Source organism: Diadema setosum, chromosome 8 (genome assembly GCF_964275005.1).
Source record: "Diadema setosum chromosome 8, eeDiaSeto1, whole genome shotgun sequence".
Taxonomy (NCBI): domain Eukaryota; kingdom Metazoa; phylum Echinodermata; class Echinoidea; order Diadematoida; family Diadematidae; genus Diadema; species Diadema setosum.
Window position 1 is genome coordinate 13,988,749 of NC_092692.1, and position 144,179 is coordinate 14,132,927.

The window sequence follows — 144,179 nt, forward strand, 5'->3', positions numbered from 1 at the left end:
TGACCCTACGTAGGATTGCATGTAAAAGCTGATCGTAAAGACCTATTCTCGCAAGTAACAAGACACTTGAACATATTACTTTCAATGAAAGAAAAATTAAAACGCACAAGTGATAGAGAGCACAATTTCCCTTCACTTATTTTCTTCTTAACTGACACAGAAATTGCTCTCAAACAACATAATCATCTTTAACAGAAGAAGTTTTATTTCTAATACCGTGATCTTGACAGAATTTCGTTCAAATTATATTATTTGTAAGTAATTATATTATTTGTAAGATATTTTTGTAAGTACATGTAAAAGCGAGTCTGTAAATGAAGTAGTAAATATGTAATACGTGTGGTGAGGGTATTACTTGAGTACTAATTGTTGTGGTGCATGTTCTAGCCATGTGTTCTGTGAAGTATGCGTTATGTATGTGAAGTATATTCGGCGATTTTACGACTTTTGTATTTTTGAGGTGTTTCCTTTTTTTATCGGTGGAAATAGAGACATTGAATTTCGAAAATATCAAAATCAAAACTACAGTGAAAGTCGTAACATAGAACATCTCTGCAAATCTATAAAACAAAATAAGTTTCTAAATGTTATATGAAATAGCAAACTGCGGAATTGTCGTATTGACTGTGCATACTAGTCAAGTTTCCCTTCGATTTAGTGAAATGAACTGTATGTTACTAAACTTCTTTACAGTTATTACGTGATGCTATAAGAAACTGACGTAATACTTTACGACGTAACGCATGGTAAGTGCCTGGTACAGTATATCTGCATGTTCTCATTCATGCACGAGCGTTGGTAGTGTTTTATACAAGAGGCACTGTAAGAATGGATCTAGGTCAGAAGAAAAAACTACAGTCTATACATATTAAGTTTCCAGAGGTTTTGCCACTAACCAGTACCATTTCCTCTCGCATTCATCTACTTAGTACTCTTTCCGTGTGTGTGTTTTTAGGTTTTGTTTTCTTCCTCAATATGCTTTCTCTGGACGTCTCTCGAAGTATTTAGCAACCACTCGACTTCTACGTGAACAACTTTAATGCAAAATAAACTATGAACATTTTCTCTTCTTCTCTAACATTACATAGTTCTTATTTTTCAACCCTTTAAGCAATCGTCACTTCGCCATCACCTGCAAAGAAAATGACCAAGGGAGTCTAACCTTGCGTTAGGAAAAAAAAATATACATGTACCTTTATATAACTACGCAAACTCTATTGTTCTTTTACCTTTTTTGATCAGAAACTTTCCTTCGTGAACTGCATGAGCACTGCTAATTTTGCCCTCCTCTTTGTAGAGATCAAACGTTGATATCAATTTTGTTCACTGAAACCCCTCAAAACAAAAATGCTCAAATTCTATTGTTGTTATTTCTTTTTTGAAAGAAAAATATGACTGTGCCCCGTATCCTGGAGCAAATGTATAAATGTGTCGTAGTACATGCAGTCTAGGCAAAAGTTTGAATTTGCAAACTTGCTTTGCACAAGCTCACTCACTTACCATGAAAGATTTGACTTGAAATGTCCAAAGGTACTATCGTCTTTCTGTTGATATGTTTATATAGGCCCTAAGCAAATCATCACCTGCCCTGTTGCTAAACTCTACCGTACACCTAACGCCATTTACGAGTATTCAGTTTGATCCGTACAAAGACAATCATGTCACGTGACGAACTACCGGAAAACGCATTTCATCTCAAAATATGAAACACTCTCGCTACTTTTCTTACGAAATACGGAAAAGACATTGACTACGTTCCCCTCATGAACACATTTATTGTTATGTACATCTGAATCGAAGACTAATTGTGAAAATTGCCGTACGAGGATTGGATATTCCAGATTAACATATACATCAGTCCAACGTATATCATGCTACAACGCACACATAGCAAATATGCAGATATATCTTACCCACGTGTCGTTCAACTCTAACTTCTTAGGACATAAACGGTGACATAAAATGTGGACTACGTCAAACGGGGAGCCGGTGCAGGTGACTAAGTATGAGTCAGTTGTAAATCGACTTGAAAGTCATGACATTAAGATGGAGGGAACCAGGCAACAACTTCAACAAATTATTCAACTCCAAACAAAGTCATGTATTATTATGTAATGAGTCCCATCTCAACGTTGGTAGTAAAATGTATACAACAAGGAGGATTGGGGACTCCGTTTAGTTCAATTTTCGTATGTTCACATGCGTGTGTATAAAATTACAAAACATATACAATCTCGCCTACTGACCATACATTTCTCATGAAAAGTCTACCAACTAATGACGTGTCAATAGCTTGGAAACGGGAAAAAAAGCTGAGCTAGCGGGAACAATGACGCAAGATCATATTAGATTCATTATGGGTAGACGACATAGGAACTAGAAACCAAATTAGTCCCGAGTTATCATTAATATAGTTTTCATCAAGTTTGTGTAGGTCCAATAAGTGTGTAAACTGATGAAGTTAATGTCAAAATGATATTGAACAATCATACTTTTACAAGAAAACCTCGAATATAGTATGTACATCTTAACATGATATTGTGCTGCATGGTCATGTGGCAGAAAGCCATTGTTTAATGTCGTGTTATAGTGACGGTCAGCTTACGTCAAACACACTCCATTATGTTTCCATCTTTAATGCAAGCAAACGATGCGCGTATAAAAGGTGTCTCGAAACTTGCATGTCAACACAAAAACGAAAGAAAGATGTGTGCAAAGTTAACCGTCACCACACACATTCGCAGAAATCGAGTACAAAATTCGGATGATGAACACCATCCAGACATTCCTTTTCTATCCTACACCCTAACTCTACCAAGAACATCAAAATGTTGCAATGTGAGAATTTTGGTTTTCTTCGTACAAAAATATAATATTTGGAAGCATGTACTGTTTCCATGACGAACTTGAAGTCCGTCACGAAAGCTAAATGAAACACAACTGATAAGAACTCCAGAATCCAGCGATCAGTAAACACTTTATAGGTGCCGTGTGCGTAATGTATAGTGAAGTACCTTGCCCTATCAAGAAACTATAGTTTTCCATTGGTCCGTGTCGACGAGTGACGTCATGGCCAACTGACCAACCAGTGCCTCCTGCCTGATTAGTTTTTTTCAAATGCGTTTTGTGGACCACTTTAAGTTGGCCATGCTGTACGCAAAGCCACGTTGAAATGAAATATACACATCTAAATATGAATCTAAATACAGGTTTGATTTGATTGAATGGTTGAAAATCGAATTATCTATTACTCTTACATGAGAATTCAAACATAACTCTTCATAACATTGTTGTCATGATGATCTCATTTTTGCTTCCGTATGAAGTTGAAGAAATTTCCACAGATGAAGCTGTTTGTGTGCTAAACTTGATTATGATATAATTACATGATTGCGACTGCCATTTCAACAACTTTGAATCCTCACAGTAAGTTGATTATTTTGCTGCTACGGGTGTTGCTGATTTTGTGAGTTGTTCAAGAAGTATGATGAAAAACATGAGGCATACTGCTTTGCCCGACGCGAGAAGAGGACCCGATCCCGTGGAGAAGGTCTACATGACAGCTGGTATATCGAAATGTTGCAATATACTCGCTGACCAAATCGGACGAGCAATCAAAAAGGCCGGTCGTGCCTTGCTAGCATCACGTGGTGGACAAAATAATCCTGGTACGCTCGCGAACCTCTTCCGGATACGGCAGCCGAATGGTCGGCGGATGCCGGCTGGCACCTCACAACCCTGGCTGTTGTCATTGCAGCCATTACCCACTATATACACAGCACGCCCTGGTTGTTTTGAGGTTTTTGACCTCAAAAAGTTTACAATCATTATCGCCAGCAAAGCTAAACGAGACCCTCCTTCCCTCTCCCAAAAGAAAACATGAAAGATAATAAACACAGTGAAAGAACAGAGGGGCAGGTTTACGCGTTAAAAATGATATGCATTTCACGGGAATGATAATTATGAAAATGACAGGATTATGGGCATTCAATGCAAATAACATCTGAACGAGTGCGTATGGGGAAACAAAAGTGAAAAGCTGCTACGACAGCGTACACAGAATAGGACGAGTTTTGTGTAGCGTGTGGAGGCCTGAAACCAGATTGTCTAATAAGTAGGCCCGTTCGTGTGTGGATTGGTAGTTAGTTGTAGCACTGATGGCTGACCCACGGAACAAAAGTAAGGCGTGTAGTGTTTCCTGCCCATCACTGGTTAGGCTGACTCGTGGATCATCGGTCGATCATACCTCCCCGGCCTTGTCATTTGCCTTCTCGTCGGGCTTCTCGTCCGACTTTTCGTCCGACTTTTCGTCCGACTTCTCGTCCGACTCCTTCCCGGCGGATCTCTGCTGTGTGGGCTGGTAGTAGCCGTAATTCGGGCGGCAGCACCAGTTGGCCAGAAGGCACATGATTAGGAGAATGAGTATCAAGAGCACGGGCACCACGGCGCTGTAGACCAGACTCGACGACACGCTCGGCCCATTGACGATGGCTCCGTGGACCTTGCCGACCAGCAGCTCCAAGCCGGTGTACGTCGTCGATCTCCGCCGTCCGGCGTGCACCGTCGTCGGCGGAGCGAGGGTTCCCGACCCATTGACGGCGAGAGCGCCACCTTTCGGTGAAGGCGTGGAAGGCGGTAAGCCGATTAGCTGGCCGTCCCCGAAGGTGTTCAGCTGAACCATTTCGATGTCAGAAATGACTCGTTCTGCCGTCTCTCCGAGTGAGATGTGTAACTGTAGATAGAAACAAATTTCAAAGTAATTCGTTACGCGTTAGAAACATCTAAGTGTCCGCATCACAGTACAGTGCATTCCCATTATAACGAACACGGTTATAACGAAATTCCAGTTACAACGAAGTAAAAATTCAGGCCGCAAAGTTATTCGCTGCATGTCTTTTATTGTTTATTTGTTCGGTTATAACGAAATTTTGATATAACGAAAGAAATCATGCTGGTCTCGAGGAATTCATTATAACAGGAGTCCACTGTAGTCTACTTTATTTGGCAGCTTGTTTTTGTAGTCACCCTCATCACAAGCTCTCTGTTCATTAGAACGATATCCTGGTAATTGATATGGTTATCATCAGTATGTACGTTTCCTGTGATCTTTAAGCTATTCAAAATGCATGCTACGGAAAGTGAATTTTATTTAAAAGTGAACTGACACAGTGTAAAAACTACGCGACTCTCATTTTGAAATTCACAGTCGTCAGTAATCGCAGTGTCATGGTTTGAACAGATAGCCGTACAGCGTGAACACATCCGGAAAATAATAGATGAATGAATTAATGAATAAATAAAACAACCACAAATTAATAGTTATATGTTCCAAATACTAACCTAATGTACAACTTGATAGATACATAAATGAATGCATGGATGAATAGTTTGATAATACATTAAGTATGAATGGACAGAAGCTATTCAAGAATATTTTGCTGAGAGACAAATCCGTCTGTAACAATTCATTCTTTGTGCCATGTGCATTTGAAGGCTTTTCGAACTGTGAAGTAAGAGAATATCACCGTGTGCATACATTCTTGATTTTCATTCCTGAGGGCGCTCTTTTCATAGAAAGGAAACGACTGTTAACGAGATGTTCGTATCAGTATTCGCTAATTCAACAAGCACCACGATCACTACTGTCATTCGACTGACATTAAAGATCTGAACAATCCATGAAAAATGTGTTATTGCACAAAAAATATCGAACAAGTATTGAAAATCTTAATATTATCACCGGAAATGCCCCCCCCCCCTTAATGAGAAGTTGACTTTTATGAGTGAAAAGAGCTAAATCAAACTAACACCCATAATGTTGCTGTGAAGGAAGGGTGATTATTTATTTTCCTTGCGGTCATACAAAACCATTAAATTTGTACTATATCTGATTTGCGACTGTGATGACGATCACGTCATACTTCATTCTTCTGTTTGGTCAATAAACTCACTGACAATCAATGTAAAGATAAAAAATGAATTTTCACTTAATTGCACATTGTATTTTGTACGAAACACTAGTACATAAGATGATAGTTCAATCGTCCCATGTTGAGCACCAGCTACCCAAGACCTTGAGATCAATACTTGCCGGGTGTTATCTTGATCTGTCTGGAAAACGAGCAACGGGGCTTTGGTTACTCACAGGATTCCAACACCCATGGAGGGATAACTAAAACTCTCCGGGGGGGATCAACCCCTAAAGCCGGCCGAAGACAGACGGGGAGAGATATATAAAGGCGTGAGCCGAATGTCTGCTCTTACCTCGTCATCGTACAGGCTGTAGAAGATGAGCACGTTGTCCTGGCAACCGTGATCGGCGAACCACGCCCTGCGGACCTCGTCGGCGAAATCTTTCGCTTTCACTTTCATCGGCTCGAACTCACTGCAAGAGATGCAAAGTTTGATTAACAGACTGGTAGATATCGGCCTCGTTCTTTATTATTTCATGTAAATCAAGCATGTTCACATAATCATACATGAAAGTGTTATATGTATCATGCATATTTATTTATATGAATTTAGTGATATATATATATATAATTATATATATTCATATACACACATTATGTACATATTCATAACTATATAACGCCTGGAGAGATCCTTGTCATTTGATTGGTTGTTGCAATTGATCATTCGGCCCATTTCACTATGACATCATCATCCGTGCAATCGTGGCTCCATATACCGTGCAATTTTGGATCCATACGATTTTGGTCCATTGCACGCTAGCTGAGAGCCCGGCACACACGCGTGTAAAACGCTTGCGTTTGCAGTGTGTGTAGTATGCTACAGCGCGCTAGAAGCTTGCGTTTGCACTGTGTGTATGCGACAGCGCGCTAGCGTAAAGCGCTCAGCGATCAAGCGTAAAGCTGCACTCAGCGAGCACTCTCGCGATCTTAGATTCTCTCTTTGTTTCTAAATTAATAAAACATCAAATAACAAGGATCTATTTCAGGCGTTATATAAAACAAATAATAAATGTTTTTCATTCGTGCGATGGACAGAATATTTCATTCGGTGAAAGATGAAATGTTTGATCCATTCAACTCGGCTGCGCCTCGTTGAATGGATCATTTCATCTTTCACCTCATGAAATATTCTGTCCATTGCACTCATAAACATTCATTATTTGTATAACATATGCTTATATATTATCAGGCACGTGAATATACAATACAGAATATAATATGTTAAGTTATGATGAGAGAGGGAGATGTCATTCATATTCACATAATTGATATGAATTCACAATTACAGCGTACAATAATGTGTGGTCACTTCAATTGCAACTGCCTTCTTGCGTGTGTGTGTGTGTGTGTGTGTGTGTGTATGCGCGCGTCGTATGTTTGTGTGTGCATTTTGACATCACCCGCTGCGTCAGTAGTATAGTAGTAGTAGACTAGTACAATGGAATCTTCTGTGACTTGATTTCAACGATTTCAGATTGTACGTTCCTAGTCTGAAGAGGGGCTGAGTTGTGTGAAAGGTGCAGCGGAGTTGCTTTTGACGCGCGAGAATGATTGTCAGTTCCGCGCATGCCCCACGAGTTGAGTAACAACCGTCACCAGTGCGCATGCACGATTATGCCAATCAGCTATTCAGTCTGCGTAAATACTAGCGACTGAATCCAGGCTTATAATCTATATATAGATATATGCTTTTTGCAAAGTATTATGCTGCTTAAATTTCGCCGAGATTAATCCCATCTGGAGCCCACGGGACAAGATTGAGTTTCACTTCTCACATAAACGTTTGAAATAACATAGTAATTGTCTTTGGCTTGACGGAAATCGAATATTTTGTCCACACTTTTTTTTTTCCAGTATAGTATAACAGCTGCTGCCACACTTTGCAGCTTTTTCAAGTGGCATCAAGAGAGATCCAGAGTGGGGAAAACCCCTTCTCAGTATTCTATCCTCTGTTGGGTACTCTATCCACTATTAGCTATTTTTAAGTCGTCTTGCGGGGGCGCGCTCTCTCTCTCTCTCTCCTTCACTCTCTTCACATAATATGTCTCTTTGTTTTCTCCTATTCAATTCTCTCTCTCTCTTATTCCTATTACCTCAAGCTAACACCTTTAGTGTGTCGCAATTCTTAATTTGCCTGAGTTTATTGGGCAATTTGTGATGTGTTGATAAGCAGGCTCTTTTGCTTTCTATATCTAGAGTAGATGTGGATGTGTTTGTGAAAGTACTTACGCACTTGATGACATTTCATGTTTCGCACGCACACTCAAACATGCATACACACATACAGAAACACACATACATACATACATACATACACCCATACATACAAACATATACATGCAAGCAAGCATGCATAATAGGTACGTGCAACCTGAAGTCACCTCACCCCTTTCCGCCCAGTCTGTCGTCGCCTCTTTAATCCACACTGTCTATTTACAGTGCGCGCATACCTTTCCATCAAAGACCAGAGATTAACACCCGCCCCTGATCCCCCCCCCCCCCCTCGAAAGATTTCGACGTTAAACCCACGGAGGTGTCTCGAAACTCGATGGGCTTCGGTCGGTTGGTCTGTGTAGGTCGGGTGAGTGTTGGTCGCGAATTTGGAGAGGGGTTGGGGGGCGGGGGGGGGGGTTAGATTGTACACCATTTCTTGTTTTTCTGGGATCATGAAAACACATATCAAAACATTTGTGCGGCTCAATACTTCCGGTTTATCATTAGATATACTACGAATATTCAAACAAAGAAGAAGGAAAAACGATGCTCCTTGTTTATAGCATACTTTTCGCCAGTACCAAGGAATGTATCACTACCTCACAACATATTTTTAGCACGTCGCAAGGCATTGCTCTGTATGCTCTTGAAAACAAGCACACAATACAGGTAAGAACTATCACTAAACATGATGTCAAAGTCATTATGATGACAGTGAAAATTAACTTAATTAACTTAATCAGAAAAACTGAATTCGTAATACAATGTATTGATTATGATAACAGCATTATTACAGTAATGGCGACTCCACTGATTTCCATGATTACAAATTATCATATTCCATAACATCATTTATTGTGATTATTATGTAAAACAAACTACTCTTCATCCATGCCCGAACAGACTCTAAAACTATCTAAAGATTTTGTAAAGAACCCACCATGTTATCGTACAACACCCGTTCATTAAGTGTTCTTTAACAATGTCCAACAGTGAAACGAAAATCGTTGCTACACATCTACATGACGTGTGATAATGGAAAACAAGACGCTGGAATGTGGCACTGCTCCGCCGCTGTTCGAATAACTTTGTTTACTTTTTCAATTCCTTGAGTTTTTGTATTTCTTTTTTTATTTGCATTCGTAACCGCCCTTTTTTATTTTCAGCCATTTGTATATTCTAATTGTTGTAACATAATAGTATGTCTTTACACTCAGTTAATCATGCTTATTTCTTAGTTTGCATTTCGACGATGAACTCAATATCAGTCTGTGACAGATAGTACTCCAGAGTAGCGATTTGTTCTCATAAACAACAACAACTGCATCAGGTGGAAAAACGGAGGAAATACGTTTCAGTGAGCAGGTATGGAGTGACACGTCCGAGCATATTCATGATCACGGGATGGGGGGGGGGGGAGGGGCGAGAACAAGGGGGTGTCTATCCTAGAATATAAGTCACTGGCAATTGGAATGGAGTTCAAGAACGGACGGGATGACTGATGCATATAATGCCTAACATAAGCAGGGTATTTCAGGCGAGCGAACTCTCGGCGCTGAGTGAGTGCTCGAATGTTAGGAAATGAAGACGGTTACGAACACACTCAGTGCTATCCATTCATCAACCCACAAACGTGCCTCCATTTTGTAAGCATCATCCCAAGCGCGCAAAAGAAAGAAGAGCTGAATGAGACCGCGTCTGTCATCGCATCAACAGCGCCCTCTAGTGGTCATCTTTTTATGGTTTTGTTTTGCTTTTTTTCCCCTTAACAAAATTATCTCTCCCTATCAGCGTGATCCTCGCACTTTACCTGTGCCATCTTTATCTTTCCACCGGATATTATCATATTCGAATCCGAATGCTTATCATCATCCATCCTCTACCAGAAGGAGATGGGATGTGGTTCAGACAGGGCTGTGGTGTCCGGCATTACTTGCTCCGAGTCAAAACCGATTGAACTCATGAGGTGTGAAACTGGTCCATAAAATCGCACCAGTCTCCCCTGTTGCTTCCAACCAATGAGGTGTACACAAGAGAGACTCTGACACCCAGGAGAGCCTCTGAAACCTTCCCTGCTCCAACCATACACGAGTAAAAACGACTCATTTCCGCAAATGAGTACCCGTAACAACAGTATTGTGGCATAAGATTGCCACACAAAGTCGTGCGTGATGATTGCAATGCAGGCTATATCAAATGGGTGGTTATGAAATGAGGGCGCCCCTCTCTCAAGCGTGACAGGTGCCAAGGCGAAGCTTATTACGTCCTTCTGCAGCCAGACTGTCCTTGGCTTCATCTCTAACATAAACTTTCAGATAACAAAGGAAGGTTTATTATATACCCTTGACTCTTTATATCTCCATCACTTATGCCTGTTTTCACAGCTGGAATATTCGTAAGGCGGCATAATCTTACGTCAATGACGGCAAAATAAAAATGCTTCATTAATGTCATTAAACTCGTAATTTCGTTAAATGACAAAATCATGACGAGAAAACAGAAAAAAACAACAACCCAAGGCCAACTAATGAAAGAGAGAGAGAGAGAGAGAAAGGGGGAGGGTAAGAGAGTTGAGAAAGAGTGTGTTTTATGATATCTTTGCGAACATAAGAGATAAAGAGAGGGAGACATCGAAGAGCACAGAAAGAGGAGCTTGGAAAGGGAGGGAGAGAGGAAAAGAGGAAGCGAGTATGTCTGTGTTGTGTGTAACAGGGAGAGGCGGTGCATAGTGTGTTGCATCAAGGATGTATACGGTGTGATACCTCTCTGGTTGCACATACTTGGCAAAGCTTGCTATCGAGCACCGTGAAAGGCTTTCACACAAAAGGTGACATGGAGAGGTATAATAGCTTTATACATTTCAATTTCTGTGCCATCACTCACTGTACACTCGATCCCCTGCTCAGTGGGATCATAAAAATGGGGTAATCACACGAGACCGATAACCACGAGTCATACAACCCACGAGTTCCAAATTGAAAAGACATCCAGGAGTCATAGAGCCCACGAGTCATAGAGCCCGTGAGTTCGACACTTGGCAAAAGAGGCCCATGAGTTCGACACTGGTAAAACCCACGAGTTCGACATTACAACACGGGGCTTAAAGGCATAATTTACCATTTGCAGATGAAACAAAAACCCAGCATTAGTGATTTAAAATAGTTCTAAAATGTGAGTTTGGGATAGAAACAAGCTCTGTAAAAATTTGAATCAGTAAAATTGATGTCAAGTATTGTTAAATATACAAAATGTGAACAACAGTTATAACAAAAAATGTTTGCCGACTAAACCGTCTACAGTTATGATTTATTAAAGAAAAATACTGATATCTCCTTATATAATCAGGCTTATTGCGAAAATTTTATATGGTAGGATGTTTTGTGGTACAACAGACCTACTCATATGCATCAAATGTGATATCTTGAACATTGTTTAAATCACTGGTCCCAAAGGTAAACTGGACCTTTAATGTGTCGGTCTCGTGGGCCATGTTTGCTTAGTGTCGCACTATGGGCTGTATGACACGTGGCCTGTGTTACTTGTTGGCTGTATGACTCGTGGGTGTCGGTCTCGTGACGTGCAGCCATTAAAACCCTCACCGTCATGACAGTCATGTCCACCTTCCCCGCTTATTATATGGGAATATTTCTTGCTCATCGAATTCATTATAAGCAACGCCTTGCTAGGTAATTAATTCACAACATTTGATGTCAGCATGAGGTGTAAATTCGGCAATCTAAAGGCTTTGGAAAATTCTGCAAAAGGAACAAAATTAATAAGATGAACAACGAGGGGCTTTTTCATTCTTTTTTTGTGCTTGTTTTGTTTTTACTCTACCTTCTGAATAGTAAAACGACTGCAATAAAAAGATAACGACACCAGAAATCCAGAACCAGAGTATATGGTTTCCGGGATTTGACGGATTAAAGCAGGTGGGTTCGTGAAAATTGAATGGACCGAGATATTAACGAGCAATCAGTTTGATTCTAACGTGATGGAGACGCACCGCCTGTAATAACCTTAATCTGATTTATGCGCGCAGTATAGCGCCCTCATCTTAAGAATAACTTGCGTTTAATCGTGTTTGTAAAGTGGTTGGATAGACTAGGTGAATAGGCTTGTTCTCTATTGTATGAAAATCATGAATAATGTTATGATTTTCTCCTCTGAGGACTTGTTTATGTTAGTCAAATCACCTGTATATACTAAATGTAATTTGACAGCATAGAGCAGGGCATCCTGTTCACATCAATGCCTCAGATGTTGTTACGTGTCATTTTATTTTTGTTGAAGACAAAAGACCTTGCTGTCTGGCAGTCAGAACCGAGCAATGTAACACAAAAAATGGAAGAAATTTAGAAATAAACATAAACCAGTAAACCGGTCTATTCGGAAAACATAATAAGGAAAATTTGCCTGCACTTAGTAGCTCATCACGTTCTCAACTTTACAAGAAGCTTTCCCCGGACGTTTTCTATGACCAACTTCGTTAATCAGTGCCAAAAGAATACTCACTCGACGAGCAGTTTAGCTTCAGATTACCTGACACAGTGTGGCCGTAAGTCTGACATTGGTTTCCTCGTTCCTTTTGTTTTAATGTTGTATAATTAACCACAACGGAAATAGCTCTTAGCGGTACACTTCAGGAGGCATGGGGTAAAAATGGCTTACCAAAAGAGGATCACCGACCCCCCCCCCCCGAAAAAAAAAATATGGCCAACAATTAAATTTGCATGTTCAGGCAAACTTTAAGACAGTTTCTGCAGTATAGGATGTTGTGATTAACATTGGCACTCTCGCAGTTTCATCCTTACAAGGGCCATATCTTCCTCTGTTTGAGACTATTACGACAATAATTTCCGAACCACCGATTTCACACCTTCGCAGTTTTTGATACGCCATTCGGATGAGCCTTGTATACATAGGCCTATCCGTAGCTAGGACTATCTCTGTCAAGCAGCCCCTGTGGTCGGGTGGATCATGGACAATCCCCTCCGCCGGAAGCGTCGCATTCCCACGTGCGGCGCTGCATACCGGGTACGGGTCGCTGCACTGGTATCTGGTCCGGCGGCGGAGGGGTAATATGATGAGATCATCATGTGTGTGGACGAACGGGCCTACCCCGTTTGTTTTACCTCTTGTCTCCCCCTTATCACGATTACTGCTGGTGGTTGTATGTTATCCGCCTCTAACACTCGCACATCAAACATCATCATTATCCAGCACCCTCTCCCATCTCTCTCTCACCCTCTCATCCGCATCTATCATCTTCATCTCCAACTCTCTCCCGCCATCTTTCTTCTCTCCGCTCCAAAATGCCCCTGGCATGGTGTTGAAGTCTTATCACTCGTATCTGTCCACCTCTTGAAATCACTCCCCTCTCTCCTTCTTTACCCCATCCCTCTCACTCTTTCCCTCTACCTCCTTCTCCCCTTCTCTCTCAGTAAAGGAGCTTGCTCCTCCCCCCTCATCTTCTCTTAGGTATCTGGGTCGAGAATGATGCGACAACACATCTCTTGTCACTTAGGCTTAAGCACTGTCATCTCACGGTATTCTCTTCTTGACGTGAAGTCTCACAAGTATGCATTGACCCTCTCTTTACCCCCTTTCTGATGCATCCCTCCCCCTCGTATATTGACATCGTCAATCACTGCTATCAATCACAATTTACCCAGCGATATTGATTAATGGTTGATATTGATTGAAGCTCCTCATGATGTCCAGTGTACCGTCTTGACATAATGTATCAACTGAGGACATTTTTTTACTCGCTTGTCTTTGTCATGAACTGTCACGGACAGTGAGGTGGCAGGCGACACAGTGCTGATGAATTTTGATACGACAGCCTTGCCGAGCACGAAGCGGACAATACAAATGCTAGCCCTTGTGCAGTTGTGGGACCACCGCTTTAAAACTCGCCAATGTTGCTTGTTCTGAACATTAAAACATCAAAATGGTGACTTGCTGAAATTCGCCATGGCGCTTTGATCTGGCAGAGAAGGTGCTAGTGAAGGCGAGACATCAAAACTCGCTATTGACGCAAAGGTACATTCCAGTCCTCAACAAGGCGCCTTGGCAAGTTTCAAACGAGTCGCCGTCTCACTTTCTCCTCAAGATCAAAGTGCTCAGACGAGTTTAGCAGAGTCTCCTTCTCGTCCTAAACAAGGCACCTTGACGAATTTCAACAAGTCGACTTCATGCCAGTACGTGTAAACATCCAAGCGAAAGTTTTACGTCCGTTAGTCTTGTATACAGTGCGTTGGGAAAACAAGCTACTTAAACAAAGTGAAGGTCAATTCACATTCGCATCACTCAGTGTCCGGACACCTCTCAGGCCTTAGCGAACAGGTGAGGGCGTATTTTGGTCTCATTTGCCGGCCTACGCGCGCTTCTGTTGATCTTATAGCTGATGCTATAACTACATGGTGAGTGATTGGAATGACTGCAGTATACAGCCCTATACAAATATGACGTGTCTAAATAGTGTGTCAACTTTGAAGGGGCCGCGGAACCACAGGGGGAGGAGATGGTTGAATCCCCCAAACTTTCAGTTTAAAAAGATGATAATAATCATAAGGAACACGAGAAAACCGTGACTTTCCAAAACTGCTGCTCAAGATTTTTTTTTTTTTGGCGTATCGACAAGAGGGGGGGGGGGGAGGGGAAGGGAGAGCAAGGTAAAACCTTTCTGACACCCCCCCCCCCTCCCCTTAGAATAGTTCCACGGTCCATGCTTTGTTCTTACTGACTTTATCGCCCTCGCCGACGCCGTAAAACATGTTTGGGCCAACTCCTCACGAGGTTGTCCACTTTAAGAGAAATAGAAAATTATATCCAAGCATTTCATTGACCTCATGGTCAAAATGAGCACATCGATCCATGTGATTGTTCTTATCATTACTGTTGGTTAAACGAGTTAGATAATGTGGAAACCGAATAAGTAGTGTTTAAGCAATTTGTTTTGAAAATAAACTAAATAAACTACATGAACTGAATTAAACTTAACTGAACCATGCAGATTACCAACCTATAGCAAAGCGTGAATTCAATATCTAAGGAAGATAACACATCAAACATCACTCTTCAAATCTATGATTTGCCATATGCCATATTGTCAGAAGTTGGATTTTGCTGTTTTGAATGAAAACTTTCTTTTCAATAATTCTGCACTTGCCCAATTAAAAAACAAAGATGTTAATCTATAAGTAGCGCAATTATACGACGTCGATATTACTGCGAATTACACTGCTGCTGATGTAAAGATAATGATAACGATACCAAGCTTAATAACGAAGACGAAACAAAAAAAAGACAATGAATATGAATAACGAGAGTAACTAACCATGAAAGTAATGACAATACTATTTTTGCTCTTCTCATCACAACTATCATATTCGACCTATTATTTCTTACGTGTATCTCTTTCTCCGTATGCATATTATACTTCTCTTTCCAACTCATGTTCTACCTATTACCTCACACCCGTCTCTCCTGCGGATTCTAGGTGTCATGGAATCTATACTGTCAATGTTTCTGGAATTAGAATGTGTTCAGAAGGTTTTCGTAACCGACGAGAGGCCGTTTAAATGGTGACAAATAGAGAGATGGGGGGGGGGGGGAGAGAAAGGAGAGTGATATGTGTCTTCGTGGAAAAAGAATATGACTGGATTTAGAGGTACTAACTAATTACATAGTTACAGTGATTTGCACCCTCATCATATCGTTATCACTTTTTCTTTATTTTCTTTCCTTGTTTATATTCTGGGCCCTACATCATATAAAAAATTGCTATAGCAACTCTACCTGAGGTGGCAAAAGTCATGGTAACGACAAGAACCCCTCTTCCTGATTGGCTGTTGCTATATGCAGCTGCTCATATAGTCTAACAAAACTTGCTATCCAAACATCTTTTTTTTTAATGAAATGGGGCCCCTGGTGTTTTTCTTTATCGACACTTTGCCGTAATTCCGAGGGTCCTGTTGTTACGTTATATCCACAGAGTTACATCAGAGCATGGCGTGGAGATATTCATTATTGTCGGAGAGACAAGACCCGATGTGTTAAAACGTGACGGCGGAGACAAACACTCATGGGAACGTCGTAGGATAAAGATGTGTGTATGGTGTGTGTGTGTGTGTGTGTTTGCGTCGTGGTGTGGCATATCACGTATTTCCACACGTGACCCGTGCATGAAGGTTTAAGGAGACGGCGAATGCAAGTATAATACATGAATCATGTAAATTTAATAACTCACAGGCTATGCGTGATCAACGCGCTTCATTCGTCAATTTAATGACTTATGCTGACAGTGCACTCTTAAAGTTCCTCCATAATCATATCTCCCTCGTATTTGAATACATTTCTGCTGACTTGTAGGTTGTAGGCTTAAAAATTTCTGTTGCTTTATCAGTTTACTTCTTATTTATCAACAAATATCAATTTCTGTCTGCATATATACATGTGTACTTTGATGGTTTTATTATTCTAGGTGACAGGTACTTTTGGAATATGAAGTGTGTCGACTTGTAATTTTGTAAATGATATAAAAAATTATGAATGTCACGAATGACAGGTGAGGGAAAACTAGTGATTTGACAAATAGTCTTACACCAATCCGTGGATTTTTTTTTCCAATAAAGTGCATGTTGTTTGATATAAATAAAATCGGATATTCCTTTGCATGAACTGTTAAAAGTCATTATCAGTGCATAATATATATGATTATCTATGCACGTGTACTATTTTTTTTTGTTTACCCTGATGCTTGCAAGTTCTAGCCTTGAGAAATTCTTATAAAAGATGATTTCGAGGAATTCGTATAACGCGAAATGTCTTGACACGAGACTAGTAGAGTCGATCCAGGGACGCCCACTTTATAGGCGTGCGCATCTACACAGCATTACTCCAGTATCAATCTTTCAGAGCTCGCAATATACTGTACATGCACTGTCTATGCTACCCCGGGTACTCACGGAAATGACAATCTACGCCTAACAAAGACTAGTCGATAAATGAAATTAGACAGAGGTAATGGTGGGGATACATCGAAGGAATGACGTCATAATCATCTCCACTGCTGCCATGTTGTGTCAACGCATGCCTCGGCCTCGCTATGTTTGTTTCTCACAGCTCGACCAAAATCTAATAAGTAAGAAGGTCTGCCCAGTGTAACTCGATCAGCCCTTTTTGTTGATTAAAGCGCATTACGGTGGGATCAACCGAGGGAACTTTCTATGCCATATGAGAGGCAACACACAATACATGCACCGGAAAATATTTTGCGTACTAATGTAATAAAAAAGAATACCGAGTGGATAATGCAGAAAGGCATGGACCTACTTATTAGTGACTAACAATGGGATAGGTAATACTCAGCGTTCAACATTGTTCAACATCCTTCTCATAGCTATACCTTCATCTGGGGTGCGATTACAAGGTACTTCTGGGCCCCATTTCATAAATGATGTTAGGATGTCAACTCTTGCTGGAATGGCAGTTGTCATGGTAACGACAAGAATCCAGCTTCCTGATTGGCTGTTGCTATTGGAAGTTGCCATTCCAGCAAGAATTGCTATCCTAACATCATTCATGAAATGGGACCGTGGAGTGGCAAACAAAAGTGCATAAAACATTTACAATCCTCTTCTCTCTGCAATATGGCGTCATTAGCATGATCATAAAGTAGATGATGAGTTTTTGTTTTATTTCCAATCCTATCTGAGAATACTGCCGATAAAGAGAATGATGAGCCTGGTCCCATCATCAACAATAAACACATATTAAAGCTCTCCGAAAAGGAATATCGCTTAAACATTTTAACCCCGGACACTGTAGCCGATCCGTTTTGGTTTGCCAAAAGCTCCATTTTCCTCCTATGCCCCTTCTCACCAAAGACAAATTATGGACTACCTCTTCCTAATTGACCAATCAGAATGGAGGATATGAGTTGTGCGACAAGAAATTGACAGAAAAATTTCAAACATTCGGGACTTCCCATCGACTTTCAACCACGCCCTTGATGTCTTGCTTCTAATGATTATGATAATGACATTGGTAAAAGATGATAATGATAATGACAATCAATACAATGTTATCATGCATAACAATCATAACTAGAAGCAACGGGCTATTAGAGATACTGTAAGAAAGTGGGAGACACAACAACGACAACATTCCCTACAACATTTCAAATGCGTGGGTATGGAAAATTATCGTCTGTTCTGACGGATGCGGCCCAGCAGGCGCAAAAACACAGACACCAATCACAATCATTGCTATCTTGGATTCGCATATGGTACAACACTGCCATATTGGCTCAGGTAGCTCTCGCAGACTGCTCCTAAATGCCACGTGTTTTATTCGATGCAAATAGCTCCATTAAGGTCAGGCACAAAAGAAAAGCTACACAAATACACACACGCACACGAACACGCACACGCGCGCACACACACATACACAACAAAGAAGCACATAGCTCAACTCATGTATAATGAAGTTTCACTCCTGAACGCCATGTGTTTTATTCGATGTAAATAGCTTTAGGGAAACACGGACCAAATTTAGATCCTACGGCGCGGCGGGATTATTTTCGCGCTCCAGTTTCGATGGTCTGCGATCCACGGATTGTGCAGCCTGCTTGGTCTTGGCATTTTCATGTAGGTACTTGGCACTCCGTGAAGGAACATAGCGTGCGAGTAAAATGGAACAGGCGTGCTGACAACCTCGTACGTGGAACTATTTTAACGCTCACAGAGTGGGCACATTTTCTTGGCCTCAAACCAAATGAGCCAGCCAGTCATTGGGGGAAAAATCAAAGTGAAAAAAGAGCGTTGGCAGAGTCTTTCACGTATTTAACATACACACAAAGAGACACACAGAAGCAATAATTAGACAACTCACAACCCCCCCCCCCCTCGATTGGAAGAATCTCGGGTGGAACTCTCCGAGGGTTTTTTTTTCCTTGATTTGTTGATTACTTTCGATTTTTTTCTTTAACTGATCATGAATATTATGTTTCATGGTTACAGAAAAGTTCCACGAAAAACAGAATAGAAAGCACAGCAACAAGGAATCGATCGTCTGGTTCCTAACTTCAGGACGTAATGAATGTTATTAGCCTATACGTGCAGTATTGTGACATTTGAATGGAATTATTTTCTTCTCTTATTTTTCTTTTCTTTCCACGCAGAAACGTGCTGATGAAATGAAGCATAGGGGGCGCTGCTGATCTAAGAACCATGTACAGTGCATGGCTCTGATGCAATCGTCTGATTAATAAATCTGGCTAGCAAGCTAGTGACATATTATCAAGTTGAAAAAAAAAGGATAAAAAGTGAAGGAGGCATGCCTAGACCAGCGTCATCTCTCTCTCTCTCTCTCTCTCTCTCTCTGTATACATTAACATAAACATGACAAAAGGCAGCATATTCGTATCATCATTTTTGCAGCTTACATAGTTTCGCACGCGACGGTTTAGGAAGAGTGCGCGTTGGTTAAGAATAAGTATTTGTCCATATTTCTCATCAAAATGGAGAGAAAATATAGGTCCTGCACGTTCTATATCATTGAAACTCCGTCACAAAGGACTACTGTGCAATTTTATGTCACTCTTTCCCCCTCATTTCTCGTACACGTCATTTTCCGCCATGATACCTAAAGTCAAGCGCTCCGTCAGCCTGGTCAGTGTCCGTCATAGGCCCTATACAGAACCGCAACACATACCATCTCTCGAAGCAAGTCGTGTCGAAACTGTAAACTTGATTTATTAATTGCTGAAAGGGTTGCAATCGCGTCTAAGTTATTATCTAGCCCTTAAGGACCCTGTTGAATAAAAGAATACAACTTGTTTCGTATTTCATTTACGTTTAATGATGATCCGTATCAATCAAATCAAATGAGACCACGTTATATAGAGGCTCTACACACTCTCTTTTGTGGCTGGTATATATTGGATGAACTGAGTTTAATATCGATATGTTAAACTATGTTATACATACATTGCACATGAACTTCAGTATAAATGCCTGATCATTACTGTTTCGGTACAGAATGTTTCAAACAGAATGAATTGATTCACCACATTGCAGTGATGTGCGTTTAATTCAATTCAATTCAGTTCATGGTTTATTCAATCATCTTCGCAGCTGAGTAGCTGAATATTGCGATGATTGTGTATACATAGTAAAATGACATAAAAATAACATAATTTCATTGATTAAAACACAACATATAAAACATGAATTATACTTTTCTAATACTTTGTTTTAAATATAAAATCTAATGAATTCATAAAATTATTGCAAAATGTCATCATACCTGTAATTTTAAATGATATAAGTGCGTCACGAAATTAAAACTGGATAAACTCAGCAATCCTGATATGAAAACATAATAATGAACCAAGTTAAAAAATGCTATTTGATAATTCCTCATACAGTGTATCCAATCACCTACCTAAAATGTTCAAAATATAATCTGCAGGGAATTACTCAAATAATTTTTACATTGTAAACAAAACGAAAAAACAAAAACAAAAAACAAAAAACAAACCGAACGTACAGCAGCTGTACAGAGAGACCAAACAATCTTAAGACTAACCAGCTAACCGCCATTAATTTTGCTTTAAGATATCTTCACAATTTTACGGAGCAGACATTAGCTCAAGAATGTAATAAATAACAAATATCATTATGAGATATAAAAAAGCAACAACTGATCTAAAATATATCCAGAATACACCAATCATAAAAAAATGTTATATATAACACATAAAATTCTTAATTGCAAAGGGAATGAGAAATATAATTCTGCTATTGCTACACTGTATATTCTTCTGCTCATTTCAAATCTAATGAATTGATAAACTCATCATAAAAATCCAAAATATGCAGAACTATCAGTGATACATATAACATGATTAACAATTACCACATAATTTCCATCCCAGTACTTACTCAAAAATCACTGTTGATAAAGACTGCATATTTATTGTACAAACATAACTTTAAAAGAATATTACTTAAAACATTATCAGTATATACACATATATTACTTAAAACATTAAAAGTATATTCAGACTGTACACGTACACATGTACATGAACTTCAAATAATAGATATCATTTCCTTATGCCAAATCTTAATCATAATACTATTCTTAATTCAATAACTAATGGGAACTTTATCACTTGTTATTACAAGAAAATGCCAATATGGTCGGACGGACGTACTGAAAAACTGGAAATCCGGAAACGAAATGGATTTGGCATCTTAGTGAGAGGGGAAAGGAAAGGAAGCACTCGTAGGTAGGCCCTAAATACATACATCTTTCTGGCGTTAAAATTACGTTCTGCGGTGCCTAGCAACATATTAGCACCGTCTATAGGCGCGCAATAGTCACGTGACACGCATGAAGGGGATTGGTTTGAAAGGCAGCATTCAGAAGCGAAGTAAAGGCATGAAGAGAACGCCTTGCTTCCTTGCTTGTAATAATAACATTGACACGTACGTATAAAACTGGAAAGTGTCTAGCACCTGTTTTCGCGCTTGTTTCATTGGTGTCGGATGGACACGAAATATCACTTTGTATTAAAGGTCGATAATTGGTCATAATGTGATCACGTGACAAAAATGCAGCGAGGACCGAAATCGTTATATTGCCTGCAGTGGCGTCACGTCAGGTAATATAATTCCGAAATTCGACTAGCTGCCGACGTGGCTAGAGTGAAATGATCCGTCTTTATGTAGATCATTAACTCTATCAAACATTCGTGTTGTCTGTCGTTCTAATATAACACTCTTGACATACAGACCCTTAGGATTTTTATAACACCTTTCAAAAGGCAGCATGTGTACAATAACGACAAAGCAACTGTCAGACAAATTTTAGTTCCACAGCTGTTACTTCTACTGCTACTATTGGTACTATCTACTATATTTCTACTACAACTACTTATGTTATTTCTTGTACTATGATCTTCCATACCACTATATTGCTGCTGCTGCTGCTACTACTACTACTGCTTCTAAGTATATCTGTATAGTAATAGTAGTACTACTACTACTATATAGCAGTAGTAATAGTAGTATATAGTATTAGACTAGAGTAAAGTAGAGTAGCAGAGTATAGAGTATAGTAGTATTGTAGTGGTAGAAGTAAGTATATAATGGTGGTGATGATATAGCTAATAGTAGTATAGTTGTTGCTTTCACAGCAGGAGCATTGGTAAGACCCACTTGCATTCGACATTTCTATTCCGCAAGTAGTCACGTGAAAGCACCTGTATGAAGAACATACGACAGAAGCAAACACTGAACAAAAACGCGCTGATGATATCTCCTGGAATTCTCTGCCAACGACGAATTAGTGATTCCTCGAACAAAGTTTTGAATTTCTTCTTCGTTATTCTGAGAAGTGTACTTCATCTGTGTGTAAATAAAGGCGCACGTGTATGAACCGTACATACTCTGCGAAACATGAAAGTTGACTTATAATAGGATTTATTCCACTACAAACTGCGAAACGTTTGCATAACACCATGCATAGAAGCAACTTTTGTTGAAGAAGAGAACGCCTCAGAAAGTGATTCACATAATACAGGCAAGCCGCGCGACTGCTTTTGATCCCCGATTCGATTAGCAAAGCCACATCTTCCCTTTAAGAGTAAGGAAGCCCGATGAATATATTTACTCCTATTTTAACATCACAAGCAAAACAATTAAGCTCCCCTGCTCACGCACGGAGGTAAAGTGATTTTAGTCCCGTCGCCATGGTGACAGCGGCGGAGAAACTCCTGAGAAGTGAATCCCACTTCAGGCGCTGTTGCATTTTTCGGCTTCGACGGTGAGCTGGAATAACATGATTGACAGGATCGTGCTACGCCTCGGCCGCGCTTTAAATGATCAAATATTGCGAATTCTATTGACGGTATCAAGCCAAATCTAATCCGCGAATGCAGCGGCTAAATTCGGATCCGATGATGGGAGACGAAAATAATAAAATTTGCATGGTCCATTGCAGTCAGACACACTTTAAGACGGGCAAAAACGTAAAGTGCGTAATGGTGGATAATTCACTTTCTGTAGCCAAGCAGATTCGGGAATTATATTTACCTGAAGCGTGCACTTTCACAACAGTAAATTTTTAAAAAAGTATCCACTTCTACTTTCATTGTTTATTAGAGGTTTGTCCTCAATTGAGCGATTATTTGAGTCGGCATATGCCGTATGAGTCCATGATTTAATAAATGCTATATATGGATAACACGACACATCGACGAGTTGTTTCACACCAACTTTGTCAGAACTCATAAGCACTAAGAAAAAAAAAATCCAATTATGAAGGCATTACCAGTTTTAACACCGTCAAGATTTCCTGTTCACAATTTGTATAATGTAACAGAAGATTTGGAAAGCCTAGTCTCTACTCTCTAAAAAAAAAATCGAGTGAAAATATTCACTCTTGAAGGAGTGAATACAAACAAGAGTGCATTTAGAGTGAAATTGGAGTGAATTTTGAGTGAAAATGTTCATTTTCACTCGTTTTGGAGTGACCTCAGGGATCACTCGAAGATTTGGAGTGATTCCTGAGGTCACTCCAAAACGAGTGAAAATTAACATTTTCACTAAAAATTCACTCTTGTTTGTATTCACTCCTTCAAGAGTGAATATTTTCACTCGATATTTTTTAGAGAGTATTTTCACAAATTTATTGGTTTTTACGCCCTATACAGGAAGACGAAAATAGAAGGCTTATAACCCGCTCTCCTAAGCTTCAACTTTTTCGAGTCTCTAATCGACGTATCACAGTCAATCAGTGTATATAAATGCTTATATTGCTTGGACACAAAACTATCAGATACTGTTGTGCCTAACAATATTTTGAGGAATATATTCCCATTGAAGCAAATGCCCAAGAAGGTAGGCCTACTTTGTTTGCCGGGTTCAAGGCAAAATACACCCCTGCAGAAATAAATTACAATATGGGTATGCGAAAACAAAAGAAAAAAAAAAACGTTTGAAGGATGAGGTGGCTCGAAGCATTTGAAGATTGGGATTCTGTCCAAGAGGTCGTGATGGAAACTCTCAATCCATAGTGTGAGTCTGAGCTGACAAAAAAGCTAACCGTAAAACCATCCTTCCATTTTACAAGGACCACGGCAATTAATCTTTCATGATGATAAACAAGCATGCGCCTCTTTGATAACACAATGATGACGTCATTTGGCGCCAAACAAAATTACGCGCAAATGATCAGTAGAATAGGGTACAAATTGAGGAAAATTTCTACACAACATGATCCTAGTTTACTTTAACGTTCTCTTTCAATCATGTCCGCTCGTACGTCAGTAACATTATTACTTGACGGGGGAAGGGATCGCGCAGTTGTAATCGCCCACCTCCTATAGTCCTGCCTCATGTTGTTTGCGTCGGTATACTATGTAGCACAATCATTACTTCTCTTTATCCCCCCCCCCCCTTCTCTCTATCTTTCTCTCTTTCTAACTCTTGCTCTCATTTTAACGGCGTAGTTTGGGCCAAGAAATACCGCAAAGTGAAGAACGTTGCAGCCAATAAAAATTATCCACCGTCTATAAAACGCTGCGCAATATTAACAACTATCGTTAAATTTCACGTCTTTGTTAATAAACAGACGGGCAAGCACATAAAATTTCATTTAAGGTGTTCCCTAATATCCTAGTAGAGAGGGAAACGTGTTATCACAGGAAGATATCACCTAGTAAACGTAACCGGCAACGTGTGAAAAGGGAAACTGAAGCGAAATGGGTTCTGAAAAAATTCTAATTGCTTATTCACAGACACGTCTGTAAATCACGGCGTATAAAACCTTTCAACATATATTGATCTATACTGGTCTGTTTAATCTACACATTCATTTATTATTATTATTATTATTTTCACTCCTATACTCAATCATGCAAGCAGATGAAATCTTTTTCTTGTAACGATTTGTTTGTTAGATGCACAGTATCTACGAAAACCAAAATCGCCCATCCAATCCCAGTTGATACCAAAGGCCAATCGTAGACGGAGTAGTAATTGGATCACAAGCATAAATAAAAAGTGTTGATAATTAATCAGAAATAAAATGTGTTGACAATTCATCAGAAATAAAATGTGTTGACAATTCATCAGAAATAAAATGTGTTGACAATTCATCAGAAATAAAATGTGTTGATAACCCTTTGATTCTTCCTGAGGGTATATAAACCTGATTTTCCTCTCATTAATCATCCTCTTGAAAACATTGAGAACATGCTTACCGAAACGACGGGAGTGGGTATAGGTTCTTTTCAGGGCCACATACATACCCAAGAAAGACTACGTGGTGCACCGTTAAGCTTTCTGCCATGCACCCAACGTAGATGTAATCGATCATTTAAATTGTTAGATTTTGGCGGAGTTAACTTGATGAAACTCAATATACGAAATGATCGCAAGAACATGTGAAATGCCCCTTTTCGTGCTTTCAAAAACACCCTTTGAGTACAAAATGATTACAACAGTAAAATTACAAAACAACTGAAGTATGCTCTGAAGAAGCAAATTTGGAATCAAACTTGTTGGAGATGGCTGGCATATAGGATTCTGCTAGCATTCATAGTATACAAAGCATTCTGTCACACTACATTTCGCATGCATGAAGAATGATCATGTTCATATACCCGTCTGATCACATCACATCTTTGAGGACATCACATTGTCTATACTCTTTGATTGGAAGAATGCTATGCTGTGAAGATTGATATATCTACCTTATCTTGGACGTTCAATCTCCATTGATTTTGGAAATTGAAACTAAATACCGTTAAGTTCCTTATGCATCTAGAGTAAGTTTCTTACAACGTCAAATGCAACTTATGAGTTATCATGGTTGGGATGAACAAGACTACGATAATAAAGACGACAGTATTTAGACCCATAAATATTATATCAAGCGAAGATGGTCATGATGATGACGATGCCAGTGATGTCGACGGAGCGGAAGATGATACGGATGATGGTTAGTATGAAGATTATTGACGAAAATGTCGAAGACGATTATACCAGTCCTAAAGACATCTCATGTTTCACGGCTGCAGCTAAATATCAAGCTCTTACTTGTTATAATACATGAACACTCCTCCCCCACACGAACACACACGCACATACACACACACACACCTACACACGCACACACACACACAAGTAAGTTACTGCAGTGACATTATACTCTCCAGCGGCGATCTGAGTGAGTTTTGATTTCTACCTGTACTGGAGGACGAGGACAAAATGTGACGAGGAATTCGATCACCAATCGATACTATATACGACAACATGCATGACTCGCTGGCGACTATATCCGGTTTCCCTGACGATCTTTTGCCGTATCATGTACAAAAGCGTGCGTGTTTGTGTGCTTGTGTCTGTGTGTGTGTGTGTGGGGGGGGTATGTATGTGCGTGTGTGTGCGTGTGTACGTATGTTTCTTAGTGTGTTACATAGTGTCTATCCGCAGAGGCAGAAGGCGTTTGGGAATGTAAGGAGGGGATTTAACTCATTTTACAATTTAACGTTACTCTGTCCAAAACTGTTCAAAGATGTAAAGAAAAAATAAATAAATAAGTGAGAAAATCAAAGTCAGGTGTCAGCCAATCAGAATTGAGTATGCAAAGATATATGTTTTTTTTTTTTTTTGCTTTTTTTTAACTTATGTTTGATCTCAACTATTCTGCAGCAGGGTCTATAGGAGACACACCTTCTTGTCTCTTGCAACATGTTTTTGTTAGCTATGCAAGACTTCAATGCATGTCTGCAAGTTTGTTACTTAATGATATAGTTAATACCGCAGAGGCTGTGGTGAATGTCGTGTATTATTGTACAATTTATGAGACTCATGCCAGCCCTGTGCTGGTAGACAATAATCAAAACATGGTAAACATCCATTCCCGGACTCGTAAGCAGTATATTACCCATTATAGAGTCATGACCAAAAGGGCAGGGTGGCAAAGATCATTACAATAATTCATTTTTTTTTTCTTGTCTCATCTTGAGTGCAAAAGTTTCTAACGATTTCAATTTGTTTAAAGTTAAGGTGATTTTTTTTTTTTGCCTGATTCTGGTATCGTCATAGCAGTGTAAGGCCAGTTACGTTTGTATATGAATCATTTATGTATATTTTTCTCTCTACATTTCTTTAATTTTGTGTAAAAATGTGAAATCCGTACATTATCGTATTCAATTCGCTATCTCATTGTGTGAATGACTTTCCCCTCTTACACTTTGGAAGTTATCTAGGATTTGCATTAAAAACGATACCACAAAGATCGGACAAGAATGCGCATATGAGTATGTTTGTGTTTACGTACATGATGAATAAGTTTGTGTGAACGTATGAGTATGATGCGAGTTGTATGTAAGTACATGCAAGTTCCTACGTATTCTGTTTTGTGTAAGCCCCGTACGATTCGGACTGTAGGCGCTCTCACCTGCCGCGATAGCCGCTGCATCGCAGCTCATCAGCTATCGATCGGTTTCCAAGGACACCGGATCGGTCGCCTGAGCCAGGTGAAAAGTGGGGTAATGAATGGGCTTAACACCACTTGATTGCAACGGAAGGAAATAGGAGGAGGGGGGCGGCTGAACGCGCGCCGCCATAATGTTCGTCGCTCACTGATTTCAATCAGGGACGTAGATTTGTGGATCACACTGAGAATCATCTTTCGGGAGAGTAAATATTGACGTAATATTGACGGGGCCACAGGAGTATGATACTTTAATACAGCGCTTCGGTAAAACTGCAAGGGTCAGATAAGAGGCACACACTAAACTGAGACAAGGAACTTGCGACGGCGCAGTGAATCAGTCTGCGAAATTCAGACGTCAGTTTCAGATGATGTGGGTGAAAGTTCTCGATTTACGATATTTGCAACCTACTTCGAACTTTTAATCACTCATTTTTACTTTCAATGCCTCGACGACTGATTTGTTAAACAATGGAAAGAAAAAACTTAGCGTCGAAAATGTAAGGCGATATATATAATATATATAATTATGTATATATATATATATATATATATATATATATATATATATATATATATATATATATATATACATATACGTGTACAGTGGACTCCCGTTATAACGAAGTCCTCGGGACCGGCAGTTTTCTTTCGTTATATCGAAATTTCGTTATAACCGAACAAATAAACAATAAAGAACAAAAAGTGGATAAGTTTCCGGCCTGAATTTTTACTTCGTTTTAACCGGAATTTCGTTACAACCGTGTTCGTTATAACGGGAGTGCAGTGTAATAAAAAGGCGCCAATATCTTCTCAATCCTGTAGAACCGAATGTCTGATAAAGATGAAAAGCCATCACGCTTCACGCTTTCAAATCGTGTTTTAATCTATAAGGCATTGGACTGTGCGGATGTGTGTGCGTGTGCGTGTGTATGTGTGTCTGTTTGTGTGTGCGCGCGCGCGCGTGCGTGTGCGTGCGTGTGTGTGTGTGTGTGTGAGGAAAAGAAGAGAAGAGAAGAAGAGAAGAGAAGAAGAGAGAGATGAATTCGAAATATCGCCTTGACTTACCCATCTGTGTTGAGCCGATAGACAAGAGCAATGGCGATCTGGTAGCCCTCATGCCGGCAGTCTCGGGGACAATCACACTGTGAGTCCCGATGGTATCTATCTACTGTTAAGGCCAGATTATAAGCTGGAAGCAAAGAGAAGAGAGAAAAGCCATTGGATAAAACTTGATAAAAGTGATTTTCATTTTCGATCAACTTACGATTAGGACTTGGTACTGGGATTCGTTTTGAGAATCAGTAGTGACTCTCTTGAATTCAATCATTTTCTGAGATCAGATATCAATGAAACTTTCTTTGTTACTCTCTTTCTTTAATTTGACCGGGTCTACCTTATAAGTCAACTACAACATGCTTTCTACTTGATATAGAGTTACCACAGCATTTTCAAATCGGCTCTCTTTTAAATCTTATGATTTTCAAAGCGCTGGAAATTTGACACTAGTTATGGTTGCTCTGTCGGTATGAATACTCTAAAAGTGTTATCAGATAAAAGCATGACGTAATGATGATGATGAATGTGATAATAGTAATTGTAATGATGCTAATGATGATGATGATAATAATGATGATAATAATGATAATAATAATGATAGTAATAATAATAATAATAATGATAATAATAATGATAATAATAATAATAATAATAATAATAATAATAATAATAATAATAACAATAATGATGATAATAATAATAATAATAATAATAATAATAAAAGATAATAATAATAATAATTCTTAAGTTCTACAGGAGATCGATAATTAGAAGGTACAGTTAAGACCTGTTCATTCAGTCAGTCATTCAGTGAGTCATGCATTCATCATCTCATTCACTGTTAACGACACATGTTATCAGCATTCGGACTCAGTAGCTTGCGAATGCACACAAACAAAAATAGAATCATTATTATGAATTGCCTGTCCCTGGACAACATAAAGAATTCAGCAATGATCATTAATATTTAAGCGTGAAGTCGCATTGACGTCACAATACTCAGTGACTTAAAGGACAAGTTCACCTTCATGGACATGTGGATTGAGTGAATGCAGCAATATCATCGGTGAGAGTTTGAGGTAAATTGGACAATCCGTTAAAAAGTTACACATTTTTGAATTTTCTGCTCAGTCAAGGCTGGATGAGAAGACTACTAGAGCTTGTGATGTGACATGTGTACAAAGATATTATGAAAGAATAAAGAAAATTCAACATATTTTCACTTTTCTCGCATACAAAAGAACACTCGACTGCTCTCTTTCAGGAGGCAGGGGGAATAATATTACCCTTAACATACGTCGGTAACAAGTCGAAGAAATGTGCACTTTGTTAAAAAAGTAAAGTTTTGTGAAATTCTCTTTTTATTTTCTTTATATCGCTGTACGTATGTGACATCATACACTGTAGTAGTCTTCTCCTCCAGTAGAGACTGGGCAGATACTTTAAATATTCACAACTTTTAAACTGATTGCCCGATTTTCCCCAAACTCTCACGGATGTGTTCTACTAATATTGTTGCATTCACTCAATCCACATGTATATAAAAGTGAACTTGTCCTTTAAATTTCAGGTATCAAGAGACACAATTATACCCTAATAAAAGGGGCTAAATTGTTGTTATCGGTATAGCCTTCCACTCGTATATTGAACTTATTTTAATCCATGAAATACTTCGGAGAACATAATCAGAGGTAATGTAGGGCTATTGTGGAATCAATGATATAATGACTGATTTTATTCAACTTCACTAATTGGACTCATCAGAAAGAAAAAAAAAAAGAACAGATGAATTAGTCGGTGTAGATGATACCAGCATGGAGTCTCTGTATGATCTGTTATCACACGCGGTTTAATGGTCTCAAATTGCTCGTAATGGACCGCAACCCGCACGAGATAATAATTCATGATACGCCACTGTCAGTATTATATGCCAAGGGAACCTAACCCCTCGAGTCTGCCATGTGATCGGACAGAATTCATTGCGGTATTATGTTACTTTAACTGTAATCCTTACAAAAATATACATATTTCGTAAAAAATACACATGACCATATCGAGTAAACTCTACAGCGTACACATCAGTACAATTCCTTCTTTATAGGTGGAAGAGAAAGGTGAAAAACAAAACGAAACAAAACCAGAGAGATGTTGCAGAAAAGAACAGCGTTGCTGTCTGAAAGTGAGGCCTGGAATGATAGGTACATTAAGAGATCAGTTTTCCTGCGCCGTTGCCATGGCACCCAAACCTCCATAATACGCTACCACGATAATGATTTCCAGCATAACACAATGAAGTATTGGTTATTTCCATCTTGTCTAACATGTCCAAGCAGCTCCCCTGGATCTTCAACTTGCTTTCATGGTAACGAAAACATGGTAATTCAAGTATACATCCATCCCCAGACATATGTCACCGCTGCCGAAGCTTTTGCTATACATTGTGAAGACAAAAACACGGAGTGCACTACGACATAAACTGTCAACGTCGCCGTCGTATATGACTCGAGTGCAGACATGTAAGAAATGTTGTCGTGAATCTTAAAACACAGCAGACGGCAGCGAAGATTATTCTGGTTCGCGTCCAATTAAACCGTGCGCGTTTCGCTCCGGAACTGTTTACGTAACATCGCCATGCTTTTTCGTCCCGTCCGCTGTTTAGCGATGGCCTAAACATCTTTGAATAAATATTTGAACTTCTGAACGCTGACATCGCTTTGCGGGACAAGCTGCCATACACGTTCCTCTCGCCTTCCAAACAATATTCCGCTCAACCTCAACAGAGATTGGCAACAAATGAAAACCATTCACATCACAGGCAAACAGAATACTCATCCACTTTCCCCTCAATCCACAGAATTTTTAGCACATTGATTCCAATGGCCAAACTTTCTAAACCATGTCCTTTTTATGCGCCTCTCATGCCATTGCGTTTGTGAATTCTCTTAAAGTTTAATGTAGATCCGAATGGTCGGAAGAGAGACAATGCCAATATACATGGGAATGTCTGAAGGTAAGACAGGGAACAGAATAGATTGATAGATCGATAGATCGATAGATAGATCGATCGATGATTAGATAGACAGCCAGAGAGAGAGAAAAGAAGAAGAAGAAGCATTGACATTGACATGCATTATGTCATCGCTTGTAAGGCTACTGGCCAAGTAGTTTTTAGGACACATAAAAAGCATTAAACTCACAAACACACACTGACACACACACAAATGGACACACACACACACACACACACACACAAATCATCGCTATTACCACCATACAGGGCAACCCTTCAATAAAACAAAACAATATAGCAAAATAGAACAAAATACAAAACAAACTGGGCAGTTCCCCCACACATTTTGGTATTAAAATAAAAAGAAACACAACACAATACAAAACATTATCTGTTTTGTTGGCATTCATATTGATGGAGGAGATCAATTTGTTATTTCTTCCATAATGATCAGTATATCATAGCAGCAAACGCTCTTGTATTACGAATTGAATTGATTATCAAGATTATGGTGTCACGTGCGCTTTCCAGGGAAAGAACGTGTCATATACGTCTGCAAGCCCTGGCGATGATAAGCTTGTCACGTTTAGAGGGTGGTGGAGAAGCGCCAAAATGCTGTTCAACAATCAGGTCATGTCCGCACAGCTGCATGTTCACTACAACTCTACGCTCGAGAAAACTTTTTTGTTAAGCTTTTCACTGTTTTCTTTTTTTTTCAAAGCACAAGCGAAGAATGCTGAACATGCAGAAAGCGAGCGAAGAATCGAAGTGTAAGTTTGTGTTCCCGAGCGCAGAACAGGGCTCAAAAGTGTGTCTCAATATAGAAGACAATCGAGATCAAGCGTCACTTGTGTTCCCCTTGACACGGTTCCCTCTGCGAGAGCTGGGTGCCGATAACCGGTGAGGAGAAGGAGGAGGAGGGGGAGGGACGGGGATGATTTATACGTGCTAGTATTATAGCTTAGAATGTGTGAGTGCTTGCTTAGAGGAGATTGATAGATAGATGGATAGATAGATAGATAGATGGATAGATAGGTAGATAGATAAATAGACAGATAGAGATAGATAGATAGATATAGATAGAAAGATATTAGTAGATAGATAGATGGATAGATATAGATAGATAGATATAGACAGATAAATAGATAAAATATAGATAGATAGATATAGATACATAGGTAGATAGATAGATAGATAGATAGATAGATAGATAGATAGATAGATAGATATAGACAGATAAATAGATGAAATATAGATAGATAGATATAGATACATAGGTAGATAGATAGATATAGATAGATAGATATAGACAGATAGATACATAGGTAGTTAGATAGATAGATAGATAGATAGATATAGATAGATAGATAGATAGATAGATAGATAGATAGATAGATAGATAAACAGATAGGTAGGTAGGTAGATAGAGAAAGAGAGAGAGAGAGAGACAGACAGAGACACTACAGAGAGACAATATTTTCTCTCTGACATACACATTGATAAGTTGAGCTGCTGTTATTTCGTACAAGACAACTTTGCGTTTCATTACCGCCTCTCATCTCCGCGAAAGCACTGGCAGCAAAATGTTCACCTTCTGAATCAAAAGTTAACTGCATCCTCAAAGTCAAATTATAAGTAACATCAGTAACATCACGACATCAGGTCATAAACATAAAGTTGATCACAAGAGTTTGGGGAGCTCATCGATGATCAACCATCTGATAAAGCAAATAGGTATGGTATGTACACCAGGGGTCCGTTGCATAAAAGTTACTATTATGGTAACTTTGCCATCCAATGGTAACTACCATGGCATGCAACAATACTCAGCACCCAATCAAAATCAAGAATTCCATGGAAGTTACCATTGGATGGCAAAGTTACCATAATAGTAACTTTTATGCAACGGGCCCCTGATACGCCTTGGAAAGTGGGTCATAATCCTGTTAATACTACATGAACCTGGTTTTTGGGATGCGCATGCGCACTGTCAATGCACTTGTCTGCGCAACATGTGATTCTCCATACCTCATCATCTCCCATTGAGCATACATATCAGAACAAAGTGTGTCTGTCAAACACTTCAGTCAATACATTTGTCAAACACAATCCCACCATGGTTCCTTCTCCAGAAAACGCAAGTGTCTATAGTTTATACCCCCCTTCCGCTCTCCTGCCCTGCCCCCCCCCCACATCGGCTTTGCTATCAAACATTTTGTGGAATGCGGCGTCCTCTGTGTAGACGGAGCAACCAAGGTGTTAATGGGGGCTCACATGTGGCGATTTCAGCTCTGTCGACCCAGGAGGGGGAGGGGTAACGCGGATCACGTAGGAAATTGCGTCAGGAGCCATGGGACGACGCTCTAGGACTTCATTTACTGCCGCGGCGCTGTCCTGGGAACAGGCGGTGGATTCTTCGGTGGGTCTTAGAGGGAGACCATGGGGAATAGAGATAGAGGAGAGATGGATGGAAGGATAGATTGACGGATAGATGAATCGACAGAAGCAGTTGGATGATGATGTAGCAGACGGATAGCAAGAAATGACGGATACTAAGAAATGCCGGATATGAAGAAGTTGTGGGCAGTAAAGAAATTACTGTATTATAGTAAGAAATTACGGATATAAGAAATGACGGATAGTAGGCCAAAGAAATTACTGGTAGTTAGAAATGACGGATAGTAAGAAATTGTAACAAATAACGGATAGTAAGATATTACTGATAGTAAGAAATGACAGATATAATCTTACAGTAAGATATTACTGACAGTTAATGACGGATGTAGTAAAAACAAAAGAAGGATAGTGAAGAAATGGATATCGGTAAGTATGTAACAGAAAGAACCAAAGATTAATACGTAGACATAATTATGGACAAAGAACTCGATACGTAGTTCACTAAGCAGACGTTACAAAGATCAATAAATTTGATAAAATTGTAGATATATCTTGTGAAGAAACAACAGACATAATAAAATATGGACGTAGCGTATAGAGAAAAACAAAGGAACGTAATGGAAAGGATAGATATTATCAAAGACGGCCTGCCAATAGAATGTGTTATTTGTCTTTAAAGCAGGGATAGATAAAAGAGAGATTGAGAGAAAACCAAATGCATAGGCGGTTTTTGATGACATCCATTATGTACATTTAAATGGCGAGAAAGAGATAGTTTATTATCGTAGGCTTATTTACAAGTGCCACCATGCGAAGGAAAACGTGTACGTGTGTGTTCCACAACGCATGGTTATGTGGAGAAACAGCTCCCTAAACAGGGGTTGATTGAGGGGGACGTGTGAAAATACAATTACATGCCTACTAGACTCTGACCCATCGACCTTTCGGAAGTGACAAAGGGATCACCGTGATCCCAAAGATGAAAACACGATGATTAAAACGTGACAGATAGGAGAGCGAGATAGATAGATGGATAGAAACATAGATAGATAGATAGATAGATAGATAGATAGATAGATAGAGATAGATCTAGATAGATAGAAAGCGAAATGGAGGAACAAACTGGGGAATGGAGGGGCGATGGAAGAGAAAGAGACAGGCAGATACCGCTGCGACAATTTTTCTCCTCATAACTCTTCTCTGTGACTCATCCTTCAGTCTTTCTATTTATCTTTCTGTCCATAATCACTACATCTCCTTAACCATCTATCTATTCATCAATCCGTTCATTTATCCTTCCTGTTAATGCTCCTGCCCGAACACACATGATACGCAAACAGTGTAGACTGAGGAAACAAAGGCGTAATTTAAAGCACGAGAGAGAACCCTTAAGGAAACTGTCTTATCGTTGCACAAAAAAAGACACTTGAAAAGCACCAAATCTTAAAGGAGACTGGAGACAGAGCGCGCAATGACGTCACACAAAATGGTGGAGGATGTATACGGTAACGACCCCGAATTCGATTCTCCCTAGTTTTCGGTATATTCCCTTGAAACAGATGAAGAAAAACCCACATAAGCTCAAATCGCCGCGGAACATCAATCCGGCGCCGAGGTTATCGATCTACACCCCTCGACCTTGACAGGAATCTGTTTGGCACTAGAAGATAATGTATAACCGAGTGTTAGTGTCAGCCACCGCGGCGGGATCACTGGTGCCTGTGTTCCGCTTGTTATACCTCTCCGTATCACAAGGGGACCTGTGTTCTAATAAGACATCCTCCTCTGTAGTGTGTGATACATGCACACACACGCACATACGCACACACACACACACACACACACACACACACATACACTTATCACAAAACATGCATAGCGTATACTTATACGCAGCATACCATGTTCACTCATCTTCACATAATTATACACACACGTAAAATACATTTCTCTCCCTCTTTCTCGACATGATTTTACAATACACATTTAAAGAAACGAGTGTCGTCATCAACTTGCATGAACATTCTTTGTTATCATCGGCGGTTTCATTGAGATTGACAGGTTAATGTAATTAAACCCCTCAAAAAAACAAACAAAAAAAAACCCCACAGAAATCCAAGGCGAAATAATGAAAAGATGCTACGTACAATCAAAATTTACCATTAAAAGCGTCATTATCACTTTCGTCATCATCATCATCAAAATCATCATTGAAAGTCATCTCTTATCAAAACAATGCTAATCAGATCAATGTCGTTTTTATCAATTGTCGTTATTAATATATGATACTATATCACTGCCTGTAATACAGTCTCACTAATTTCTCGTTTCATCAAGCATCACTTTACGTAAGAAGGCTAAAACTCACTAAAATCTTCATGATTGGGATGTCTGCCCCGCTATTACCGTCACTTAATCGCATCATTCTAACTTCCGTATTATGTAATGGCTGTATGGTAAAGGTCGACCAAGGTTGTATATCACTATCCAATCTTATACATCTACAGTAGATGTGGAATCACTGTGATCGCGTTCCTAGTGCGGATTTATGAGTGTTAGAGCAATCACATTCATTTTCTCTCTGACGTATTGCTAATGTGATAGAATTAAGTGAAAATTGTGTTTGATGGCCTCAATGGCGTTTGCGATATAATACTTCTGTTACCTCCATTTCGTTTGAAAATTGCACAAATTCTGCTTGTCACATTAAAGCGAGACGTTTTGCATAACAGTACTTAACAACCCGGTAGCAGTGAGAGACAAGGTTGACCTGATGGAATCGATTTTCATTCACTGAACACCCATCAGGGTACATTCGAAAACACGACTAGAGCAGACTTGCTATAGAATACACTTTAATGCTCATCGACGAATAGCGTACGCTCATCGGTAACGTTCCACTCCAGCGACCGAGATTATTCTCCTGCGTGTGTGCTGCGCATAAAGCTGCACACGATTCGCATCCGGGGATTTCCGAATATATCCGAGTCGGGCCAGCTTCCCTACCATTGCATCTTATCTGTTCTTGGATTCGAAATTTGTGCGCATGTGATGTGCATGCGCTGGCCGTAGTATTCAGTGTTGTATATGTAGCTCTCCCAAGGTCCTCTCGACCGAGTCACATTCAGTCATCAATTCGAACAGAAAGGGACTATTGGCAGAACCAAACGTTGCCCGAAGCCTGTTTTCAATACTTCAACTTAATTGGTATAAGTCTTCAAATTGAAGAAATTTTTGGATTTTAAGTTGATATTTACCCGCAACAATAAATCTGTCATGATCCTGAATGCTACAATGCGAAGCCCCATTACGCTATGCGTATGGGGCTGCTGGTCGCAGTTAATTGCATGATTACTAAGACATGAGAGCACTTTGGGGCGAGTAAGTCTCAGTATATGAAAGGTACTTTAACCTGAAACACAAACTAAGACAAGGAAATTCAGGGAAACTTTTGAGGTACCAAAACTTTATATTACCTTTAAAGTCTTAAGCCAAACTGGGTTAAGACCAGTCGTGTGACCGGACACCGCACACTATACGACCGAACATTACGAGTAGGCTTACGACTGTACAGCGCGCAGTGCGCACTGCGTGCGCTTGCATTTTACTGCATTGTGAATGGCTGAAAGCCTACGACCGGTCGTAGAAATTCAATATGTCCAATCTCTACGACTGGCGCTAAGACCCAGTCGTACGACTAGAAAATGGCAAGACTGTGACGTCACACTTCTAGTCTTAAGGTCTTAAGACCGGTGAATCGGGGCAAAATCGTGTAGTTTGCGGCGGGCTTTAGTTATTGCGGGTTCACAATTAAACATCTTTGAAAATGAATGAAAAATTACATCATCGGGTATTTAATCGCGGGAGCCCGGCTCTTCGACTCCTAAACAGCATGAGCCTGCAGCTAATGTCCTATTCCCATAAGGGGCGTCTGTCGTTTGGCAAGAAGAGAGGTTGCAATGCTGGGTGTATTAATAGTGGGAACCTCTATACAGAAGAAAAGTGCTACCACAGAGTATGTTCTAAGTATCAAAACAATACCATCGTATCAAACATTACAGCTGTACTATCACTATTATCACTATCTTTATTGATATTATTATTATTATCATTATTGTTATTATCATTATTACTATTTTTGTTATCATAATTATTATCTCAATCATCTCAAGGTTAAGATTACTGTTCTTATAATCATTATTCTTTTGTTGTGACGTGTTTACTAAGACAAGCCTGTAAACTTGCAGATCGCATAAAGGTAATAATCTATCACATTAATGACATGCAGGATAAGCAATCAAAGCCACCTCCTTTGACGGCGGATCTCTTTGAAATCTCACAAGCGTACACATTCACGCATACTAAATTATTCAAAAAGAGCATGCACGTCACACTGCGATCACTGTCGACGAAGCTATGTTGTTGTTTTTATCATTATTTTGAAGACGTCGCACAATAACTTGCCGTCTGCTGCATTCTCCCTCATCATATCCGCTCTCATTGGTTTACAGCTCTGTTAGTTTTGTTTCTCCTTTAATAGTCAAGCCTCCTTCCAATCGTGTATCCAGTGTGTTATGATAGGTTCCATGACTTGCTCCTACCACAATCATGACAATGTTCCCGTAAAATATCTGCACGCTAAGCCAAACATAAATTCTACCCAAAAACGTAACCCTACAACCCTAATCCTTATCCTCACATAACTAAACCTAAAAACCTATAACAACCCTTATAACCCTAACTCTGAGTCCTTGGAGAAAATAAGGCCGGAGCGATTGTCGCAGGAGCAAATGTCATGTCACCGTTACGACCGTTCTTCCAAGATCCTTGTAGCATGTGGTTCAGTGGTTAAGACAATGGACTACCAATCACGAGGTCCCTGGTTCGATTTCCCTGGTAGCGGCGGTTATGCCCCTGGGTAAGGCACTGTAGCCTCATTGCCTGTCCTTTGGAAGAGACCATATCGTGGTTGCTTTCTTTACGAGCATTAAATGCTTCCTTAGCGGTCACGTGAAGAGAAATCAGTTCAAATTCAATTTAAAAATTCAAATTACTGAGCCTGATCTTAACTCGAGTTCATCAGAACTACCCTCGTCTCTCTTTCTTTGTCTATTTATCTTAATCCCTTTTTCTTATCCTCTTCTTGATTTCCTCATACTAATCCCCCGTAAGGTCAGTGGCTCAGACGCTAATTACTCATCGCTACGTAAGGTAACCAAACCTGGCTCCAATCAAAAGCAATCGCGTGGCTGGCTCCTCTCGGGACGTGGTTGTTTGGCTCAGGTTCATATACTGCCGTCTCCGCCGCCATCCTTTTTCACCCACACTTATCCCGAACTCTAACCTATATAACTCCCTGCCTCGAAGGGACCAGACTGTTCATTATCAACCTCGATCCATCCACCTAATGAGGCTGTGAGACCGCGGGGGACCGGGCCGCTGCGTCACGCGCGTGGATTATCGCAGCCCATCGACGATCCCGCTGCTGTTTAATCGCCCGTCAAATCTTAATATTTGAGTCGTTGATATTTCGCCTCGGCAATCATACATACATCCGTTTCATGGCTGCGGAATGTCTCCCCCCCCCCCCCCCTTCCCCGCAACCTATGTGAGGGTGTATTTCCGCTACGAACCCGACGGGTAAATTTATGAAGCCAAAAATATCTGCTGCGGAGATCGTATGCCGGGGCTTTAGGGCTTGGAGAAAAACAAAAGATAAATCTCAAGTACCGGGTATTCTTAGAAGCAATTGATCGGAGGACCATTTCAGCGTGAGACATGAGGAACCCTTTCAGAATGTAAAATGGGAAATTGTCAGGGAAAGTTTGCGTGACTGCCAATGACCTCACAAAATTCTACATCATAACATGCTACATAATTAACTTTGAAATGTCTGTCACGTAATGCTTCCTTATTAGTCCCCACATCACGTGCTGGACTCGTGAAGGTTAATAAAGATAATGATAAAAGAACAACCATGATATCAAAATACAGATTTTCACATTCTCTTTTGCAATCGAATGGCAAGCGTAATATACTATGAATATTTGTCAGGATCTATGGTGTACGACGAGGACTTCAGTGTGTGTATATACATAATTATACAGTACACCCAAATGAAAACGTCCGACGGGAAATAACGGAATTACGTTTATGCATCTAAAAAAAAAAAGACCGACGGGATTTCCTTGAAAGAGTTGCCACACGATGCAATATGAAATGTATGTCTATTTCTACTTATACGAACAGATGAATGTTTACATTTGTATAATTATATTCTATGTTTGAATGCGGGGAGAGAAAAACAGAACTTTCACTAAAAAAGTGGCAAAACGTAGAGATCAAAAGGGAAAAGAAATTGGAGAAATGTCGCTTTGAGTCTTTATTAGATTGTATTATTACGGGCATCTAATCAACCATCATAGGGTCATGATGATACAGCATATTATGACTGTATTGGTCATCTGATTGATTCTGAAAATACCCAAAAATTCAAATCTCAGTGACAATATTTGCATAGTGAACTGTTCCAAATGAAGGTATCTCCAACACTGTATAAACATTCATGTGTACATATACTGGTGTAAGAGACAATCACTGCGTAATAATTTCATAGCTTTGAATGGTGTACTGTTGTATTTTTCATTAAAATCAACATTATCAAACAAGCCAGGCATAAAAGTTCGATGCAGGTTTGGAAAAAAAAAACCCGAGCCAGCCACATAATCTGACGGTGCATTCAACTTCATAATAGCGAGCTTCAGATCTGCGACGCGAAAGCTAAAGACGACGCTATGATAGGCCAAAAATGGTGTTCTGCACATACGCGAGACAGCTGTTACCACTGTCCAACCCGAAAGGCTGCGTCGTCTTAACGTTCGCGTCGCAGATCTAAAGCTCGCTAATGTCCTGCGCGTGTCCCCAGATAATCACCGCTCATGTTGCCTCCGTTCGGCTGATTTTTACCCGGGGCAACTTTCTCCTCGTTGTTGAGTTCAATAAATTCTCCAGGCTGAGTAACTGAACAATAACATTCCAACAAAGACGGGTGGCAGTCCGAGAGTGATTATTCAAGTACTGGTACGGAATTACGGAACTGTCAGAGTACGTCAGAGAGAAAGCACAAGAAAACAAGAATGACGGCTAAAAGTGTTTTTACTCTCCGCGCAGGAACTATCTCCTGGAAAGTAAGAGAACACATTTACTAGACTGGACAACACAAACAGATAGTGCTGGTACAGTATACTTATTTAAGCGTATATGCCTTTTTTTTTCTTTTCTTTTTTCGCTCGTAGCTCCATATTTCACGAGTATTGAATTATCCCTGGTACAATGTTCATCTATAACACCAGAGGAAGTTTAGCATGAAAATTCACTTATTAAATCATATTTTTGGACAATCATTTTCATCAACGTGGCAACGAAATTTCTTCCGGTTGGACACACATTAGTCCTTGCTGCTCTACGGTGTAAGTTAATGGACTCGATTGGATGAGCATCGCTTCATGAACGTACAGAATCAAAAGGAGGAGGAGGAGGAAGATGTGGCGTAAAAGGAGAAAATATTTAAAGATGTATGAAGATGCCATACAAACGTACCAGGCGAAATCAGCCGGAAAGACATCGCAAAGACAGTGGTCACTATACCAAAATATCTTTTAGAGAATCTACTCAAAATCTATTCAATTATACTTTATGAAAAGATCTGTTAAAAAATCTATTCAATTATACTTCATGAAGAGGGAAAAGTGTCGGTAGCTATCGACAACTCACTTCGTGATTTTCATCGCCAACCAACGAATATAAAAACGGAAGGAAGTGAATATCTTTCTTTTCTTTTTTTTTGTGTTGCTCTGTGATACAAACTCAAATAACAACCTTGTGAGGGATCTAATAATAAGGAATATCCTCATGAGAAAGTACGTGGAAAGTGTTGCTTTTTCTCATGCATAATTTATGATAGTCCTGTGAGGTATCATGCACAAAATAGTTATTTACTTTCAAACGAGAAGTGAATATACTTTCATGCTGAATCGATCATAATTACAAAGACTGTGTATCATTATCATATGATACTTTTAAATGTAACTCTAACAAATTGAAATTACACATTCATTGCAGACTACACCGAAAATAAGCATTTATTTCTTAATGGATCGATTTTCAACCTATCATTACTAAACGAATAACGCCTTACAAGGAAATACGCAGTATATTGTGAAGTAATTCACCGATGTTTCCAAAGTAATGATTAGTGGCTCAACAGCCATAATTAAGATTTGATAACTTGGAAAGGGTTGGTCATTTGAAAGGTCCAGGACTACAAGAAGATGATATACAATTACGGAAATATGTACATTACATTAGAGATCAAAATATCAATACCAATTTTGATGTTGTTGCGAGCAAAGTGTGTCATCGTTGAGATGTAACTATTGTTGTTTTTTTTCCAATTTCAACTCGTATTTACAACTTTCAAGAATATGATGCACAAACGAAGATACAAGAACGATAAAAGATATTTAAGTACATTTTTTAATCAAAACCTTATTTTACGAACAATAATTCAATGACTCGTTTTGATGAAAGATACAAATGATTATTTCAATCTTTTTTCTCTCTCTCTCCTGATGATATCGTTTAACTTTCATGTGCATATACGTGATTGTTTCAAATGGCTAAAGCGATAGCTTGGACATTTTGCTAACACTGTCATCGATATTAAAAGGGGCTAAAATACCCAATTTTTGTTCTCAAAACACTACAAGAAAAGCCCGGGAATATTCAAGGTTTATGTTTTGCAGTTGTCCGCTAATACGAAGGGGTATATCATTGGGACACCATACTTTCCCAAAACAAAGCATAGGGCACAGATACCCTTTTGACATTTGAACGTATGGAGCAGAAATCTACGGGGAAATGCAAACAGTGTATCTTACGAATGTTGGCAAACGTTTCTTCATGGATGCACGCAGACATTTGCATCAAAGATTTAGGCTAGCTTAAGTTAGCCACAATGAAGTCATATTCATAATGTCCCTAATCAACTCATTCCCCTATTCACGGTACTAACACAGCTTGAGGCTGTTTTCAACTATAGTCTGTGTAAAGATCGAGTAATTAAAGGGATCCTTTTAAGATTAAATCATTGAGTAAGTTCTAGGAAGTAAACTTTTTAATGTAAAAATTATCTCCATACATTTTACAATCTGTTAAACTAAAATACACAAAAGAACATGAGCAATTATGAATGTTCTGTGATAAATATGAAATATCAAGTACAAAAATCCCCCAAATACACAACAGAACATGAACAATCATGACTGTTCGCTGACAAATATGAACATTCAGTCCAAAAAAAAAAAAAATAAAACAGAAGTTTCATCTTTAAAATGCCCTTTAACTCCGATCTACTGATCTAGTCGACATTTTTTTCCTGGAAACCTGGATAATTTCCCCCTTGAGATGAATATTATGGTGGAATCCATTTCTTTTTTTCTGGGCTGCTGGAAAGCGATGCATCAAGTGTCTTCATATGAACCGCTTCGGGCAATCAACAAGCGTGATAATGGAGTGGTTGAAGTATGAAGTATATCACATGACACAAATTTACAACATCTTGGTGAAGATTTCACCTCTTAGTAACAAGGGTGCGGAATCCCATTCTAGCTTCCCGTTATGTCTTCCTATCTCGTACGAGATGCGTCGTATATATATACTTTGTGTCATATAATGTGATGCTATGCAATATGCTGACCCAGACCCGAGATCGCGTTAAGTTTTCATACGCAAGATATAATGAAAATGACTCCATTACTGCATATAACGGCGTCTTTGTTCGTTCCATCGCGGTACACAATGAGCAATAAAAATGTCAAGGCCCTGTCACACCTTTCCGGGCAAGCTACGCGGGCTTGTTGCGTGTATGGATTTTCCAGCACGCAGGATAATTTTCTGCGGGCGGACAAGGATTTGGGCGAGTTGCGTCTTACCTGCTGGACGTGTGCTACTTGTGTACGTTCTCTCACGTTCTAGTTACGGGCTAGTTGCATGGGAGTTAATTGCCTGCGAGTTGCTACCGCTACGGCCCTTCTACTGGTGTTTTGCGTGGACATCTGCGGGCAATCCCCGCGATTCATCCGGAACAAGTTTGAGCATGCGCAAGGGCCCGTCACCCCTTTTCGGGCAAACCTTGCTTGCGATTAGCGGGGAACTATTTTTGCTACCCGGAGGTCCCTGCAGAATGATGGCCTGCACAGTGACAGTAGCACGTAGCCGCCCGTAGTTGCGCAAGCAAGTCCGATTTACCCGTAGCCAAGTTTTGAGCATGCTCAAAACTTTTTCCGGGTGACTCACGGGGATTGCGAGTAGAGGTCCACGCAGAACACCAGTAGGAGGCTCGTAGCTGCCGCAAGTCACAGGCAGTTAACCTGCGTGCTAGTTGAGGGTCAGTTACTGCCTTTCTGCTGGTTAGTTGAGAGTCAGCTGCGGGCCAGGATTATGGCATTCTCTGGGACCTCCGCCAATTCCTTCAGAGGAATTCCTTCACTGAGCTGTCAGCCCCCACGCGCCTGACACGCAGGTCACACAGAATACCCGCAAGTAGAACTTTGAATAAGTAGCACGCGTCCAGCAGGTAAGACACATGCAAAACTCGCCCAAATCCTTGTCCGGTCGCAGAAATTATCCGGTAAGCTGGAAAATCCCCACACGCAACAAGCCCGCGTAGCTTGCCCGGAAAGATGTGACAGGGCCTAAACATGGCTGCGGGTAAAAAGGATTTGCGTGCGCGCCTCCGGGCGACTACGGGCGAGATACGTACCAGGTACTGTCATGTGCGAGCCATCTGCGGGGATCTCCGGGTAGCAAAAATTGCTCTCCGCAAATCACACGCAGGGCTTGCCCGGAAAGGTGTGACAGGGCCTTTACCTCGATAATCCTATATCAGCCTGAGAGGTGTTCGTGAATGTTTGTTTACTGTCTCCTGCGATGCTGGTGATAATCTTATCGTATACTACACACAGACACATACATGATACCATGATGTTGAAAACTATAATTGCAAGATTGTGCTGCCCAAGTTTACCATTAGTGTCAATAATATTTGGTTACGTAAAACATTTTGTTGCAGTTCATTATTTTGATGAATTCCATAGGCGCCGAACAACGTGAAAGGTAGCACGGAGTGTGATCTTCATTGTTATGCTTTTTTTTTTTTTTTTCGCAAGACTCCGGGATTACGTCTTACTAGAGTGTGCAACAACTTAGCCTTCGAAAAAATGTGATGGTTTTTAATACACTCGGTTGATAATGTGTTCCAAATGGACACTAAGAAAGGGAAGCGATTCATGCTTTTTATTCGTTTATTGCTTGACTATTTGTATACTTCTTTGGAGGATGCATCCGTTGCTGGCACTGGACTCGTGTATTCTAAAAGAGATGCCCAGATAATGACCATCGGAAAACTTTTATCACGCCTTTCAAAACGTCTACATCATTCTTTATTGATATTGACCAACTAAACCCCCAAATTCTACCATTTTCTGACATATTTGATTTCAGTGTCTGGATAGTCTCTCTTCATCTTTTTATGCCTCATTAACTTCGAAGTTTTAAACTTGTTAAATCTTTTGTAAATACCAATCTTTATATCACATTCCCCCCCTTCTTACAACATCTGAACGCTATAGATTATGTCACTACCGTTTCACTTTACCTCTTTTTTCTTCTGTGCGTTTTCATTTCATTTTATTCTTCGCATCCCAAACCGATGTCACAGGCCCGCTGTTGCTAAGGAACGTCGAACTCGATTCCTTTCACAGGTCCACATGGAGTGGAGATGAGCGAAGAGGTTGCGTGAAGGGCGAAAGATTCAAAACAGGCCTTTCTCCATCAACAGCCAGGGCGAGGTCAAAGGGTCAAGGAGAGATGGGTTAAAGGAAACACAACGCCACCGTTCCATCAGTGTCGCATCAATACGCCGCGCGGGGCCTCTTGTTTTCAATGTGTTTGTGCGATCTTGATCACGGTGGGAATCTAGGGCATGTTATCAGAGACACTATACACAACATAGTTTATCGCGCAGCTGAAGCATTACAAGAGATAAACTTTACTCTTCCCGACCTTATCGACTTAGTGTATAGTGTCAAGACATTATCGTCGATTGGAGGTCTGAAACACGGCAGAAAAACGTAAGCGGACTGGCATAATAATCTCAAGAAAAGAAAAGAATGAAACACATAAAAAACAGCTTTAATCGCTTGGTAGAAGTAATCCATTATTACCACAGATGAGTTGTAAAGTAAGGAGTAGGCAATGATATTGACTGGCAATGATATTGACTGACAAAGAGAAAAATCGTGCACGGCTGCAATCATACATGCAGAAAGAATGTTATATGCAAACATACAGTCAGTCAGAAACATTTTGCGATTACTCACAACTGGCTGCAGTGAAATAGCCCTCCCCCCCCCCCCCCAACACACACACACAAATAAAAATGGTCTTGGATGACATTCCAGTACGTTATGAGCATGTTTATCAAGCACGTGTTTTTTTCTTCTAACCTATGTTGTTCCTTTTCCCTATCTTAACCGTTAGTCACACTACTGTAATCATTACCCGAGGTCCTGAAAACTTCGGCTCTATGTGTGCTTGATAGATCTACTTTCTTGCAGATCAAGACACATACTAAAATGTAAACACTCCATCTACGAGGTTAACGATGTGTACTTTTCTGGTCACCCGGAGATGCACTTTCAATTCCCTAAGAAAGAGAGAGAGAGAGAGACAGAGTGTAGGTGGAGGGAGGAAAGTTGGCGTTTCTTGACATCGGTCTTTTGATTTTTTAGGGATTTGTACTTTTGAGCACATTCTTCGAAATGGCATGATAAAACCATCTGAGCCATGGAGGGACCTTGCAATTTGTCGATATCTTGGGACTGGGGACATGCAGCTGCCGTAATCTGCGGAGAAGGCAAGCCCAAGGATTGTAGGGGGATTAGGACACAGCGAGACCTATAGCTACCCCGGTAATGCCCGCCGGAGATTTGGGGGGCCCTTGCGCCTCAAAATAGCTGCTGCATTTTACGCGGAAATATTCATCTCGATGTGCCAAGAAGAACGAATACGAGTCTTCATTTATCGTGTGCTATTATAAACCAGTCGTAGAGAAGATTACCAGCTAATACAGCAGATCGAAGTGACGTCTATCGTTTGTGGAAGAGAGTCGGTTTTGTTGGGGAAGAGGTCATGAGAGTACATCGCAGGGGGAGCGCCTGATACATCTACCTCAGATATGAAAACAGTACGTCCATGATCATCCCCGTCGCTAGGCAACCGGAATGCATCTCAAGACACAGAGGGAACGCAGAGAAGAGAAATATTCATGTCTGTAATCCCATCGACCTTCTTGCATCTTTCTCGTTCTCCTTCTCTCCTACAAGTTATATGTTTGAGACTATCACAAGCATATACTACATGCATAAACATCATAATGACGCCATCACACTCATATACACAGCCTTTTCTGACGGATTAACTTCCGAAGAGCATGCTGAGGATGAAGCTCTCGAATTACATTTCTTGTCCTTTGAACGGGAAAATTAAAAGCCGAAGAACTCTAAATTATTATTTCCATTTCCATGGATCTATGCACTTCTCGCATCATCGTTCGCTCGACACGTCACACATACACACACATACATATACATACATACATAAACACACGAAAATGTATACACCCAATATACAAGATATATATACATATATATATATATATATATATATATATATATATATATATATATTAACGACCTTACTTTAATGTTTCTTAGCTATAATGGCAAGCAATGGAACGAATAAACATTCAGCATCCACACTTCTTTCGAACCATTTCCCCCATTACACAAATATGAGAGGAAGATTGAAAAGGTGAAAAGGACAAGAGGGGGATACCTTGATAGAAAATCTTTTGGTGCGCGACAAAATGGCAGTCACAGTCACACGGAGAGGAAAGGTGATGATACCTGATGATGATGATTTTATGATAAGTACTTAAGCGATGATGATGACGCTGCAGATATTGTCGGTAATCATGGTTTGAATGACTACAAACTGATAATAGTATAATGGTGGTGGTGGTGATGATGATGATAGTGATGGTGGTGATGATGATGATGATGATGATGAAGATGACGACGATGATGAAAATAACGATGAAGACCGCGATGACAAAGATACAGCTGATGGCACCAGTCACGATAACGGTGCTGACAACGATGATCGCGTCTTGATGCATGCTTATAGTGACAAAAGCCATTCGACGTATTCACATAAACACATCGTTTAAATGATCTATTAATCGTAAAAAAAACCCCGAAATAGATGACGATGGTATGCCAACCGAAAAAGTGATGCCGATATGCATTTTATGCAGACGTATATTACGGGAGCATCACATATCATAGTTACTAATCACGTGTATTCTGTCAATGTATCAGTTTAATTTAGTTAATCAGCAATGACAGTTTCATTCATTCAAGCGTATGGCACAATGTGCCTCGTAGATATCGTTTGCTGACTATCGCCAGTCACCTGCCTGGGGCGAATCACGACAGGCATCATTCGCCCGTTTTAGGATGATAGTGTAAACAGGAAACATCACATCTTTCAGATTTTGCCCACGCTCTGATAGCTTGTTTTTATTCCGTTGGACACAGAATATAGACAAGGTTCTTAATTTAGCATGTCGTCCCTCGTACACATGCCACTTTGCTTCAGTTCAACATTCTTTTATCCTCCCCTTTTCTTTCAATCACACTATCTCCCTCTCTCCCTCTCTATCTGGGAAGGTTGGCAAGAAGATACGCGTTGTGATGTCTGCTATGGCAGACGGCATGTCAAATTTGATTCGGCGAAGCACGCTGTTTTTCAACCGTCTGCTGGACCGGGATGGGCCGGGAGGGCAGCTATAAAAGCGCGCCATCACAAGCCTTCAGCAGGGCCCATTTATCATCTCGCAGATGAATGCAAATCGATTAAGGGAGCGGAATCTTCCAGGCCACTTTGGAATATCTGCGGGTAAGATATTCATTGCGGCTGATCTTCTTTTCGCTTTTGTGTGTTGTTTTCTTTTGCTGCTGTCCCTCTCTGGATAATAAGCAGGCTATAAAACGACGTCACGCGCGTAAAAAGTGACTGGGTCCAATTGAATCTAATTTCGTGCGTGCTTGGACGCTGATTTGAGACATTAAGGACCACAAGCTACGTGAAAGAACAAGCAGCGGTTACAAGGACTCGACAACAAGCAATAATATATCACTGATTAATGTGTCGTTAGAGTAAAGAGTTTCGCGCTCGCTTTTTGTGTTCTCGTTTAAGCGTCTTTTTTTATGCTGCTAATGTTTTCATGACGTTACTTGAAATTGTCATTATCATCTTTGCTCTTTTTCTTTAAACTACCTCTGATCATCACGCTGTACGGCCTGTAAACCGTTTTTCGACCATGAAATTACCAAATCGACAATTTAGGCTACATTTGAAGACACTTGAAAGTCATGCTTATGAGGCAACAGCGTTTGGACGAGATGCGATTCGTATGAGTCAACACACATTTATCGCATTTGGAAAAAGAATACACAAATCTAATTTAGGTATTCTTATACTCATAGCATAACCTCGAATAGTTGCCGTATTATGAAAAGAATAAGATTAGACATGAAATTTGCTATTGATAGTTTATTTTTCAATAAGAATTAGAAAAATTATGTCCTCAGAGACCAAGCAAAATCCAACCGTGAGAGTCGATATCAATTAGCTTGTGACCGTCATCTTTCGAGGTAGACGTCCCGAAATCTAACGTCCCCTTTAAAACCATAATTTCCCCGTCTCCAGGGGCAGACATTATGACGTCACAATATGTGACTTGCCACCTTTCCAACAACGCGCAATAATTTACTTAGGCCCCCGTGTCAAGAGATGGCGCGGGAGCAGAGGGAAGTGAATTGGGAATTGTGAAGTCGCGTGGCGCGTGCGGGTTGAGCTTGTCCGTTATGAATTTTAAACGAAGTATACGGACACACAGTGCGAGCACACCAGACAACCCAGAGTTTCGCTCAAACGATTAATGCGTGATGTTGTTGCTGTTGTGTTTTTAACCCTGCGTGCCTTGTATGGCAGACAAGACCTGAGTTAACATGAAATCTTTAAGACGGACGGCGAAACGGTGCTACGGGATGTTACCAATAACAGACGCGCATGACGCACGTGCCGAGACATTCTGGTTGGGAAAACAGACACACGTGTTGTATGTGATCATACTAAATAGACACGCCCCAGTTAACATCTCTATCCTTGCATTTCTATCTACTCGTGGCTCCAGAATGAGTTTTTGCGTTTTCGACAGTCCAGCAACATGTTGAGAACAAAAAAAAAAAAGAAAAAAGAAAAAGGGGACAGGTACCTCTTGCAGTGTTTAATGACAATTTCACACGAGATCAATCCATCACATGTAAGATAATAACTTTGAAGGTAAGATTTGCTGGTATGTAAATTTGAGCTCAGCATGGCACACGAGTTGTTGGTCACAACAGTCCCATCATTACGGTAAGAAAAAAGAAATACACTGACTGTGCTAAAGGTTTGGAGACCGCTAATTCTAAACAATGTTATCAAAGTGTTAAAGGGATGGTGTAGTTTTGGTTGAGATGGGGCGAATGAGTTATAAGGTTCCCAGATAATGAGAGACTTCTAATGAAATATGAAAAAGCATACAAAGTTTATTGATACGAATCTGCTTTGAAATGGCTGATATATCCAAAAACAAAGAGGTCCTAATAAAAGGTGGGACCCATCTTCTACTAGGACCACATTGTTTTACTTTGTTTTTGAATATCTCAGCCATTTCAAACCGATTTTCATCAAATAAAACTTCGAAATCCTCTTAAAATTGTATGTTCTATAATGTTTCGTAAGTGGTTTCTGATTAATGTCGCAAAAATTTAAATCCTCAATCCCCCATCTCAACCAAAACAATATCATCACTTTAAGGCAGAGCATACTGGCAGCTGACTCGAAATTGCCTGGATAGTTTAATACTCTCCTAATGAACACATGGGTGTCAATGCCATCCTAGAGCTCTTCAGGCTGTAGATTAATGAGATCAGGGACACACAGGCAGAAGGACGAACTAAACAATGAACTTAAAACACACGGTTTAACAGACACACAGTAATACAGACATACAGACAAGGGTAAATATGAATATTGATATATAGGCCTATGGGGGTGCGGACACATGGACGAACGGAAAGGAAGAGACATACAGAACTCCAGACATAAATTAAACAGACGCACAGACATTTTCATATCCAGGGCCATGAACACACACACAAACACACACACACTCACACACACACACAAACACACACACACATACACACGGAGGTACAGACATCATGGCTATAAATGAACAGGCAAAGACCTTACGGGCACACGGACCTACAGTAACGCACTTATAGACACATAAACATAATACTTAATAGAGCATACCGTACATAAATATTGACACACATACGCATTATGATACAGACATACGGGTAGACGGACACTGATATACATGAACTCCCCTATCACAGCCTGACAGAGAGAAAAGGAGAAAAAACAGAGAGATGAAAAATTACATGTACAGAGAAAAATTGATGCAACCACGAGACAGCTATACGACGATCGGTAGAAGCCGCCCAGATGGCGTGCAGACCTTTGTCTAGCCATGCCCCCGGGGGTGGGGAAGAGGTTTAGATCATGGGCCTACGAGAAGATGCTGCAATGGAATCCCCGACCTTTCTCTGGAAGTCTAATGCTGCCGCCATTCAAAATTCATGTCTTTCGTGGCGACAAAGGTATTCATCGGTAAATCGCTTGCAGAGCTTGATAGTGTGTTCGCGAAGTTTCTTTTCAAGGTTCTCATGATCGCACGGGAAGTTCTGAAAGGGTCGTTTTGCCGCTCAAATTGGGTGGCAATGTGTGCAGGAAATCGCCTTTCAGGGGATCATAATCGGTCTGGTGAAAGAAATCGTCACGTGACCAAATTTGCACTACAATCCTTGCTTTGAAAAAAAAAAAACAACAACACCATTTCCGACAACAACATATGGGGAAGTGACAAAAGCGAAGGACGCGGCTGCGCTGAGGATAAGAAGAGGGAGATGAAGAAGCCGGGGAAATAATACGAGACCTTTGGATTAATCGTTGATAACATTCCTAGCAGGCGAAGGACATCGCCTTAAACATGGACTGATTCTTAGTGTTACCACGCGGAGCCATGGTGTCACTCAATAGTTACGCCGTTTTTCCCTCTCCCCTTTATCTAATGTAAACGTATAGAAGATGCAATCAGAAGATGAGGATCAGAGAAAGTAACAACGCGAAAGAAAACTGAAGAGGCAAGGAACGTATATATACAACACGAAGAATCATATAATTCCAGATAGATGGATCGTCATGACACATTTATTTCACTACCCTTGAAGTGTCCACATGGATGTTAATTTCATATTTTCTGCCACACAGCTGAAAGGGGGAAAAAGTCGCCGGAAAGTCAATGTGATTCTCAAAATTCGCTGAAAAAAAGCTGAGTAAGGAGGTAACACTGTGCAACTACACATGGTGCGAGTAGATATCCGCATTTGATCTTCGTCTCCCGGTTTTTCTTTGTTCAAGTCACTGATGAAGAATGCTCAAAATGCATAGAAACACTCATGAATTATTATATCAATAATATCATACACAAACGGGATGGGGAAAGGGGAAGGACGTTGAAGACGAATAAACATGAATATAGCAAGTCGTAACTTCCGAAGGGTTTACGATTCAAAGAAGTTCGTTAATGTCGTTGCCATTGTCTTTCTATGTTGCCACAACGACATCTCAAGGCACTCTTAGATCCACCTTCACAATTAAATCCATCTTCGCATTTCTGGCAAGATGAGACGTGAAACGTTGCCAGGATATGCTCATAGATTTATGGCACTGATTTAGAGCACACATTATAATCATTCTTATGGCAAAAATCGAGGGGTAACATCATAGTATAACAGAAGAATCTTCACACCACGACGATTTCAACATATTGTGTTCAAGAACCCCCAGAGGTCACCAATCCTATGCAACTATTGACTATGTTACTATCTATGTCGCATTGTTACGATCACCAGGAAACATGCAAGTACTTTTTACAACAACAACCACCACAAAATCATACTGCTATTGCCTTTGCAGCTAAGTAGAATTTGAATGGGGATTGAAGAATTCATGCTCAGTGCTGCTAATGTTCCCGGGAAAGTGCAGTGTGATTCGCTGACTCGATTGTAATCATATATAAGGTCTGCACAATACATTAACCTGTACATAGAGAAAGTAAAATAAAGATGAACGCTGAGCTGTTCGACGACTGAAACATCCAAGAGGAGTGGGGGGATCAAGAGGGTTAGTAGTTGAAAGGAGCGAGCACACTGAAGCTACTGCACACTGGATTTAGGTGAGGCTTTGTAATAGACCGTGGAGCTCGCGCCATGGATAAATTGAGGATTATGTACGGATGTACGAAAGCTCCAACCAACACCAAGCTATACCATCTTGTACATTGCAGTGCCAAGGCGCATATTATAATGCAAGTCACGAGTAAAGGAACAGAAGCCTTTTAAACAACAGCAGAATTAGATTCGACCAGAGGTGACGGTCGATACATGTATTTTTAACATACACTAAACACTGAAGTCTTTGCTATCACAGAATGACACAACAACCATGACAACTTAGCTGTGACGTTTTTACCTGGAAATAGCTCCTGTAAAAGTGGACACATGAGAGACTGGCAAGGAAGGAAAACATGAGAATGTTTTAAGCAAACAAACATGCGACCGGCGGCTTTAACCTCAGAAAGACTTGGATAGTGAGGAATATCATTACCCTATTTTAGGACACAAATCGCCAACAGATATACTATACGCACTTCACGACCTAATGTCCGAAGTCTTATCCGTTGAGCCACAGAGTACCAATTATAGAGTAGTCATCTATCGCCATGGAAACTGGTTCTAAACAACCTCACCCCGCCTGGTCTGTGAACATAGGATTGTTGCTAACCATGCTCGCACCTGGTTCCAACCCAAGCTATAACGAAAGATCACTGTGATATCATCACTTCGGTACTCTACGGTCGCTCCTGATCTTTTGTTACTTTGACAATCGAATGAGGCCATCTGAATGCATTTGCTTAATTACCAGTACTAATGTGCATGACATGACACCATCTTACGATACGCATGGATATGAAAAGTCAACAAAACAAAACAAAACAAAACAATCCAATAATAGTCACATTATTTCAGGAATAAGGACGGTGAAATACATTGACTCGATTGTGACTGCGCATGGCTTGTAAGACATTTCTTACGGTATCTGTGTGCGACGGTATACCATCAGCACCGTACGCCTTTATAGGAGATGTACCCACCGTAGCCCCACGATAAAGAGGTTTCATTACTCTTCCCGGTATTATCACCAACGTTTGGCCTCCACAGAGCAATAGTTATCTCCCAGCTCCCTCTTCTTTATTCTTAAAGTGCCATCGACACTCTCAGTGAGGCAGGTGGTGTTGGCACATTTTCTTTGGCGTCATGGATTAATGTTTTACGAAGTTGGGTTGGTTAGAAAAACAATGCCATCGCACTATCGAGCTATTGCAGGGCTCTTGTTGTTTTTGTTCTCCTTCATTTTATAAAACAAACATCACATTAGACAGCGATGTATTTTCCATCTCTTTATAATTGGAATGTGTAAGTAAAAATTTCGAATCGATTTCAGCTCGCCTCTTGACGCGTGTTGTGAATGTTTTCACTCCACTCGAGAAGAACATTCATTCACACTCTGCTGAGAATTATCGGTCGAATCTTATGAAGACACTACTTAATCCTCCCTGGAAACTTATGAAGTTCCCACTCGTGACAAAATGAGGCAAAACTGGAAAAAAAATCTTCCACCGTTTATTTCTCTCTCTACTTTTACATTTTCCTTATCAAATGACAGAAACTACAACATGAATTATGTCATTATGCCCATCATCCATCTGCTTCGGTGCTCCTAGTGCAATGGAACATGCTTTCTACATTTTTGTTACGTTTGAGAGGGAATCTACAATGTAGAAGAGCAAGAGAAAAAAAAAACAAATCACAAGAAACAAACCAGACAGTGAAATGTCACCACTCATCGCCCAAAGAAAAGAAAGCAGAAACAGAAAGGCGAGGAAGGAACACACACACGGTTTCATATTAGGCATAGAAATTCAGCTGGTGAAACGACATTTGCTCTTGCGACAGTTGCTCCGGTTTTATTTCATCCAAGGACTTGAGGTTAAGGTTAGGCATTGGTTAGGGTTGGGGTTAGGGTTAGGGTTGTGGTAGAGTTTTTGGATTAGTTTGATGTGAGGATTACCATTAGGGTTAGGGTTATGTTTGTGGGTATAATTTCAGTTTGGGCTTAGCGTGCAGATATTTGATGGAAGTATTTGTCGCAGGAGGAAAAGTCATGGAACCAATTCATCTATCAAAGGCAAGTTAATAAATGTACCCAATCTTCTAAAAGCGCATCTGCTCTACGTGGTGCTATACAATTAACAGCATCACCTGGAGAAAATAATAGATACAATGAGGAATCACAGCTTCACGTAAGTGGCACGGCATGTCAATCTATCGCCACAGAAACTTCGTAAAAGCCTTTTTTTTAACACAAAAAGTGAGGAAATGAGGTAAAAGCAGGGAGGTGAAAAAAAGTCTCACCTCCCAAGTAAAAGGAACAACACGCCTTTAATGTATACAAGAATGTAACCAAAAACATGTCTATAGCATGCAGACGGTGCTCGTAGCCACCCTCAGTAAATCATTCATGATTGCGCAGACGCGCTTAATTACGATTTACATAATTGCTAAGCAAAACGAATAGCAAGGAAGAGGTTATATAGGGGAGAAGCGGAACGGGAAGTTGTTTCTCCGACAAATAATTTACGATCCAGGCAAGATCATCCGCCCAGGACATACATGCAGGAGCTCTGAAAAACACCCGGCAGCTTGTAGACGACCGTCCCTGTCATCTTACTGATAACGATGATACTGAACACGCATACTTTTGCTCCTAAAAATCGTGGACACTAAAATGTGACAAATTGGATGAGATTGTGTGAGCGGGATCGGGGGGGGGGGGGGGGGGGGGGCAAAGATCCGAGAATGAACTCTTTGCGAATGGAGAGTATGTGCTGATTGTGTAAATCCCTTACCGTATGTCTCAATGAAAGATAATTATCACCATTACTAACTGTTGTATAAATACTTGCAAATCATCGTAGGAACTGTTATCAGTTACGACATTCATGATGTTACAGTTACGACGCTTATATATCATTATCATCTGATGTCAAGACATGCACTCCTCGGCAATTTAAAATATGATATTGTGCCCTATAGTGTGATGAATGTGTCCAATTTAACAACGCTGAGAATTATACGTGATAAGCGAAGTGTTTTCCTTCCCATTTTTTGACACAATTTTACCGAAGCAGATGAACTTTTAATCAGAGAGCTCCGGGATTGATCAATCGGGACTAGACTAAAATGTTTTCTTGTATAGAGCCTTGGAAGGATAAAGGTCTCAATTTTCCAAACTTGGTCAATATCAACAGGCGGAAGAAGCCCTTGAAGCTTTCAGCAACTACATACGTTCAATGGCAAAAGATACATTAAGATTTCATGGTCAGGATGTCATGGTATAAGTCGTATAAGCAGATTAGGGTCTTCATCTTAAAGGGGATGGCTAGTAACTGATCAGTGGGAATCAGTGGGAATGCTGGGGGATAATTGTTCCAATCCTTGTGGGATTCATTTAAGAGTACATTATATATCTATTGTTGTGTGAAAATTATTTGCTTCAGAATGGTCTCATATACAAGTAATGTGCAGTTTAATGTTTCCAGGTTAGCATGCCTGTACAGTGACGGGGCGATTAAACTGCACATTACTTGAATATGAGACCATTCTGAAGCAAATAATTTTCACACAACAATAGATATATAATGTACTCTTAAATGAATCCCACAAGGATTGGAACAATCATCCCCCAGCATTCCCACTGATTCCCACTGATCAGTTACTAGCCATCCCCTGTAAGGCGACTGAACAGCGTGTTAATTATCATAAAACAAAACAAAAATATACTTGAAAATATACAGAGAACACTAACACAAAATATCTACTACTAAGTCAAGCGGCGACTTTCAGTTTTGTTTTGGGAATTGCCAGATCTTATATATCCCAGTAATTTTCGGGTACCCATTTTACGCCACGGTCATCAAGAACATGGTTGATAAAACACCTTAACGATAGATACGTACATCGGGCAAAAATCGAAGTCAGTATATATTCCTTGATGTCTCAAACGCAACCCAACGTACCACAACGCCATTCACATTACGATAATCAGTTTGATTTGATTTCTCAGTTGTGCACACTTACGAAAAAAAGAAGAAGAGGAAAACTAGATTGAGACGGGCTCGCAAGGATGTTGCTAAATACCTTTAACATTGTGAGATGGAGAGGATGGGGGCTGGAGATGGGAAGCTATTGTATATAGAGGCGATGTAATTCGCGACAGTTTCCATATGCCTTGCGCCGAGACGGGAGGTTGTTGATGAATTCAACTTTCAAGCATTGCCATGGCAACGTGCTTATGACGTCATGCGGCCTGTTGGAGGAGAATGTTTCCGTGTTGCACGGATGACTTAAGCCAGGGCAGTCTGCTTCCTTCCCTCCTTCGTCCCTCACGGGCACTCACCCCCGTGCTCTAGCCCCGATGAGTCCAGTGTCAGGGACGAGCTTCATGCACGAGAGATTTCCATCAATATTACAAGGATTCCGTGTATATATTGTTCTCTCCCTCTCTGTCTGTCTGTCTGTCTGTCTCTCCTTTCATCACCTCTTTCCATGGCTGTCTCTCTCTCTCCCATTACCTTTCTATTCACCAAAATATATGTTCCTCCTTTCTCTCTCTCTCCCTGTTTCTCAATATATTTCTTTTCCCTATCTCCCTCTTCCTCTGTATTCACCACAGTTATATATTCCCTCTTTCTCTCTCTCTGTTTCTCAATATATTTCTTTTCCCTATCTCCCTCTTCCTCTGTATTCACCACAGTTATATATTCCCTCTTTCTCTCTGTTTCTCAATATATTTCTTTTCCCTATCTCCCTCTTCCTCTGTATTCACCACAGTTATATATTCCCTCTTTCTCTCTCTCTGTTTCTCAATATATTTCTTTTCCCTATCTCCCTCTTCCTCTGTATTCACCACAGTTATATATTCCCTCTTTCTCTCTGTTTCTCAATATATTTCCTTTCCCTATCTCCCTCTTCCTCTGTATTCATCACAGTTATATATTCCCTCTCTCTCTCTCTCTCTGTTTCTCAATATATTTCTTTTCCCTATCTCCCTCTTCCTCTGTATTCACCACAGTTATATATTCCCTCTTTCTCTCTGTTTCTCAATATATTTCTTTTCCCTATCTCCCTCTTCCTCTGTATTCACCACAGTTATATATTCCCTCTTTCTCTCTGTTTCTCAATATATTTCTTTTCCCTATCTCCCTCTTCCTCTGTATTCACCACAGTCATATATTCCCTCTTTCTCTCTCTCTCTCTCTGTTTCTCAATATATTTCTTTCCCTCACTCCTTCTCCCTCTGTATTTACCATAATATATCTCTCCCTCTCTCTATCTGTTTCTCATACTTCTCTTCCTCTCTGTACCCATCTACCTCCTTCTTTCTCTCCTTTTTCTCCTTTTCTCTCCATCTCTCTCTCTCCATGTATCGACATCTCTCTTCCTGTCCTCTCTCCAGCTGCATGACCTCTTGTCCTCTTGACTACATCTCTCCCTCTCTCTCCATCTCTCTCTTTCTCTCTCCCTCATTAAAACCCCAAGTCAGTCATTTCCTCTCGACGCATAATTCTCAAACTTCCTCCTTTGTCTATTCCCCGGCTTCATTTTATTTTTACATGTTTTTCCTTGAAAATCGAGTATTTTCGCTCAAGTCTCTGAGTTAAAAGGATGGTACAGGTTTGGTTGAGGTTGGGAGACAGGTTTTAACTTTTTGCAAGATAATTAGGAAAATTAAAGAGCATATAATTCTAAAAGGAATTAATAGTTTATCTGATGAAAATCGCTTTTTAAATGACCTAGATATCCAAAAACAAATCAAAAAAGTCTGAATGAAAGGTGGATAAGAGGTCCATGAGCAAGGTGACCACCAAGTGACAAGTACTTTGGGATGATGCACCATTCACCACGCCCAAGCTCCTACAACAGTGAGATGCTGGATGCCTCTACAGGAATATTAAACTTGTTACACTTTTTTACACACACACACACACACACACACACACACACACACACACACACACACAGACACACGCACATGCACACGCACACACACACACACACACACAGACACACGCACACACACACACACACACACACACCCCTACACGTCATATAGACGGAGGGGTGTAGATAAAGGCGGAGATATGAAAATGAGCTTCAAACACAAAGGTAAGAACAGACAGTAAACGATCGAAAGGTAAAGCGACAGGAAGATAGACGACAAAAGGAAATAATATATTATATGTATCTTCCCCCGCCCTGTCATACAAAACATATATAGGTACATGAAAGAGGGACAGAACAGGAAAAGAGATTAAGCCACAGGAGGAAAATGATATGGAAAAGAAAGAGAGATGGAGAAAGATGAAAAGTGAGAGCTGGAGTATAGGAAGTGAGGATAGAAGAAAAATTCGACATGAACCACTGCGAAGAATGAAATGATAATAAAATGTATTTCCAATGGCTCTGAGAGGTAAGATTTAAATACGTCAGAGAAAAAAAGAACTCATAAGGATGGTTAAAGGCATAATTTACCATTTGCAGATGAAATAAAAATTCAGCATTAGTGCTTCAAAATAGTTCAAAAATGTGAGTTCGAGATAGAAACAACCAATGTAAACATTTGAAGGAGTATAATCAATGTTAAGTATTGTCGGATATACATAATGTGAACAATGGTTATAATAAAAATGTTTCAAGACCAAACCGTCTACAGTTACGGTTTATTTAGAAAAATAGTGATACTTCCTTATACTTTAAGTTTTATTGCAAAATTCTTATATGAAGGATGTTTTGTGATACAACTGACCTACACATATGCATCAAATGTGATATCTTGAAATGTTTTAAATCACTGCTCCCAAAGGTAAACAAGACCTTTAAGGGTTGGTATAGTTTCTGTTGAGATTGGGCTTCAGGCTTCCAACATTTTTTTTTTTTTTTTTGTAATGATGATGATTATTTTTAGAGATAATGAGAAACCCAGAGCAATAATGAAAGAGCATTATAATTCTATACAGATGAATTCAACATTTGATGACAATTAGTTTCAGAATGACCGAGATATCCAGAAAAAAAGCGACCTTAATAAAAGGTGGGACCCATTTTTTGTTTTTATTTTTTTTAGGATTGCAGTTTTACTATTTTTTTTAATATCTCAGCCATTTCAAAACCTATTTCCATCAAATAAACTTTGAATTCCTCTTAGAATTGTATGCTTTGTCAGTAGTCATATTCCATAAGAGATTTCTCAATATATCTCGAACATATCATTAAGTGTTTTCTAGGTATCTGGCAAAAATTTAAAAGCTGAATCATCATCTCATTAACCAATACGATACCATCCCTTTAAGTATAGGAAGAAAATGAGCGGTAGGGAAAGGAATACACTTATAGATGGAGAAAGAAGAACGGGGAGAGGAAGGAAGAGAGGGAGAGAGAGAGAGATGGTGGTAAGGAGATAGATCTCTGGACTTAACGGCGAGGCCACGCGCTGACATACTCTGCATATTTGACTACACACACAGGGTGTTGATTTCGTGGTTGACTGATCAACCTGTTGGTACGGAACGGAACCGCACGTACCACACTCTCACCTGTTAGGTAGCGCTCGAAGTTCACGTCCAGTATGTCAACATAATCGGTGCCTTCTGCTGCTCTTCAAGTGAATATGAGAGATACTTAAACAACCATATTGTCACAAGCGAGATAAAGGAACATATTTTACTTTCTTGGCCATCTCGTTAGGATCCTTTCAATGTGCTAGCTAAAATGACTTCACGCTGCTGCAAGAAAAATTAACGGTTTTTAAGTCACAGACAAGTCAATTCACACAAAGCAATCTGCTGCATTGCCGCGATTTTTAATGATAGCTATCATTAAAAATCACGGCAATAGAGCATACAAAGAAATAATTATATTGGTAACAGTGATGATAACATATGGATTCATGTTTGAGTGACATCTCCTCTCCCTAGGTCGATGAACCGTACATTCGCGTAATAAGTGCACAAAATGTTCTGAGATCTCAAGGGGAGGCCATCGATGCCTTCCGCATAATATCATGCTCCAAGATATATAGCTTTGATGGTGATTCACGAACCCCTTCAGTTCTGTTCTATTCTAAATCCATCCTGACTACTCATGCAATGAATATTACATGGGATTGAGACGGTAGTGAGCCTCGGTGCAGATTACCTTTTTTTTAATGGGATCTAAATATAAAAAGGCTGCCATTATGCTCCCGCAATGGTGCAAAAATACGTCAGCCGCAGGAAAAAAAGAAAAAAAAAATGATTTCCCATTTATTTCCCATGTCGTCAAGCTCGAGGCGCGAGCGGGGAAATAGTCATCAGTTTCGTTTTGAGTTTCTGTACGTGAGACGGAGTCGAATGATAAACTTATATCACAGTCATATCAATAAATCAATAATTAATCATTTTGAGCTCCGTGAATAAAAAAAGGAAAAAACAACAAACAAATGGTACTCATCACAATGCGCACCATCACTGAGATGATTCAAACGTTTACCAAAGACTCGTCGCACCGAAGACAGATATGGAGTACTATTCATACCATATTCATCGCAAGGCATAGAAAAATACAAAGCAATACACATCTTCTCCACGAACAAGATACAACAATGAAAAGCTGCTACACTCGTATTTAAAGTGTCAGGCGTCCTTAGGCTTGGCGTTTGTAGTTTGTAGAGACACGATGGCACAGTACACAAGACTCTAGACCCTTTGACGTGAAATCCCTAATTCGAGACCCTATCCAGAGCGTTTACCAAAGATTTCTCCCCACATCGAGTTTCCCTCTTCATGACTTCATGTACCCAGGTGTATAAATTGTTAACTTTAAAGTGAGAATGGAGTATCGGTGATTGTATAGATAGATATATAGATATGTATAGATAGCAGAGAAAGTAGTTTACACCTCCACTCCTAGGAACGCCCTAAATCCGTTACCGTCAATGGATTCTTTTGTTTCTTTCTTTTTTTTTATTTTGCAGTCAGTAATGCTATAGAAAATATATGACAATCATGACTGTTTCATCCTTTTGTGATTTGCGCGGTGAGTAGCTATACATTGACGCCATTAATGTCACTTGTGCCTGATGGAGATCATCAAGGTGTTCATTGCCAGCTATAATGCCAGCACATCAATTCCAGCTCTCGGCATCTGCTCTTTGCATTAGTTTGCATAATACCCCATCAAAAATGACGCACTACACACTTTAGATGCATTTACCGACTGGGTAATATACATCCTGCATGGTATGACAAAGAATAGGGGATGGAATATCAATAAACCAATATATCCTGTAACAGAACGTCTGGGGAAGTTTTCTTTTGTGTGTGTGTGTGTGTGTGTGTGTGTGTGTGTGTTTTCCCCAATGAAGAAAAAATATGACAGTTTAACCCTGCAAAAGTTTGATGGCCCCTGAAGTGACGGGATCGGGGACGTCATTATCGGAATTCGCATCTATCTGTTATTTGGTTCACGATAATCGCATTTCGGTCAATAAACTATGAGTCCCAATCCCAGAATGTACCGTATATATCCATGACGTGTTTGGAAAATGGGAACATTCCCCCGCTGTTAGACAGATATAAAGATTGAATGACACTACACCTAACGTTCCATATGTTTTATTCTTTGTGTGTGTGCGTGTGTGTGTGTGTGTGTGTGTGTGTGTGTGTGTATGTGTGTGTGTGCCCCATACTTTTATTTGTAATTTTCCGGCTATAACTTGGTAAACTGCTTGTAAATTCATTTGTCTTTACACACACACACACACACACACACACACACACTATATCCACACATGATTTATTTAATCTAATTGCAGTGTGTTCTCTTTTTTTTTTTATTATTCTTCCTTTTTTTTCTCTCCGGAAAAGAAAATCAGCTACATGAGAAGATGGAAACATGATATAGATATGAAGGACTATCTAGTATAACATAAGGATGATTCACGAGTTTTAATTACCATATGATCACAATAACTCGAGTGAAGTAAAGACGGATTCACGATTCCCCGATTATAGATTATACAAGTTTCAGGAGCCAGTGATGGCGGATCCAGGAATTCCGTTAAAAACAAAGGGGGCGCAAAAATATTTCTGGTGCCACTTCCGGGGTTTAATCAGCTAGCAAGCATTTTTTTTCTCTATTTACTCTATTTCTTTTATTTTCAAAAAATTCAATGGGTGCGCGCCCGGTGGCCCCCCCCCCCCCCCCTCCCCCCAGATCCGCCACTGGGAGCTGAATGGAAGAACTTTGGATATGACCATGGACAACCTCTCTTAGCCAGGAACAATATGGACAGTGTGTACTATGGGTTTTTCTGTGTCACACTCCACTCAAAGCACATAAAGGGTTAAACTGTGGATCCCGTGGATTCGAATCCCTCCCAGCGCAAATACATCCTTGGACAAGATCTTCCATGAACTGTGTCGCTTTTTACCCACCACGTGTATAGTTGTGGGTACCAGGAAATGCTTGGGTGATTAAAAATGATCGCAGGATTATCAGTCACAACTGAGCAAATCTAACATTGAGGAGGCTAACCTTGGCAAGTCAAACCGTTTTCATGATGGCATCGCTACGGGGAAAGACTAGAATGAGTGAACGGAGGCATAGATCAGCGGGGCAAATAGTTTGATGCAGCTCGAATCTCTGCTCACACTATATATGTAGGGAAGAGAAGATGTCGCTACACCCCCCCCCCCCCTTCACCCTTGCTATCTCGTTGGAGGTATAGGTGCCTCTTCTTGGAGAGTCGAATGTGAGCTCGCTTGGTTGGGCTCAAAAATAGATTGGGACACCCTTGGATGCCCCCACGAATCTGAAGAGTGAGTGCGAGAGAGGAGACGGGCATTTCTTTCTATCAGCCCGGAGGGGGACCCCTTGAGGGTTGTAGAGCTACGCATGAGCGCTCCTGAATAGAACCACGATGTCATGCCCGTGTACATGCACACACACCTCAATAACGCGTAAAGCGATCGCTGCGTGTATGAATAATGTGTATATGCACACTGTGTACATGTGTATGTGTCTATCTGACTGTCTGTCTGTCTGTACTTATATATGAATAAGTTTCGGAGTATACATTGCATAATGTTCCATTTTCGGGCCTATAGTATATCAAAGTTGACGTATAGCCAAAGTAATAAATGATCGAACATACTAGCTTTATCAGCATGCAGAGTGCACTAATCAATATTGATGAGGATACTGCTTAAAACTGCATAAAAATACAAATTTGGAATTGACAGTAAAAAAGGAAATACATATAAATTATTTGTCATAACGATGAAATTATATCTAAATAACAAGTTGCACTGAAAATAACATCAAGAACTACATAATTTTTTATCAGCAGTAATACATTCATAATGAAGATGCTCATGGTAATCACTATTGTACTAGCAATGTATATGGGCCTATATAGATAACATATTATATGTATAAATGTATATACATAAATCGATGTCCACAGAATAAAAGCCTCATTTCTCATTTATGAAATATATACATTAACATATATACACGTAAATATATTATATATATAATATAATATATATATATATATATATATATATATATATATATATATTTCATAAATGAGAAACTAAAGAGCAGCTCCTTTCCAAGAGGTACTTAATCCATTCCATTGTTCATTAAATTGGATTTTATTTTTCCAAAACTATATTTGTATCATTTCTAGCAGTCCCATGCAGTAAAACTCGTCAAAGTATAGAAATTCTTGTGGGAAAATGAAGAAATCAGGCTATAAAAAATATATTTTTTCCTCAAAAAGGTGCTAAATCCATAAAATTTCTAAAATATTAATTCTTTCAAAATCAATACAGACACGTGTCTTTTTTCGTAGGGGCGTTTTCTTCATCCCATTATCGGGTACTCCTATAGGACATCAAGTCATTGCATGAAAACACTTAGAAGCACGTAAAATAAAATCATACATATATCAGAATTATATACATACATATATATATATATATATATATTATACATATTATAGAGTTATTATAATATATTATTATGATATACTCTCAGAAGCACGTAAAATAAAATCATATATATACATATATGCATAATACATATTATATATTCATATACATAACATAAACAAGACATGAGATTTTTTTTTTTTTTTTCACAGGACATATTCGATTAATGCATCCCCGGCTGCTCCTTGTCGTAAAATACATCGAACTCGATCAAGTACCATTCCAGGGCACTACGAGATTGCATTATTGCATGTAATGGACTGGAACGCCGAGCGCATTGGTGACGTCTGTCGCCTGCGCAATGATGAATGCAGCGATTGTACTCTGCACGATCTTTATCATAATGTCAAAATGTATAATGGAGTACGTGGTAGTGTATATACGTGTGTGTGTGTGTGTCTGTGTGTGTGTGTGTTTTTTTTTTTTTGTGTGTGTGTTGGCCACTTTCCCTCGTTCATCAAAGACATCATAATGAAATTTCGTTAAGTTTGTATTCACCTAAAATATCAAGGTACTTGGCTATATGAAAGATACGATTTTCTCTTCAGTATTTCATTCTTTTTTTTTTCTGCCATAAAAACAACAACAAACGATCTGCAGGTATAGCGTAGATTTATTAAATATCATTAACCTTGTAAGCGGGTGAATAAATATTAATCAACAGGTGACATTGTGGGAGGATGATCCGTAAAATTGGCAAAATGAGAGGTGATTACGGCTCGTTTACAATAATTTCAATTGAGATGTTGCTATAATCAACCTATTATAATGGCTGCGTCTCACCCGCAGCCGTAAAGTGTTGGAGACATGCCATAAAGTTGAAAACAATTTAGGTCAAACGTGCTGTCATGGCCGCCATCGGATCCAGCACAGTTCTGTTGGCAAGAAATGGGGAGCTAAAAGGTTCAGGGAGAAAAGAATTAGGACAGTGCAGTAGGTGCTAAAAGGCACTAATTACTTCTCATCTGACGCTCGTGAATGCTTAACCCACCGTTCGGTTGAAAAATATTAAATCTAGCCGTAAAACTGGCGCTAAACAAGCGATAAAAATAACTAAGAGTAAAGACGGACGTGTGCACATCGAAAGTGCCGTCTACGCTGCTGTATAATGTGAACAACGGAAAGTTTCATTTTTTTTTTTTTGGGGGGGGGGGGGGCATAAAAAATGCTTGCAAACAACTTCGTTTTAGGGTGTCTTCATTGTATCCCTAACTGGGTTTTGCCTCACACAGATTTCCCTGCCGTACATTCATACCAGATTTACCTTAAAAAAAAAAAAAAAAAAAAATCTGAAGTCTATAAACGCATACTTTTAAAAACAATTTACATTAACAATCATTATTTATACATGTAGATTAAAACAATCAGAAGGCTTGCAAAATGCTTACCAAATACAACACACCATAGAATTGTCCTTCATACAAAATCATGTATCAAAAGGTATTTAAAGGACAAGTTCACCTTCATTAACACAAGGATTGAGAGAATGCAGCAATATTAGTAGAACACATCATTGAAAGTTTGAGGAAAATCGGACAATCCGTTCAAAAGTTATGAATTTTTGGAAGTTTTTGTGCAGTCACCACTGGATGAGAAGACTACTGCAGTGTATGATGTCACATGCGTACAACAATATAAGGAAAATATAAAGAGAATTTCACAAATTTTCATCTTTTGAAAAAAGTCCACATTCCCTTGACTCGTTACTGACATATGTTATGGGTGATATTATTCCCATTGCCTTTAGAAAGAGGCAAGTCAGGTGCTCTTTTATTATGCGAAAAAAGTGAAAATATGTTGAATTTTCTTTACATTGTCTTTATACTGTTGTACTCATATGACATCACGAGCCTTAGTAGTCTCCTCATCCAGCGGTTCCAACACAAAAGTTTTAAAAATTCATAACTTTTGCATCGATTGTCCAATTTTCCTCAAACTTTCAATGATGTGTTCTACTAATATTGCTGCATTCTCCCAATCCTTGTGTTAATGAAGGTGAACTTGTCCTTTAATGAAAGCAGGTGAATGCCACATCTCGTCACTTACTATCATGCGATGGCCAAACTACCCTGAATTCGATGGTCTGATCCAATTGTCCATATACAGTACCTTTAATAAGGGGAAACAATCGTGCATGTCTAATAGGCCTACATGGGATAAATTTAGATACCATTCAGGGCAACAACAGATGTAAAGTAATCGATCATGACTATTACGTAACAATTCGAATACGCTATACTGATCAGTCCTCGGCTGCCGTATTAATGACTGTATAATGGAATTTGCCTATGGGGCTTTGTCATTCACACTGCCAGCCCTTGAGTGACACGTATTCAATTTAGTACAACTGGGTCCAATTTGAAACATACTGCTCGTGAAAGAATGCATTCACATAGTAGGAATTGAACTAAAAAGCCCTGATTAACCTTCACTCGACCACTGTTTTATCACTGACATCAGACAGTCAGGTTTCAGTATGTAGACACTTAGTGATTAAGAGCGCCTTTTCGTAACTGTGAACAACACAACATTCCCGCTTACACCAGATGACAACATGCTCATATAGTCCATTGATTCCATGTACAATTTTTTTTTCTGACAGCCATGCTGCGCGAATACGATAGACGTTATTTAAATTACATATTCTACTTGGACAGACATACCTTTTTTCTTTGAAGAAAAGATTTTTACAAGCGTCGAGTAGTGTGAGACGTATTGTCACTTTGTCAATATGAGAAGATACTAAAGGCGGTTTCACAGGAGTTTCAATACCCACATACTACTATTGAAAGGGGGATCTCAATCGGGAAAATATTAATCGTGAGGACCATCAGTACTTTATTCTGTATTGCGATTTGCTTCGGGTGAAAAAAAGGGGGGAATAAATAGGTCGGTATGGTGATTATGTATACCGCAAACTCATACCAGGCGAAATTCTCTTTAGCAGTTTTAGCTCCATTACCTTTTTTTACCCTTTCTGCAATGTTTGCTAATAGCCTATATCCATTTATCCTATATACTTGACCAACTCTTTTCACGATAGAGATGTTTAAACTAATGTCTTTTCTTAAAACAAAACAAAAATCAAACATGGAACGGTTTTTGGACTATTTATGACGCCATTCAGCATTGTAACTTTATCGTCGATGACTGTGTAAGCACCTAGCAATTAACAGGGCCCCAATAAGAAAGCTATACTTGCCACGAAGAAAATCGAAGATTACGTCATGTAATGCTTCTAACTATGTGAGTTTGCCAGCCCATAAGGTTAATAAAGTATTCTAAACATCTTTGGATAGAGGGAAAGTCACGATCGACACGAGGATGTTATCTAGGGAAGATGTTAAAAGACTCTTTATCTTATATGGGGATTTTTCTGTGCAGCGGTAACAAACCGACTCATTATTACTGTTTACCTTACTAGAAACTCCTTCCTTCGTAATTATTCGGGTTTGGGTGTTGTTGCTGTTTTGATTTTGTTTTTGTTTTTGTGTTTTTGTGTTTGTTTGTTTGTTGTTTGTTTGTTTGTTTGTTTGTTTGGTTTTTTTTTTTTGGGGGGGGGGTGTTTTGCCATTCCATGTCTATTTTCTTTTGACAATCAAGGTGCAGGACTAGTTTGTCAAATCGTGTAAATAGTCGCAAATAAAAGTGAAAACTTTGCAGCTATACAATTTCCTATAAGGTTTCCTTAAAGTTGTATTTAGAATATACTGCATGCAATTTATTATTACTATATAATCAAAACAAACATGAATGTATTTTGCAGATATCATCGGAACGTTGTAGAACATGAATAGATTCACGGTTCCTTTTGTCGATATGAAGGGGGCAGTCATTTTTTTTGTCCTATAGACTAATAGTGACTAAAACATTATACAGTTTTTGGTCAGCTTATAGATTTTACACTTGTAATTTTTATACAAGACAAGTGTACCATTATCTTGACACGTAAAGGTATCCAAAGGAAGAAAAAAGATGACGAGAAATTAGCGGGACGGCATGACAGAAGATGCTACCTTTAAATATATTTCTACTCTTCTTGCGGAAATATATTTCTACTCTTCTTGCGGAAATACCTGACACAGCGATCTCACACCTCAAAATACCACACCTCCAATTGAGCCCAAATCACTCCCTACCGGTGTGCTTAGTAACAGCTATTTCTACCCCTGCTGTTCCCAGGGGCCCGTCACGTTTACATGCCGCAGGATAAAAGACAGAACAGGGCGGCAAAGAGAAGAGTGGAGAAGTTATAACAGAGGGGCAAATATGACAGAATATACCGCGGAATAACAAAGTATATTGCTCTGATCTCCTGCGATATACCTTTTTCCTCTCACGTTACCGCGGAGCGCTTGAAAGTTGTGACGTCATCACCATTTTCTTCCAGGCTCGCTTGCTTGCAGGCGAGCGAGCGCGTTTCGCAAGACAGGTGTAACTGCTAGCGCTCCTGAAACCGAAAGTGCGTTCAACTCGCGATTCCAGCACCTATAATTTCGCAGCCAATTCCCCGGCCCAGCTAACCAGGCGCTCCACAAGGCTGTAAATCGCTGATTTGATTTTCGGACAAGGAGGAGGACGCGCGTTAGTACAATATTACACTTTGATCTAATAATCAAGATTTGGTTCAATAGCCAGTGATGCAGTGAAGGGAAAGCTCCTATTGCCTGTAATGACGTAAGCATCTCCACAAACAATCTAGATTTTTTTTTTTCATTTTAAAAGCCAACAATTTCATAAGTAAAGCTATGGCTCTGTGTTGATTAATTTAAAGCTAGATTTAAAAACCAAATTGAGGAGAATTTTCTATAAGTAGAATTCATTAAAAAACGCACACCCTTTTGAGAGAAGATTGTATATTGTTTGGGATTTACTGTAAACATTTTCCTTTTAACATCGTGCTAAAACAATATCTAAAACTACAATACATGCAAAAATCTATGTACGTAGCTCACGATATATGAATTTGTTTAATGACTTCCAGAATTCCGTTTTAATTACGACGAAAAAAAAAAAGAGAAAATGCATTTATAAATATAAACTAATTACCATACATTCAAGATGTATAGATAAAGAAATTGAATGGATGTAATAAATCTATACGTATTCATGACAGATCTCATGGTTGGAAATATGTAAGCAGCGGAAGGATATGTGCCAAATGAGAAAAGCACACATAACCCTCTTAGTGAAGTGGCAGTCAGCTTCCTATGAAATAGTAACGCTATGCACTGCACGCACGGGTTACAATCACTCGGTAACAGTGCATGACTAGAAGAAAGCCAATCAATCCTGACATCACACAGCCATGTTCCCTATGTGACATGAGCAAAATATGCATTATGTCTATCATTTCATCCGCTTTCGAAAAGAATCATAACTTAAGATTCCTGTTGTTTTTTGGAGTCATTTCATTCTAAGTTGTTTGAACTGGAGTGGTAGCATTGTCTACGCACAAGGAAGGACATCTAGGGCTGTCAACATTTGCATATGAAAAGTCATATTGATGCATGCACGTAATGCAGTCCTTAGCAGAGCAAAAAAAAAATGAACACACAATCACAATTATTTCGATTTTAAACTTGAGAAACTGTATTTGCTACGAAAACAAAACAAATCAAATTTATTTTTCAATTTGTAAACCATGCGTTCTTAATTTCATTCAAGAAAACTTACTAAACAAATCATGCTAAAGGTTAGACTAGTTGGCATGCAGCTCTGCACATCTATTGTATGTCCGTTTTTGTAAATAACAGATATAGAGATACTAGTAAGAGTCAAAATCACTTTGTTTGATAATCAATGATAGTCTCGTTCGTGTACATATACACAGAGCCTTTCCATCTGTAAATGAAAATCCTGAGAAGAACTTACTCTTCTCCTCAGTCTCTTCTTCGAATGTCGATTACAACCCGGGGCGACCGACCTCGTGTGCCCGGCAAAATGCCAAACTACAAACAGACGTCAATCAGAAAAGCGGAGAAAGCTCGGAGATGGCTCCTCCGTACAGGAGAGATAGGAGGAAGCGGAAACAGCTTGACGACTAGCTCTCTGTCTTGATTTAAGACCGTGATTTAGTACCAATCATGGAGGCTATAGTCATAACTCGTAAATTTTCCATTGAAAGTTTATGTTCTGGCTGTACAAATGGGCCAACAGGCCAAACGCACGTACACGCCACTAATATACTTAAAAAGCACACGTTTACAGGATTTGTAGAGACGTACATTAACTCTGAAATATATCGCAGTTGCAACACATGAGTCTCACAGACGTGGAAATGTTGAAAGTTTATAACGTGCATCAGCATGTTCATGGGCACAAAGCCAGCCTCCTGCATCTTGCATCTCCTACGCCCTTTTCACATCTAATTTTGAGCAGTTCGAAACATGTTGCACCTCTAGAAGCTTCCATTTGAGTCCACTCAGTTGTCTATATCGTGTTCCTTCGATCCCCTTTAAGTTGCATCTACTCTGTCGAAGAAGCAAGCAAGGGATGCGCGTCACGAGTTCGACACCCACGAGTCATACAAAACATGAGCCATACAGTCCACGGGTTATAGCGCCCACGAGTCATGCAGCCCACGAGTTCGACACTATAAGAAACCCGTGTTGTAATGTCGAACTCCTTGGGCTGTTTTTCCGAGTGTCGAATTCATGTGCCTTATTTGAATAAGGTGTCGAGCTCATATGACTCGTGGGATGTATGACTCATGGACCTTTTTTCAATGTCGAACTCATGGGCTGTATGAATCGTGGGTGTCGCCCTCGTGGGATGACCCACAAGCAAGCAAGCAAAAATCTTAAAACAAACAAAAATAAGTAAAGCTATATACGGTTTAGACAATCAAAGTTTACAAATAACCCAAATAAAACCAGAGGCAATCACTTTTGGTAAGTTTGCGTGAAATGCAGCTCGAGTTGACTACTCCACTGCTACTCGACGACAAACCCTTACATTGCGGCAATTTCTGAATGCCACATCTGCCTGCCAACGTTGTTAGTGTTGTTCCAGTTGTATTCCTTAAAGGGATGGTATTGTTTTAGTTAAGACGGGACTTCAGGTTTCTAACTTTTTCGTGTGAGATAATGAGAGACCTCTTATATTAAGTGTGAGAGAGCATAATTATGATTCTAAGCAGAATTCAGAGTTTATTTGATGAAAATTGGTTTTGAAATGGCTGAGATATCCAAAACAAAGCGATCTTAATAAAAGGTGGGACCCACCTTTTATTAGGATTGCTTTGTTTTACATTGTTTTTGAATATCTCAGCCAATTGAAAACCGGTTTTGACCAAATAAACTTTGAATTCCTCTAAAAAAACTGTAACATTTCATAAGTGGTTTCTCAGTATCTCGCAAAGAGATCAAAGTTGAATCATCATCTAACCAATACTATACAAATGTACCACCCCTTTAACCAAGGCATGAACACAATGTTCAACGGGTATAGGGACCTATCGTGCGCTCCTGTGTGTGAAGTTTGCGCGACAAAGCCAACTCGGTATTTTAGTACAGACTCCCATCAGTTCTGGGTGATTGATATTGGTCAAGAGAGGCACAGGGAAAAAGAATGCTTCTATAGAATTTTCAGAGCAAACTGAACTCTTCGGAGCGAGACTTAATCCTAAACCATACTAGGCGATCGTGGGAAAACAAACGAATCAATCTGGTTCAAGTTTCATACAGGGATGATTGCATCCGTGATTGAGTGTTGTGTTGCGGTGAGAATAATCCGAGTACATTTGTATAGGGGTAGACGGGCAGAAGCACTGAAAAGCCCTTCGGTAATCTAAGGCGTGCATGGAGTCCGTGGATTTAAAGTCAAATCATGGTTTTCGTATGCCATGCATAACTGTCGATATTTGCTCTAAAATTTAGGCCCTACACATACGCATAAGAAATGTGTTAAGTATCATGATAACTTATCATATCACAATTTCAGTTATAGGCAATGACGAAAATGCGAAATATTAGCCAAAAAGTTTCGCCGGAAGTACTATCTCAGAGCTTACCCATCGTGGTTGCTGCGTGATATTTCATATTCGATTACATCGATTACAATATATCGGGCCACAGCTGTCCCATCGAAGGCGAGTCTGCATGCAATTCAATACCTATACTTGAACACACGATTCGATCACCACGTATTAGCACCGTTCTACATAATCATCATACCAACTACTGAACGGGGAGGACGTTTCTGGAATAAATGTCCGTATATCGACTTTTATCATTTCACTTTTGATCTCAAAACACTACAAAGCAACTCAAAATCTCGGCAAATCGCCTCAATCAGACAAGTTTCCTTGGAAAGGCTTCCGATACATCGTACGCAAATTCCAAATGGTGGAAAATGGATTTTGATGCCATTTAAGTACTATGTTTTGGCTTTAACTACATTCTCTTCAAGACTAATAATCATATGAAGCTCTGTACGTGATCAGCGTTTGCAAACGACATGCAATACATCTTAAGATACACGTCACACCTCACCATACATTCGATTTGAGCGATGGTTTCAGACGTTCAGACATCGCCCACTGTTTGATTTCAATCAATATTAATGCCTGATGATTTAAAGCCAAAACTAAAGATTTTACGAGACTTTCCATACTCTTCTCACAAATAAAGACAAATGGAGCATGGGTGTGTGTTTTATTTTTTAAAGAGCACCAAACAAGCCCATACCTTTTCCCCTTCTCCCATTACAAGTTTCCCCTGCCCTCTCCTGAACCTATTAGGTAACTTTAATCCATAAACCTTAATGAATTATCCATAATTATACAGCCACCTAATATATATCATATTTACCCCATTACGTAATCATCCATTCTTCCTGGTATGCATTTGCCACGCATGCGCACACGCATACATCGATACACATATTTGCATAACTGAAAAAAGAACACACACACACACACACAATGTCTCCCTACCACCATCAGGGGGGAATTTCATGAAGCATTATGTCTGACAAAGTTGTCGGACAAATTTGTTCTCAGCCAATCAGACGCAAGGATTTCAGTAGCTTGTAACAGTTTGTCAGAAAAATATCCGACCAAATATCTTTCTACGGTTACATGTACCACAGTATAATAATCTCAAACATCAATCGTGACGTTCAAGGAAAAAACAAACAAACAAACCCTGTACACTATATGCACAGTTATGCTGGACATTGGTATACAACAATAAACGCGATAAATCGTAATTGATCTTCAGCTTATACACGGTCTGCAATTTTAACTAACGAGAGAAAATTATGAGATCACAATATCACACCTATATTAAGTTGCCATTTTCACTTTTGGACCAAGTTTAATCTTATTCAAATTAATGGATATGACGCCTGTCTAGCTATATCAGAAGGTCGTTGGTTCGAGTCCAACTCGAATATGTAAGTTACATGCCCATGATTTTTCATCGTGGCTTAATATATTACTAAAACACTGAATAATCGGTGTTTATTCTATTTTCTTAAATCGGTGTTTGTTTACGTCGATGACAGGCATTTTGTCAATCAGTTGCAATAAAGAGTGGTTTTGTTTAGAGAGAAAGAGTAAGTCTTAGAAATATTTAGTGACGATGAGTATTTACTTCACTCATCCCGTTTCAAGCTACCCTCCTCCCCTACCCCCCTAAAAAAATCCAAAAAATGCCAAGACCCCCTCCCTCCCACACACACATACACAAAGTGACACAGGTCATGTATAATATTAAAAGACAATTGCATGTTCAAGGCTTAGAAGTATACAACATCCTATATACGCTCAAGTACAAGCTTTTGAGATTCCGCTGTTTACCCGTCGAGACTGTATTATTTCTACTCTAGCTTTATCCCCCAGAGATTCACAGCACCCGTGACCTCTTTTCTCTCCAACCCGCCAACGATAATCTTCACTCCTCCGCCGTCGGCGAGCCTTCTTCCGTCTCCGTACATCGCACCTGTTTGTTTTCCTTCCAGATTCTCGGCTAACACTTTTCCTCTGTTATTTGCTGGACGTTGATTTCTTTGCCAGCGACGATGTACGGTCTGAAATTAATGGAAGGCATCTCTTCAAATGTCAGCAGCGATTGTCTTTTTCCCTTTTAATCACGTCTTTCAAATTGTCTATTTGCTGACCCTGGACTACATTGTAATGTTTGATTTCAATATATGATGGGATGGTTGAATGAACTTCCTTTGATATCTTTTCTAACTATACTTTATTTATTTGTTCGGTCTTTTTTAGATTCACATAGTAGTCTGATTCAGGACCCAAGCAGAGCCTGCTTTACAGCAGAGCCATGTAACGTAAAAATACATTGCATAATAATAGGTTTCAGCAATGAAAATAAAAACAATGAACACCAAAACACTAAAAGAGATAGGGCATTGCAGCAGCAAGAAAAATAAATATGATTAAACTTGAAAGTGTTAAGCATAAGACCACTGAACAAATAGGGTAAAATGACTGTAATCATGCACTTCAGCTTAAGAAACCAAATTGAGTATGGTACACAAAATAACGAACAGATTACAAGAAATATACAAAGAGCCGAGTTTTAACAAATCTACATATATGCCGAACACGAAACACGAAACAACGTTAATACTTGATCTAAAGTTAACAGTACATACGTTGCGTATTGCACAGAGCAAGGTACAACATATTAATATGATTAAAAAAATAGATACAATGTATGTTACTATAAAAAAAAAACACGATATAGATGTTGAGTTCGACAATTTCATCCTCAGTATTGAACGAATCCTACGCACACAAGCAGTATAGCCTGAGGGTTTTTTTTTTTCTTATGACTTCATTTACTTGAAGAGACCATGTAAGATTTTGCTGGAGACTCCGAAATATTTGTAATTTGTGCTGACTCCTAAAGCTGACCATGTAAATCTAATATTAATGTAGAAAATCACATTACAGCACTTTCAATTGTGTCGAAAACGTACAACATAATATGCATACGTTTACTTCCATTACACGTAACTGGGAATGCAATGCACAATTGATGCCGACTACTAAAACATTTTAATATCGATTGGCGCGATAAAAATAGTAAATCTTTAAAGTTGCATTATTACGTCACTGAGCCGCAGTGTCATACTGCCCTCTCTGTCGATATACATTTGTGCAAAGATTTTACAAAAGGTGAAACCTCAGTTGTTTTGTGACGTCAACGTTGTACTTGAAAGCTGCTGGCTATGGTTCTTCTCGAAAGGGAAAATCCCCCAAAATCGAAATCCCACTCCCCACAGAAAGTAGGAAAGGTGCACAAACAGGAGAAACAAAATTCTATGGCTAACCATCAATATTCATTGAATATTACGCGATTTGGGCTTGGAATTGGGATATAACAGCCGTTTTGGGACTGTTTGCGCCTCGCGAAATCACCGACAGAAGTCGTTGCTATCACGTCACCCCGAAGACATGGCGAAGAATGTATAGTGGATCTTGACACCGAGAATAGTGAGAATCGATGTCATCATTTACAAAGTGTAAATTGAATTTTCCGCGTGGGTGACCTGAATTAATCTGCCGATTTATATTCATGCATTTAGTACAATAATGATCTCCGATAACCTGACCAGCATTAACAACTATGCGGTCACGGAAAACGGGTGATAAATAGCTAACTGACTTGCGGTATAGTCGTTTATAGTAATAACCACATACAAACACGTTGTAGGAATTTTACAGAAATAAATTGCTTTACTTTTACGTCGGATGTGTGGACGGCAATAATATATTCGATTAAAGATGACTGAATTTGTTAAGGTTTCTGTCGGTATATTTCATCCCTGGAAATATACATTTTAGTTAAGGCTGTTTCCTTTTCTGTAAAGGTTGTAAAGGTCGATGTCATGAAAGAAGACATACACACAAATATGTATATACATATACAAATGTACATAAGATATTGATAATATATATACGTGTGTCTGTGCGTATGTTAGGGTGTTGGGTGCGTGTATTCTTAATCAATGTTAAATAAGTTTAATCGATCATAATGCAAGGGAAAACTGAGGACTATTTATGGTACATGTACATTCCAAACTGCGTTTCATTTTTTTCTCTCTCTCTTTCGCACCACCTGCAACATATTTCAGAAGAACAATTCGCTGATACCGTATAATTCTAGAAAATGAAAGGTAAAGCAACAGAAACGTAAATTCGGAACATTCTTGTCTGAAAACAAACAAACAAACAAACAAACAAATAAACAATCATGAACAAGATCAAGCGATGGGATCTTCTCTGTCACTGCCTGAATCAGCACTATACCGCACACTTTGTACTTCAGCAGTTGTTCACGTGTTTTGATCCTGTGTGATCACAAAAGATTGGGCTCCGAGATGGTCTCGCGCATCGTTACGCCAGCGTGATTCCGCACAATAGACCGTTTCAGGTGATACGATTCATTTAAAAGCAATGGAAAAGATTTGCTGTTTTACTTCATACTGCCAACGAGGCATTGTATGTTTACCATAAAATGAACAAAAAAATTCTAGCCTGCCACGTATGAACAGAGGCTAAAGATTATTTACAATAATATTCTTAGATGGATATGTACCATTCGTCTTCGTATTTTAATCGAGACAGAGATAGCTAGATTTATACAGTATGTCATTAACATCATATTTCAAATATCCTAATACATGACTTTGGGCTATAGGACATGTACAAGTTATACATAATAATCATTGTGTGCTATCACGCCAGGATCTGAGGGTCTTTCAGTATGTGTACAGACTAGGTGACGGAAGACGAACGATGTAGAAGGCGCCTTGTTGCGTGATGGTTTGTTTATACATTGTATGTGTGAATTGTGCGTGCGTGTATGCGTGTATAAGTGAGTGTGTGTGTGTGTGTGTGTGTGTGTGTGTGTGTATGTGTGTGCGTTTCCCTGCATGTAGAAGCCATTGAATCCCAGAATTTGAGAACACAATAGTCATCTTCTCTACAACAGCCCAGATATCTGATGACTCACTCAACAAGCAAATCGACGACCCGAATACACAAGCACAGAAAGATGTTCCACGATCTAAAGACAGATAAAAAACATGATTAAACTTTAGCTCGGGGAAGGCCAGTCGTGTGATAAAAGATCCGGCGCAATGATGATGGCCTTCTGGAATGTGTTTATCTTGGCATAAGCACAGACGATCAGAATGATGATCGGCGGTCCCGTAATTCATCAATTCTACCCGTCGCGATGGTCGGCTGGCCTACAATGTATACCTATCCATCCAGATAATATACAGCCAGTCACGTGGTACAGCGCTAATTATGCTTGTCATCTGATTTTATAACAAGAAAGAAAGAAGAAGAAAGAAATGGAACTGTAAAACGCGCTCTGTGAAGCCGAAACAAATCGAGCTCTGCAAGGATCAATGCATTTCCAGATGAACATATTAATCTGTCTCCTGAGGTGTGAAATTAAGAAACAGCATACCAGCAAACAAGCAAATGAGCCCTTTGAATACGAGAACGTGGGTAAGCCCTGTACAGAGTCTATGGGGATTTCAGATTCTCGCAAGGAAGAGGTTAACAGCAGTGAACAGCGTTCCGCATTCCATCACAGCGCAAACTTGAAAATGGAGTGCTATAGGCCGGTATAGACGTGCACTACGTGTCTCCTATATCGTGTTACGGCCGTCGATTATGTAACGTGATGAACTTAGACAATGTAATTTCCGTCTTGTCTTTTTAAGTAACATTGAAGCATCACGTTTCTGTATGGCAGAACTTTGCCCTCGAAGCCCCCTTACGACCAATCGATCAAAGGCCAACTTTTTCTGTAAATCAATAATTAACCTGGACGCACCTGCAGCTTTTGAAACTCTAAAGGCTCCGCTATCTACCTCCGTTTTGCTTAATACAGTCTTCGAATGACTAGAGCAATATCACCTATGCAACCTCAAAACAACCATGGACACTATCATACCTTTCGTGGAGAGGTTGCATGTTCCTCTCATTTATCTTTTTGGGGGAAATTGATAGCTTGTACAGTGGAGAAAGGGTACCAGTCTCTGCTGAAGGCAGATGGCTGTAAATTGATAGCTTGTACAGTGGAGAAAGGGTACCAGTCTCTGCTGAAGGCAGATGGCTGCAAAGAATGATCCTGATTGAAAGCGCTTTGGATAATCTTTGCAAAAAGCTGATGATAACATATCATACAACTTTTAGGTCGACTACTCTTGTTTGGTTCCTTTTATTTTCTTTTCTTTTTTCCAGGTAACAACGTATATTTTTTTAGATCATAATAATTATGCACACCGTAAAGGTGGGATGCTTTCCTCTACCACAGTCATGCGGGAAGTGGGTATCCCCCGGAGGGGGATCAGGATTATCGTTTGAGAAGACATTAATAAAAGGGGCTGTATAGTACTGGTTGAGGTGGGGATTCATGTTTTTTACATTCATAAGTGAGATTGGATAATGAGAAACCTCTTATGAAATATAAAAGAGCATGTAATTTTAAGAAGGATTCAACATTTATTTGATGAGACATCCAAAAAAGTGATAATAATAAAAGACTACAGGCCACAACTTTATTAGGATCTCTTTGTTTCACCTTGTTTTTGGATATCTCGGCCACTTCAAAACCGATTTTCTTCAAATAAACTTTTGATATCCCTTAGAATTGCATGCTCTTTGACATCTCATAGAGTGGTTTCTGAATATCTCGCAAAACGTTAAAAGCTAAATCCTCACCTCGACCAGAACTGTACACACCCTTTAAGCTCTGGTTCAACTCTATAGCTAAGGTCGCATGTAGAGTTGATCGATAGTGTGGGCTACATACAGATTTTTATGATAAAAATCGCATGTAGAGTTGATCGATAGTGTGGGCTACATACAGATTTTTTTAATGATGTTGACACATTAAATTATCTAAAATACTTTCCAACGTGGAAAAAAAAAAATATCTACCATAACCCAAACAAACTTCAGTGTTAATGACAGCACAGTGTAAGCCTACATTAAGTTTCAAACCAGATATGACACATGCCTTTCACATACTTTCATAGTATAATACGCGGAAATACTAGCAGGCAGTCAATAACACACTGATGGGTCGATATAAGGTTGAGGCTTATATTTGTCCCTTCACACATTCCGATAAGGCTCGGCTAGACTTATCGAAAGCTACAGGAGTTAATCGTCAACTGATGATAAACATCGTTCGGCGAGATCGGACAGCTAGGCTTGAAGGCAATCAATTTGACCTTCTACATTCCGCCTTGACGAGGATAGTGGTGGGGGAAAAAAAACTACGCCGATGTCAATTATGTGGGACTGTGACATAATCGTAAGAACATCATCATTGCCCCCGATGTCACGTGGGGCGTGGGGCGATGCATTGTAACCTTCATATGTAATAACTGCAAGTGATGGGACAATGACGTATAGTTTAAAGGAAAAACTTCTCGTAAAATGTATGGTTTTGCTCAGAACAGACGCGTATAATACCTCCCAATGTCCCGATATACCCTACAACGTGTCCAATACACCGTTGACTCGCAGTGCCCGAGAATGTTGATAATTATGTCCAGAAAATCATTTTTTAAGTCATTATCAAGATGGACTAATCACATAAAACTCACATTCCTCACAAGGACAAGCTATGGAACCGATAATGAACATTCCTCACAAGGACAAGCTATGGAACCGATAATGAAACACTGAACTATTGTTCGGGAATTATCATGTACACCTTTCCAAGTCTTCTACATCTTATGCAGACGAATCCGACAGTCATGACATCAGTGTACATGGAGGGGTGATGACATGACATTTGCTGCTGCGAAAATTGCTTGAAAATTAGGGTTGGGATAGAGTTTTAGGTCAAGTTTGATGTAACGGTTAAAATTAGGGTTAGGATCATGTTTGTGGGGAGAATCTATGTTTGGCTTAACGTGCAGATATTTCTTTGGAGCAATTGTTGCAGGAGCAAATGTCATGAAATCACATCGATAAAAAGGGTCATCCACAAAGAATGATGAAGCATGTTTACAAAATGCAAACTTACGACGCAATATTCAAACACTTCTGAAATTATTACATATTTTATTATTCCCTTACATAGATTGACAATTTTACGGACTTAGCTATACTCTTGTTTGCTTGTTCTTTTTTAACTGGCACCTATCTGGTGTTATAAAGATGCAGAGAGCTCATGCCACATTAGAAGTTTAATATTGTCCTGGGTGGAAATCTTTTAGCATTGAACTAATAGAAGAGGAAGATAAGGAGAACATTACATGTCATGTTTAGCTTTATAAGCATGAAGTGATTGTACATGTAAAAATCATCTTATACTTTTGTGTCACAATTAGCGTGTAAAAATCGTTGCAGTCGGTAACAATTTTCAATACCGAACTACCCTTGATAAGATGTACGAGGCTGACGCCTTGGAACATGATGACCGTGTTTCTGCTATTGTCAAGATCATGAAATCATAAATGAAGCAAGTGCATTGCTGAGCTAACATTGTTGAGTATATGAGCTATCAAAATTCACGAAATATACTTTGTATCAACCAGACAGAGAATAAAAGGGAGAGATCGAAAGAGACAGGGAGAAGAGACGGCGGGCGTCTGCTCCAGAACAAGTGCTTTAAAATGTCTTTGAAAGACTGTGTGGGCAGATGTCCCATCTCTTCGACATAGTCGTAGCTTCGACTGAAAAGCCACGGCTGGTGCTTACTCCAGGAGTACATTAGAAGACCGAAATGAGTACAAGACGGAGTTTAGTGTGCAATAAAATTGGCATATTATCACGGTCATTAGGAAAGCCTATCGACCTAGAAATCATAGTCATCCTCTTGGTCTGACTATATAGCAACAAGTACGTGTAGAAAGTGTGGTTAGTTATTTTGTATTTCTTTTATCCTATTGAAGCTCGAGTGTCTTTTAAAAAAAAATAATCACATTGAGTGAACGCACAGCGATCTTCATCGAAACATGACAGGTACATATTCCTTATCCTGTAGTGAGATATTTATGCCAATCGTAGCATGTATCATTTCCATGCATTCTGGGGTAGCTACCTTGAAGTCCTTGGGTACTATGTTTTCTTTATAAGTACTATTGTGACAAAAAAAAAATATTCTGAGACTTCCACCTAGAGATTGCAGTACATTGATCTTAGTAAAAATCTTAAAACTTCACATCTTTGGAAAAATGACCCGATATTTTTCAAATATTAACTGAGTGTGGATAGCCTAACGTCTCTGCATCTTGTTTTCTTCTTTTTTTTTGTTTCTTTTTTTAGGGGGGGGGAATAACTTCCACTTGAAAAAATGGTATTCTAATATGAGGTGCAGTGCAGCAAACTACTAATTGAGTACAATCTATTTAATGTCATCATACTCGTATTCTCTATCTCTTCCGGCTAATTTACAAATGCCACTTGACCCCTGGTATAAATGAAATCATATTCCCTTCATAGGACTTTTAAAGAAACAATCGAAAGTATCGAACGTATATAATGAAACCCCAGAATGGTTACAGCAGATTTTATGCTTTATCACGCATTAAAGGGATCGTACAGTTTTGGTTGAGACCTAATTTCATGTTTCTAACATTTTTTTGGTGAGATAATGAGAAACCTCTTATGAAATGTGAAAGAGCATGTAATTCTATGAGGAATTCAACGTTTATTTGAAGAAAATTGGTTTTGAAATGGCTGAGATATCCAAAAAAGAGCGATTCTAATAAAGTGTGGGACCCACACATTATTACAATCGCTTTGTTTTACTTTGTTTTTGGATGTTACAGTAATTCCAAACCCGATTTTCAATAAATAAACTTTGAATTCCTCTTAAAATGGTACGCTCTGTGATATATCATAAGTATATTCTTATCATCTGGTGCATTATTAGATTTGTGATAATCACTTTCTTTCTCTGGCATACTCACTAATGTTTCCTGTCTGTCACTATCATTTTTCTTTTCACTTTTAATAGCTGATATCCATACCGCTAGTTAAAGGTATTATTTACCACTTGCAGATGAAACAAAACCCAGCTTTAAATAGTACTTCAAAATGGTTCTAAAATGTGAGTTTAGGATAGAAACAACCAATGTAAAAATTTGATTCGATATGTTCACTACTAAGCATTGTTGAATATACAAAATGTGAACAATAGTTATGATTATAATTCACGCTAAACCGTCGGCAGTCATAATTTATTGAGAAAATGGTGATATCTCCTTATATTTTAGGCTTTATTGCATTTTTAAATATGGTATCTTATAGGAAGTTATGTGATACAACTGATCTACACATAGGCCCTATGCATCAAATGTAATAGCTCGAACATTTTTAGAATCACTGTTCCTAATGGTAAACTATACCGTTAAGAGTAATATTGTATGAAAATTTCCCATCAGTAAAATGTGACTGGATGTCAAGTAATATTATCATGTAACGCAGTCAGTTTATTAGTTATTGTCGATGTGTACAAACACGGGTACGTTTATATGCGTGCAATGTCTGTGCGTGTTGAAATCTCTTACCAAATTGCTCCATTACAGATAAAGCTACAGATTTTGCATGTTTGTTTGTGTGTGTGTGCGTGTGTGTGTGTGTGTGTGTGTGTGTGTGAATACAGGGCCACTCTCAATAATGCATAGTTAAATCGTTGATTGGCAGGCATAAATGTGATGAGAAGCTAATAACATAGATACTACTCGGCTAAGTCATCTCAAACCCTCTGACGACGTGTAATCAATAAACACGGCACAAACAGCGTGTAGCCACAATGCAAATGTAATTAAGGAAATTGATTTAAGAACTAATGGGAAAACAAGGACATTTCAAAAACATCATAGAATTTGTTGGTATGGAACTGCCTCGGTACGGATAATTTTCGGTAATTGAGATTACATCAATCTTGAAGACAAGGACATGATCGTCTCCACAGTCTGCACATTCTGGAGGACAAGAAAATCGATTGGTATGTTAGGGAATTCATTAGAAGACAAAGGGACGATTTATCGACAAATAAGTGTCTGTATGGTATAAAAATTATTATACACAATGTAGCCATCTCAGCAAAATCAGCCGGCTGGCATGGGGAAGATGACTGTTTCAAACGTGACGTTTTCCCCACGTACATTAAAGGGATGGTACAGTATTTGTGGAGATGAGAATTGGGCTTTTAACTTTTTGCGAGATACCAAGAAAACACTTATGATATAGTACAGAACATACCATTTTAACAGGAATTCAAAGTTTATTTGATGAAAATCTGGTTTGGAATGATTGAAACATTAAAAAAAACAAGGTAAAACAAAGGGATCGTAATAAAGTGTGGGTCCCACACTATCAGAATCGCTTTTTTTGGATATTTCGGCCATTTCAAAACCAATTTTCATCAAATAAATGTTGAATTCCTCATAGAATTACATGCTCTTTCATATTTCATAAGAGGTTTCTTATTATCTCACAAAAAAAAAAAAAAAATAGAAACCTGAAATTAGGTCTCAACCAAAACTATGAGATCCCTTTTAGGGGAACGCATAGTTTTGGCTGAGACCTAATTTCAGGTTTCTGACATTTTTCGCGTAGATGATAAGAAACTTCTTATGAAATGTGAAAGAGCATGTGATTCCAAGATAAATTGAACGTTTATTTGATGAAATTTGGTTTTAAAGTGGCTGAGATATCAAAAAAAAAAAAAAAAAAGTGGCACCCACCTTTTTATATCACCATTATACGATCGCTTTGTTTTACTTTTTTTTTTTTGGGGGGGGGATGTCTCAGTCATTCCAAAACAGATTTTTTATCAAATAAACTTTCAATTCCTCCAAGATTGGTATGCTCTGAACTATTTAATAAGTAGTTTCTTGGTATCTCGCAAAAAGTTAAAAGCCCATTTCTCATCTCCACCAATACTGTACCATCCCTTTAAAGGCACTATTTACCACTTGCAGATGAAACAGAAACTCATCTTTAGTGCTTCAAAATAGTTCTGAAATGTGAGTTATGTTAGGAATACAGAAACAACCAATGTAAAAATGTTAATCAATGTAATCAATGTTAAGTACCATTGTTAGACATACAAAATATGAACAGTAATAAACTTATAAATAATCTAGAATAAACTGTCTGCGGTTGTGTTTTATTGAGTAAATTAGTGATATCTCCTAGCTTACATTTTATAGTCTTTATTGCAAAAAAAAATATATGGTAAGATGTTTTGCAATACAACTGAACATTATGCCTAATGTGAACATTTTTTAATCACTGTCATGCTCCCAATTGTAAACAGTGGTTTAATATCATATTTCTGTGTATTTAGATTTATTGTATATTATTGACTGCCAATCGTTATCTTAACGAAAATTGACGATCTTGACATAATTGTACGTAAGTATGTAAATTATGTATACACAATTATTTATGTTTGTATATAATTATACATAGTGAATGTCTGTATGTGTGTGAGTATTATCTTCCTTCATTCTCTGCTATAGAAAATATCCATTCCTTATCCCCTTTATAGGGACTGTACAGTACTGGTTGAGGTGGGGATTCATGTTTTAAACATTCCTAAGTGAGATAATGAGAAACCTCTAATGAAATATGAAAGAGCATGTAATTTTAAGAAGGATTCAACGTTTATTTGATGAAAATTGGTTTTCAAATGGGTGAGATATAAAAAAAAGTGATAATAATAAAAGGCGACTGGCCACGCCTTTTATTAGGATCTCTTTGTTTCACCTTGTTTTTGGATATCTCATCCATTTCAAAACTTTCATCAAATAAACTTTTGATACCCCACGTAGAATTGCATGCTCTTTGACATCTCATAGAGTGGTTTCTGAATATCTCGCAAAATGTTAAAGCTAAATCCTCACCTCGACCAGAACTGTACACACCCTTTAAGGATACTCTGAGGATACATATTTCACTTGATTTTGTCGTCTGTGAGTGTTTCTTTGTGTTTGTGTGTGTACCGCTCCATACCGTCCGAGTTCGTTGATTCCGTTATATTATGATTTTTTCAAATGAGAAAATATCTTAGAATAAAAAAAAAAGAAGCAGTGTGTTATATTGTATTAAGCGTGCTGTGTATCATAAAAAGATGATCTAAATGTTCGTTGTATGAATGTATGCATAGGCAGATTGATAGATAGATAGATAGATAGATAGATAGATATGGGTATATATAGACAGATATCAAGTAGTAATGAACCCCAATGAAACGAGCACGCTACGGTGGAATACAAATATGATCATTAACTCCGTCATTATAGCATCGTCAACTTCATTGTACATTGTGTGTTTGGCATTTGGAGATCACTAGCCCAAGAGACTTGAACGTATATCGTCTGCTTTCTTCCGACACATTGAGTGGAACATGCACATTGTCTGAAGTGTGTGTGTGTGTGTGTTTGGGGTGATACGTTTACACTGAACATACTGTACAGACAGTTCTGATAACCCTTGGTTAACACCAAGCCACTTCAACAATGGTGTTTCTACTTAAAACACATTAATCATTAATATGGATACCCGAGTAGACGTACGACGTAACCTGTGAAGAGAGACGTGATAACCCATTAAATAAGAGATCACATAAAATCGAAAGGTGATGGTATTACAAGACAACGATGTCTCTGTAGTTAATATCGGAAATTGTACCGCCGTTTAAGACAGCAAGGACCATTACGCGATCGAGTCATGTGAATGAAACCACATGTTGGCGAGCTCAATTTACTGAGACATCAACGATAAACAAACTGCCCTAGCTGATAAAGACAAACAAGCTCAACTCAGCTCTGCAAATTCGTGATTAGGAAACGCTCGCTGTACATACGAAACGGCGCCATCGTTATAAATAAAGCGCCGAGAACGTTGCAATGGCGATATGTATACGGAAGCAAGTAACTGACTGTTACATTGGACGATAGCATACGAATGCCCATTCCATTCATGTGCATTTATGTCTCACTGCGAGCAGAAACAACCACATAAACTTAATGATTTCAGACTTTTTATATTTCAGTCCATGCAGGTACAGAAACAATGTAGGGGTGCTAAGGACGAGATTGAACTTACTGAAGTGTTAGGCAGGATCACTCTACCGTGTTTGTGTATGTGAAGCCTGTGTATGAATAATTGTTCACCATTGTGATTACATCGTAGTTACACGGTAATGATCTTGAAAGAGTCAAAATATCTGTCTCAAAGAAAGGAAAGGCATTCAAAGATCAGCGACTCGAAGCTTGACATTTCAAGATGACGTTACACGATTTTCATTTCTATGAATAATGTGACCACAGGATTGAAATATAAAAAAAAAATGGGAAAAGAGGAATGAAACAAAATACAAAAACCTTCTTGACAGGTGTGTAGTAAATATTGTATAGGCAGTTCAATTTGCTTCTCAAAGAATGCGGAAGCTTCTACGAAAATTGTGACAAAGGTATACTTTGTAAACTTTGTAAACTGTTCCTCCAGCTGGGAAGCTTAAAATGGATATGAGATGACTGACAGTGTCAAATCAATTCTTTAGAAGGAATAAATGCTTGCTTCTTCTGTTTTTGGTTTCGTTCCTATTGTTGCTGTTGTTGCTGCTGTTGACTTACATTGATGATTCGTCATTATACGAAGCAAGTTACCGTCTCCCAAGTTTTCTGATTTCACTATTAAATTTTCAATAATCCAGACTCTAAGCTTTCAGGTCATAATCAACGGACGAATGATTAAATGAGGTTCATCATTTCAAACAACTCAGTCATGGAACTGCTAAGACAGCTGGCTCTTTCAGGAGAGAAAAAATATCGCGTTACAGATCTTCAACTTGGAAGGTTATACGCGGTTAATCGTGTAGACGAGGATTAGACTTAATTATTACAAACGAATTTCGGTTGGTATATAAAAAAAAAAATCTCAGCGGGATGCTTGAGGGGAAAAAATGAGTTTCAGATTCCAGATTTTTTTTTTTTTTGCTTGTCAGCAGATGAAACCCGAACCCGGAAGTGGCACCAGAAATTTGTGCCACCCCCCCCCCCCCCATCCTCCTCCTCCCTTTACGAATTCCTGGATCCGCCCCTGGATTCCAAGATTTTCTTTACAGACTTTAGCTCATAAACTCAGTAGTGGAGTCATGGTCAAACTACTTACTCAGTAGATTAAGTCATACGTCATTGTTTGAAAGACAGCAAAATTAATTTCACAATATCGCTCAATCAATTCAACTCATTTTGTAGTTTCCTCGGCAGCACTCATGTCTACGGCTTCATGATGATAATGTGACGACGCGTCGACCTGTCACCAACATCAAGGTAACTGTCTGTGACTATTTCCCGTTCTTTAAAAAAAAAACAAACACTCTAAAACTTTGGGATTTAACTTCTTGACATGCAAATCACGACTGGGAGCAATGTTCTATAACATGTAAACTAAGTGTCTTGAGATAAACAAGGAAATCACGTCGACTTTGAACAATGGATTAGAAAGAAGTTAGAAAGTCGCCTATAGTAGAATGGTGACTACACAAGAAAATGAATAGAAACGTTACCTTCATGATACTCAAGGATGTGGTCTGGATCACATATCCATGATATATTCCTAGTACTATCTCCAACCCATTGCACAACGTTGGTCCAACCACAGCCGTCGGGGTTATTGCGGGGGCTAGGGTACCGCCACGAGACCCAGCCAGGTGAAAGCGGGGCACCACGGATTATCGGTACTGGACCGAGCACGAGAACCAGGACCGAAAACAGGTAAAGAAGGACTCCAATGGTTTGCGATGCAGGTGTCTTGATAAGTCGTAACCCCGAGCCGAGTTTGCGAAGTGTAGGGAGGAGCACAGGCAGTGGCATAATAGCGCCACGGTGGGAAATCGCGAGTGGGACACACGGCGAATTTGTCGCCGGTGCTTCGGTGCTTGATCCCGCCACCCCGCTCCTGTGACATACCATAAACACGTGTGGCTTTCCGCAGAATGCTGTCTGTCTTTCTTGTTACCAACAGCCTGCAGACAGACGGAACTCACATCTTTAAAACACAAGGAACAGACGTAAGATTCCACCACGTTATCACCATATGTGTCACCAAAACAGCAGAAGGAGCACTTGTCGCATGGACAGCAACTCCAAGAAGAGAATTCCCACAGTCGCCGACAGCACAGAGCTACATTATCACCCCAGCAGCGGAGTTTTCGCGCGGGCGGGGAGAGCTAGCTCGGAGCACATAATAATGGCAGCGACCGTCTGCTTAAATCACTGTATGCATTTCCTTGTGTAAACAAACCCGACTTTTGAGTGCGAAGTACGACCACACATTTTAGATATCTAATATAGGAAGAACCGATCATACTTTGTTGATGAACGCAGGTCGCGAGTTGATTCTTTCGCGGCGCAAAGCAGCAAAGATTGTGCATAAGCCCAAAGCTAATTGAAAGTAAAAGTCGCTCGTGTGTGCCGCGTGCAGCGGAAACCTATATTTCCAATGGCTAGAGGGCGGTAGCATTGTATCGTAATGCAGTTTTCTTAACGCTTTGCCTTGTGTGGCTTAGATGAGCAATCACAATTATTTGATATGAGAATTCATATGATCTAGGAATTGCCGCGTGATATAAAATGAGCCAGATTTTCATTCCAGTGACTGCAGCAGTAGTAACCTATGCTGTCCAGCCCTTGAAGTTCGGCCTCGACCGCAATGGCTTCTTTTCTTTCAGACGACACGATTGTAAAGCTTTAAATCTTTGTTGCAGTTAGACTGTATATACGTGTTGAATGATGTTATTTCACTAATCTAGAGTGCTAGAATGTTGTTTTTCTTGATAGGTTCATCGTCCCTGACGTGGAATTCATGAAAATGGTTTCACCATGATGGGCACAAATACGTGGGTGGGCCTATAGGTCATTTCCTAAAACATCTACATTGCTCCTCTTGAAACGCTTGATCCGTATCGAGTCCAAAATGATTGCAGCAATTTCAGAGAGAAAACCTGTAAAGGATGACAGCTAACTTTTAGTGATTAATTACATCGTCATTGAAACTAACAAACGCAAGTTCAACATACATGAGCTAAACTATAACTAACAAGGTATAAAGTCATGAAGCAAGATAAAGTTAAGTAAAGACATGTAATGTTAAAGTCATGTAAATAACTGATGCTACCACAACTTAGTAAAGGGTATGCATTTTTCACCTCACGAATAAAGCACCTCCAGATATGTCTATCAATCAAAACAGCTTTCACCTCAAGATCAATAAATGGAACCATGAATACCAGGCATCGGATAAAGTGAGGGCAGTGAATCAAAACCAGGGAGGTAAGACGAAAACTAAGCACGCTAGAACATCAGCACAACTGACCGTTTTGGTGATAATATTCAAATTCTACGCATACTTTATTCACAAAGGTTGCCCGTAACGACCACAAAGCTTGACGGAGGCTTGCCCTTTCTAGCAGCAATTCCTCGTGAGAGAATTCCTATTTACCCGAGGAACTTATAGAGGGGAAACAGGTGAATGAAATGGTTTGTTACGAGACTATAGGAACAAAAAGATACATGAATTGTAATGCATTGTAGAAACGGCTTATTGGAACTGTAATTGCATTCCAGTGCACGGGTTGGGTCTAAACGACCCTATCATCGCCACTAACGAGGGTGGTGCCTCCATTCTGCTATGTAGAGACTGAGGAACCAATTAAAAAGGGTTCAAGTGTACAGGCAGGGAAGGCCAGACGCAGCTTCAATTCACCTTATAATTCGTTGGATTTACTGGCATGCCTTCCGATGTTGTGCTGACATTGTCAATCCATATGGATAGAAACCGATGTGCCTAATTCATTCACACAAGGTAAGTGACAGGGTTGTCCCCGATCTGACCTCAAAAGAATAGGAACCACAGATTGCTTTGTGATTAGAACTGTGAATGGTTGCGAGGAGGAAAAAAAAAGTAAAGAAAACTTTTCAAGCCGAATTCTGCTCTCAAAGGGAAATTCCACTCCCTGGAGTTAAAACCCGGAGTCAAAACAATTGAACAAAATTATAAAAAGAAAAAAAAAAAAAAAACGATGGAAGTTCATACTGATATTTGACGTAACCTGGATTATGGGCCACATGTTATGAGTGACGTCATCGTTTAATAAACTCCCATGGACCTGTGAACAAAATTTCGCTACGTTTTTCCCCTTGTTCAACATGAAAGCATATTATAGAGGATAAACTTGTATTGTTTCCACTTTACTCCTTATCATTTTACTTTTTAATTTAGCAAACTGAAGTGGAAGTTGGAGCTACAATCACTACTTCAATCACTACCACTTACAAGACGTCAAGATTGTACTATCACAGACACTATAATCACAGGTATACCATACATTGGTATCGGTGTGCCCAATAGATGTGCTGCATGAACGCGTACCGTTAGACAAGCATTGGCATAAAGACCTTAATGCAGTCATCCCATGAAAACTGCATGGGAAGCATGTAGGGTCATATTATGACGGTAAAGGGGCATTCCAGACGATTTTCTTAATTCCACATCATGTAGTACATAAATCCACAGTTCCATGTATAGATTCGTGGAACTTATTGTGGTCCATGAGCAGAGAAACCAATAAACTGAAAATCTTAAACAAATTACACTGAACAGTGTTGATGACATCAGAGCCTCACATATTTCAGAAATGTAGCAGTGTAATTCCATTACCATACCGCTTGCTCAATAAGTTCACCTGTGTATATCTATACATGCTTTTTTCGTACTGCTTCCTTGAGCCCCAGCTCATGCATTCTTCGTGAGGCTGCCATGTCATCATCCTTGTCCATTGCATTGTTAAAAATTTTGAAAACATTCTCATTCCTCATCCCAATCACTGTAAATTCTGAAGCTCTGTACTCATTTGAACTAATTTATAGTTGTTCAGATGTATAGTCTGAAAATCATCCGGAGGTCCCCTTTAAAGTTAGTGCAAAAAAAAAAAAAACACCACAGTAACAACAATCACACCACATCAGTACATACAAAGCACCCAGACATACAGAGAAACAAAACAATAGCAACTCATTTATTCCGCGTGCGAATACAATGTAACATAGGGAGGAACGACTTCAAATTAAATGATCGTTGTTATTACTCATCCTTACCATCGCCACGTTTCATCTTGATTTTAGGGACCTCTTTCCTTTCAGCACACATGCATGACATTTCTTTGAATTAGTTCTTCGGGGAAATGCCAATCATGAGAAGAAATTCATTTTCAAGGAAAAGAGTGGAATTTATACGGCATAAAAAAGGAATGAACCCTGGTAAACAAAGTTCAAGTTAAGTTCAAGTTCAAGTTTATTTATTCATTTGTATTTCTTCCAACAATAAGCAATATAACAATAACATAACAATAACATTGACACTTTCTCAGGAGTATATAGGAACAACAACAGCTAACACTCAAATTTTGCAAATACATAAATATATAATTACATGTGTATGTGAAATGATAAGAAAGGGTAACAACATTTTGAGAAAGGCAAACGAGGAGACCTTAATGAAGCATAGCTTCTAAGACAAGGTCCCTCAGGAATAAAAGAGAGAAAAAAATACATGTATATAATATGTATACATAGTGGAAGAAAAAAGATAACGAAAGATACACAATCTCAAACGAAAACAGGGTATAGACAAGGGAGACTATATGTGCAATGGGGTGAAGGGAGATTATTTACATAAAACAAGGGTAGGAATGAAGGGAGGGGGTGGAAAGGAAAGATAAAGAGAGGGTTATGTGAGACGATAAAATACATACACAAACACACACACACCCAACAAAAACAAAAAAAAATAAAATAAAAAAACATAACAAAACATAACAAAACAAAACAAAACATGACAAGAAGACAACTGGGTTTTAATATTATTATACATCGATACTTTCTTTCTTTTTTTAAAGGGAAGTCTGACATAAAAGTATATGCATCTGCAATGTAACATACAGGACTTATTTTTCAAAGTGAGCAATGTCGGAAAATAAATTGAAAGACATGAACACGTTGGTATAGGTGACCTTTAGTTATGAGATTATTGTCTTTCCTGACAAAAGTACTTCTTATGAGCAGTGAAAACGAAATCCTATTTTTTTAAATAACCCAAATAGCTCATTATTTTGATTTTGTTCAAATAATCCCCAAGAGCACATTCAATTTTGTTATCAAAGAAAATTGGTAAACAAAAGTGTAATTAGTCCTACTAATACTGTTGAAATTTGTCGAGAATTTCTCGTACTTATGCCGGCACTATAGTTTTGTGTTTTCAATTCAAAAGCCAAAAAAAAAAAAAAAAAAATGTGAACAGTATGAAGGGCCAATCGTCGACGTGTGTTCAGCAGCTGGCGGCTGCGTCTCGTCGAGGTGAATCGAATTATCAACGGCGCCCCCATTTGTTTACTGCAAGTTAATAAATGCGGCCGTGTTTAGGGAGCAGGAGGGCCTCTCTCTGCCTTATTATGCGATGACAATAAACACCGACAAAATTGGCTTCGCCAAAGATAACGCCATTTTGTAAAAATCAAGGGGAATGAAATTACTTAAACAGTTTGTAATAGCCACTAATATCTTGACAACGAAAGTTCAGTGAAGTAAGAGAATTGCCTAGATGACAATTTCTGCCTTGAAAAGCTAATAATCTTTTTAAAAAGTGATTTTTTTTTCATACTTGGATCCTGTTACCAAAACACGGCTTAATAATTTTCTGTTTGCTTAGTGATGCTTGAACACCACACCACCATAAACCTTAAAAAGGATGGTGCTGACGTTCAAAATTTCTCTGCTTTGTATCTTAGTAAGGCACACAAATTGTATACAGATAATATAGATATTGATTCAATTCTTAATTACTCAATAAGTTATTGACAAACGTATAAAATGTATTATGTGCATAATCTATGCATGACGAGGACGAAAGTTTTGTCGAACAATCAAAGGCCTATTCCAAATAGGCCCTGTGGAATAAATTGTCAGAACGACAATTCCCCTTCCTCTTTCTAGATATAAGTGTTGATGCCCCCTTACTCTATGAACACTTCCAGTAAGATATGAAAGCGACCAAACACTATTGTATCGTCTCATTTATGGTAATCGAGATGATCGATTTTCATTATAAAATCTTTCTCGATGATTCGGAGTGCACATTAATACATGTATAATGTTCCTGAGATTTGATTTCGTGTTCTTTTTTTGACACAAGCTTGTGCAAGCTGTGTAAGTTGTTTCACTGATACTTAGTGAAGTGTTACTGGATTCGACTGAAATGAACAGTGTTTTTTTTTTAATGATTAAGAGGGGATGGGAGATCCTCAAAAACTTTTAAACAGTGGTTTTCCGTACCCCGCACCCGATGTTCCTTCGTAAAATGCACATCATACTCTCGAGTATAGCAATCCGATGTTCAATGATGATTACGTGTTGAGGGCAGCTCAGGATTGTTAATCAGAAGTTTTGCATGCAAGTAAACATGATAAGAGTATGATGATATTGCGCTTAGTAATAACGGGCAAGGTTCACACTATGATATTTACTATAGTCTCGCTTATCAAAGTCATGGAATATTGCGTCATTTGCGATCGTAGTTAGGAATGACTTCCCTGGTGAACACGGGCAAGTGGCTGGCTCTGCAGTGTGGTTACTTCGTATAGCATACTGGTAAATGCACTTATCCTTCACATATTCTACGTAGGTTCGATTCCTACTGCGACCTGTCACTACACGCGCTATCCAGCCTTTTGCGTTTTTGATTCCTTGAAAGCATCTGCAAAATATCGAAATTCACCCATACTGTCGTATACGTCTGTCATCTTGCTATTCTTTTCCACTACTAATGTTGTCATAAAATGTTACATTCCTTCTTTTAATTCTTTGTAGTTTTCTTTTAGGATGGGGGATAAATATGTACCATTAATTTTGCGTTTATGTTTGCATGATATATACTATTTATATTATGGTTTTCAGCATTTAGTGTACCGGACCCCATGGAAGAACAGATTCATTATATGAAAATGACTATTTGACATGGGCAATCCATCCATTATGTAATCTTTCTTTGATTCGTGTGTGATCTATATATTGTTTTGTGTATTTCCTTAATCTGAAATGGAAAATAGACAAACCAAAATAGAAGCAAACAAGCATACAAAATTATCTCCCCCTCCTGAAAAAAAAAAAAAAAAAATTCAAGCGCCGAGGAGGAAAGAGCAGCGGACGTGAGTGAAAGGGGGCAGATGGGAATAGGAGGGCCACTGTTTTTGGAAGTGGTAGTGAGAAGAGACCTATTTTTACGGACTCTTCCGTTAAGCAATGGAGTAACTCCCATCTCCAAGGAAACATTCTCCTTGCAATGTGAGGGGAGATGATGGGGTCATCCCACTAGACCGACACCCACGTGTCATACAGCCCACGAGTTCGACATTGAAAACAGGTCCATGAGTCACACAACCCATGAGTTCGACACTATTGGTGACCGTGCACCACAAAACGAACAAAAAGTCGCACCCCTTGATTTTACGTGGGGACTCAAGAAAGGTGAAATGGGTCAACCAAGTCAATCTTGAGTTTTTCATATTTTCTGAAAGAGCTATCCTTCTACATTATTCTTAAGTTTGGGATCATAAAAACATGAATGGGAAAATGTGTTTTCAGCAGTTTTTCTAACAATTCATTTTTCGGGGAAAGTATAGAATAATCAGGTATGTCTTAGAGTCCCCTTTTCATTTCTTGAAATACTTTACACACTCTTCACTTTCAAGTCTAATAACTCTTGAAAAGATAACTCTATTGCTTTGAAAGTTGGAATTGATAATGGACAAAATGTGTTGATAGAACATGCTCAATTTCAGCTTAATCTGATGATCCCTTCATTGTTGTTGCTCCGGTGGTTTACTTCCTGTGTTTTGTCCCTTTCATTGGATTGAGTTATACATCATCTTAAAGCTTAGAGTCTGCTCTTTTAGAATCTGTCCTTAACTTAAAATCCATATCTGGCGACTTTTTGTTGGTTTTGTGATGCAGGGTCACATAGGCAATAGGTAGGCAACGAGTCATACAGCCCATGAGTCCGACACTATATAGGCAACAATAAAGCCCATGAGTTCGACACTACGTAAAAAACACAGCCCACGAATTCGACAGATTCAACACGGGGCTTAATGTGTGGGTCTCGTGGGCCTTGCTAGCTTAGTGCTCAACTAATGGGCCGTATGATTCGTGAGCTGTAAACTCATGGGCTGTATGACTCATGGGTTGTATGACTCTTGAGCTGTATGACTCGTGGGCTGTATGACTCGAGGGTGTCGGTCTCGTGAAGTGCACCCGAGATGACACACCCTTCATTGCTTGATAGATTACCTCGTGACTGATTTCCAGGAGAGTGAACTAGAATCATTTAACTCCGTCGCAAATAGTTGGTGTATACTGTGGGTGTGCTACAATTTGCAACAGGAGAGTATAAAGGGGTTATAGCACATAGATTATTGTCCATACTTTCGTTAAGCAGTATACGGCACTGTATGGGGTCAGAGCCTTGATGGGTAACATACAGCGCCCTCTGCGTCCAAGTTCAGAGTAATCTTGTGTCATACTCACGGTGAGTACCCGTGCAGAGGATTGCACCATCGTGATCGTAGAACGAATGACTTGCCGTTTAACCTCTTTGACTTGGCTGGCTCGGCAGTGTAGTTACTTCGTATAGCATATGGCAATGCACTTAACCCTCATTTAAACTACGTAGGTTCGATTCCTACTGCGTCCTGTCACTACACGCGCTATCCAGTCTTTTTATATCGCCCTGGAAGGATCTGCATAAGAGTTGTAAATTACTTCGCTATATGGAAATTGTAATCAAGATTAAAGCAAAAAGTATATCAATTTATGCAAATTCTATTAGTATTATTAACAATAATGTGATTGTTATTGTGTCGTCATCATCATCATTACTAATATTGTCATTATAATAATGATGATAATAATAATAATAATAATTATTATTGTTATATTATTATTATTATTATTATTATTATTATTATTATTATTACATGTATTATTATTATTATCATCATCATTATCATTATTGTTATTATTATCATTATTAGTAGTATCATTATTATTATTATTATTATTATTATTATTATTATTGTTACTGGAGGGCCTATACATAAAGCAAAGATGGTTGGTCTTGAATCAGATCAATCGGATTTATAATCATAAGCTGGCAGAAACCTGATACTATCGAACATTATTTCATGCATCGTTGGCAATATTCGCCACAACGGAAGGAAATTAAACACTACAGGCAATGACAGGTAATGGCACCCTGAAAAAAAAAAAAAAAAAATCTTCAACCAAGAAATTCAAATCTTGATTGTTAATGTACCTTGAAAAAAAACCCCAAAGGTTACATGATATAAATCGATATTAGCTTTGTAGTGTTATCAACATAAACAAATTAAAAGTAATGTGGTGTTGAATAAAATTGCAATAAAATGTGTTATAAATATGCAAGATTTAAAAGATGAGTTTTGATCATTTACAAAGTAAAGAAACTTATCTTCCTTAGTATGATCAAGGAGGTACTTGGTGAGTACCTCCTTGGTATGATGCTGAAGAAAAAGAAAAACGACGACGGGTTTAAAGCAGAATGTCATTAAATTTTGTTGCACCTATAAATGATACTCAAATAACGTGATGTGGCTCAGAGAGCTTACCCTGTTTTTCCGTTTCTTCTCATATTTCTGATGTAACCTACCCTTCTTATCAACACCAACGCCAATGTTTGTAGACATAAGGAGAAAGTGAGAGGGAGATAGAAAAAAAAAAGAACTTCTACTTCACAAGCAGTAGTATTTACAATGTATGTTGGTTAGTGACACGTTTGAGTGAAAGCCCTCTACGGCGGAGTAAAGACCAACAGAACCTCCGAAAGCATTACGTCACGTATGACTAAAAACGTCATAACCAAACTGCAAATTAGCAGCTACAACGACAACTGTACATTTTCCGCCGTCGCCATTACATGGTATTGCACAAGCAGCCGCGGGAACGGATTCACACCTGAATAAAGAGGTTGTGCAAAACTGTACTACTAGCTGGCAGGATGTCTCTTATTATCATGAATAAGTGGAAATATCCTTCTTGAAGCGTTGATAAAACATCTAATTTCATCTTAACTTAAATTGTAGTATCCACTCCTCAGAAAAGAAAAAACATTATTTTCCAAGAATGTTCCTACAGAAAAGGATTCGCACGAAGGGATCTTCTATTAGAGATATATGGTACAGTTCCATATCCACTTTACCATGACTCCCATTGAAGTCTACGCAATAGATCACTTCGATGCCGTGTATTATTATGTCGCATCTGAACAACGTTGACGTTCTCGGTACACCAGTCTTTAGTTGCCCTCATGGCTGGGCGTATAATAATTCCACATCGCGCGACTTATTTAAGACTAATTTAGCAATGTAGCGTGGAGAACGGCGAGGCAAGGCCACTGGGTGAATGTACTGAGAGCTGTTCCTGCAGAGATAAGTACTAGTAAGTGAATGAATGCCACTGAACTACAGAACTACAGTGTACAGACATTTGGGATTCGCATAGAGCGCACACCAGCCATAGCCACCGCCCTGTCTCTGTGCCTCGCCCAAAGAGGTTCTAATTCCTAATAGAGTTCGCGCGCGCATGAAAGCGGGACCACTTGAACGACCAGCCGCCATTAGCAAAGAGGTCGAAAAACGAAGCTTGTGCGAATGCACTGTCCTACCTACCCTGTGGTGGAGTTTACTGACCCAAAAGGTCTCAAAGATGAGCAGCATTTGGCAGCATTTGGCAGCTAGAACACGAGAGGAGACAAAATTTCCTTCCGCTGATTTTGCACTCTATAATATGATATAATATCATTTTGGCTAGAACTAAAATGTTTAATGTAATCTGAGGTAGAATAATCAATGGGTGTTTATTATGGGACTTATGTTAAAATGTAGCATCAGTATACAATGTACAATATATAATCAACTTCATTTGGCTACATTTTCCCTTATTATCTTTGACTTTGCTACAATGAAAAATTACCTTATTATAATGAGATCCACGAACAGAAACATGTCACATCGGTATGAAAAAAAAAAATTAACGTGTTCACGATTGTGACTTGACGTTAGGACTATTTGAAAAATAAAAGCAAGCCTTTTCCATCAAACATAGTGACCATCTCGTGAATATATCTCTCTAATAAAAATCTGGCGACATGTGGACAAATATTGATTTTGTTTAAGAATAGAATGCGAATCCAACTCCACCTTCGTAGGTATACTTTACGTGCATTGCTATAGGCGCTTCCGGGTTCTGGGATCTGCGAGTTGACTAATATTCTTTCGTGTGCGAGCGCCAACGCTGTTCAAAATGGCCCCGTTCTCATTTACACGCATTGAATGGCGAGTGCTCACTCTATGCATATCGAACCTCTCTGGCCCTGCCTCGCTGCTAGTCTCAAATAAGTCGCACTATTTGGAATATAAATCCACATGATCCTAATATCAAAATCTAGGTTGCAAAACCGTCATGTTTCAATCGGTATAATGTCTAATTAGGGTGAAGAATAAATAATCTTGGTAGATGAGTAGATACGATGACTGAATGTGCTGCAGTAGGAGAGAAAAACAAACGAAATCAATAAGTATGCCTGTTTTCTCCACTTGGTGGCTGGCTACGCAGTGTGGATACTTCGTATAGCACAATGGTCAATGCAATTGTTTGTCACACAATAAGATGTAGGTTCGAATCCTACTGCGTATCTTTCCTCACGCGCCATCCAGCCTTTTTATGTTGTTGTTATGGTTGTTTGCTTTACATTGTGTTTATTTTTCTTCTACCATCCCCTGTATAGCACATTGATTACAGGTGTTTTTTTTTTATTCAAATTGACCAACATTATGTATTATTTTGTTGTACTCTGATTTCTAATACTCTTTTATACAGCTTGCAAGGTAAACGTGTAAAAATCGTTGACATACTCCTCCAAAATTTTCCTTCGATAATCTACCGGGTGACAAGCCATTGGCATATAAAGCTTTATAAATAATCAACTTGTGATCAAGTAAAGACTAGTAAGAAATCTATTTTCCTTCATGTGTGAAGTTCTTGATTTGTCTCCTAGTATGCCCTTATAGGGTTAAAGAAAAAAAAATCATCCTGTATTATGCAACGTATCTTGGAGATCTTACGACTCGTCGCTGTAATGAATTTCATTTGCCTGTAACTAGAACTGTTTTCACACAATCTATATTTACATTATTTTGCTGGAGCTAAATATTTGAGTAATCTCTGTGACAGTATGAGAGCGTCCCAAAATTTAAGCTCTTACACAATCAATTAGAAGAAAAAATTATTTACACATATTTATCTGAGTCATATCACCAACATAAACATTTTATTCTATATTGACATTGAAAATTTCCCAAAAAGAATCGGAAGATCAAAATCCATTTTCTGTTAACATCAAGTATTTTGCTGAGCGGCTACAACCATCCATCAATCTCTCTTGTCATAGTCAAATACCTTTTTATCTTTACACCGCGTAATTAGTTTCTCTCTCCCTCTCTCTCGCTTCCTCCTTTACTGCATGGCAGGGGGGGGGGGGAGCCAGTTTGAGTCACCAAATCCTGAGATTTCTTCTTCCTCTTCTTTTTTTGAATAAGGATACAAAGAAAATATAATCCTTTAATAAAACATTAAAGTAGACTGACAACCAAGTGAAAATTGACAGGTATATGATAAAATGTTTTACTTTAGATACCACTTACTGCAATAAACAGGAAAACATAAAAAGTATAGTAACTTCCTTAAAGTATATGAAATGAATAAAAGCATGACAAATGAAAAACAGCAAAACGGCTGATTGCAAGTATACTTAAACCATATATGAATGAGACAAATAAATGATAAAATTTCATGAAGATTGTCGGGTATGACAATATCTATATAAAGGGATTCAAATATCGCACACTGTGACCAAGTCTCACCACTGCTCTTTATAAGAAAAAATCCGTGAATCTGACACATTTGATATTGAATTGAGGTACACACACACACACACGCACACACACACACACATACAAATGACACACACATCAACTGCATGTACTCAACATTTTGAAACCTAGTTATATTATTGAATGCAAATACTCACTATTTTTTCGTAGGCCGGTACCATCAAAACACACCATTTTCATAAAAAGTGGTAGGTGTGTTCTCTAAGGGGTCATTCCACAAGACCGACACCCACGAGTCATACAGCCCACGAGTTCGACATTGAAAACAGGCCCACGAGTCATACAGCTCACGAGTCATACAGCCCATTATTAGTTCGACACTATAGGTAAAAACAGCCCACGAGTTCGACAGATACAACACGGGGCTTAATGTGTCGGTCTTGTGTGGGCCTTGTTTGCTTATAGTGTCGAACTCATGGGCTGTATGACTCGTGAGTTGTATATAACTTACGGGCTGTATGACTCGTGGACTGTATGACTAGTGGGTTGTATGGGTGTCGGTGTCGGTCTCGTGACGTGCACCCTTCTCTGCAGTTCTGATATAGACGTAAACTGTGACTGTAACCAATCTGTGTCTATATCACTGTCCTTGAGGACAGAGTTTGGTAGGATGGAAAAGTCGGTGTCCACAGTCCATGGTGGACGTTGAGATTTTATATAAGGTTTATTGTTTATCATTTGTCCAAGATAAACGCACATTCTAAAAAGAAAACCCTCAGTTGTGGGGCTAAATTGCGAAATGAGTTGTCACGAGATCTTACATGTAAATCTAAATGCACTTTTTGATGGTTTTAAAGAGACAATGTTTTAAAAAGAATATAATAGAGAAACGTCTAAAATGTAACGTGAGTAATGGGCGCTATAATCGGACAAAATCCAATAACATATTAGAGTTACACATTTTGTAGCTCACTCAAATTTGAGCTATAATGTTATTTGTTGATGTAGTACCTCATCCCGTGTTATTTTTTCTTTTCTATGGTATCGTGTGTTCATTTTTTCTATCACTTTGCAATTGCATTTCTGTTCTTTTCTTTCTTTTCAGCTATGCACAGACATGCTTAAGAATAGCCTTGGCTGAAGCTTACAGTGCTGAAACAAATTTTAATGAATGAATGAATTCTTGTTTTCCATCCCTTCTTTTTTAACGTAGAAAAAGAAAGTTTTGACACAGAAGATATATATATATATATATATATATATATATATATATATATATATATATTTAAGGTGCCAGTCACCGGAGAGTCAACTGCAGAACTGTACGATCTCAACGATGTGTGGCAAAACGTTTGATGGCGATATAAGACGTTTTTTTTTGTTTTTTTTTAAATATAGGTTTTCCCGGCCAATTTCGCACTTTTGTCAGTCCATTTGATAAAAGGTTCATTCAATTTAGCGAAAATCCTCGTCACTGCACATTCTGTCATTCAAAATTGCAACTTGTTCGTTTAATTTAGCACTTCGATCATTGAAATTCGCACATTTGCCTTTCGAATTCGTAAAACGGGCATTCAAATTGGCACGTGCTCTTCAGTCATTCAAATTCGCCAGCACTGGCGGAAAATGGTATTTCAGTCATTCAATTTCGCGTATGGGCAGTCAAATTCTAAACATGTTCATTCAAATTGGCGTAATGCAATTTCTATTTTGAAAAGGTGAGAACCGTGATTTATGCGTATTTAAATGTGAATTTTTGTTTCATCCACACACTGCTAAGTATATAGTAAAGGTATCTTTGACCCTAAATAACTCAAGTTTGTTGTTCTGTCACGCCCCTCTTCTTTCATACATGTTATCAGAACTATACATGCACCAGTACCATAAATCACTGTGTCTTCACTTTCTTCTGTCCAGTCATGGCAGCACGAGTTAGATACAGGCGTATATCTCAAGAAGACAGGGAAAGAATCATAAAAGCATTTGAGGGTAATAACCTTGACAAATTGATGGCTAGAGCTGATCCAAGAACTTTATTCCTAATGATGATTAACGCAATATAGCACCCACCCAATGAAAATAATGAAACATACAGATGAAAGAAATAATCACGATGTAAATTGAAACCGCCTTCTACCAACTAATGTCAAAACAAACTTAAAATTAATGTATCTGTGAATGAAATAATGCTATCGAACATCATAAACACATACACATATTTTGAAAGTACTGTTGCAGAGGTGATATCAGAATAAAGAATGAATACGAAAATATGAAATGTTATGATGCTTGCAAACAATACCTATGATAAATGAAAATGAAAAAAAAAAAAGGAATAGAAGCATAAACGTGTCTGCTAAATTGACTGCAGTAAATGCGAAATTGGATGCCCAAGAATGAATTCGAATGAACGAGCGCAGCGTGTACGTGATCACGTGACTATATCATGCTAAATTGAATGAACGATTTGCGAAATGGTGCTTGTCTTACGAATTTGAACTGAAAAAGTGCTGATTCGAATGATGTTAAAGGTAATTTGAATGCTCCAAAATGAATTTGAATGAAAAGATTATAAAATTGAAATACCGGTCATGCCATCTAGGCTAAATCGTGCTAAATTGAATGCAGCAATTATGAATTGGACTGAAAAAAGTGCGAAATTGGCCGGGAAAACCTATAGTATCTTCCGATGTATCGCAGATACGAGCTCATTTTACACCTGGGATTGTCAATGATATCTTTGTTCTAGTAAGAGACATATCAGAATGGTTTCGATCCTGGGGACGTTCCAAACCTATCGATGACGAGGTTTAGTATATCATTTCTTTGTCTTTAAATGTCCACAGTTGATGTCGTTTTCCATTGGCTATTTTTCTTCTGTGGAAATGGAAGACATATACTCGATATAATATATCGACTGAACTTGCCGTATTGCTGACATAGTCGTAGACCAAGACTTGAGAATGATGGAGAAAAGTACACATCATAATTATATTCACGGGGAGACGTTTACTTGTTATGTGCAATTCAGCTATAGCTTTTATTTACAATCCTTTACCGACATGGCATGCATGGAGCCATGCTGTATACAAGTGACTGTGCGGTGTGCTGATCGCTGACCCTAACAGTACAAAGTTACTTTGTAGGCCTACATTAGATTTTGCAATAAATTAAAATCTTCATGTTGAATTATATGGCATCAAGTTTTTGTGAACAGAATGGTCTACATAGTTTCTCCTGTTTATGATACTGCTGGTCATACAAAGGCTACATATAAAGCATCATTACGCATTATCTAATGGAACAATTATCACATGGAGTATCAATACATATTAATTGGAGGAACGTAATAATAATTTGTACATTGACGTGACAACACTTGAATATATATATATATGTATATATGTATATATATATATATATATATATATATATATATATATATATATATTTTTTTTTTTTTTTTTTCCGGCATCAGCATTTCACTGCTCTAACCCAGATAATACAAAAGTGCTTCATAAAAAATGGTTCCATAAGCAATCAAGGAACATGTTCTCAAGTAGGGCCAACGAGTAATTCAATCACGTATAAGTCAAAGATATCAGGTTATAAAGCCTAACATCTTTGTTTTCATATTGATTGTTTCAACTGCTACAGTTATCATTCTTGCAATCTTTTCCTTATCTATTTGCTCACAATTAGTTTTGCGTAAATTCGAGCTTTGTGTACTCAAATTGAGAGAGGCAAGTGTTTTAATGTCAGTCAAACAAGTTTATCATACACATTTCGTGCGACACTTTGGAACAGCATTGTACGAAATATTGACATTGTGTATGCTTAGTAAGTCTTCAATTTCACTGCGGTCAGTCTGTGTATAGCGGATGGATTTGAATCGGAATACATGTAAATCAATGTAATGGAGCAGAAATTATTGACAGCTATTAATCGTGGTCAGTAATATCAGCAGCGCGTGACTGAATTGGAGTCACACCTGAGACAGAGATATTTTTTTCTCCACTTTATAAAGAAATTGTCATTGTACATGCATGATATTCAAAACTGAGAGAAAATATTTGCAAAAGTGGCTCATTTTGATTCTATGTACATGAAAGCAACTCGTTTCAGTTTGCCAGGTTGTGAAGTTGTGTCAGTTGTGAAAGGATATGCGTCGATTTGATTAAATAATACACTGTTTCCTTTTTAACTCATTAAATGAATGTTGTATATATATATATATATATATATATATATATATATATATATATAGATATATATATATGTATATGTATATATATATGTATATATATGTATATATATATATATATATATATATATATATATATATATGTATGTATGTATATATGTATATGTATGTATGTATGTTTCATTCATAGCTATCCATATTTTCAATAGTTATTACATCATGTACACATCCTTTATATTTGCCTTTTAATTTAAGATTCAGTTTTGTTTTCCTAGCATAAATCCTTTTCTTTGCTTCACATTACTGCAAAGTACAAGCTCTTTAATGAAACATCTCAAGAGCACTGGAAAAATAATTAACATTATGGCCAAGTTGAAAAAGACACTCCTTAAGAAAATAGAGAAATACTTCTAACTGCCGTTAACATATGATTTTTTCTTTGTCCTACACGTAAAGCATATGAACTTGTGTTACTACATGTATACAAAAGGTTGAATATTCTATTATCTTTCAGGCATTTCTTCTCCTCCTGGCTTGAGAGCATGAGTCTTTATCCTTTATCATTTTCATTGTTATCACTGATAATGAAAGTGTCTTTGATGTCCCATGTGCAACAAGATAATTTCCTTAAACGTCGCATACGTGTGTGTGCGAAAGTCACAGCCCACGCACGTAAAACATCCCGCGGCTTCATTCTTTCATAGCAAAGAGCAAAGAGCAAAGAGCATCTGTAACCCGGTGAATGGTCTGACCATTCAACTGGATCCCATGGAAGACAGATCAGTGCAGCTAAATATGGGCTATCCGGCCATCTTTTCAGGTGAAAAATATAAAAAAAGGCCTTTCATTTTGTTTGGTGTCAGCGAAGAGATTGAGGGCTTAATTACCCAATAAGTCTTGGCGGATTTAGCTGTAAGAAGCATCATTTGTCGACATGAACATGGTACGTCCGAATTTACATATTGCATTCAAAAATAAATTTGTATAAAACTGTTAAAATTCATTAAGTTTGCAAACATAAAAAAAAAGTGCTGCTAATTTTCAAATTTGAGAGGAACATGTAAACTATAATCTTAAAAAATGTTTCGGCAATTTATGAATTACAATTTTGGCAGTTAAGAAGCTTTTGCTATTGAAACAATGATAGTCTAACAGGAACAAAAGAAAGGGTTTTGTAATGTAGTTTTTGAAACCCTGATAATGAATGGTCGATGTGTAACACAAAATAAACAGCTTCAAACCCCAGAACGTTTGGATTTTTAGTGTAAATGGACTGTACCTGCGACAAAAAGACTAACGACGGACAAAACACACTGACTTTCTGATGTATCTGCTGGTATATAGCCTTAAAATTTGAGCAACGAAGTTTTCAGCAGGACTGTGCATTGGCCAGGATATGACTTTGGCGAAAGGACTGAACTTATGAGGCGAAGTTATGGTACTGTTTTATGGTGTCTACTAACCACTCTAGTGTGATGAAATTTATCATGCCAGTGATTTTGATTTGGGTGTAAATCGTTTCAGGTGTGGTCAAACATTGATTAACGTATTTGCCAATGTCGAAATCCTCCATAAAATGTTTATATCTGACAACATTGTTATATGTACCACAGTAAATCTGCCCCTGATAACAGGGATTCCTTCATAACATTTCCTCAGAAATGAAATCATCTTGCAGCACCTGTGGGCCTATAATACGTAAGGTAGGCCTTCTTTCCTTGAGAAGGGCTTTTCGCAAGATCAATGTGTAACATTCGTAGGCAATTATTGTTCCATATGAGGAGAACAGTATTGAAAATGGAACTATCAATACATCCATGACCTGTAGGATTTTCTCGCTGAAGAAATTGACTTCCACGTCACGCTCCAGTTCAGCAAAATTGATCCTTACCCACCTAGTGATGTTTATCGTCATAAAGTAAATAAGGCCTGCTAAAACCAACTTGATCTCCACAACTGAACTTGCTGTCATCCTCTGAACACGAAGGAGGAATTCAGTAATCAGCCATATGGCTACAACTGAGACTAGCGAGTAGAGGATGGAATAAGTTGGACTCGCGATGCCGTACTTTTTCACATATGCATCACTGGAGAGAAGACCAATCGCCGCTGACACACGGAAAACATCTCTACAGAAGAGTCCACAGGAGCAGAGGAGAAGAAGAACATCGTGTGACTCAAGAAACACATGAGAAATGGGCTTTAGGTGAATATCTCGATGGAGCTGTGTCCTTGCCATACGACGTCCATGAACTAAGATTAGCCCCAGTGGAAAGACCAACACCACCTCGAGGCTCTGCAGCACATAATTTTCACGAAGGCCTGTGTACTGGTACCGTTGGGACACCACAAGGAAGGCAAGAATTAAGTAGCACCCAGACATCACAACTGACAGAGTCCAAGTCTTGTAGACGTATGCTTGAAGTCCAGTGGTTCCTTCCATCCGTGGGAACGTGCGTCGGTCATCCTCGTTCAGAGGCATTTGATGTGGCATTAGCACGTGTCTGACATACATCTTGCAGTGATGTGCAATCGACTGAAGCAAAGATCGGACGCCTTGTGACTTTGAAGTTTCAAAGTGATGCTGGCCAAGAGAAGGTGACAGGGTATCTCGCGGAGTCAATGATGTAAACATCTGCCACAGAATTGCCACTGCGGTTATGAGACACTGTTGGTAGAATGGGGTCATTCTAGAATAATCAATGACCTTTTGAAGTGTTCCGTTGAAGTCACAGGGCAGATCTCCCGTGCTATAAGGGTTATTCATGATGTTGGCAATTGGCTTTTGTATTACAGAGACACATACCGAAATGCAAACTGATAGAAAAAGGGCAAGGGTAGCACTGTTCCGTCTGGTCGAAACAAAAACGGCATCGTGGTAATTCGCAACAAACTTTATTGACAGCGGAATAAATGACGACGATAACAAAAGAGATACCTCCTTTATACCGAACAAAACAGTATCGCCTTTGTTTTGGATGAGACAAACCACTTCCACAACAAGAAGATACTGTAGTCCCAACGAAGAAAGTAGGCAAAAGAATATAAAAGTATTCTTTAAAGAGTTGCGTAAACACAATCCAGTGATGTCTGCTGCTGTGTCTGTATTCGGAGAAGTGGAGTCGAAGCTATACTGAGGTCTACTTGATGGAGCCGTGTTTTCCATAGGTCTGATGTGCATCGGATGTGACTGCGACCAATCTGCGTCCTCGTCACTGTCCCCGTTTATTGATGACCACGGAGTTTGGTCGGATGATGGAGAAGACGGTGTCAACGGTCCGTGGTGGACGTCGAGATCTGACGAAGAATTCTCATTCGGTGATAGCATACTAAGAACTTGCGCACATTCTTGACACCTTTTAGGCCAGAGGACGAGTTGCCTTTTGTGAAAATTTTTACGATTGCGAATAAAGTGTAGTAGAAGCAGTTCTATAGAGAGTGCAGCGACACAGTGTACGACTTTTACCACTGCGTATGTAATCTCCTTTATGCCGAAACTCTGTCCCACGTCAGACGGAAGATTTGGAAGGAAAGCGAGGCATGCTCCCAAGCTTGATAGAAAACATCCCAAAATTGATGAGTGGTGATAAAGTCTACCTTCAGAACCAGTCTTTTTAAGCACATTCCTGCTTTCCATCTTCTCTCCCCTTTTAACGTGAAAAAAGTCTTGACAACCGAGATATTTTTGAAAGGTGCCAGTAAGCTGCGGAGTAAACTGCAAACTAAGCCCTTAGTGATGCGTGGCAAATCATTTAATGGCGATGTAAGATATCGTTTTGTGATATCATTCGATATTTTCCAGAGAGAAACTAATTTTACCTGGGATTGACATTGAATTCTTCATTCTCGTAAGAAATGTCACAAGACATCTAAATTGTTTTGATCCTAGCGATGTCAGGGACTTAAGACAGATTTCATTTTACATGCCCCATTAGATAATGAGGTTTGCTATGTCATTTCTTAGTCACTAAATATCAAATGGTTTATAATGTATTGAAAAGAATACCTACGAATGTTATTAAGCGAGTTTTAATGAGTGAAAGGCGTTTTGATATGGTATAATGACACGAACAATATATCATATATCATTTTGCCTTCTTTAAGGCGTTGTTATTGTGGCCGTATCCTTGCCAAAAGATAAGTGTTATTGGCCAGATATATAGCATGCTCGTGTTCCTTGTACACAGCCGTTCTTCAGCTAGACTTCCGGGTAACATGATCAACCCCTGATTGAGCTGCAATTAAGTATAATTGATGGACGTGCAGCTCGCAGACAACCCTGATCGTATACAAGGTCTGCAAGGGTGCTCGAGAGGGTTGCCCCTATACTGACTTTCTTTTTTCAAAGTTCATGTTTTCAGAAACACATTTTCAGGATTTTTTAGATGATTGTTCAGATGACTTGACAGTTGTAAAACCATATACATGAAAGTAGACAGGAATGCCATACCATTTTTTATACGCTAATCATCCATTATACGCATTTGTCTGTCTCGCGTGACCGAAATAAAAACTTGCGAAAACTAAATTTATCGAGGTGGAGCCCTGCGCTGAATCAATGGAATGGTCCGTAGGTTAATGATATATTCATGTTTTTCTGAGCGTGATGAAGCAAACATAGCTGTGATACTCTGTACGATCGAACCTGTGTAGATATTGTAGAAAATTCAACTGAAGAACAGACAAGACTGCTTTAGCGAGAACCTGTCTGTAGCGGTCACCTGATGTGTATTAATGCGGCCACTGCACAATACCCCCAAGAGAAAAGGCATGTTAAAACCCTATATGTATAACGCCACCTGTCTCACGCGGCTAGCGGCCACCACTTTTGTCTCCATCGGCAGATCTTTAATCTTTCTATAGCGGTCACAGACCTATTATGGAGCCACATCCGGGACCATAATTCATAATTCATAATATTTTTATTATATATGAATATAATAAAAAAAAATAATTAGAAGCATATGACGGTAACAATACACGGTAATGAACATGTAGGCAATGCACACAAAATGGCGGATAACCGGTATTTGGTGGTCACCTGTTTATAACGGCTACAGTCTTTTCATCTCCTTAGGGTGGCCGCTAGAGACAGGTTTAACTGTATCTGGAAACGCGCAATTATATCACGTTGTTTGTATTTGTTTTATTGTTAAGTATGGCTACACCTGCTGTGATTTCGCATGTACTTTTTACGTCATCTTACCGTAAAAAATGAAAATCATACTGGATGTCATAGTTGATTATAGCAACGTATTCTTGCCGTATTAATGTAGTCGTGGTCAATGGCTTGAAAACGGTGAAGACGAATACGCATACATACGAGTAGACGTTTATTAGTAGTCATATGCAATTTAGTTAGCTTTTATTTGCAATCCTTTACCGTAATTAAACTGACTGTGCGGTGTACTGATCGCTGAACTTAACAGCATATTATTGTTCCTTCTGTAGGGGTTTACATTATATCCAAATCTTCATATCTAACAATTTTTAATTTGTTGTTGATAGAAAAATTGGTCTTCACAGTTTCCCCTGCTTTTCATTCTGCTGGCCATACAAGGGCACATGAAATAGCAGCACCCATTATCTATATGAAAGGAACATAGCATTTCATTTCATTTCATTTCATTTCATTTCATTTCATTTCATTTCATTTCATTTCATTTCATTTCATTAATGCTATACATCGTGATGCACAGTATCACAATAAGCATCATTACATATTTGGAGGAACGTAATACTTTTTTTATACTACATGACAACACGTGAACATTTTTTTTTCTATGAAAACATTTCATGACAAGGATACAGTTAACATGCACAAAACTGTGAAAGAACAAGAAAAAATATACATTTCTGCCAAGACAAATGTTCTAAATCTGTACCATTAAGGTCAAGCTCTTTTCAGACTGATGTGTTTTGATAGTTTCAATTGCTGCATTTGTCTCTTTGCTCACAATTATTCAATTCATATCAAATTCCAAGTAATCACAATGGGAACGGCAAATGTTTCCTAGTGACACGGCTAAGTAGGCTACATCGTGCTCATTTCGTATGATATCTTGGAGCAAGTTTGTACAGACGATATATTTCATTGTATTTGGGATAGTTCATATTTTCCTGTGTACAATGTTTTTAATGATACTGAATGTAATTTCTATAGTACATGTAAATTAATTCCAATGAAAAAGAAATTGAAAGCTATGAATGGTTGTCAATAATGTCAGCAGCACGAGGCCGTAAAGAAAACTATTGAAACACATGCTTAATTGGAGTTATACACGTGACACAAAGTTGGTATTTTTCTTCTTTAAAATGAAATTGCAAATGAAGAGACATGACATTTAAAATAAGAAGCCGATCAATATTCAAATCCTCCTCATTTTATGTCATATACAGTTAACAAACATCCTTTAATTTGTCAAGTTGTGAAATTTTACCAGCTTTGAAAGCCAATGGATCGAGTGGATCAAATACTTTAAATGTTGCTTTGTACAAAATTAATAAATGTTGGACACTGTCTCGCACTGTGTGACTGTCCTATGGCTTGCATGCTGTAGATGAAAATTTGCTCTTGAAACAAACTCTTTTAACCTTTACATTACTGCAAAGTACAAACTGTTGAAAGAAACGCCTTTGGAGCACTGGAGAAACAACTCTTTTTTTTTTTTTTTGTCCAAGCTGCAAACAATATTTGTTTTCACTATTTTATAAATACCTCTAAAACGTGATTTTCTTTAGTCCCACATCGCCATTATCATTATTATAATCATTATTATTATCATTATCATTATCATAATCATCATTATTATTATCACTATTACTATCATGACATCGATAATATTCGTACATCTGTAAGGGATTTAAAGTTTCCTTTGTAGATCATGTGCAGTGTGCGGGATATTTTATAAGTGTACTTAAGAGTGTATACATTAGACATGACTGAAGGTAAATTCCAAGCCAAAACATACACAGACTAGGCCATTCAAATCAAAATAGAGCTACTAAAAGATTTGGAAAAAAGCCCCCAAACCCCCACGGGTTCCAATTATTTACAGTATATGTCATAGTCATATGTTATACATTGAAAATGCCTCAGTTCTCAGAAAAAAAAATACGTTGACTACATTCAAATAAATATAAACACCAATCAGGATATATTAGAATTAATTTGATTTTCCATTCACTGGATTTAATTTCAATGTCCTTAACAAAATTTTATAGTAGTCTTACTCCAAGTAGGGAACTACATGTGTTTAATAGTTTAATAGATACTTTATTTTCTGCAAATCAATAAATCAATCAGCAAATCATGTACATAAGGCACATAATCATGAACATGTGGGAAATATACAAAATGAATTCAAAATAGAGTCGTTTGACTTGCGTAAACAAAGATATAAAAGGTAATTAATGATCAATATACAGTTTGCATGTCTATGCAGCGGGGATTACAACAATTATAATTATGGAGCGATTGTGCAGAGGGCCGCCATTATAAGCATAGCTTGAAAAGATGGCCGGCCAGAGGAAAAGGTAGGGACGTACGCCCTAGTTTTGTAATAATACAATACAATACAATACAATACAATACAATACAATACAATACAATACAATACAATACAATACAAATGATAGCAGGGGAAAATAAACGTGATGGTGGTGGATGTGCGTACAAGTGCTAGAAAGTGCACAAGGGCAGATATGCTGGAATGTAGAATAATCAAATTGGTTTGATGGAAGGGGAACAATATGCGATGTTGCTATTTGGGAGACCAACATAAATCATATGAATTATTTGTTTTTAATTTGTATTTGAAGTATACTGCAATAAAATGTGCTTCTTTAAGTTTGCTTTAAATGAAAACAAGGAGGCACACTGTTTCAACTCCTCAGGAAGAGTGTTCCATGTATCCGGACCGTGATGTCTAATCGACTTTTGAGCAAGTAGAAGCTTTGGATTACTTAAATGAAAATCATGGGAACGACGGGTTGGGTATGAATGAATATGGTCATTGGTTACTAAGGCATTATGAAAAAATGGTAATAAATTTCGAGTGTGTTTATACATAAATATGGCAGTTAGGTACATATGTATATCATGGGCTTTTAAAGTTTTTAGGCGATGAAATATAGGATCAGTGTGAGCCAAGAAATTTGAGTGTGTGCATATACGAAGAGCCTTTTTCTGAAGAATAAAAATTGTATCTGATTTAGTTTTGCTACAGTTGCCCCATACAATATTGCAGTACATTACATATGGTAAAATAAAGTGTTATATAACATCATTAAAGTTTGATCATTAATCAAATACTTTATTCTCCTTAAAACACCAGTTGTTTTAGATATTGCTGTAGTAATATTCTGGACATGAGTAGTCCAAGTTAAATTGCTATCTAGGGTCACTCCTAGAAACTTGGTTGAATGTTTCTCAGCAATGTTTATATCATCAATATAAATACTTTTAGGAAGGGTGGGTTGGGATTGAAGAGTATGGAAATGTATAAAACATGTTTTATCAATATTCAATGAAAACTTGTTACTTCTAAACCATTTCGAGATATTGCCTAATTCCATATTAAGTGTGTCAATCAGTGTTGCAATATCCTTGTGGGAGTAAAAAACGTTAGTGTCGTCTGCAAATAAGATGAAGTTCAAACGTGGGGAGGAATTGATGATGTCATTAATGTAAATCAAAAAAAGTAGGGGCCCGAGGATAGATCCCTGAGGGACACCACATGACACGTTAGAATATAATGAGTGACTAGATTTAAATACAACATATTGTTTGCGATGACTTAAATTTTTTGTGTTCTGGTTCCCGTGGATTATGTTAAAATGTCTCGTGTATTACTATTATAAAGCGACTCCGAGGTGACTGCATTCTACAAGCTTTGCTTTTTAGCAGTCCCCTCCATTTCCGACCTTTTCTTTGTTATGATTCAGTCACATTTTGTCCTTGTACTTCTTCTACCAAAATATATTTTTTGTTTCATGTAAACAAAAGACGTGTATTTAAATTTCATTTGGACATGTAAAAGTTACTTTGTACTGACTTTGTGTATATGCAATGTCATATTATATGGTTTGGCCGGAAATGAAATAAAAAAAAATGAAATGAAATAACTTCTGAACCATGACAAAGTAATCCCTCTCACGCCATAATTCTGTAATTTTTCAAGTAAAATGTCATGGTCAATAGTGTCAAATGCCTTACTAAGATCCATAAAAACTCCAATTATGTGTTCTTTTTCAGTAAGCGCATCAATGATATTATCGACAGATTTGATTATAGCATAATCGGCAGAAAATCCTTTCCTAAAACCAAACTGATTCGCATTCAATATATCATTTTCAATCATAAACGAGTAAAGACGCTTGTAAACTACTTTTTCTACAATTTTCGATAAAACAGGCAACAATGAGATGGGTCTATAATTTTTCACCATTGATGGATTTTCTCTTTTATAGATGGGGATAACTTTGGCGATTTTAAAAGAGTCTGGATACTTGCCATTAAGTAGGAATAGATTGAATATATGGGTGAGAGGGGCTGCTAGGGGGTAAATTATTTTTTTCAACAAATTCACCCTCAAATTATCAGGCCCACAGGATTTACTACATTTCAGAGATCGAAGAGTATCAATAATTTCAGATTCATTAATTGGAGTAAAAAACAAAGAATTTTGATTATTTTCAGGTAAATATTCTTTACAATTTTTGATATCATTTATGGGAATGGATGCTGCTAAAGAAGGACCAACATTAACAAAAAAAAAATGTTGAAAATATTTGCAATTTGGTCAGGATTGGTAATAACATTATCATTAATACTATCAGGACATTCCATAGGTTTTTTTTTTTAAGTATTTCATTAACAGTCCGCCAAAGAGCACTTCTATCATCCTTGTTAGATTCGAATTTATTTGAAATATATGATTTACGTGAAACTCGAATTAAAGTAGTTAATTCATTTCTATATGTTTTATACCTTTTCACATTTTCACGAGTGGGTTTTCTCAGAGATATTTTATAAAGACGGTTTCGAGTAAGAATGGAATGTATAATACCTTGAGTAATCCAGGGTTGCCGGGCTCTTTTCCTTCCATTTCTTTTGGTAGTTAAAGGAATATGTTTGTCATAATAATCTAATAATTTTTGTTAAAAAAAAATTCATAAGAAGAATCAACGTCTTGGAGTTCAAAGACGTCATTCCATTGTTCTTCAAATAAATCTTGATTCAATGTATCAATATTTTGTGGCGTTTCATTTCTATACATTTTCAAGTATTGTTTGGGATGGCGGCGTATTGGGGTTGTTACGTTATTATTTATCGTTAATCATAAAAATCGGTAGATGATCAGTTATCTGAATAAAGAATACCGTTCGTGCAGGTTTCAGTAATAACATTAGACAGTATATTATCTATTAATGTTTTACTAAGGGTGTTATTGTTTATTCTGGTGGGTTTATTAATGTGGGGATGCAATGAGTTGGAAATATGTCATGGAAATGGGTGGGTTGTAATAAATCTATATTGTAATCTCCCATAAAAAAAAAAAAATGATTTTCTCTCTCCAGGAATTTCATTAGCACATTGATCGAAATTGTCAAAAAAAAAAAAAAGATTGAATATCATTTTGCGGAGGACGGTAAATGGTACCAACTATAATATTTTTCTCATTGTCATTCAAAATTTCAATGAATAAACTTTCTGCTCCTTGAATATGCAAATCAGTTCGAATTTTGAACTTAATTTGATTATTAACATACATGGCAACCCCACCTCCTATGCAACGCTTTCTGTCAATACGAATAAAATTGTAATTTTCAATGGCAAATAGGTCCGGGGAATTGGAGTGCAACCATGTTTCGGTATAATTCCTATAACGGAAAATGGGAAATCATTGAGGGAACTTAATTCAAACAATTCAAAGTTTCTATTCAAACTCCTCAAATTGAGATGGATTAAACTAAAATTAACACAAATCTGATTTGCCTTATTGACAAAAAATTGACTGTTAAATTCATTGATAGTGAAGTACTGACTTGTGTGGTTGACTAGCTGTTGGTCATCTATTCCAAAATCAGAATCCATATACAATGAGTGACATTACGTGATCGCAGCATATCATGGTGCAACGGGAAGTGTAGTGCACATCGTATACACGGGGTGTATACGATGAGGTGCATCGGTGCGTGTTGTGCTGTAACAAACTATAGAGGAGCGCTTGAAACGTGTGACTGCAGAGCATAGACACACAAAAACACAAATTCAAATAATATGCTACACTTTAGGGGTGACCTGGCAAGTAGTGTGACTTACACATAGTGAAAAATAAACGGTATCATTATGTCAATACAATCTCCTTTCTGAAAGGAATGTGTTATTTTTACAATATTCTTGTTTGACAGCTTAGAGTGAGTTGAGATGGAATGCGGGTGAAAGAAAAGAGGAAGAAATAAAGACCGACTCCAGAAAAGGGGGGGGGGGGTGGACAAAGAGAAAACTGGTTTCGGTATATCCGTGTATATAATACGGGTAGAGAAGAAAGGGAGGATATGAAGGCAGATACCGGAGGGAAGATGAGAATCTGCAAGCTCTATAGGGTAGAATGCGGGTAGCTAAGACATTAAGATGTGGAGACAAAGCATGAAAGAAGAGAAGAACTGGGCAGAACTGGTTGTGATACAGCAGATTGATAGCTGCTGTTGTCACTGAAAACGGGAGGGTACGGTAGTTAAATTTGCAGTCCTTAACAACTATTTCAACTAACAATCATCCATAACAAAAGCAATGAAAAGGTAATCACACAATGACGTAACAGCGTATACAGGACGGCTATACAATAAAGACATTCCTGCTAACAAGCAATTAAACAAGTGATACATCGACTTCATAACTGGTTTCTGTATACACAGAAACGTAACAATTTGTTTGATGCGAACAGTGAACTCAGAGACTGCAACAATATTATTCATGTATTTGTGACAGTAAAACCAGAGTAAGTCGAGGCCGACAAGTCACAAAAATGTCTTTCACACATATACTTATCAAGTTAATTCAGCGACGTTGGCAAGCGTGAAAGGTAGTGATATTCGTGTGGACCTCGATTTAATTATCTTTTTGATACTACAATGTGTCATTAACACTGGATGTTAAGCTTAAATTATTCATCTACTGTACTGAAAAAAAAAACACAAATGAATTTTAATCATTTAAATTTTGATACAATGGTTTAATCTGTTCATCTACTGCACTGAAATTAAACACAGTTTGAATCGTGGTCATCACGTTATGTGGTGAGGCTACAGAAGAATTAAAGATAAAGAAATACATTGGAGGAGAACGTGGTGACTAACCACACTTTCCTCATAATCACTCATACCTGCAATACCTCAACACTGGAGCAAACTCTTTGCTTGTATATGCCTTGTATGCTATATTCGTTGGGATACATGTACCAAAGTAAAACAATCGTGACAACGCCACTTAGGTCCTTTCCTGCTACTCAGATGTACCTTTAATATAAAAGTCAAGGTAGCATAGCGAGTTACAACTTAGGTGGGGTTGTATAAGTGATGCGATGTGCACAGCTCATTGTCATCTGCGAAGACATAGGAATATATGATTAAGAATTTCTACTTTTCCTGCATGAAAGTACATTCTTCGCCAGAAATACTTCATTACCCATTTGTACTCTTCTGTGTGCAATTCGCGTGGAGATTCCGGCATCCATGAATTCGCGTATCTCCCATCTCGTGAGGATGACGAGAGGATTTCATAAAAATTCATTAATGTGTGGTTCTTCATCAGTGTCTAACCAATCGATATGTATTTATTTTTTCTTTATTAGCCGTTTTGAAGACTGTCTGGAGATTTTCCAAAAGGTTTTCGTCATCATTGAATGAGACAAAATAATGACAGGGGACTGATTTTTGTTAGTTTCTTTTTGTGTCGAAAGTTACAGTATACTTCGCTTTAATATACATACGTCATTCGCAGAAGCCATCAAATAATTTTCTTTAACCGTTTAGTGTTTCAATTAAAACATATTCTTGACAAATCACGTTTGAATTCCTCAGGAGAATACAGTTTCCTAGAAAAATACATTTTGTTAAGTTTAAAAGCAAGAAGAGAAATTGAGAGTAACTTTGAAGGAGGGGGAGTCTTGAACGAGAGTCCAGGTATAGATTTCCTCCGTAACTTTCGTTTACCGAAAGGAGATCGGTCTTGTAGCACCTATCTTCGTGAGGTACTTTCCTTCAGTAGGGCTTCTCGCAAGATTACCGTGTGAGATTCGTAGGCAATTATTGTTCCATATGAGAAGTAAAGGACTGTGAATGGAATAAGCAATACATCCATGACTTGTTTCGTTTTCTTGCTATAGAAATTGACTTCCACGTCACGCTCCAATCGAAAAAAGTTAAACCTTACCCACTCATTGACGTTTGTTGTTATGAAGTAAATAAGGCTGGCTAAAACCAACTTGATTTCCTTAATTGAACTTGCTGTCATCCTCTGAACACGAAGAAGGAAAGAAGTAGTCATCCAAATGGATACAACGGAAACGAACGAGTAGATAAGGCAATATATTGGACGTGCGGTACCATATCTTTTCACATATGAATCACTGAAGAGGAGACCGATCGCCGCTGTCACACGGAAAAAAGCTTTACAGAATATCGCGCACGAGCAGAGAAGAAGAAGAACGTCATGTCCCTCCAGAAACACATGAGAAATGGGCGTCAGGTGAATGTCTCGAGGGAGTTTTGTCCTAGCCATACGACGTTCATGAATCAACATAAGCATCAATGGAAAGACCGACGCCACTTCCAGGCACTGCAGCACATAATTTTCACGTAGGCCTGTGTACTGGTACCATGGGGACGATACAAAGAAAGCAAGAATAACATGGCACCCAAAAATCACAAGCGACAGAGTCCAAGTTTTGTAGACGAATGCTTGAAGTCCAGTGGTTCCTTCCATCCGTGGGAACGTGCGTCGGTCATCTTCGTTAGACAGACGACGTGGCACAAACACGTGTCTGACATACATTTTGCAGTGATGTGCGATCGACTGAAGCAAAGATCCGACGATCCGACGTGACCTGGAAGTCTCAAAGTGATGTTGGCCGAGGGAAGGTGACAGGGTATCTCGCGGGGTCAATGATGTAAACATCTGCCACAGAATTGCCACCGCGATTATGAGACACTGTTGGTAGACTAGGGTCATCCTAGATTGATCAAAGACCTTTGGAAGTGTTCCGTTAAGGTCACAGGGCACATCTCCCGCGCTATAAGGATTATTCGTGATGTTGGCGATTGGTTTTTGAACTACGGAGACGCATATCCAAATACCAACTGATAGAAGCAGGGCAAGGGTAGCACTGTTCCGTCTGGTCGAGACAAAAACGGCATCGTGGTAATTCGCAGTAAACTTTATTGACAGCGGAATAAATATCAACAATGACAAATCAGCTATCTCCTTGATACTCAGGAAAAGTACATCATGTACATTGCGTTCTTTTCGGACGAGACAAACAACTTGCATTACTATTAGAAACTGTAGTCCCAATGAAGAAAGTAGGGAAAAGAACATGAAAGCATTCTTTAAACAGTTGCGCAAACTCAACCCAGCAAGGTCTGCTGTTGTGTATTCAGCTGTATTCGAAGAGGAGGATTCGATCAAGCTATGATTAAGACTATTTGATGGAATCGTGTTTTCCATAGGTCTGGTAGATGTCGTCTGTGACTGCGACCAATCTGTGTCCTCGTCACTGTCCCCGTTTATTGATGAGCACGGAGTTTGATCGGGTGATGGAGAAGTCGGTGTCGACGGTCCGTGGTGGACGTCGAGATCCGACGAAGAAATTTCATTCGGTGATAGCATGCCAAGAACTCGGGCACATTCTTGACATCTTTTCGGCCAGAGGACGAGTTGACTCCTGTGGAAGTTCTTTCGGTTGCGAACGAAGTGTAGCAGAAGCAGCTGTATGCAAAGTGCGGCGACACAGTATACGGCTGTTACTACTGTGTATGTAATCTGCTTTGTGTGATCGGAAGTCTGACCCATGTCAGACGGGAGATTTGGAAGGAAAGCGAGGCATGCTCCCAAACTTGATAGAAAACATCCCAAAATTGATGAGTGGTGATACAGCCTGTCGTCAGAAGTCCTGCTCTGAAACACATTTGTGTTTTCCATCTTGTCACCCTTTAAGAATGAAGAGTACTTTGACACAAGTCGACGAGATTGTGAACGATGGCCAACACAGTCAAGTCAGATACAGAAATGAATCTCTCGTGGCAATATCGGATCCTTACTTGCAAGAATATCCATGTCCGATGTATGTATCCCGGAAACAAGTACTTATTTTCCGTTGATGAGAGCGCCGATTAATGAAAGCACAATTGCCCTGGTGATTGAGGATAATCATCAGAGATGAAGATGGCATGGTTTCGGGTCTTGGAACATCATGAGACAAATGCTGAGACCACCTAACAGTATTTCTCAATTAAATTATGATTACAAGTACTATTCAATCGTGTTTTTCTGTGGGGGATAACATACCCTTTTAGGCGAGGGCTATTCAACAAATCATGATACAAGGGTTATATAGTATTTATATAAGTGCCCAGAAAGTACTTTGCATATCTTAAGAAGAGTTCTCATCGCTGATGCCTTCCAGGCATGAAAAGATAATATTATCATAAGTGTGTCATGAGTGATGTTAATAACAATTGTGATAGTAGTTTTTATGAAGCGCATTTCAGACTTGTTTAAAATGTCAATGTGCTTTACAGACTATCATCATCCCGCTCACTAGATACATTATTTCCAACCAGCATTGACAGTGCTCACTTTCCACTCCCTGCTGGGGAGCATTCCAGCCAGTCTCAGCCATTTTACCGGCGCGCACATGCTGATCAACAAACACAAACATTCTTATCCTATACATACCGAGCATGTGTGTATAATGTGCAAAGACAAAAGCGCGGAATCGGAAACGTAAAGGACATTTGATTTGTTGAAGCAGTCGATTCACATGTACATTCTACGGAAAAAAAAAAAAAACTCAAATTGACTGACTTCCCAAAAAGATTGGGATGAATACTAGAAAGAAATGAGTCTGATACTTGCGCTTAAATAGCAATAAAGTTGCAAGATAATTATGTACATTGATATTCATACCTGACTTTGAGAAAGATTTTAAGATCAAGTGAACAGAAGATGTAGAAAGTTTCCTTACAATCGAACAAACATCGAAAGGTTTGAGCATTTGCAATGTATAATGGTATTTCCTGGAATTAAGAATCCATCACATTTCCGGATGGAAATTAGAACGAAGTGGTGACGTCATACGTCAGCATGTCTTCTGCTTGCTTTAAAGCACGCTTATAGTCACCGCAAACCATCCTCTCTCGACATGAATTCGAGAAGATGATGGGGACACTGGCTATAGTGGATGAAAGTCCTGACTTTCAGTCGGAGGACCCGAGTTCGAATACCCGATTTCTAATCCCCGTTGCATATTATACTTCAAGTATACCATGAAGTAATAAGGAGGCCTCAACTGATGCCTGACATGAAGAATGTTCTCTACACAAACCATACTATGAAGAGTGATGAGAGAGGCTGGCGTTAGATCTTCTTTCATAGACCAATGTGTCGCAAAATAAGTTAAGTTTCGAATTGTCACAACTTTTTTTTTGTTCAATTCAACCTATTTCAATTAAAGACAATCCACAAACTATCTCTGTTATGTTTAAATCATTTTTCTTTAATCCTATTAGTCATCTTGAGTGTGGGTTATGTTTTAGAAAGTAAGGGCTGTTTGTGCATAAGGCATGGTGTGGGATATGTTTTAGATGATCAGATATTTGTTTATAAGGATGCTTGGAGTACTGCTAAAATTTCATCAATAGTGTACATCGTTATTCAATAGTAGACCCATTCATGAAATTCTGTTAGCTGAGCTTACCCTTGCGTGGGCAGAGAGAGAGAGAGGGGGGGGGGGCGATATTCAATATATAATTCATGAGACTACATGCACGAAAGTTCTTTTGGTTTTCTTTAAAGTGTTATCTGGGTTTTGTTTTTATCCATCAAGTAGTCACATGACACTCTGACTGAGTCACATGACACACTGACTGAGTCACTTCCGCATCAGGTGGGAAGAACATTGCGCCAAATAACGTGAAACGTTTGAATATCCATGCGGATACTATTTATCGGCTGGCTATGCAGTGTGGACACATCGTATAGCATAATGCGATTCCTCCAAATACGTCTCCATCCACACGCGCCAACCAGCCCTTTTAACTTTTTTTTTTCAAAGAAATGAATATATAGCTTCTTTGTTGTTTCCTCATCCTGTCGATGCTTTTGTGTTTGTTAGTCTATAGAAAGAGTAATACAGTCAAATATAAGTTAGTATGATATAAGAAAGAATACAATATTACGAGTTCAACGGTAAAATTTCGATCGAAACCGGGTAAAAAATAAGGAAGTTAGGACATTTTGAAGTTTCGCTAATTTTTCAGGAAACAGTTCTTGAACGGTCAATATGAATGTGCAAATGAAAAAGTGAGCATGTCATCCCCACAAAACTTGCCATTATAGTTTGTACTTAAACTTTAGAAATTTCCATTTTTTTTTTTTCATTCAAACGCAGTTATGCCCGAAACTTAAATCCTGGTTTATCTAACTGATCACTCTTCCGAAGTTATTAAACCAAGAATAACATGATGTTTCAGACTTCAATGACAGACACATTTATTTATTTTTTTTATTTTGTACACAATCAATGGGAAAATATGAGGTTATGACATGGTTAGCTTACTCAAATTTGCATATTCATATCCACTGTTCAAGAACTGTGAGTGGGGCAATTACCCCGCACCCTTCCCCTGGCCCTAATCTTAATCCTGAACCTAACCCTAACCCTAACCCAAACTCCTAACCCTAAACCTAACCCTAACCCTAATCTTTACTCTAACCTTACCACTAACCAGTATTTGGCCGGGGGGTAATTGCCCTCTGGGGGTAATTGCCCGGATACGGTTTTGCAGAAATTAGCAAAACTTCAAAATGTCATAACCTCCTTATTTTTCATCCGATTTCAGTCAAATTTGTAAGATTTTACTGTTTTTTTATCAGACCAACTTATATTTGGACTAGATTTCCTCCTTTCAGTTGCATGTGGCCATGGTGGTCACAAAATATCAATGGCACAGTACCACCTGCGGTCACTCACAGTACGCTGCGATCATTCTTCACAAGCACATTCGTGCTTTCCATCTTCTCTCCCTTTTTAACGTGAAAATAGTCTTGGCACATAAGATATTTTTGAAAGATGCCAGTAAGCTGCGGAGTAAACTGCAAACTACACCCTTTGTGACGCGTGGCAAATCATTTAATGGCGATGCAAGATATCGTTTTGTGATATCATTCGATATTTTTCCAGAGAGAAACTAATTTTACCTGGGATTGACATTGAATTCTTCATTCTCGAAAGAAATGTCACAAGACGTGTAAATGGTTTTGATCCTAGCGATGTCAGGGACTTAAGACAGATTTCATTTTTACATGCCCCATTAGATAATGAGGTTTGCTATGTCATTTCTTAGTCACTAAATATCAAATGGTTTATAATGTATTGAAAAGAATACCTACGAATGTTATTAAGCGACTTTTAATGAGTGATACTCTTTGGCATGAAAGGCGTTTTGATACGGTATAATGACACGAACAATATATCATATATCATTTTGCCTTCTTTAAGACGTTGTTATTGTGGCCGTACTTGCCAAAAGATAAGTGTTATTGGCCAGATATAGCATGCTCGTGTTCCTTGTACACAGTCGTTCTTCAGCTAGACTTCCGGGTAACATGATCAACCCCTGATTGAGCTGCAATTAAGTATAATCGATGGGCATGGAGCTCGCAGACAACCCTGATCGTATACAAGGTCTGCAAGAGTGCTCAAGAGGGTTGCCTCTATACTGACTTTCTTTTTTCAAAGTTCATGTTTTCAGAAACACATTTTCAGGATTTTTTAGATGATTGCTCATATGACTTGACAGTTGTAATACCATATACATGACAGTAGACAGGAATGCAACACAATTTCTTATACGCTAACCATCCATTTTATTTCAACGCATTTGTCTGTCTCGCGTGACCGAAATAAAAACTTGCGAAAACTAAATTTTTCGAGGTAGAGCCCTGCGCTGAATCAATGGAATGGTCCGTGTTAATGATAAATTCATGTTTTTCTGAGCGTGATGGAGCAAACATAGCTATGATACTTTGTACGATCGAACCTCTGTAGATATTGTAGAAAATTCAATTGAAGAACAGACAAGCCTGCTTTAGCGAGAACCTGCCTGTAGCGGTCACCTGATGTGTATTAATGCCACCACTGCACAATCACCCAAGAGAAAAGTCATGTTAAAACCCTATGGCCCGAATTCACGAAGGTGGTACGAATGAAACCATGGTTTAAACCATGGACAAAAACCATGGAGCGCCAAGTGTCGCACGGAATATTTCCTCACGAAATTGGTCATTTCGTCGACAAAATGACCGTTTCGTTAACGAAATTATCATTTCGTGGACGAAATGTTCATTTAGTTACAAAATGTTGTCATTTCGTTACGAAATAATCATTTCATCGACGAAATGGCTGATTTCGTGACGAAATATTCCATGCGACACTTGGCGCTCCATGGTTTTTGTCCATGGTTTAAACCATGGTTTCATTTGTACCACCTTCGTGAATTCGGGCCAGTATGTATAACGCCACCTGTCTCACGCGGCTAGCGGTCATCACTTTTGTCTCCATCGGCAGATCTTAATCTTTCTATAGTGGTCACAGACCAATTATGGAGCCACATCCGGGACCATAATTCAGTGTGTTATTAAATGCATAAGACGGTAATAATACACGGTAATACATGAACATGTAGGCAATGCACACAAAATGGCGGATAACCGGTCTTTGGTGGCCACCTGTTTATAACGACTACAGTCTTTTCATCTCCTTTGGGTGGCCGCCAGAGACAGGTTTAACCTTATCTGGAAACGCGCAATTATATCATGTTGTTTGTATTTGTTCTATTTTTAAGTATGGCTACACCTGCTGTGATTTTGCATGTACTTTTTACGTCATCTTACCGTTAAAAAAAATGGAAATCATACTCGGTGTCATAATTAATTATAGCAACTTATTCTTGCCGTATTAATGTAGTCGTGGTCAATGGTTTGAAATCGATGAAGACGAATACGCATAGATACGAGTGGACATTTATAAATAGTCATATGCAATTTAGTTAGCTTTATTTGCAATCCTTTACCGTAATTAAACTGACTGTGCGGTGTACTGATCGCTGAACTTAACAGCATATAATTATTCCTTCTGTAGGGGTTTACATTATATCCAAATCTTCATATCTAACCATTTTTAATTTGTTGTTGATAGAAAAATTGGTCTACACAGTTTCCCCTGCTTTTCATTCTGCTGGCCATACAAAGGGCACATAAAATGGCAACACCCATTATCTATATGAAAGGGACATAACATAACGTAGCATTTCATTTCATTTCATTTCATTTCATTTCATTTCATTAATGCTATACATCGTGATGCGCAGTATCACAATAAGCATCATAGTTGGAGGAACCTAATACTTTTTTGATACTACATGACAACACGTGAACATCTTTTTTTTTTCTTTCTATGAAAACATTTCATGACAAGGATACAGTTAACATGCACAAAACTGTGAAAGAACAAGAAAAAATATACATTTCTGCCAAGACAAATGCTCTAAATCTGTACCATTAAGGTCAAGCTCTTTTCAGACTGATATGTTTTGATAGTTTCCAATTGCTACATTTGTCTGTTTGCTCACAATTATCTAATTCATATCAAATTCCAAGTAATCACAATGAGAACGGCAAATGTATCCTAATGACACAACTATGTAGGCTACATCATGCTCATTTCGTAAGATATCTTGGAGCAAGTTTGTACAGACGGTAAATTTGGGGTAGTTCATATATTCCTGTGTACAATGTTTTTAATGACACTGAATTTAATTTCTAGTACATGTAAATTAATTCCAATGAACATGAAATTGAAAGCTATGAATGGTTGTCAATAATGTCAGCAGCACGAGGCCGTAAAAAAAAAACCTATTGAAATAGTATTACGTGCTTGATTGGAATTATACACGTGAGACAAAGTTGGTATTTTTCTTCTTTAAAATGAAATTGCAAATGAAGAGACATGACATTTAAAAAAATAAGAAGCCGATTAATATTTGCAAATCCTACTCATTTTATGTCATATACAGTTAATAAACATCCTTTTATTTGTCAAGTTGTGAAATTTTACCAGCTTTGAAAGCAAATGGATCGAGTGGATCAAATACTTTAAATGTTGCTTTGTACAAAATTAATGAATGTTGGACACTGTCTCACACTGTGTGACTGTCCTATGGCTTGCATGGTGTAGATGAAAATTTGCTCTTTTTAACCTTTACATTACTGCAAAGTACAAACTGTTGAAAGAAACGCCTTTGGAGCACTGGAGAAACAACTCCATTTTGTCCAAGCTGCAAACAACATTTTTTTTTCACTATTTTATAAATACCGCTAAAACGTGATTTTCTCTTGTCCCACATCGCCATTAATATTATTATTATTATTATTATTATTATTATTATTATTATTATTATTATTATCATTATTATTATTATTTTTATTATCATTACTATTAGTATTATCATAATCATCATCATTACTATCATCATTATTATTATGACATCGATAATATTCGTACATCTGCATGCCTGATCTGTAAGGGATTTAAAGTTTCCTTTGTTGATCATGTGCAGTGTGCGGGATACTTTATAAGTGTACTTAAGAATGTATACATTAGACATGACTGAAGGTAAATTCCAAGCCAAAACATACACAGACTAGGCCATTCAAATAAGAATAGAGCTACTGAAAGATTTGAAAAAAAAGCCCCCAAACCCCTACGCATTCCAATTATTTACAGTATATATAGTCATATATGTTATACATTGAAAATACCTCAGTTCTCAGAAAAAAAAAAATCAGTTGGCTACATTCAAATGAATATAAACACCAATCAGGAAGTATTAAAGTTAATTTGATTTTCCATTCACTGGATTTAATTTCAAAGTCCTTAACAAAATTTTATAGCAGTCTTACTCCGAGTAGGGAACTACATGTGCGATGTGCACAGCTCATTGTCATCTGCGAAGACATAGGCCTGTGATGATTAAGAATTTCTACTTTTCCTGCATGAAAGTACATTCTTCGCCAGAAATACTTCATTACCCATTTGTACGCTTCTGTGTGCAATTCGCGTGAAGATTCCGGCATCCATGAAGTCGCGTATCTCCCAATTCGTGAGGATGACAAGAGGATTAAAAAAAAAAAGTCATCAATGCGGGGTTCTTCATCAGTGTCTAACGAATCTATATTTATTTTTCTTCTTTATTAGCAGTTTTGAAGACTGTCTGGAGATTTTCCAAAAGGTTTTCGTCATCATTGATTCAGACAAAACAAGGACAGGGGACAGATTTTTGTTAGTTTCTTTTGTGTCGGAAGTTACAGTATACTTCGCTTTAATGTACATGCACAGTGGCGGATCCAGAGGGGGCGCACAGGGCAGGTGCCCCCTCTTTAATTTTGGTTAAAACAAAAGAAATAAAAAGCAAAAATGGGTGGGGATGCGTGCGCCCCCTTTATTTTTGTAAAGGCGCCTCCCCTTTACGGAATTCCTGGACCCCCCCCCCCCACCCCTGCATACATACGTCATTCGCAGAAACCTCCAAATAATTTTCTTTAACCGTTTAATACAATATGTATTTCAATCAAAATATATTCTTGACAAATCACGCTTGAATTCCTCGGGAGAATATAGTTTCCTAGAAAAACACATTTTGTTCAGTTTAAAAGCAAGAAGAGAAAATAAATTGAGAGTAACTTTGAAGGAGGGGGAGTCTTGAAAGAGAGTCCAGGTATAGGATTCCTCCATAACTTTCGTTTACCGAAAGGAGATCGGTCTTGTTGCACCTATAATACGTGAGGTACTTTCCTTCAGAAGGGCTTCTCGCAGGATTACCGTGTAAGATTCATAGGCAATTATTGTTCCATACGAGAAGAAAAGGATTGCGAATGGAATGAGCAATACATCAATGACCTGTTTGGTTTTCTCGCTATAGAAATTGACTTCCACGTCACGCTCCAATGGAAAAAAGTTAAACCTTACCCACTCATTGACGTTTGTCGTTATGAAGTAAATAAGGCTGGCTAAAACCAACTTGATTTCCATAATTGAACTTGCTGTCATCCTTTGAACACGAAGAAGAAAAGAGGTAGTCATCCAAATTGATGCAACGGAGACGAATGAGTAGATAAGGCAATATATTGGACGTGCGATACCGTATCTTTTCACGTATGAATCACTGAAGAGGAGACCGATCGCCGCTGACACACGGAAAATACCTTTACAGAAAATTGCGCACGAGCAGAGGAGAAGAAGAATATCGTGTCCCTCCAGAAACACACGAGAAATGGGCGTCAAGTGAATGTCTCGAGGGAGTTGTGTACTAGCCATACGACGTTCATGAATCAACATAAGCACCAATGGAAAAGTCGACGCCACATCCAGGCACTGCAGCACATAATTTTCACGAAGGCCTGTGTACTGGTACCGTGGGGACGATACGAGGAAAGCAAGAATTAGGTGGCACCCACAAATCACAAGCGACAGAGTCCAAGTCTTGTAGACGAATGCTTGAAATCCAGTGGTTCCTTCCATCCGTGGGAACATGCGTCGGTCATCTCCGTTTATAGACAAACGACGTGGCATAAACACGTGTCTGACATACATTTTGCAGTGATGTGCGATCGACTGAAGCAAAGATCCGACGCCTTGTGACCTGGAAGTCTCAAAGTGATGTTGGCCGAGGGAAGATGACAAGGTATTTCGCGGGGTCAATGATGTAAACATCTGCCACAGAATTGCCACCGCGATTATGAGACACTGTTGGTAGACTAGGGTCATCCTAGATTGATCAAAGACCTTTGGAAGTGTTCCGTTAAGGTCACAGGGCACATCTCCCGCGCTATAAGGATTATTCGTGATGTTGGCGATTGGTTTTTGAACTACGGAGACGCATATCCAAATACCAACTGATAGAAGCAGGGCAAGGGTAGCACTGTTCCGTCTGGTCGAGACAAAAACGGCATCGTGGTAATTCGCAGTGAACTTTATTGACAGCGGAATAAATATCAACAATGACAAATCAGCTATCTCCTTGATACTCAGGAAAAGTACATCATGTACATTGCGTTCTTTTCGGACGAGACAAACAACTTGCATTACTATTAGAAACTGTAGTCCCAATGAAGAAAGTAGGGAAAAGAACATGAAAGCATTCTTTAAACAGTTGCGCAAACTCAACCCAGCAAGGTCTGCTGTTGTGTATTCAGCTGTATTCGAAGAGGAGGATTCGATCAAGCTATGATTAAGACTATTTGATGGAATCGTGTTTTCCATAGGTCTGGTAGATGTCGTCTGTGACTGCGACCAATCTGTGTCCTCGTCACTGTCCCCGTTTATTGATGAGCACGGAGTTTGATCGGGTGATGGAGAAGTCGGTGTCGACGGTCCGTGGTGGACGTCGAGATCCGACGAAGAAATTTCATTCGGTGATAGCATGCCAAGAACTCGGGCACATTCTTGACATCTTTTCGGCCAGAGGACGAGTTGACTCCTGTGGAAGTTCTTTCGGTTGCGAACGAAGTGTAGCAGAAGCAGCTGTATGCAAAGTGCGGCGACACAGTATACGGCTGTTACTACTGTGTATGTAATCTGCTTTGTGTGATCGGAAGTCTGACCCATGTCAGACGGGAGATTTGGAAGGAAAGCGAGGCATGCTCCCAAGCTTGATAGAAAACATCCCAGAATTGATGAGTGGTGATACAGCCTGTGGTCAGAAGTCGTGCTCTGAAACACATTTGTGTTTTCCATCTTGTCACCTTTTAAGAATGAAAAGTACTTTGACACAGGTCGACGAGATTGTGAACGATGGCCAACACAGTCAAGGCAGATACAGAAATGAATCTCTCATAGCAATACCGGATCCTTACTTGCAAGAATATCCATGTTCGATGTATGTATCCCGGAAACAAGTACTTATTTTCCGTTGATGACAGCGCCAATTAATGAAAGCACAATTACCCTGGTAATTAAGGATAATCATCAGAGATAAAGATGGCGTGGTTTCGGGTCTGGGAACTTCGTGAGACAAAGGTTGAGGCCACCTAACAGCATTTCTCAATTTAGATTATGATTACAAGTACCATTCAATTGTGTTATTTTGTGGGGGATAACTCATATACCCTTACAGGCGAGGGCTATTCAACAAATTGTGATACAAGGGTTATACAGTATTTATATAAGTGCCCAGAGAGTAAATTGCATATCTTAAGAAGATTTCTCATCGCTGATGCCTCCAGGCATGAAAAGATATTACCATAAGTGTGTCATAAGTGATGTTAATAACAATTGTGATAATAGTTTTTATGAAGCGCATTTCAGACTTGTTTAAGATGTCAATGTGCTTTACAGTCCATTATTATCCCGGTCACTAGATACTTTATTTCCAACCAGCACTGACAGTGCTCACTCTCCACTCCCTGCGGAGCTTTCCATCCAGACGCCATTTTACAGGCGCACACATGCTAATCAACCAACAGAAACATTCTTTATATCCTATACACACTGGACATGTGTGTATAAAGTGTAAAGACAAAAGCGCGGAATCGGAAACGTAAAGGACATTTGATTTGTTGAAGCAGTCGATTCACATGTACATTCTACGGAAAAGATAAAACTCAAATTGACTTACCTCCCAAAAAGATTGGGATAAATACTAGAAAGAAATGAGTCTGATACTTGCGCTTAAATAGCAATAAAGTTGCAAGATATGTACATTAATATTCATACCTGACTTTGAGAAAGATTTTAAGATCAAGTGAACAGAAGATGTAGAAAGTTTCCTCACAATCGAACAAACATCGAAAGGTTACAGCATTTGCAATGTATAATGGTATTTCCTGGAATTAAGAATCCATCACATTTCCGGATGGAAATTAGAACGAAGTGGTGACGTCATACGTCAGCATGTCTTCTGCTTGCTTTAAAGCACGCTTATAGTCACCGCAAACCATCCTATCTCGACATGAATTCGAGAAGATGATGGGGACACTGGCTATAGTTGATGAAAGTCCTGACTTTCAGTCGGAGGACCCGAGTTCGAATCCAGTCCAGTTCTTGCGTCCTTGGACAAGATGCTCTTATATCAACCGCGTGTTCTTTCGACCTATATAGGCCTATAGGTAAAAGAATGAATGCCTGCCAGTGACAGGGTAATAATGACAGGGCAGTCTGGTAAAGCAGTGGCAACACTAAAGCGGCTACCCTGGATAAAGAAGACCTATCATTTTTGCTATTGTTATTATTATTATTATTATTATTATTATTATTATTATTATTATTATTACTATTACTATTATTATTGTTATTATCATTATTATTATTATTATTGTTATTATTATTATTATTGTTATTATTATCAATATAATTATTATCATTGTCATCATCATTATCACAATTACATGAAGAATTTGCGATTTAGCAGTGTATTGTGACTTTGGAAACGGGATCTACTATGTCAGATTGCGACATTATTAATTGATTGATTGATTGATTGATTAATTGATTGATTGATTGATTGATTGACGGATGGATGGATTGATGGATTGATTGACGGATGGATGGATTGATGGATTGATTGATTGATTAAATAATAAATTTCAGAGCACGACATGTCAAACAGACACACACAAATTGTAAATACGCATATAGCTTCCTTTCTCAGCCATGGGGCTGATTGACAAGTGTTGCTGTACACCTGATTATCAGTAACCAGGGAGGTGAACCTCCCTGCAGTAACAGATATCAGTCACTAGAATATCTTATGACACATAGTAAAGAATAGAAAAGGAACAAAGAGGAAATCGCTAGTACTAAAAAATATAGAGCAATTCAAGTCTGTGAATAACTTATAATACATGTGACTATGATAAACTAAACTGCGAATAATTAAGAAATACTGATATTATTCTCATGTACAGAGTGAAATATAATACCAGGATAAGTTATTATTACGTGAACTTAACTGAGAAACGGAGTTAATTATTACGTTATGATTTCGTCTATTGAATATCAAGCCCACAAGTATCAATATAATATATATAATATATACATAATAATTTTTGGGCGTGGATCCAGGAATTCCTTAAAAGGGGGTACCTCACAAAATTAAAGAGGGTGCACGCCCCCCCCCCTTTCCTCTTTATTTCTTTTGTTTTACAAAAAGAAAATAAAGAGGAAGGGGGGGGGGGGACGCCCGGTGCCCTCCCGAATTTACGCGTAAAGCGTAAATTTGCGTTACTTTTCTAATCCCCGTTGCATATACTTCAAGTATACCATGAAGTAATAAGGAGGCCTCAACTGGTGCCTGACATGAAGAATGTTCTCTACACAAACCATAATTATGAAGAGTGATGAGAGAATGCCGTTAGATCTTCTTTCATAGACCAATGTGTCGCAAAATAAGTTAAGTTTCGAATTGTCACAACTTTTTTTTTTGGTTCAATTCAAACTATTTCAATTAAAGACAATCCACAAACTATCTTTGTTATGTTTAAATCATTTTTCTTTAATCCTATTAGTCATCTTGAGTGTGGGTTATGTTTTAGAAAGTAAGGGCCGTTTGTTCATAAGGCATGGTGTGGGATATGTTTTAGATTATTAGATATTTGTTTATAAGGATGCTTGGAGTACTGCTAAAATTTCATCAATAGTGTACATCGTTATTTAATAGTAGACCCATTCATGAAATTCTGTTAGCAGAGCTTACCCTTGCGTGGGCAGAGAGAGAGAGAGAGAGAGAGAGAGGGGGGGGGGGCGATATTCAATATCTAATTCTTGAGACTACATGCACAAAAGTTCTTTAGGCTTTCTTTAAAGTGTTATCTGGGGTTTTGTTTAAGTAGTCACATGACACTCTGACTGAGTCACATGACACACTGACTGAGTCACTTCCGCATCAGGTGGGAAGAACATTGCCCCATAACGTGAAACGTTTGAATATCCATGCGGATCGGCTGGCTATGCAGTGTGGATACATCGTATAGCATAATACGATTCCTACTACGTCTCCATCCACACGCGCCATCCAGCCCTTTTGACTTTTTTCTTAAAATGATTATATTTCTTCTTTGTTGCTTCCTCATTCTGTCGATGTTTTTGTGTGTTTTTTTAGTCTATAGAAAGAGTGTCATACTTAAAGGGGCAATACAGTCAAATATAAGTTAGTATGATATAAGAAAGAGTACAACATTACGAGTTCAACGGTAAAATTTCGATCGAAACCGGGTGAAAATTAAGGGCGTTAGGACATTTTGAAATTTCGCTAATTTTTCAGGAAACAGCTCTTGAACGGTCAATATGAATGTGCAAATGGAAAAGTGAGCATGTCATCCCCACACAACTTACTTTTTTTTGTGCACAATCAATGGGAAATTGTGAGGTTATGACATGGTTAGCTTACTCAAATTTGCATATTCATATCCACTGTTCAAGAACTGTTTTGCAGAAATTAGCAAAATGTCATAACTTCCTTATTTTTCATCCGATTTCAGTCAAATTTGAACTCGTAAGATTTTACTGGGGTTTTTAAATCAGACCAACTTATATTTGGACTAGATTTGCATGTGGCCATGGTGGTCATAAAATATCAATGGCACAGTACCACCTGCGATCACTCACAGTACACTGCGATCGTATCATGTGTATATCCCAGGAGGCCTAAGTGTTCATAAATAGAACGTTATATCAATATCCATACATTGAAAAATTGTGTTTACATGGGTATGATATTATCTTAACACAAACCAAGAAACAAACAAAAACACTTTCCAAAGCGTCAAGATTGTTTGGCATTCATAGATTCAGGGTATGCTTTCCTATTTACTAGGGAAAGGAAATAGGGCCTACAGATATTCTGCATTGGTGAGATCCCGATGAGAGCTACAGCAAAATTGAGATCTCTTGTAAAAACGCATGCGTAGATGGATGATAAGCACAAGATAACATAACAGTCATGACAGTTTCACATATGGACATATAACAAGTGTAATCTGCAAGAGTAAGCTTCCCAATGCGCGAATAGCAATCGGTAATTATATCACAACAGAGGCGGTACAAAACGCACGGTCATAATGACGTCTGAGTTTTAAAAAAATGCAGCGACGTCGAGCGTGTCAATCAGCTGCCCACGAAACCTTCGGTAAGAGTGGCGCAACATTGCCTCCACTGAGTCAATCAATAAAAGCGCAAATGTGCAAACGACGTCTGGCTGGCAAAGCAGTGTGGATACTTCGTATAGCATAAATGGAAATGCACTTTTCTCTCTCAGAAGCGATTGTAGGTTCGAATCCTACTGCGTAACTTTCCACACGCGCTATCCAGCTTTTTTTTTCCATATATCTTTCTTTAGTCTTCCTTCAAGCAAATTCTAAAAGCTTATCTTTAAAAATCTCATGTTTAAATTTGCCGTGATCACCTGATATAATATTATCTCTGTTTATTCGCAATGACGCCTCACTCGGGTGACTACATTTTGCTTGATCAAAATTGCTACACTATATTTAGCATTGATACCTTGAGTTTTATCATGAATATTATATACTATTTTGCACATTCCGCAGATTTTGTCATAATCTCGACATATAGAATTATTGCACATTTCGTCATCTTTCGTAATTAGCATGATGTACTAAACGCTTACTATATAGCTTTGGAACCTACATCCTACAAGCTTTGCTTGTTAGCAGGTTTCTCATATTACACATGACAGCGTCGATTAAAGAAAGCACAATTGCCCTGGTAATTAAGGATAATCATCAGAGATAAAGATGGCATGGTTTTGGGTCTTGAAACAGCATGACACAATATTGCTAAAACCACCAAACAGCATTATGATTACAAGTACCAGTCATTTGTGTTATTTTATGGGGGATAACTCACGTACCCTTTTAGGCGAGGGCTATTCAACGAACCGTGATACAAGGGTTATACAGTTAAATTTATGTAAGTGAACAAAAAGTACTTTGCATATCTTTAGAAGAGTTCTCATCGCTGATGCCTCCAGGCATGAAATGATCGGTAATCATATGTGGGTCATTAGTGGTGTTAATAACAATTGTGATAATAGTTTTTATGAAGCGCATTTCAGACTTGTTTAAAATGTCAATGTGCTTTACAGACTATTATTATCCCGCTCACTAGATACATTATTTCCAACCAGCATTGACAGTGCTCACTCTCTTCTCCCTACGGAGCATTCCATCCAGTCGCCATTTTACAGGCGCACACATGCTAATCAACCAACACAAACATACCGGGCATGTGTGTATAATGTGTAAAGAGAAAAGTGCGGAATCAGAAAAATGAAGAACATTTGATTTGTTGAAGCAGTCAAACCACATGTTGTACATTCTACAGAAAAGAAAAAAACTCAAATTGACTTACTTCCCAAAAAGGTTGTGATGAATACTAGAAAGAAATGATCACTTCAAATCGACGAAATGTTGTCATTTCGTTACGAAATGATCATTTCGTCGGCGAAATGACTGATTTCATAACGAAATACGCCATGGGACATGCACTTAATAATTGTACCACCTTCGTGAATTCTGGCCTATAGGTAAAAACAGCCCACGAGTTCGACAGATATAACACGGGGTTTAAAGTGTCGGTCCCATGGGCCTGACTTAGCTTAGTGTCGAACTCATGGGCTGTATGACTCGTGAGCTGTATAACTCGTGGGTTGTATGACTCATGGGCTGTATGACTCGTGGGTGTCGGTCTCGTGACGTGCACCCGTTCTTTCGACCTAATATAGGTTTAGGTGAAGACTGGGTACCTGTGGCAGTGCGAGGGTAATGATAATGGCAGGGCCCTCTGACAGAGCAGTGACAACACTAAAGAGGCTACCCTGAATATTAAAGAAGGCATTACTATTATTATTATTATCATTATTATTATTATTATTATTATTATTATTATTATTATTATTATTATTATTATTATTATCATCATCATCATCATCATCATTTTTATCATTATTATTATTATCATCATCATCATCATAATCATCATGATCACAATTACATAAAGAAGAATTCCATTTAGCAGTGTATTGAGACTTTGGAAGGGGGATCTACTATGTCAGATTGCGACATTATTGATTGATTGATGGATGGATGGATGGATTGATGGATGGATGGATTGATTGATTGAATGGTGTATATTTCTTCATAAATTTCAGAGCACAACATGTCAAACAGACACACACAAATTGTAAATACGTATACCATGGACCTAACAAGGTCCATGCGTATACGTAGCTTCCTTTCTCAGCCATGAGGCTGATTGGCAAGTGTTGCTGTACACTTGATGATCAATAACAAATATCAATCACTAGATCCATTCTTATGACACATAGTAAAGAATAGAAAAGGAACAAAGAGGAAATCGCTAGTACTAAAGAATATAGAGCAATTCAAGTCCGTGAATAAGTTATAACAACCATAATAAACTATAAACTGCGAATAATTAAGAAATACTGATATTATTTTCATGTATATACGGAGTAAAATATAATACCGGGATAAGTCATTATTACGTGAACGTAACCGAGAAACGGAGATAATTATTACGTTATGATTTCGTCTATTGAATATCAAGCCCACAAGTATCAATGTAATATATATATATATATATATATATATATATATATATATATATATATATGCCTATAAACATATAATACAGAGGCGCGGATCCAGGAATTCCGTAAAAGGGATACCTTTACAAAATTAAAGGGGGCGCACGCCCCCCCCCCTTTCCTCTTTATTTCTTTTGTTTTAACAAAAAAAAAAAATAAAGGGCCCCCAAGATCCACAACTGATATATACGAAACTGTTTGGATTATGCAGTATAAAGGCAATACAAAATCGTAAATCGTAAATTCGCGTTAATTTTCTAATCCCCGTTGCATACTTCAAGTATACCATGAAGTAATAAGGAGGCCTCAACTGGTGCCTGACATGAAGAATGTTCTCTACACAAACCATACTTATGAAGAGTGATGAGAGAATGCCGTTAGATTCTTCTTTCATAGACGCACAATGTGTCGCAAAATAAGTTAAGCTTCAAATTGTCACATTTTTTTTTAATTTAACCTTTTTCAAATAAAAACCGTCCACAAACTATCTCTGTTATGTTTAAACCATTTTTTTTTTTCATCCCAAAGTCATCTTGAGTGCGGGGTATTTTTAGAAAGTATAAATGGACTGCTTGTGCATAAGGCATGGTGTGGGATATGTTTTAGAGAAATATGGGCTGTTTGTTTATAAGGATGCTTGGAGTACTGCTAAAATTTTATCAATAGTATACATTGTTATTGTAATAGTTGACCCATTCGTAAAATTGTGTTAGCGGAGCTTATTTATTTCTTACATGACATTCTTGCGTGCATAAGGCATGGTGTGGGATATGTTTTAGAGAAATATGGGCTGTTTGTTTATAAGGATGCTTGGAGTACTGCTAAAATTTTATCAATAGTATACATTGTTATTGTAATAGTTGACCCATTCGTGAAATTGTGTTAGCGGAGCTTATTTATTTATTACATGACATCCTTGCGTGGGCAGAGAGAGAGAGAGAGAGAGAGCGATATTCAATATTTAATTCATAAGACTACATGCACGAAAGTCCTTTTGGTTTTCTTTAAAATTTTGTCTGGGGTTTTGTTTTTATCCATCAAGTAGTCACATGACACTGACTGAGTCACATGACACACTGACTGAGTCACTTCCGCATCAGGTGGGAAGAACATTGCGCCATAGCGTGAAACGTTTAAATATCCATGCGAATACTAGTAAGCGGCTGGCTATGCAGTGTGGATACTTCGTATAGCATAATGGTAATGCACTTAACTCTCCTTTAAATGATGGTAGGTTCGACTCCTACTACGTAACATCCACACGCGCCATCCAGCCCTTTTTGACTTTTTTCTTAAAATGATTACAGTATATTTCTTCTTTGTTGCTTCCTCAACCTGTCGAAATGCTTATGTGCGTTTTTTTAGTCTATAGAAAGAGTGTCATACTTAAAGGGGTAATACAATCCAAATAGGTGTCTATAAGTTAACCTGATATAAGAAAGAGTAAAATATTACGAGTTCAACGGTAAAATTTTAATCGAAATCGGGTGAAAAATAAGGAAGTTATGACATTATGAAGTTTCGCTAATTTTTCAGGAAACAGTTCCTGAACGGTCAATATTAATATATATGCAAATGGCAAAGTGAGCACGTCATCCCTTCGAAACTTGCCATTTAGTTTGTACATAAACTTTCAAAATTTCCAGTTTTTCATTCAAACGCAGTTATGCCCTAGGCTTAAATCCTGGTATATCTAACTGATCACTATTCTGAAGTTATTCAACTAGGACTAACATGATGCTTCAGACTTCAAAGACATTAACACTGAATTGTTGTCATTGTTTGTACATGATCAATTGAATATTGTGAGGTTATGACATGGTTGGCTCGCTCATTTGCATATATACATATCCATTGTTCAAGAACTGTTTTGCAGATAGCAATTCTTCAAAATGTCATAATATCCTTATTTTTCATCAGTCAAATTTTTACTGTTGAACTCGTAAGATTTTACTCTTTTTTGTCAGACCAACTTATATTTGGACTGGTTTTCCCTTTTAAGTTGCAGTGGTCACAAAACATCGGCACACCACCGATCACGCACAGCTGCAATCGTATACAATATCACAGGAGGCCTAAGTGTTCATGAAAGGTCGTTGAATGGGCTGTTAAGATATCAATAAGCATATATCGAAAAATTGTGTTTACATGCTAATATTAACACTTTCCAAAGCGTCAAGATTTTTTTTTTGGCATTCATATAGTTTCAGGGTATGGTTTCCTATTAGGGAAAGGAAATACAGATATTCTGCATTGATGAGATCCCGAAGAGAGCTGGCGAAATCTAGAGCTCTTGTAAAAATGAATGAGTAGATGGATGATAAGCACATGAAACGTAACAGTCACGACAGTAGCACCTATGGACTTTAAGTATAATCTGCAAGAGCGAGCTTCTCAATGCGAGCAGAGCAATCGGTAATATATATCACAACAGAAAACGCACGGTCATGACGTCAGCGTACAAAGTGCAGTGACGTGGAGCGTGTCAATCAGCTGCACACGAAACCTGTTATACTGTACACACGTTTGTCGGTAAGAATGATGCAGCAATTGCCTCCGCCGAGTCAATCAATAAAACCGCAAATGTGCACCATTGCCCGGCTGGCTAAGCAGTGTGGATACTTCGTATAGCATAATGGTAATGCCCTTTTCTCTCACAAAAGCGACTGTAGGTTCGATCCCTACTGCGTAACTTTCCACACGCGCTATCCAGCTTTTTTTCTTTTATCTTTCTTTAGTCTTCCTTTAAGCAAATTCTAAAAACCTGTCTTTTAAAATCTCATGTTTAAATTTGCCGTGATCGCCTGATATATCTGTGTTTATTCGCAATGACGCCTCGCTCGGGTGACTTCATTTTGCTTGATCAAAATTGCTACTTTATTTAGCATTGATACCTTGAGTTTTATCATGAATATCATATACTATTTTGCACATTCCGCAGATTTTATCATAATCTCGACATACAGAATTATTGCACATTTCGTCATCTTTCGTACTTTGTAAATAGCATGATGTTCTCAACGCTCGTATATAGCTTTGGAACCTACATCCTACAAGCTTTGCTTTTTAGCAGGTTCCTCATTTTACACATCATTATATCATAAGTGCATTATGTTCTTATATTTTGTGCAATTCTATCTCAAATTGACTGTTGTGTTAAACACATATTTTTTTCGAAATCAAATAGAATATAAAACCTGAATATGAAATGTGGAATATGGAACAAGAATTAAAAAAAAAAATGCAGATTAGTTTCAGAGTTGTGAATGCCATTTTACTGAATTGTTGGCATTATTCTTCTACAGATAAGGGGGGGGGGTATAAAAGAGGTAATACTTTATACCTTTCCCATCAGTATAAACTGGGTGATTCCTTTTTCATCTAAGTTAACTCACACCAGCATTTTCATCTTTTCCATTCCCATTCTTGCATGTACTATGCATATGTATATACCTTATAAATGCAATTATGTTGTTACTCATGATCACATGTATTTTGTTAATGAACGCTTTTGAAACTATTACAAATAATTAAATGTTCTGTTAATGCATTGTATATAATTTTCCCTGTTTATTTAATGGGAATGAAAATAAAGTTGAATGAATTGAATCTCTCTCCCTTAGCACATCCCATGTAACGGCCTATGTAATTACATGAGAAACATACGCTTTGTTAAATTATGTCTTCTTTCAGAATTTCAGTGTTCAATGATTTCAATAATCTCAATAACGCGTATTGCACAAGTCTTGGTTACAAATTAGATAGCTAATCTAATTCACATCGAACGTTGGTAGACAATCCATTTTGTACAAATTTGCCCTTTGCTCTTTTTCTTTCCTTTTTTTTTTTTTTTTTGTCGAAAAGAGGGAAATAAATCCGTTTGACAAAAATACATTCAGTGGATATGTGTGTCCTATGTGTAGGACTGTTGAACCTGGTTCAAATCACGCTAAACAAAGCAAAACAACAACAACAACAACAACAACAACAACAACAACAACAACAACAACAACAACAACAACACACGTTTCTTTCCTACATCCTAGTGACAAAATATACTTTCCTCCAATCACGTTCCTTATAAAACTGGCGTCCACTGAATAATCCCGAAATGGAGTGTTTGTGTTACATAAACACTGAATGTCCTGACGATGTCCTCACGACTCCTGAGAACAAGTTGCCACAGGTGTAAGGGAAGTAGGCCTGCATTTCCGCGGCCAAATTTTGGTCATGGTCAAAATTTGGACACCGAAAACGTCCGGAAGTGTTTAGGAAACTTAAAGACAGCGAAACGGAATCTTTGAAGGACATGTGGGGTAGTTGCCGAATGAATATGGAATTTTTAATCTTATACTTTCCGCGTCTTGTCCGCGCCCTATCGTTGACGCCAGGTTTTAGGCTGGAATTCACCTAGATGCTGCTAGGTAGGGCAAATCGACAGACGTTGTGGTTGTTGAAAAGAGTAACTCTTTTGAACAATGCATACACACAAACGAAACGGTCTACTCCCATGATAGCCTGCGAAACTTATTCCTAATAATAGAGCTCTGGCAAAACACAAAAACAAAAACAAAAACAAAAACAAAAAAACAAAACAACCCCCCCCCCCAAAAAAAAAAAAAACCACACAAACAAACAAACAAACAAAAACAATAATAAATAAATTACTAATCTAACAAATAAATAAAAAAAAATTAACAGATGAAAAATAAATCAATGAATAAAATAAGTTGAGAAATGAATGAACGAATGAACGGAAATATAATATTGATAACACGATAAAATAGCAGCTATTGGCGTGTTAGCAATGAGCTTTCTGCAGGAGCAGAACTTCTATAGCAGCACGAGCAGAAATTGAACAATGAATGGGCAATATTTCACGACAAAGACACTACAACACGCGCTCGGGCATGCATGACGTGGAGTACAAAGTGCATTACGGAACGGGAACAGTCAAATAGTGTGTCAAACCTCTCGACAATAAACGGTTCCAGTTAAAAGAAAAACACAGAAAAAAAAAAGTGACGTTTTATTTTCTCCTTCGAGTCAATCAATATATCCGCTAATGTGCATCGACGCTTGGCTGGCTATGCAGTGTGGATACTTCGTATAGCACAATGGTACTGCCCTTATCTGACACATAAGAGATTGTAGGTTCGATCCCTACTACGTAATCTTTCCACACGCGCCAACCAGCCTTTTTGTAGGCGAAAGTATTTTTACTTTTATCTTTAATATTTATCTTCTTTTTTTTTTCTACAGGCGCTCGTATTAAAAAAAAATAATAATTTGATGACTGAATGGAGAGATTAGTCTTGCTATTTCGGCATGAGACTTTTAAGATTCATTTTTCCTTTTTTCAAGTGCATGAGTGAATTATGGACGCCCACTTCGATGTGCAGTAGGATGTCTTGCCACACCTACACAGTAGCGAGCTTTATATCTGCGACGCACAGTGCATAATATCACATCTATTATGACTGTAAGAGTGTAGGAGGGTCTAAACAGACAAGCACATATAAAATGCAATTTCTCTCTGTTTTTCCTAAGAAGAGAAAAAATAATAAAAGAAAAAGCACTTTATCCTATACCGTTGAAGTTCTGTCTAATCAGCAATCTATACTCTATCATTTAGCCTCAACCCTTTATATTTTGAGCTATCTTGTGTTGCTTATTATCTAACATCAGGCCAACTGTGAATAGACGGCAGATTTTGAAGTTGAAAGCCTGGAGTATTGTCTCACATTAATAGCATTCATGGTACTGTTAATGACAACGGTCTTGGACATCTTCCAACTTTATCACCTTGTTTATATTCAATTATCAAGCAGTGAACAGATTGAAAAAAAAAAAAACAGCGACCAACAAACAACACAAAGAATGCTTCCCAAAATGACAGGAATCTTGAAGATACAATAGGCATATCATGCCTATACTACAAAACAAGCGATGCGGTCAACGAGATGTAAATATTCAACCCAACAGTTCCTTGGCAAAATGGCAAGTTTATAATAATCTGCATGCTTATGAATATTCAAACACACACCATGAATATTGATCACCATGTATAACCAGTAATATCAGCGTCAATATAATGGGATGGTAAAAAAGAAAAACAAACACAACAATTACTTCATTGTGCACAAGACTTAGACAAGGTGATGAGAACCTTCAAAAAAAAAAAAAACCGAAGAAAAGAGCTTGATGTCTTATCTCATTCAAGTAGGCTGCCTTCGCATTATGGATTGCACTTCAGAATAACGCGGAACAGTTTATGGTTTCAAAAAATCCTAATACGATT

The 144,179-nt window shown here is 38.5% G+C and overlaps 1 protein-coding gene across 1 annotated transcript; it reads right to left on the reverse strand.

Annotated features, from left to right (window-relative positions):
- Positions 1-4,240: 4,240 nt before the first annotated feature.
- Positions 4,241-89,707, reverse strand: LOC140232275 (uncharacterized). The gene is made up of 4 exons (XM_072312406.1): positions 89,236-89,707; positions 28,779-28,902; positions 6,265-6,385; positions 4,241-4,732 (listed from the first exon to the last, which is right to left on the reverse strand). Exons 1-4 carry the CDS (start codon positions 89,639-89,641, stop codon positions 4,241-4,243), a joined length of 1,143 nt encoding a protein of 380 aa, XP_072168507.1. The 5' UTR covers positions 89,642-89,707.
- Positions 89,708-144,179: the final 54,472 nt, after the last annotated feature.

Excerpts from the sequence above, each read along its gene's own strand:
- LOC140232275 (XM_072312406.1), bottom strand. The coding sequence starts at position 89,641 with ATGGTATGTCACAGGAGCGGGGTGGCGGGATCAAGCACCGAAGCACCG. Across the intron at positions 28,903-89,235 it reads CATCCTTGAGTATCATGAAG|CTTATAATCTGGCCTTAACA; the intron begins GTAACGTTTCTA and ends CTTTGCTTCCAG. Across the intron at positions 4,733-6,264 it reads ACAGCCTGTACGATGACGAG|TTACACATCTCACTCGGAGA; the intron begins GTAAGAGCAGAC and ends TTCTATCTACAG.